General features: G+C 43.3%; 1 protein-coding gene across 2 annotated transcripts; it reads right to left on the bottom strand.

The window, feature by feature from the left end:
• Positions 1–64488: 64488 nt before the first annotated feature.
• Positions 64489–130546, bottom strand: SEMA7A (semaphorin 7A (JohnMiltonHagen blood group)). Of its 2 annotated transcripts, none has more exons than XM_073619062.1 (14): positions 130401–130546; positions 107478–107608; positions 104109–104141; positions 99746–99841; positions 98054–98144; positions 94553–94675; positions 92689–92825; positions 91508–91671; positions 89440–89548; positions 89045–89231; positions 85929–86050; positions 77277–77431; positions 71170–71213; positions 64489–69791 (listed from the first exon to the last, which is right to left on the bottom strand). In XM_073619062.1, the coding sequence occupies exons 1-14, from the start codon at positions 130498–130500 to the stop codon at positions 69418–69420; spliced, it is 1866 nt and encodes a 621-aa protein (XP_073475163.1). In that variant the 5' UTR covers positions 130501–130546; the 3' UTR covers positions 64489–69417. The 2 variants fall into 2 exon arrangements, with proteins under 2 accessions (XP_073475163.1, XP_073475164.1); XM_073619063.1 differs by having other exon boundaries at positions 77277–77428.
• Positions 130547–144179: the final 13633 nt, after the last annotated feature.

Below are 144179 nucleotides of genomic sequence, written 5' to 3'. Positions count from 1 at the left end.
AATTCATCCCGCCTTTCAAAAATTCCTCCGATTTGCCATCAACAAAAGCCACTTCCAATTTCAGTGCCTTCCTTTCGGCATCTCGTCGGCTCCCAGGACATTTACCAAGGTCCTTCTACCCTTGGTTGCATTCCTCAGGGAGAAGGGTCTGCGAGTCCACCATTATTTGGACGACATCCTGCTCTTGGCAGAGGATCAAGAAACCTTGCTATGCCATCAGAAGATCTTACTCACGACTCTCCAAGACTTCGGCTGGCTAGTCAACTGGAAAAAGAGCAGCTTACAACCCACTCAAAACATGGTATTCTTGGGGGCAGATCTGAACACCAAATTGAACATGGTACAACTTCCTCAGGAGAAGATTCAGCCTCTAGTACAGAAGATGTGGAGATTACTATCAGCGAGGCATCTTCCAGCCAGAATCTGCTTAAGTGTGCTAGGGTCTATGGCAGCAACCCTGCCCATGGTGCAATGGTCACAATGGCACATGAGAATCCTCCAAAACTCCTTTCTGAGGCAGTGGGATGGAGTATCGATGCGTCAGACCATTACCATCTCCAGACCAATGAAGCAATCAGTGTGGTGGTGGACACACTTGACCAACCTCAGGAAATACAAACTGATAGTTCCCCCAGATCCGATAATAGTCACCTCGGACGCCTGTCAGAGCGGCTGGGGAGCTCACTGTCAAGATCAAGCAGCGCAGGGCCGATGGCAGTTCCGGGGCCAGGATTTAGTATCGAATATACTGGAACTCAGAGCAGCCTTCCAGGCCCTCATGGCATTTGCACCAGTCCTCAGAGGGAAGAACGTGCTTATTCGGATGGACAACAAGGTGGCAGTGTCCTACATCCAGAGGCAAGGGGGTACCAAGAGTCTCACACTGATGGAGGAAGTCCGCCCTATCCTGGAATGGGCACAGGCACACCTAGCAGATCTAAAAGCAATATATGTTCCTGCGGCAGAAAACATGTTAGCCGATTACCTGAGTCGAGAAACTCTTTCCAACAACGAATGGTCCCTGAGTCTCCAGGCCTTTTCTCTTCTTACGGAGACATGGGGAGTACCAGAGATCGACTTAGCAGCTACTCCGGCGAATACGAAGTGTCGGAGGTTCCTGTCCAGAGCATCTTTCCCTTCAGCCGAGGGAATAGATTGTCTAATTCACTCCTGGAACTTCAAGTTGGGGTACATATTCCCGCCAACTCCGCTAATTGCAAGATTCCTGTCCAGGCTTCGGAGATCTTCAGCCACGGTAATCGCGATAATTCCTCTTTGGCCGAGAAGACCATGGTTCACGACACTATTGCAGCTCAGCCTTCAACCTCCAATCCTCCTTCCGGTAACTCCGGATCTGCTATTTCAAGGCCAATTCCTACATCCAGCTCCAGAGAAACTACATCTGACAGCATGGAAGTTGAAAGGGTTAGGTTAAGGGAACAAGGCTGCTCACAGGAAGTAATATCGACTTTGATGCAAGCCAGGAAGAGCACCACCAACACCACCTATACAAGAATTTGGAACCAATTCTTTAGAATGGCGCAGCAGAAGGGATGGGATCCTATTGCTCCAGAACCTTCTCAAATCCTAGAATTCCTCCAATCAGGAATCAAAAAGGTCTAAGTTCAAGTACCCTTAAGGTACAAGTATCTGCTTTGTCGGCCAAAACAGGCACCAGATGGGCATTACATCCGCTGGTTATCCAATTTCTGAAAGCCTGCCTGAAAATCAAACCTCCTAAGAAACCAGTTTTTCCATCATGGGATCTCTCAATAGTTCTTGAAGCCTTCACCAATCCTCCTTTTACTCCATCTGAATCAATATCTCTATGGGATCTGACTCTAAAACTATCCTTTCTCATTGCAATCACTTCAGCAAGGAGGGTGTCTGAGATCCAAGCACTGATGGCATCAGAACCTTACTTGGTATTCTTTCCTGATAAGGTAGTACTAAGACCTTCAGACCACTTCATCCCGAAGGTAGCAACTTCCTTCCATTACAACCAAGATATTGTCTTACCATCCTTCACTAATGATCAGGGTGAACCTCATCCCCTGGATGTTAAAACTACCATCATTAGTTACCTGACAGCTACGAATTCTTTTAGAAAAACGGATACCCTCATGGTCATCCCACATGGAAACAGACGAGGTCAAGCGGCTACCTCACGTACTATCGCCTCCTGGTTAGTCAAGTCCATCAAGAAGGCATACTCCATGCGGCATATGGCAATTCCTGAAGGCATCAGGGCTCACTCGACCAGGGCAGTGGCTACCTCCTGGGCAGCGTATTGCAGGGTTTCTCCGGAGACTATTTGCAAAGCAGCAACTTGGTCCTCCAGACATACGTTTATTTCTCACTATAGAGTAGATTCTGCTCATTTGGCTATGGCAGACTTCGGTAGATCCGTTGTTAGAGCCAATTCTTCCGCATTATAAGGAATAAATATTATTTTCTTGCACCCACCCGACTGGCGAGTTATTTCCCAGCGTGTGCTGCCATGGAGGCGTCAGGAAAACGGAAAATTGTATACTCACCTTTCCGTAATTTTCCTTTCCTGACGCCTTTCCATGGCAGCACACAGATTCCCACCCCGTTTTATGGTGATATATTTACAGAGAATGCAGCGGGGTGTCTCCCCTTCAAACTTATAGCTAACCAATCCTGTCAGGTTGTGGGGGCGGAGTCACAACCCAGCGTGTGCTGCCATGGAAAGGCGTCAGGAAAGGAAAATTACGGAAAGGTGAGTATACAATTTTCCGTTTTCCTGGTGACTATCGATGGCAGCATACGCACAATCCATGCATATGCTACCATGCAGGCAACAGGAAAGTAGCTTGTAATCACACTTTTTTTGTTTTGCCATGCCAATCAGCCTAGTTAAGCTGCAGCTGGGAAACCTGTTGCATGAAAAGTAACAAAACACTAAAACATAAAAAAAACACATGTATGTTAATTTGAGACACTTATGCCCTGTATACACGATCGCACATTCCGACAACAAAATCCATGATTTTTTTCCGACGAATGCTGGCTCAAACTTGTCTTGCATACGCGCGGTCACACAAATCTTGTCGGAAATTCCGAACATCAAGAACGCGGTGATGTACAACACGTATGACAAGCCGAGAAAAATGAAGTTCAATAGCCGGTGCGGCTCTTCTGCTTGATTCCGAGCATGCGCAGAATTTTGTGCGTCGGAATTGTGTACACACGATCGGAATTTCCGACGGATTTTGTTGTTGGAAAATTTGAGAACCAGCTCTCAAATTTTGTGCGACGGAAGTTATGATGGAAAATATCCGATGTAGCCTACACACTGTCGGAATTTCCGACAAAAAGCTCCCATCGAACATTTTCCGTCGGAAAATCCAACCGTGTGTACGCAGCATAACAGAATATGGTCTTTAAAGTCTGACCATTTTTCATTGGAAATTAACAGGAGTTAAAAGGACTGCGCCCACAAATGGATATCTATTAAGGATTTAAACATTAGTCACAACATCTTGAGAAAGCGTTTGCAAAATAATGCAGCACAGACAATTAAATCAAAGTGGACAACCTACAAATGACACATTGAAAACATCCAAAAAATTTCAAAAAATGTCCCCCACCCAAAAAAATACAATAAACCAAAGTAAAAAAAAACTTGCTCGAAAACACATCTGTTTTGCAAAGACATAACAAACAAAATATAAAGAGAAAATACATGTGTTACAAACTCGATAAGGACACCCAAATGTACTCTTTTTTTTTTTTTTTTTCAAAACTCATCAGATCAAGACAGCCTAAAATATAATTTAGCGTTTCTTCCACAAAACTTCAATATACATGGCCATCTCATCATCATATTAGTTCTGGAAAAAAGTCCTACCTAACACTTTAACTACCCTCACCTATGCTTGACCCTACAATCTCTCTCTTCCTAAGCAATACACTATCCCTACATACCGCTCTTCAGTATTCCTTCACCAAGCTATACCTAGCCCTGCCACTAGAAGGCTACAATAACCATCCACACCTTTGAACAGAAAGGTGTAAGGCATGGTTTGAATCCCGCCACCCAAAACTCAGCACTCGCCCACTCAGACTCACTCAAAACCTCCGTCCCCCTATCCTAATAAAACAAAAGGTCATCCACTCATCATCCAAACACACTTATACCCTACCTTACAATCTTACTCATACCCTATTACCTCCCTTCCTCCTATACTAATACCCTTAGCCACTGACAATACCGTATTTTTCTTCACATGTAGACATCTAACGTTCCACAACACCTCCATCATAACACTTGAAAACGTCCAGACTTTCTTCTGAAGCTCCTTTTCCCCACCCAGCAGACTAAACACCCATACTTCCATACATAAAGTTTGCACACCAATCGCCTCCTTTACAAACCAACCACCTACTTACTCTACAAGCAACCCAACAACCCCAAAAAACATGATACATGGATTCCAGAGATGCACACCCCTCCCTAGGGCATTGGTCCGACCTACTCAGGTCTCTCGAGTTTAAGAACAACTTCGTCATCAGACATTCATGGAATGTCATCCAGACAATTTCCCTCTGCCTATTGGAAGCCTGTTCCCTCCATTTCAACCTTGACCACAACTCCTCCGCCACTTTAGACTTAAGCTTGAACATACTACAAACTGGCCTCTTGTCAACTACAGCTTCAATTTCTTCTTAGCGGTACAAGCACCTCCCAACCCCTCCAAACCAAATCCTCATAGAACATCCTTAGTCTCAAATAAAATTATGGGGGTTATTAAGGACATAGGCTTTGATAGGTCCCTCTTACACCACCCCCATCTTGCAAACAACCTCCCTGCATGGTATTTCATAATACTGGCAGTCCTACAGTTACTCACCACTGATCTAAAGGTGGCAAGCCAATATTGCATGTCAACAAAATTCTCCACATTCAGAAACTCATACCCTCCTTTACTCACCCCTCTCTGCACCACTTTCCTCTGGAGCCTCTCTATCTTGGAGTCCCAGAAGAAGCGGTAGAAAGCAGCCTCCAGTTTCCTACAACAGATCTTATTAGGGGGAAATGCAAGGCAAAAAAACATAACCAATGGCAGAAAGACTGCCTTTGCAATCAATGTCTTACCAGTCAAAGTCAGCGATCTTGATTTCCAGAAATTTCCTTTGTTTTTGATCTTTATTACCGCCACCTCCGCGTTCACCTGACTATTGAGGTTCCTCCCAAAATAGATCCCCAACCTCTTCACAGTTTCCGTCTTTGGAATCTGACCTGATATCTGGGGTTGCATTCACATCACATCTCTGACACTTTCCCCAGTTAACTGATAGCCCCGACACATCGAAAAAAATGGGAGTGACAGGGTCATTCTATTAAACTCTGCCTGGGACCCACATAGGAACACCAAATTGTCCATATAAGCCAATGTTTTGACATACTGACCATCCCCCCTGGAAGAAAGACCCGCTTCATTATTTTATCTTTTTGTACATGTCTAAGCACAGGTTCCAATGCACAGATGAATAATATTGGGGACAGTGGACAACCCTGTCTAACACCCGATTTAATCTCAACTGTTACCCCTAAGTCCCCATTTACTACCACTCAACTAGTGATACCAGTATACAGGCTCTTTAAGATCTTAGTCATATGTTCTGGGATCCCCAACTGTTTTAGACATTGAAACAAGAAGACGTGAGACACCTTGTCATATGCTTTCTCTAAATCCACGCTAATTACTGCCAAAGGTCTGTTGTTAGCCTGCATATGAAATATTAGGTCCCTCGACAACACCAAATTATCGGACATTCTCCGTCCTGGTACCGCACAGGTCTGCCAATCTCCTACCAGCTTCCCCACCACTCCCCTCAATCGGTTTGCCATCAATTTGGCTAAGATTTTGTAGTCACAATTGAGGAGAGTGATAGGTCTCCAATTCCTAATGTCTTTCGGATTCCCTTTTTTAAAAATATAAGTGATGATTCTTTCTTTCATGGACTCTGAGATGCAGCATTTATCCATACAAAAACGCATAACCTCCAAAAAATAAACCTCCACCAATGACCAGAATTTAACATAAAACTCTACTGGTAAACCACCACTACCGGAGTCTTATTAGGTGACATTAATCGTTTTCCATAATTCTGGAGACATTACACCAATCTTCAACTCCTCTACCCCCTCCTCGTTCACCGATTTCTCCAAAACCTTATAATACTCCTCAATCTCTTCTTCCTGAGCCCCCCCTTGTCCACTATAGAGGTTCTCGTAAAACAACCTCATTTCTTCCTTCATCTCTTCACCTTTCACCTCCTTCCCTTGGGATTCAATAGCTGAGAAGAAACCCCTTGGGTTAAGGGCCTTTTAAAAAAAGTATCGTGTACATTTCTCTTCCTCCTCCATATCATGTAACATAGTTACATAGTTACATAGTTACACAGTTACATAGTAGGTGAGGTTGAAAAAAGACACAAGTCCATCAAGTCCAACCTATGTATGTGATTATGTGTCAGTATTACATTACATGTTGCGGTCATTCAGGTGCTTATAACTTTGCCCTAAAAATTATTTCTTTCCCTCTTTGTCTTAAATCTTTGTTTTTCTCCATCCTCACTTGCTGTATCTCCTCTTCCACATCCAGCCCAAGGGCTTTACATTTATAGAGAAAATGCAGTTGGGATACCAACCTTGCATTCTTCTGCCACCTCTCTTTAGCTTTTTTAATGCTCACCTTTTGGAACCACTCTGCCACCCTCTCTTTTACCCAATCCCACCAAAGCAGAATATCTTCAAACTTGCCCCTCTCAGAGGCCAATTCGGAAAGAAAGGACAAAAAGGCTTGACAAACCTCTTCATCTTCCAATAAGGAAGTGTTCATCTTCCATACTCCCTTCCCATAAGGAGGGTCATCCCCAAAAGAAAGCTTTTCTATTAGCGCCACATGACCTGTACTTGGAAGTTTTGCACAACCAAAATAAAATCTATGCGGGACTTACAAACCCCCCTATGCGAAAAGAATGTAAAATCCCTACCCACACCTCCCACCTCTTCCGCCATATCCTTCAAACTTAAATCCACAATAATCTCATTAAGGACTTTAGAGGAGGCATCCAGTTTGCTCTCCCCCACACCTACTCTGTCCTTCTCAAAACAGATACAATTTAAATCTCCTGTAATGATACAAGGCCCCCTCCCTGGCAGATACAGCTTTAGGTCTCGTAAGAGATCCCTCCTCTCTCCTTCATTGGCATGACCATAAACATTAAATAATTTAAACGAAAAAACACTAAACTGTAATATACACATAAGGATCCTGCCCGGTATATTAATCTCACTAGACACAATCTCAATTTCTCTATTCTTACATAGGATGCCTACATCCTCATTTTGAGAGGTGCACGTAGGTGCCCACACCGCATTCCCTAAATCCCACTCTTCTTTCCCTGGCAGGCCTTCAGAGCGACACTCTTGAAGACAAAATATGTCAGCATTCAATTTTTTAATCTCCTCCAATACCACAGCTCTCCTCCACTTCAATCCCACACAAGTAGTATTACTAGTTCATACCATAAGAGCCATGATTAATGGTACCGAAAAGGAGATTCCAGCCATAATTAAATCTACTGTTTAAAGATTCTGTCCTTCCCTTTCCACACCACCAACCTAACTGATCAGTTTTCTAATGGACACAGGCGAATCCACCACCCCCTGCCCACTAGGTCCCCTGGGTCCACCGACATCCCCCATTCAGGGTTAGCTTCAATCCTAGCTTTCTTTTTACTTCTCTTTGCCTCCTCTTCTCCCGAATGTTTAGTTGCTTTCTGTCCACAGGCCAGCTTATACTCACTCCACTTTTACCTCCTCCTCCTCCTCCTCATCTATCTCACTAGATGAAACACCACCTATTACCTCAGACAAGGACAGCAGGCTAGAGTCCACACCATCCTGCTGCTGCTCAAACACTTGATGAGCCGGTGCTCCAGTATCTATACACTCTATCTCAGTGGAGCCAGGCCCATTGCCCCTCCCCTCTTCTACCTGTCCGTCCAAAACCACAGGCCCTGAAGATGCCCCTGATGCTGAAGCATTGGCTGCACCAACCCCAGCCCCACTCTCAGTGGCCGCCGCAGCCAGGCCGCTCTCTCCTGGCTGCATAGAGGTTTCCCCCTCCATCACAATCACCCAGCCGGACACCTTCTTCCTCCATTTCTCCCGGCTCAATACTTCTGCAGAGGATGCCTCCTTAGCATTCTGATAATTGTCACGCTGACGGGCATGATGCCCTGCTTGCTTGCAGATATCACAAACCCTAATCTCCTTGCACTGTGTGGCCTGATGCTCTTTACTTCCTCAATGCCTGCACTTAAGCCCTTCTTCACATGCTGAACTAGTATGCCCATAGCTGAAACACCTACAGCAATACTTAGGCTGTCCAGGGTAGAAGAGAAAGCCTCTCTCCCCTCCAATAGAAAACACTGTCGGCGGTCTCCTCACCCCACCCAAACAATCGGTATCTCGTTTAATACTCCCCATAAAGAGATATTCCCCGGACAATATTTCAAAGCAGTTAAACACCTTCCCCCCCCCTTAGATCGTCACAGTACGTACTAAGAAATGCTCTCACCAGATCCACGTCCACAAAGGAGTTGTATAAATGGACGGTAATAATTTTCTCCTCCATGAAGAGTGGGATCACATCAAACTTCTGGAGGACTAGCAATTCATTTAACTCCCGAGCTCTTTCATATACGGTCCAGCAGGTCCCCAAGGTATTAAATGTTACATCGTAAATGCTCTATCCTGGGAAATCTTGCAGACAAATAATCTGTTTTACCTGAAATTTCAGGACATCCTTCAGCAAAACGACCACCACTGTCTCCAGATTGACGTCCTCCCCTGGCCTAACCAGAAACCGAATGGAGTCACGCAATCTGTAACGCACCATCTTCCTCCTATTAGTCTGCCACCAAACCTAGCTAAAGACCTGTTCCCTAACTCCTTAACCCCTGGCAAAGCCTTGCCCAAAAGGCGTGGGGAGTGCACCTGTAGGTAACCCCCCCCAGGCCGAACAAGGCTAGTGCCTTCAGAAACTCTCTAACTCAAACACCCGAAACACACTAATCAGGATTAGCCAGCCATACACAATCTTGCCTCCTTGCTGGACAAGGTAAAGAATGCTATCTGCAAGCTATATATCACATAAGTTTGTGTGCTAATGAGGCAATTGAAAACACATGTACAGTCTATGAAACACACAAAATGCAAGTTCACCCAATGTAGAGACAGAACTTCAAAGTGGGTACACCTGTTAAGGATGTCCTTAAATTACTAACCCCAAAAAACACACTCTCTGGGCATGCCCAGAAAAATCCAAGTGCTGTTCACACACAAAAAGCACAAAAAAAAGCAAAGTTCCTGAGCATGCCCAGACCAACCCAAAGAAAAGAGAGAAGAAAAAAGGAAGGTGCACCGACCTAGTGCATTACCACTGGTAAAGCTTTATTAAAGCATAAAACAGCAAAGTGTATACATACAAACGCAAACGAGCATAGGTAACAGAGTTGGACAATATAGCAGATTTGCAGTTCTGAACACCGACAAGCCAGGGCCTGGCGTCAAGTGGATCGAACGATGGCTGATGCGTTTCAGGGGAGAATCCCTTTCCTCAGAGCCTAAGCGGGCAATAGCTGCTCTCTCACACAGTCCCCTCTATATATGTGCCTGCCAACACCCACCCACATGAGTCACGCCCACCCACATAGTTTGGCCCACCCTAACTCCACCCAATCAATACATGTAACACCATAGGGGTTTCATAACAAACAGTGACCCCATAGATGCTTAGCCAGAGAATGGGATAAATGGTATACAGTATTCTAAACAATGGTGGAGGAGTGCATGGGGAGGTGATGCAGCCTCCCATTGGGAAGTGGTCAGGCATATGATCTACCTGTACCACCCCCATATTGGTCCCATGCTGTGGGGAATGAAAGAATGTTGGGGTAAAGCCCTACCAAACATGATAAGGCCCCCAGCTGCTGTCATTCCTGAGTGGAACGCACGCCGCTCAGATAACCAGGAAGTGCGGGTGTACCTGCGTTTCACCCGCAACTTCCGGCCAGCCTAGGTGTCACTTCTATTTCACATTGCCATAAACTGTTACTATACCATCTGTGATCGAGACTGTTCATTAACACAATCCACAGCAGTCTTTTTCATTGATAAACCTTTTTGATCACTTGATGTGCACATCCACAATTTATACAGATCTTATGAGCGATCAAGATCTTTCAGTGTGTGTGTATGTGAGATTGAGAGTTGCATGAGCTCTATTTAGAAAATGGTGGCCACCTATACCTCCTCTATAAGACATTAGGTCTTTTTAATGTAAATTGGGAACTAGGGTTGTTTAGTGATATCTATATATTTAAATGTAGCATTTTCAATTTTTTGGATAGTTGTTAATAAAAATTTATACCTTCATCACCGATTTGTCCTCATGGAAGAGTGTCTTTGTGGTTTCCACGAATTGTTTTATATGAAGATCCAGTAGGCCTCTCTTGTACACAGTAGCTGGTGCTTTTTTCCACTATCTAACCCATTAGGCATAGTTTTTATACCGAACACCCTGAGGCCATCTATATTACTATCATGGACTTCCAGGAAATGTTTCGGTACCGAGTATTTCTGCCTTTTTGATCAAAAATCGTTGTCCAAGGGCTATTAAGTCCTTTACTTTTGGTCTTCTTCACTCTACCTGTGGCAATGATGCTCCTCAGGTCCTTAGGTCTCCTGAAGACCAAATTCGGATGTGAAGAGAGGCTTGTCTTCAAGATTGGGTCTGATTCAAGGATCCTCCAATTCTTTTTAAAGATTTTTTGTATTATAGGGGCCTTGTTATTGAACCTGGTGCAGAACCGTACCTGTAATTTTTCATCTCTATGGAGTTCTGTCATTCTCTCTCCCTCAGCACCGGCATTGTCGTACAGCAATAGGTATTTCTGAAAGGCTTCCTCTATATGTTTATCTTTATACCCCTTCTCTTTGAATTTACTCTTTTGGACAAGACTTTGTTTCTCATAATCACATTTCAGGGTGTACGTCCATCTAAGTCTACAAAACTGACCGAAGGGAACATTTCGGATCCATCTAGGATGGTTGTGGCTACAGGCATGAAGGTACAAGTTGCCAGCACTTGGCTTAAAATGGGTTTTTGAATAGATACCTCCAACATTGTCAACCTGCAACTCCAGATCCAAAAAGATCAAGGATTTATCATCCACCACATGTGTGAATGAAATTCTGAACGGATTCCCTGCACAATGTGCAATAAATCTTTCTAACTCTTTGTCAGTGCAACTCCAGATAATGAGAACATCATCAATGTGCTGTGCATACATTACTAGGTTCCTTCCAAATGGGTTATTGGCCCAAATGTAATTAAGCTCCCAGTATCATATAAATAAATTTGCGTAACTAGGAGTGAACCTGGCACCCATGGCTGTGCCCTTTACCTGCCTGTAGAAGCCATCCATGAACATAAAATAATTATGGGTCAAGGTGAATTCAATGCACTCATATAAAAATTGAGCCTGCACAGAGTTAAACAGGTGTGCTTCTACCAAATAGTACTCGATGGCTCTCAGGCCGAATTCGTGCTGGACGGATGTGTACAAAGACGCTACGTCCAAAGATAGCCATCTGAGTATCTCCAGGGCATGGCCCGAATCCTTTATAAATGATGGCAGATTCGTTACCAACCCCTGGAGGAAATGATCAATATAGCTGCCAAGATTGCTAGTCAGACTATCCATTCCCACAATAATTGGTCTGCCTGGGGGCTTCTCCATATCCTTATATATTTTTGGGATATGGTAGAAGAAGGGGACCTCTGGATTCTTGGAATATAGAAATTGGTGATCACTCTTGGTTATGACCTAATTTACTAGTGCTCTATCTAAAAGCTCTTTAAGCTCAATGTTGTAGATAGCCGTAGGGTTCCAAGTGAGCCTCTCATAGGTGTTTATGTCACCAATCAATCTGAATGCTTCCTCTAAATATTGGTCCCTGTCTTGTATAACCAGACTTCCACCCTTATCTGCTTTTCTTATTACAATTTCCGAGTTTTTTCTCAGACTACTCAGAGGACCATACAGAGTTGCTTCATGGCCCTTATTGTATTTCCGAGTACTACTTCCGCAGATCCTTCTGAATTCTTCCATCACAACCTCATAGAAAGTAGGTATAAAATTACCCTTATTCCAGTGGGGGTAGAAGCTCGATCTTGGTTTAAAGCTAGAATTAATGATCCTGCCCTCAAAGGTCAGGGAGAGGATTTCATTGATGCGTTCTTGGCCTCCCTCTATATATAATTCCTCTAGGGTCTCCAATATTCCCTCATCTAGAGTCTCCATGAGGGAAAAGGGAGCAGTCGTCGCAGGATTCTCATTGACTACTCCATTGAGTTCCTTCAGCCTAAAATGGTGCTTCACTGTAAGATTACGTACAAACTTACTGAGGTCAATAAAGAATTTTAAAAGGTTAGGGGAGCTCTCTGGAGCATAGTTAAGCCCTCTTCTGAGCAACTTGAGTTCTGTCTCTGAGGGCTCGCATTTCGACAAATTGAATTGTGAAATGGCTCTCTAGTACTTTGGATCCCTTTTTAGTTTTCCGCCCTCCCCTGCACCCTCTCCTCATTGTTTTAATTCCCTCCTGGTTTTCGGGGGTGATGGTGGTCGAGATACACTGCTTTTCTTCGCTGCGGGTATCGTCCTTCCCTCAGCTCTTTCCACAAAAAAAGAAACCTCATCATTAGATTTTGGTGCTTCAGTGTTGGTGGTATTCCCTCCTTCACCCAATATGTCATTGGGTCTTGATCTTACGGGAGACTCCTGTTGTTTCTCTAGTGCATCTTCTATATTATACCTCTTGTGATATGGCTTCTTTTCATGGTAGTAGATTGACTTTACTCGCAGTGTCCTGTCCAATACAATCCCCAACTCTCCGATCTCCCCGGTTACTAATAACATTGTGACCAGAATCTACAGGTGCGGCTCTTGATGTTTGAAGGGGGGGAAATCATCATGCACACTACCACTATAGGGACCATTATCAAACCGATTATTATAGATCCTATTTCTGTTTATATTAGTTCTGCTATTATGTTGATTTTTATTTGTATTTTTGTTTTTAATTTATGTTTATTTTTATTCTTATTCCAATAGTGATTTTTCTTCTTGTTACTATTTCTGTTGTTCCTATTATTCCTATTCACATTCCCCCCATTGTCACTATTGGATGGAGCAATGGTCGCAGGGTGATCTCTTCGCTCCATATTCCCCTCCTGTTCATTTATGGGAAATGCAGACATCTTATCTTTCTTCCACTTAAACTCACGCCCTGCCATATAGTCCTGCCTATCCCTCTCAAACTTCCCTAATTTTCTAACTATCAAATCGGCCTTGAACTCTATTGTTTGTTCATTTATTTTCTTATCCCATACAGCAAAGGATTCTAGGTCTGTAAATGCCACTAGCTATTCCTGAATACTTATAACCTCTAGCTTAATGCATTCTAGATTTCTCTCCCTTTGTTTAATAATCATATTCAACCAAGATTTGTTAAATAGCCGCATTTCCCTAATCCATTCTTCTCTAATATCATCATAAAGAAAACTGCAAAGTTTAGTGAGTCTCAGTCCTCTGAGAATCCTATTAACTTCCAAATATTTTTGTAACAATATGATATCCCACTATTGGGTCATTTCATTCTCTAAAAGGTGCTCGAGTTTATAAAAAACTGATATGATCGCTTCCTCTCTATTCGGTACAACTTCAATAGTCTCAACATCGTCAGATCCTTCTGATTGCTGTTCATAGTTGTTGATACTGTTCAGAAATCCCTTTGCCCGGGACGCTCTCCTTAGCAGCCTCTCTTCTATGGATAATACCATACTTGCGGATTGGTACTTAGTACTTAGCACCACATTGTCTATTCACCTAGCTGCTGGAGTCCCCAAATAAAACAAGCAAAACCACAATAAAAATCTCTCCTGCGCTCAGGTGTCTAGATCCTCAGTACGTGGTGTGACCAACTTCATACAGTAGTGCCTGCCGTCTTGCAGCCCTCCTCAGAATAATGGGTAATCATAAGCTAAAGAAAAAAAAGAAGAAAAAGGGAAGGCGCACCGACCTAGTGCATTACCACTGGTAAAGCTTTATTAAAGCATAAAACAGCAAAGTGTATACTCACAAAAGAGCATAGGTAACAGGCATGGACAATATAGCAGATTTGCAGTTCTGAACACCGACAAGCCAGGGCCTGACGTCAAGTGGATCGAACGATGGCTGACGTGTTTCAGGGGAGAACCCCTTTCCTCAGAGCCTAAGCGGGCAATAGCTGCGTTCTCACACAGTTCCCTCTATATATGTGCCTGTGTACCTCAATTACTGCCAACTTCCACCCACATGAGTCACGCCCACCCACATAGTTTGGCCCTCCCTAACTCCACCCAATAAATACATGTAGCACCATAGGGGTTTCATAAACAGTGACCCCATAGATGCTTAGCCAGAGAATGGGATAAATGGTATACAGTATTGTCAAGTTTAGAGTTGCGCACGTTCAACCCACGCAATTGCATTTGCGTTGCTTGACATTTACTAAGATTTTGGCCGCGCAGTGAAAAAACGCATTTGAATGAGCGCAAAAGCCGATTGCGCATGCGCAGTGTTTAAATTGATCTCACGCAGTTCTAAACGTACTTGCAGGCACAGCAGGCTTGCTCAGAAAAAGTTACTTTCTCATTCTATTTTGGGCATATTTACTTGGGCAGTTGTTACTAAACTTCCTCACATCACCCCATAATATTGGCACCTCCATCTTCTGTTAATATTGAATTGGAGATGCCGTGCGTCATGTCCATAGTGGCGATCTGATTTCATTCTCCCATGCGCCAAGATCACTATAGTAAATGGTGGTTAGCGCTCTGTTACCAGCACAAACATTTCGTAAATATGAAAATGTGCATTGCGCCTCAACTCATGGCGCAAACGTTTCGTAAATCAGCCCAATTGTGTTACAAAAATATGTCTTTATGAGCCAATCTGTGTTTTTGAACACAGTGCATCTATTGTCCTCCATGTTTGCAATTCATGAATAAAAGAATTGACAACACTTCATGGTCTATTTCTGATCCTTCCTAATCCATGCTGCAGGTCATGTTTTTTAATCTCAGAACTGTTTATCTTGTGTTTAAATTTAAGAATGTTTAGTTAGTACATATACCTGTATTATAGTCCTATGTTGCTACGGCTACACATGGTATATAGCAATATGTTCAGCTGAGCCTCAATATATATTAATCACTCTAGGAGAGCATTTTTAATCAATTCTTGAAATGATATTATTTCTAAGGCTGGGTTCACACCTATGTGAATTGGGTGTGGGTTTCCTCGCATCCAATTAGCATAGAAGGAGAATGTGACCGGCTCTCTATGGAGCCGGTTCACATATCTACGGGGCGGCTGCGGATCGCACTGCACAGAAACACCGTGCGTCTTTGGCTCAGTTTCAGGGCCAAATTCAGGCAAAGATTGAGCCCTGATATGGAGAACAAGGGCGCAAAGTGTTCCTGTGCGATCTGCGACCGTTTTAGGTTTGAACCAAGCCTAAAAACACGTATGCCTATTGTGAAGAAATCCCTGATTCCCCAGCTGGCTATCTCAGCCTATAACAAAAGCTGAAGCAGGGGCGGATCCAGAGCCTAGTCTCGGGAGGGGCACTGCCAGAAAATACTGTTTTTGGGGTAAATTTAAATTTAACAGGGAAATGACTGGTGTTAGCGCTTCAATCATCACGGCACCGTGGTTGTTATGGTGTCAGGATGATTGAAGCGCATTATTACTATTATTACATTGTTATAAAAAAATGAAATGGTTCAACTCACCATAGAATCAGTGAATAGAAAAAGTTTTTCCTCTTAGTTGGGATTTTAAATGGGGGGAGGTCTCCAAAAAGTATGACAAAAGGTGTATAAAAAAATATCCAATTTTTATTATATCAAAAAATTAAAAAACATGGCACATACTAAAATAGGGATCACAAATACCGACAAATATTGTGGATGCCAGAATGTACAAATAACAATAGTACAACCAAAGATATACAGAACAAGTTGACGGAACTACACTTGACCCTTGGAAGCTGTTAGAGCAAGGAGCTATTGACAGTGCAGGCCCAACGCGTTTCGAGGTATTTAATAGTGATTGTAACCTCTTCTTCAGGGGCTGAGGGTGAGGTGTATATCCGTCTGAGGAACATTTTTTAAAAAGAGACAAAAAGAGACACACAACAAAACATGTTATATATCAAAAATAATTTGTATATACAACTATTTACGTAATAGGAATATTGTGAAATGATGACAAAAACGAATCCTAACCATAATATTATGGGGTCAACATCACATGACATCCGATTCAGGAGAGGGGGAAGGATAAAATGGTTAGCCACCGGGGTCCAGAACCGAGTATCGGCGCCACCACCACGAGACCGAGATCGTCAGCAAATCGAGACCGGACATAAAGGGCGTCACGTCCGTTAGCTAAATAGTAAATCATCTTATTAGCTAAGGGTTAAACAAAATGTGTATAAAGAAGGATTGTCCCAAGGGGGTATGTCCTCATAGTTTATTGGGCATCCCCTCTCATGGTAACATTAAGTATTAATTGAAAATTGATTATTAAAATTTAGAAAAAAACAAAACAAAAAAAACAAAAAAACAAACAGAGATAGCGATTATGCTCAAGATGTATGTACATCCTGCAGCTCCTAGTGGCATTCAAAATATATCTTAAGTGAATATGAAAGGGACTAAGTTTCTTTACCTTCCACGATCAGCAGCAACTGCACATTCAGTTCAGTGTCTCCCCAGCAAGTGAGCTGGCAGCTTTGTGTGCAGTTTAAATAGTGCTGTTAATGATTACTGCATTGGTGACAGCTGACTCCACAGGGAGCAGCGTCATCGCTGACAGGAGGGGCCGCCCTTCGAGTCCCCGGCGCACAGACCAGCCCCCCCGCCCCACACACGGGTCCGATCCAAGAGCGGAGTACATCGCATCCTGGAGGGGGAGGAGGACCCGTGCTGGGAGGGGACTGACGTCCACGTCAGGCACCCGCGGCGCGCTGATCGCCATGACAACAGGATAAACATATCCCTGTCACCATAGAATCAGTGGGAGCCCCGAGCGCGTCACTTGCCACTGTCACCTGCCACACGTTGCGGATTGTCACTTGCCACGTCACCTGTCACTATATGCAGATTGTCACTTGCCACGTCCCATGCCACACGTTGCAGATTGTCACTTGCCAAGTCCCATACCACACGTTGCGGATTGTCACTTGCCACGTCCCATGCCACAGGTTGCAGATTGTCACTTGCCACGTCCCATGCCACACGTTGCGGATTGTCACTTGTCTGCTATAATTGTCTCTTGCTGTGTCCCAGAGTCAGGCTTGTTCAACTGGTGACCCCCCTGTGTCCAAATCACGCTCTGATTGGCTGCCCGCTGCCCCCCTTGTGCCCAGATCGCGCTCTGATTGGCTCGCCGCTGCCCCCTGTGTCCTGTGACAGTGAATAAACGAATCTCCCAGGACAGCGCTGAACACAAGCCACGCTTCAACAAGCACCACTTACCCGAGCCGCCATGGGCTGAGTGCTAAGTGTCGGACCCGCCCCTCCCAGCCTGCGCTGGCATCAAGGCTGGGCATGGAGGAATGGGCTGGCTGCTGCCACTGGGAGAGCGGAGAGAGCAGAGCGCACAAAGGGCTCATCCTGAGCAGACGTGTCAGCGCTGCATCCCGCCCCAGGGGCAGCAGGGGGATGATGTCATCTCTCTGCTGCCGCGGCTGCCTGCACACTGCACAGTGAGGGCAGAACTGCAGGGATGCAGGGCGGGCGCTGGGCGGTGAGAGATGATGTTATCTCTCTGCTCCCCCGCCCGCCGGCTCCCTGATTGGCCAGCAGCCGCTCACACACTGTCACTGAGCCGCACAGCTGCTCACCAACGGAGCTGCCCATGCTCTCAGCTGCGGAGCCATCCGCCGGCTCTCTCACCCGCAGCGACGCCTGCCCGCCCACTCACCCACATTCTCGGAGGGGGCAATTGCCCCGTTGCCCCCCCCCCCTGGATCCGCCCCGGGCTGAAGGGGATTACATCCAGAATCCCCCAATTAACCAGGCAGAATCAGTAAGGTGAAAGCAATTTTTTTTTTTATCTTACAAACTAATTAAACACAGTAAAAAAAAAAACTTGAGTGTAAAATCACAAAGAATGTCTAACCCCACAAAGAAATTTTTAACCGCTTCAGCCCCGGAAGATTTTACCCCCTCCCTGACCAGAGCACTTTTTACAATTTGGCACTGTGTCGTTTTAACTGACAATTGTGCGGTCATGCAATGCTGTACCCAAACAACATTTTTGCATCCTTTTTTTCCCACAAATAGTGCTTTATTTTGGTGGTATTTGATCACCTCTGCAGTTTTTAAATTTTGTGTTATAAACAAAAAAAAAAAAGCGTCAATTTAAAATAAAAAAATATATATTTTTTACTTTTTTAATAAATATCCCCAAAATATTTTAAAAAAACAAATTTCTTCATCAGTTTAGGCCAATATTTATTCTTCTACATTTACTTATTTTTTTTAACAAAAATATTGCAATGAGCATATATTGATTCATTTGCGCAAAAGTTATAGCGTCTACAAACTATAAGAAAGATTTATGCCATTTTTTTTTTTTTTTTTTTTTTTTTACTTTTTACTAGTAATGGCGATGATCAGCGATTTTTAGCGGTGCTGTAACATTGCGGCCGGACAGATCGGACACTTTTGACACATTTTTGGGACCATTGACATTTATACAGCGATCAGTGCTATAAAAATGCACTGATTACTGTGTAAATGTCACTGACAGAGAAAGGGTTAACACTAGGGGGCGATCAAGGGGTTAAATGTGTTCCCTAGTTTGTGTTTCTAACAGTAGGGGGATGGGACTGACTGGGGGAGGAGACATATCGCTGTCATACTTACTAGGAACAAACAATGTCTCATTTTACCAAACAGAACAGGGATTTGTGTGTTTATACACACAAACCCCTGTGCTGACTGTCGTGCCCGTGATCCTGTGCTGGCCGTCGTGCAGCGGGTGCACGTACCCATACGTTGTTTTGCCCAGCCGTGCTATTCTGCCTACATATATCGGCTTAAGGCGATCGGCAACTGGTTAAGGTGCTGCAAATCCAGGACTCACGCTGCACCTACAAAAAATGAAAAACATAACTTTACAGTACAACATGTTAAAATGTCAGGCAATCAATATTTTATTTTATAATAAACATTTTCAGCACTGTGATACAATCTTTGCATAGTTTGAATATGAATACAATTTTGGCTAACACGTGTTCTATGCAGTTTGTGATATGACTGACCTTTGTACACCAGTAGGGTGCGTGCTATATGGAGTTGTGCTTCCATTGCGGCTTCTGCTGAGGTCTGGACAGTGCTGATTTGTCTTGTTTTTAGGAACTCCTTTGCAAACTGAAAAATAACATTTAACATTAGCATCAGCATTTTACATTAATTATTAAGGACTGAAACTATTTGAAAACGAATTTACCATTAAGATTAAAACTCCACAGCTACTGCAGTCCTGCTGGTTGCTGTGCTTTAATATTGTAGTTTTCCATTGGACTCCTTTATCTTTCCGACTGGTCATCCACAGGAACAAACTAGTTTAAAAAAAACAAATTCACAAAATGATTTAATTGCAACTTGTGTACATAGGTTTGTTAAGCTACAACTTTTCCAAGAAGCACACTTACCTCCAGTTTTTGTGCAATTTAGATTGGTAAATTAATTCCTTTCCCATCGGGTCCATGAGAAAAAGAACCTGCTCCACCATCATGATAATCTAAAATATAATTTTTGAATTAAAAACAAGTTTGTAAAAGTTTGTAATGACATTCATATTTTTTTATTGATCTATAGAGCAGATGCCCTCAGTAATGTCATAGGGTTAAAGCTAAATATCTATATACATATAGGGTTGACAACTGTCCAGGATTGACCTGGACAATTTAGGTTTATACATTTTTTGCTAAGTGTTCAGGTTTGCCTTTAATCACTTGCCGACCGCCCACTGTGGATATACGTCGGTACTTTGAGGTAGAATACCGGGGATATGGCAGCAGATAGCTGCCATAACCCCGGTATTTTTCTCCACAGCGGGCGGCTGGCTTTCAGATAAAAGTCGCCTCTGCAGTGGATTTGCTGCGAGATTTTGAAGAGCTTTCCATCTATAATGAAAGTGGACATTAAAAGCTGCATTCGTTAAGGAGCTATCTTACCAAACCAGCGCAACAGATTGCATTTCTGATACTCACCATTTAGTGTGAATTTGGAGGTGTACTTCTGAAGGTTCCCTTGTTCATTTTTAGAAAACCCTGATGGGTATGCTCCCACAGAGAGGAAATTAAAAACCTCTTCCCACTTCTTCTCCATACCTAAAAATGTAGCAGACCGATATCAGCTAACGTTGAGCATCAAAACCTATATGCACAGGTTGGTAAGATCTTACTAATAAACAAATGCACATATCTTGATAAAGTAAAAAAAAGAAAAATAGTATTATAGAGGTAAAGAAATTTACAGTCTTACTATGTTTTTCAGCTGTCTGTAACTGCCTACTTTGGTAATAGGGATGGGCGAACGGTTCGGCCCGAGCATAAGTTCGGGCCGAACTTTGGTTGTTCGGATGTTCTGCGAACACACGAACAATATGCGGTGTTCAGGGCAAATTTGAAAGCTGCCGAAACACCGTTAAAGTCTATGGGACACTAACATGAAAAATCAAAAGTGCTCACTTTAACCACTTGACCACTGGGCACTTAAACCCCCTTAATAACCAGACCAATTTTCAGCTTTTGGTGCTCTCAAATTTTGAATGACAATTACTCAGTCATGCAACACTGTATCTATATGAAATTTTTGTCCTTTTTTTCAAACAAATAGAGCTTTCTTTTGGTGGTATTTAATCACCGCTGGGTTCTTTATTTTTTCCGCTATAAAAGAAAAAAAAACCCGAAAAATCTGTAAAAAAAAATGCATTTTTCTTCGTTTTTGTTATAAAATTTAGCAAATTAGTAATTTTTCTTCATATATTCTGGCCAAAATTTATACCGCTACATATCTTTGGTAAAAATAACCCAAATCAGTGGATATTATTTGGTCTTTGTGAAATTTATAGAGTCCAAAAGCTATGGTACCAATATCTGAAAATTGGTCACACCTGAAGTACTGACAGCCTATCTAATTTCTTGAGACCCTAACATGCCAGAAAAGTACAAATACCCCCCAAGTGACCCCTTTTTGGAAAGAAGACATTCCAAGGTATTTAGAAAGATGCATGGTGAGTTTTTTGAAGTTGTCATTTTTTCCCACAATTCTTTGCAAAATCAAGTTTTTTTTTTTCCTTTTTTTTCACAAAATTGTCATATTAGCAGATTATTTCTCACACACAGCATATGCATACCACAAATTACACCCCAAAACACATTCTGCTATTACTCCTGAGTATGGCGATACCACATGTGTGAGACTTTTACACAGAGGCCCAACATGCACGGAGCACCTTTAGGTGTTCTGGAGCACCCAGGCCAATTCTGACATTTCTCTCTTACATGTAAAAATCATCATTTATTTGCTAGAAAATTACATAGAACCCCAAAACATTATATATTTTTTTTAGCAAAGACCCTAGAGAATACAATGGCGATCATTGCAACTTTTTATCTTGCACGGTATTTGCGCAGCAATTTTTTGAATGCATTTTTTTTGGAAAATAAACAGTTTTGTGCTTTAAAAAAAAGGAAACAGTCAAGTTAGCCCAATGTTTTTGCATAATGTGAAAGATGAAGTTACGCCGAGTAAATAGATACCCAACATGTCACCTTTCAAAATTGCACATGCTTGTGGAATGGCGCCAAACTTCGCTACTTAAAAATCCCCATAGGCGACGCTTTAAAATTTTTTACTGGTTACATATTTTGAGTTACAGAGGAGGTCTAGGGCCAAAATTATTGCTCTTGCTCTACCGATCGCAGCGATACCTCACATGTGTGGTTTGAACACCGTTTTCATATGTGGGCTGGACTTACGTATGCGTTCGCTTCTGCATGCGAGCACACGGGGACAGGGGCGCTTTAAATTTTTTTTTTTTTATTGTTCATTTTACTTTATTTATTTTAGTTTGATGCTTTTTTCCACAAAAAAAAATTTTTGATCACTTTTATTCCTATTACAAGGAATGTAAACATCCCTTGTAATAGGAATATGGCATGACATGTCCTCTTTACAGTGAGATATGGGGTCAATAAGACCCCACATCTCACCTTTAGGCTGGGAAGCCTGAAACAAAATAAAAAAAAAAAAACGATCCTGGCTTTGATCGTAGCGGTGAGTCGGTAGAAGCACCAGAGGACGGCGGGAGAGGGGAGAACAATCAAGCAGTGATCAAGCTATGATCATTCCTATGGTGTAGGGAATTGCTGGCTGAAAAAGCTGATATCTGAATGATGCCTGTAGCTGCACCCATCATTCAGATATCCCCGCACAAAGTCAAGGACGTCATATGACGGCCGGCGGGCTGGAAGTGGTTAAAACGCTTTTTTTTTTTAACACAAAGTTGTCCATTTATACAATATTTCTAACACATAGCATGTACATACCAAAAATGACACACCAAAATAGATTCTCCTACTCCTCCTGAGTACGGCGATACTACATGTGTGAGACTTCCACAGCCTGGCCACATACAGAGGCCGAGTACAGCCAAGTATGGCTGAGCATGGCGGTGTATGGCTGAGCATGGCTGGGTATGGCTGAGCATGGTCGGGTATGGCTGGGTATGGCAGGATATTGCAGGGTATCGCCGAGTATGACTGGGTATGGCAGAGTATGGCTGGGTATCACCGAGTATTGCAGAGTATGGCTGGGTATGGCAGGGTATGGCAGAGTATTGCGGGGTATTGCAGAGTATGGCGGGGTACTGCAGAGTATGGCAGGGTATCGCCGAGTATGGCTGAGCATGGTTGGGTATGGCTGAGTATGGCAGGGTATTGCAGGGTATCGCCGAGTATGACTGGGTATAGCTGGGTATGGCAGAGTATGGCTGGGTATCACTGAGTATGGCAGAGTATTGCGGGGTATTGCAGGGTATTGCAGATTATTGCGGGGTATTGCAGAGTATTGCGGGGTATTGCAGGGTATTGCAGAGTATTGCGGGGTATTGCAGGGTATTGCAGAGTATTGCAGGGTATTACAGAGTATTGTGGGGTATTGCAGAGTGTTGCACAGTATTGTGAGGTATTGCAGGGTACTGCAGAGTATTGCGGGGTATTGCAGAGTATTGCACAGTATTGTGGGGTATTGCAGAGTATTGCACAGTATTGCGGGGTATTGCAGAGTATTGCACAGTATTGTGGGGTATTGCAGAGTATTGCAGGGTATTGCAGAGTATTGCAGGGTATTGCAGAGTATTGCGGGGCATTGCAGAGTATGGCAGAGTATTGCGGGGTATTGCAGAGTATTTTGGGGTATTGCAGAGTATTGCAAAGTATTGTGGGGTATTGCAGAGTATTGTGGGGTATTGCAGAGTATTGCAGAGTATTACGGGGTATTGCAGAGTATTGCACAGTATTGTGGGGTATTGCAGAGTATTGTGGGGTATTGCAGGGCATTGCAGAGTAGTGCAGGGTATTGCAGAGCATTGAGGGATGGCTGAGCATGGATGGATGGATGGCAGTTGTCACAGAGCAGCGCTGTGGGCACTACAGATGCAGCCCACAGCGCTGCTGCCATCCGATCCCTCCCCCTCTCCGCTCACACTGTACCGATCGGTACACAGAGTGGAGAGAGGAACCGGCATCATGAGATGGCGCCGGTTTGTGTACATGTGATCGCTCCGTCATTTGACAGAGCGATCACATGGTAAACGGCTGCGATCAGCGGCCATTTACCAGGATCCATGATGCGCCGGGTCCAGGTCATGGATGTTCTCGGGTGCGCACCCCAGGGGGCGCGTGAGAACAGAATTCTGGGAGGACGTCACTGTACGCCCTCCCAGAGTTAAAAAAACGCCCTGTAGCCGTCATTTGGCTATGGGCCGGTTATTAAGTGGTTAAAGGCTTGTATGCAAGTTATTGTCATAAAAAGTGTTTGGGGACCTGGGTCCTGCCCCAGGGGACATGTATCAATGCAAAACATTTTTTTAAAAACTACCGTTTTTCGGGAGCAGTGATTTTTTTTAATGCTTAAAGTGAAACAATAAAAATTAAATATTCCTTTAAATATCATGCCTGGGGGGTGTCTATAGTATGGCTGTAAAGTGGCGCATTTTTCCCATGTTTAGAACAGTACCACAGCCAAATGACATTTCTAAAGGAAAAATTGTCATTTAAAACTGATCGCGACTGTAATGAATTGTCGGGTCTCGGCACTATAGATAAAACTCATTGAAAAAAAGAGCATGGGATCCCCCCTAGTCCATTACCAGGCCCTTTGAGTCTGGTATGAATATTAAGGGGAACCCTGAACCAAGATTTTTAAAAAAATTTACATGGGGGTCCCCCTAAAATTCATATTTCTGATATTGAAATTAAGGGGAACCCTGCACCAAATTTTTTTAAAATGAGGGTCGGGTATGGATTTTAAGGGGAACCCTGTGCCAAAATTTAAATAAAATGGCATAGGGGGCCCCCCTAAAATCCATACCAGACCCTTATCTAAACACGCAATCTGGCAGGCCGCAGGAAAAGAGGGGGGAGAGAGAGTGGCCCCCCATCCTGAACCGTACCAGGCCACATGCCCTCAACATGGGGAGGGCATGTAGCCCCCCAAAGCACCTTGTCCCCATGTTGATGGGGACAAGGGCCTCATCCCCACAACCCTTGCACGGTGGTTGTGGGGATCTGCGGGCGGAGGGCTTATCGGAATCAGGAACCCCCCTTTAACAAGGGGCCCCCCTGTGTGAAATGGTAACGGGGTACAAATGTACCCCTACCATTTTACAAAAAAAGTGTCAAAATTTTAAAAACGACAAGACACAGCTTGGGAACAAGTCCTTTATTAAAAAATAAAAAAATAAAGATGTCCATTCATCTTCTTATAGCGCACCGACGGACCGAAAAAGAAAAAAAAAATATTCATGTTTGTGTCCCATAGACTTTAACGGTGTTCGCGTGTTCTGCCAAATTTTTTGCCTGTTCGGTATGTTCTGGTGCGAACCAAACCGGGGGGGTGTTTGGCTCATCCCTATTTGGTAATATACTAAACATTCAAAACTAGCCTTATTACAATACATAAACATTAATAAAAAATGTTCTTTATCCATCTAAATTGATATATGCCCCAGCAATTAGGATTATTAAGATATTACTCACTGGTGGAGGAGCCTGAGAGATCCGGACTGCTATGCAACGGACCAAAACCAAATGCAAAGCCTGTGAAGGTAAAATGTAAGAGTATATATATATATAATAAAAGATATAAACTCTGGGACAATACCACTTCTTTGCATAATGACACAGGGTGGGGTAAACTATATTGAGCGACAAGACACACAGGTATACTCAACCTTTTTAACAAATAATTAAATCAGTAACTGGACACCCAGACAGCCTTTAGGAAGGGATGCTAATAGCTGACCGTGATTTCATTAACCCATAAGCCAAGTCACATAAACATATATATCACATAATAGGTTGCTCCCAAGGCAGACAGAAACGATTGAACAATGGGATACAGCCACTTAACAATAAACACATAACAAACCCCATCTCACACTATCTGCAACAGTCTATGAGACACTCCTACAATATTCCAGCAGCCTGATAGGTGGAATCTATTTATCTTCATATATTTCACCAGATATTGTTGATAACTATTACTGTCCCAAATGAAGGAGCCTCTCCAACTTTCAGCACAAACCACACATATAAGACCTGGGATAACAGGATTAAAAGGAAATGCTGAGTCCGATGTGGTTGTACTATGAGTCTGGTTAGTGCAGATCAGATTGGGGCTTTTGGTCGCCCTGCACCCCTAATAGACACAGATTGACTTACACATAGGAGGGGCCTAGGGAGCTGGAAAAGGGGTTTACCCAGTGCTGTATCCTGGTCTAGGCCAACAAGGCCCAGGCCTAGGGCAGGACTTTGTGTGGGGCAGGAAAGAAGCCACATCCACCCGCTAGGGTGACGGCAAAAAAGTCATCCCTGCTATGTTACACAATGAAACAGACACAGAGCAGTCCAAGAATGCAGGCAACAGGGGCAGACAGAGCCGCTGTAGCGCTGACTCCACCCCCACCTGAGACTGGTCACTAGTTGCTAGAGCCACTTGGCGTCTAGCAACCAGTGACGTCACAGCCGCGACTCCCTGGCCTTGCCCAGCATTCAAAGTAGAGGAGGATTCAACCTACTCCTCTGTGCCTGGTGTTCGTGGGGCCCAAAGCAGCTGCCAAGTTGAGCCCTTGTCATGGAGAGTTCCAGCGGTGGGGAGTAGGGCAGGGGAACTAAATCGGCAAATCAGCATGTTCACATAGCGAGCAGGCAGCCCTGGAGCCCTGGAGTCGGCGGGGAAGGCAGGGGGTTAAATGTGTACTTAGGGAGTGTTTACTAACTGTGGGGGAGGTGCTTTCACTGCATGAAGACATGGATCGGCAGCGGGTGGCGCACACCTAACACCCGGAAGTGCATAATCACGTATTCTGTGCACAGAGGCGTGGGGGTCCCCCTAAAATTCATATTTCTGATATTGAAATTAAGGGGAACCCTGCACCAAATTTTTTTTTAAAATGGCGTAGGGGTCCCCCCCTTGAAATCCATACCATGAGGGTCGGGTATGGATTTTAAGGGGAACCCTGTGCCAAAATTTTAAAAAAATGGCGTAGGGGGTCCCCCTAAAATCCATACCAGACCCTTATCCAAACACGCAACCTGGCAGGCCACAGGAAAAGAGGGGGGAGAGAGAGTGGCCCCTCATCCTGAACCGTACCAGGCCACATGCCCTCAACATGGGGAGGGTGGTCGTAAAGTGGTTAAAGGCGGTCGTAAAGTGGTTAAACAGGAAGGGGTGGGGCAAATTTACATGGGGGGGTGCCTAATTTTAGACTTCCCAGGGCAGCACAAAACCAGAATACACCAGTGGGGTTACCTCTCCAAGGTAAGTTGGGTTCCAAGACCCCCCCCGCCCAAAGTGACTCCTGTCACATAGGGCTCTATTTTATGGAGTGATTTTAAGAATGAATAATGATATGAAGCACAGCAGCCATTTGACAGTGAAGGGGGGCACAACCATTACTGGTGTAAGCTTGGAAATGAAAATGGGTACAATCAATGGCTTCTCACTTGCTGTCTCATGCCCATTGTACTGAGCCAGAGGGAGCAGCACTAAAACGGTTAAGGGGCACCCATTATACTAAGCCAGAGAGAGCATATATGTTTATACACAATGGTCTGTATGGGGGGTGCCGTGTGTGGGAGTTCCCTATAAAAATATAAATAAACAACAGAGCTATACACAGTCCTTTATACATACAACACATCCCCTATAGAATTGCACAGAGCTCTGTACTCCTATACTGAACTACATACAACTACCACACTGCTCCTTACAAAAGGTCCTCTATAGATGTCCACAGAGTCCGGCATATGTCCCATACATGCATACAGCCCAGTATATCGTCTTTATATGTGCACACTGAGCTCTGTCCCAAGACCCCCAAAACCCAGAATATAGGGATCACCTATAGCAGGGGTAATGAATAAAATTCAAGGAGGTCCGGCCACTAAAATATTCTTTGGGCTGAGGTACGAATCTCAAGTCGGTGCCATGACTCTGAAAGATTGTAGTCGTGCCCATCTGCGTGTTCCTTAACATAAAAAATGCCCATCACCGTGCCCCTTAAAGCGGGGTTCCACTCAAATTTTTAACTTAATCTTACCCTCTTCAGTTAATTGCATAGATGTTCAAATACCGCACAAAATTTTTTTTTATCGCTGTAATTACCTTTATATTGTACTTTATTGTGGCACTTCCTGTCTCTCCTCCCATGGGAGTAGACGTGTTTATTGCCTTTCCCCGGCGCCTCACTGTCTCCTGGGAGCTTAGTGTCAGGCTTCCCAAGATTCAGTGCGGAAACAATGATCATGCGTGTGAACAAGCTGTGAATGAACAGCATTCACCGCATCCAGGAAATCAATGCTTGTGGGCTTCACATGCCCACAAGGAAGATGGAAACAGCCAGCATCACATTTTTTAAGTTATTCTTCAGTACGAAAACAGACAGAGGCGGAAATATTACACCCAAACTGTGAGTATTATTTTGGGGTTAGCAAAGTGTCTCAATGACCTAAAAAAAAAAAAAAGATTGGTCACGGACTCCTGCTTTAACCTAAAATAAGGAGCATGCTGATGGGCATATTTTATGTTAAGAGGCTCTCTGATGGCCACATCAATATGTGCCCATCATAGTGCCACCTTACGTCAGGCGTTCCCAGCGTAGTCCTTCCATAAATCAGATGTCCCCCAGCAGAGCCCCTCCATAAATCAGATGTCCCCCCCAGCAGAGTCCCTCCATAAATCAGATGTCCCCCCCAGCAGAGCCCCTCCATAAATCAGATGTTCCCCCCAGCAGAGCCCCTCCATAAATCGGATGTCCCCCCCAGCAGAGCCCTTCCTTAAATCAGATGTCTCCCCAGCAGAGCCCCTCCATAAATCGGATGCCCACCCAGCAGAGCCCCTCCATAAATCAGATGTCTCCCCAGCAGAGCCGCTCCATAAATTGGATATCCCCCCCTAGCAGACCCCCTCCATAAATCGGATGTCCCCCCCAGCAGAGCCCCTCCATAAATTAGATGTTTCTCCAGCAGAGCCCCTCTATACATTGGATATCCCCCCCAGTACAGCCCCTCCATAGATCAGATGTCCCCCCCAGCAGAGCCCCTCCATAAATCAGATGTCCCCTCCCTGCAGATCCTCTCCATAAATCGGATGCCCCCCCAGCAGAGCCCCTCCATAAATCAGATGTCTCCCCAGCAGAGCCCCTCCATAAATTGGATGTCTCCCCAGTGGAGACCCTCCATAAATCAGATTTCCCCCCCAGCAGAGCCCCTCCATAAATCGGATGTCCCCCCCAGCAGAGCCCCTCCATAAATCAGATGTCCCCCCCAGCAAAGCCCCTCCATAGATCGGATGTCCCCCCCAACAGAGCCCCTCCATAAATCAGATGTCTCCCCAGCAGAGCCCCTCCATAAATTGGATATCCCCCCAAGCAGAACCCCTCCATAGATCAGATGTTCCCCCCAGCAGAGCCCCTCCATAAATCGGATGTCCCCCCCAGCAGAGCCTCTCCATAAATCAGATGTCCCCCCCAGCAGAGCCCCTCCATAAATCGGATGTCTCCCCAGTGGAGACCCTCCATAAATCAGGTGTCCCCCCCAGCAGAGCCCCTCCATAAATCGGATGTCCCCCCCAGCAGAGCCCCTCCATTAATTTAGATGTCTCCCCTCAGCAGAGCACCTGCATAAATCGGATGTCCCCCCCAGCAGAGCCCCTCCATAAATCAGTGTCCCCCCCCAGCAGAGCCCCTCCATAAATCGGATGCCCCCCCCCCAGCAGAGCCCCTCCATAAATTGGATGTCTCCCCAGTGAAGCCCCTCCATAAATCGGATGTCCCTCCCAGCAGAACCCCTCCATAGATCAGATGTCCCCCCCAGCAGAGCCCCTCCATAAATCGGATGTCCCCCCCAGCAGAGCCCCTCCATAAATCAGATGTCCCCCCCAGCAGAATCCCTCCATAAATCGGATGTCCCCCCCCCCCCAGCAGAGCCCCTCCATAAATCGGATGTCCCCCCCCCAGCAGAGCCCCTCCATAAATCAGATGTCTCCCCAGCAGAGCCCCTCCATAAATTGGATGTACCCCCAGCAGAGCCCCTCCATAAATCAGATGTCCCCCCAGCAGGGCCCCTCCATAAATCGGATGTCCCCCAGCAGAGCCCCTCCATAAATCGGATGTCCCAAAGCAGAGCACCTCCATAAATCGCACGTCCCCCCCAGCAGAGCCCCTCCATAAATCAGATGCCCCCCAGCAGAGCCCCTCCATAAATCAGATGTCCCCCCCAGCAGAGCCCTTCCATAAATCAGATGCCCCCCAGCAGAGCCCCTCCATAAATCAGATGCCCCCCAGCAGAGCCCCTCCATAAATCGGATGTCCCAAAGCAGAGCCCCTCCATAAATCGGACGTCCCCCCCAGCAGAGCCCCTCCATAAATCAGATCCCCCCAGCAGAGCCCCTCCATAAATCAGATGTCCCCCCCAGCAGAGCCCTTCCATAAATCAGATGCCCCCCAGCAGAGCCCCTCCATAAATCGGATTTCTCCCTAGCAGAGCGCCTCCATAAATCAGATGTCCCCCCCTAGCAGAGCCCCTTCATAAACCAAATATCAGATGTCCCCCCCCCCCCAGCAGAGTGCTCCTTTACAGTGTTGTATAAATGTACTGTACTCACGACAAAATGCAACTTCCACCGTCTAGCAAAAGACCAAATACAGCCAGAAACAACCACCGTCCACGTCCAGAACCAAGCTCTGTCCTCGTCCATAAATTCACAATACAAGATCACGCCACAATCCGCCCAATAGGAATCCAAAAATTTGCGCCACAAGATCACGCCACAATCTACCCAATAGGAATCCAAAAATTTGCGCCGCAAGATCGGCCACAATCCGCCCAATAGTAAGCATTTTCAGCCCCTATGACGCTGAGCGCATGTGCGGAGAGTGAGGCAGAATCTTACATTTAGATTCTCTCTCTCCGCGCGCTCTCCGTGGCTTGCCTCCCATCGGAAAATGCATCCGACGAACTTCGCATGCCCAGTCGATACGTCACGCCAGCTGAACGGGATATCAGCTGGAGTGACGTGCCGCGATGCGCATGCGCAGTGCGTAGGATGCATTTTTCGACGGGAGGCATTATTCGACAGGTCACTGACTCCCAGCAATATAGATGAAAAATCTAAGAAAAAATCAGCGTGGGGTCCCCCACAGTCCATACCACGCCAAAATAAAAAAATTTGGTGGGGGTCCCCTCCCCAAAATCCATACCAAAACCTTATCCGAGCATGCAGCCTGGAGGACAGAATGGGGGGGCGAGCGAGCGCCCCCCCTCTTGAAACATACCAGGCCACATGCCCTTAACATGGGGAAGGTGCTTTGTGGTCCCCCCCAAAGCACCTTGTCCCCATCCTGGGGACAAGGGCTTCTTCCCGACCATTGGTTGTTGGGGTCTGCGGGTGTGGGGCTTATCAGAATCTGGAAGCCTCCTTTAACAAGGGGGCCTCCAGATCCCGCCCCCCCCATGTGAATGGGTATCAGGTACATTGTATCCCTACCCATTCACCAAAAAAGTGTCAAAAAGTAAAAACCACAATAGACAATTTTTGACAATTCCTTTATTAAAAAAGAAAAAAAGGAGGGGGGGCACTCGCGAGCAGCGATACGAGATGGCGCTCCTCATCCTCAGCGGTGATCTCGCTCCTCATCCACCGGACATATCGTCTGTTTTTAGCAGCATTTTGTGGAGCCTTCTTTCTGCATCTTTCCCACACATTCCCTCCCTCCTCCCCCGCGCCAAATGGGAAGTTGCATCCTCCCCACCTATGGACTCTCCTGAAGCACTAGCCTTGAGTTTGGAGCTTCTGCCGCCCCTACTGACGGACCTGGATCTCGAGACTGATAGCATAGCAGAGGCTTCACTGCTACCACAGCCTTCCCTATTGATAGATGTAAAGCTCCTGGAGTGCTTTAAAACTATGCTGCAGACTGAGCTATCTGCAGCTACCACTAAATTAGCAACCCACCTCACCAAAGAGATCCATGAGCTGATTGATCTTAATAAAGAGCTGACATCAGCCTTGCTGCGGCTTGAGGACTACGGGAACCATTCTCGCCGCGAGAACTTATGCCTGCGTGGGATCCCAGAAATGGTCACTGACTTAACCTCCATCCCAACAGCTCTGTTCCAGGAGCTGGTCCCTGCCATACCCATTGACCGTCTCGAATTCAACCGTATCCACCATGCCTTGGGGCCGAAGAGACAAGATGGTCCACCTAGAGACATCATGACTAAACCCACCTGCTATCGCACGAAGGAAACTCTCCTAGTAGCGGACAGAAACAAACCGGATCTGTGCTTCCAGGATCACCGCTACCAGCTCTTCTCTGACCTCTCACGGATCACTCTACAGAAAAGACGCCAACTGAAGCCATTCACCACCGTCCTACTGAATCGCCACATCAAATATTCTTGGGGCTTCCCCTTTCGGCTAACCTTTGATTTCCAGGGCAGCACCCCTGAGGAGGCCCAAGTGACCCTTGAAGCCCTGTATCTCCTTCCTACCAGAAGCACTAGCTCGGGCCCAACCTGGTCCTCGAGCTCTCAGCAGGCCCCTGCTCAGCTCAGCCACCTTTGGGAGAAGTCCTCAGGCCACAAGAGATCCCATCGGCATTCACCCCCACGTTCAAACACTCTGCATCTACAGACTGAGTGTTCTTTTAATATGCTTCCTGGGCCTTTGTTTTGGAGTTTAACCTCCTGATCCTGGCAGCCATGTTCCTGTGTTTTAGGTGTGTGTACATTTGGTCAGTGACCTGTTACAATTTCCTCCTTTTTTTTCATTATATTGCCGTTCCAGTGCCTCTTCAATCACAGTGCAGAGCAGTGGGTTTTTGGGTGCCCCTACAGCCTTTCTCTCAGAGTGGCTACCCTCTCTGGTATGGTGATGCCTGGATTGTCACACCAGGACTGCTTGGGCGACCATGCCCAGCATCGGAGAAGTACATTGCACCATTGCGCTGTGGCCTTGGTTTGGCAGAGGCCTGTTCCCTTTCAAGGCTTTGGGCCCCCGCTGAACGCTCAAGGTACTTTGTAAATTGAACATTGAGGAATTTTCAATAACGTTCTTGCTTGGGCCTACCGTTTATTAAACCTCAATTGAAGGTCCTCCCCCTATGCCTAAACAGTAAGATATTTGCCCTACATTAGGCAAATGGCATAGATGGTGCTGTTTTTTTATGTTTGTTGCTTTCTGATTTGGATCTATTCTTTCCCAGAGACAGGCCGGCCCCCCCGCCTCCATCAAGGCCCTCCTCCCTCTCCACCCTTACCCATTCCTTTCCTTTAGACCTACCCTTCCTCCTTATACCGATGGTGGTGTGGCGGCCTCCTTCTCTCCACTGATAAGTGTTAATGATACTGTGCTGTTTGTATAGGTGTGCCTGGGTAGTCATTCGGGGGCCTCAGGGGTTCTGGTCTCGTATTTTGGAATGGTGCCGCCCTCCTGATTCCCTTATGGTTATCGGTTTTCTGTATATTTTCATTTGCATTGAATATGTCTTGTTCCCTTGCCCTTCCCTACGGTGTGAACCTTCCTTCCCCTTCCTTTCCTGGTCCTCCTGTATGTGTCTGTCACCCCCTCTACTCCTCCACTCCTCCTTTCCCTCATCATGGTATGTCGCCTTCTCTTATCCTCAGGTCTCGGCCTGCCCATCATTACTTTCCATTTGTACTTCCCTGGGGCCTGGGTACCGCCTGGCAGTGTTACCACCCAGCCCCTAGCCTCCGGGAAGCAATTTTCACTCCCCCTGTCTGTTTTCATGAATGCTTCATTGTTGATTATTTAGCAGCCATGTGTCCTGTGGCAGAGCTACCTCTCTAGGTATCCTGACTAGTTAGGATGCTATCCACCAATGCTGTGGTTTTTGTACAGTCTGTATTTTTTCTTTGTTCTTTCTCTTTCTTCCTTCTATCTTCTTTCCCCTCCCCTCCCTTCCTTTATGGAAAAAATGAAAGGCTGGATAGCCGCACTCCAAATATTCACCTTTATTGAAAAGTAAAATCAAGGCATCAAAGGTAAGTACAGACTAACTGCACTGCTGTTGACATGTTTCACACTAGGCATGGTGCTTAGTCATACCTCCCTTCCTTTATGGACTCGGGATCAGTTTGCAGTTTAATGGGTCTCTCCTCATACCTCTTGTCCTGACCTCTTCAGTTGTATCGGAATACCTCCCTCTGCCATGGCCACGGCCCCCTTAAGAGTATACTCTCAAAACATTCATGGCTTCAATTCGCCCATTAACTGGTTTAAGGTTTTTCATCATCTCAAATCCCAGAAGACAGACATTGTCTGTCTGCAGGAAACCAGATTTGCACAGTCCTCTGCTCCACGGTTTCTCTCTTCGCACTTTCCAACCTTTTACTCCGCCTCGGCCACTGGGAAAGATAGAGGGGTCTTGATAGCTTTTCGGCGTAACTTACCCTTTACATGCTCCTTGGAAATTGCCGACCCTACAGGTAGATACCTGCTCCTACAAGGTACCCTCTGGGATCATGTGGTTACTATTGTTTCATATTACGCTCCCAATAGATTCCAACACAGATTTTTCTCACACCTATGTAAGGTCGTCTCTCAACACCAAAAGGGAATTCTCCTTCTCATGCGTGACTCTAATATCACTCTGAACTCCACTTTGGATAGACAGTATGCCCAGGGAGCCTCCCCTACTCATGACCCAATGCAAGAGGCTCATATGAATTCTATCTTACAATCCTTCGGCTTAGTGGACGTGTGGAGAGAGCTCCACCCTACTGCCCACGACTACACCTTCTATTCCTATCTGCACGACAGCTTCTGTAGGAAAGACCACATATTCATGTTGTTACAACAACTTCCTCTTGCGTATAGGGTCTCTATTCCCTCCTCTCCCTGGTCAGATCACGATCCCCTGGTTCTGTTGATATCCCTCTCGGGCCTGACCAAGCCTTCCTTTCACTGGAGGATTAATGAATCCCTTCTGACTACTGAAGCCTCTTGTCAACAAATCCTTTCCCACATCAAGACCTACTTCTCTGACATTGTGGGCTCTGTCTCCTCAGCAGTGTCCTTGTGGGAAGCCCATAAGGTCACCATTCGAGGCCACATCATTCAGCTGGCTTCTTTGAAGAGACATGAGAGGGAGCGGTGTATCCTGGAACTGACCTCCCTTTTGGCAGAGGTGGATGCCCACTGGAAGGCACGCACCTCCACTGCACTTAAAACGACCTGCGACACCCTGGCCACAGAATTGGACCTCCTGTCTACCTCCCAGGCCGAGAGGGCCCTTCGGTGGGCCAGACATAAATTTTATACTTGTGCTAATAAGCCTGGACCCATGTTGGCCAGGAAACTTAATTCTGCTGGCAAACCGTATCGGCTTGTAGAGTTCTGGACATGTTCAGGTGGCCTTACTTCTAATCCAGCTCAGATTGTTTCCTATTTTGCGGAATTCCTCTCTTCTTTATATGCCAAACTGGGTCCATTCCCAGTAGACATAGCGGAATCTTTTTTTCGCGATCCTAACCTCCCAACTTTATCTGCTGCCGCTTGTGAGACCCTTAATGCCAGTATATGTGCATCGGAAGTGCTTCAGGTGATTAAGTCCTTGAAATCCTCAACTGCCCCGGGACCTGAAGGATTTTCTGGTCTGTACTACAAGAAATTTTCCCCCCTCCTGGTACCCTATTTGGCCAATTACTTTAATGCATTGAAACAGGGCTCCTTTCCCTCCGCAGATGCCCTCAGAGCACATATAACCATGCTCCCCAAATGGGCGGATGAAGCTTTTGAGCCAAAAGCATTTGGACCTATTTCTCTCCTCAATGAGAACTTAAAAATTTGGGGGAAAATCCTGGGAAATCGTATCAACCAATACCTGAGCCTCCTGATCCATAGGAACCAAGTGGGTTTCTTCCCAGGCAGGCAGCCGGGGCGACAACGTCCGGAAAGTGATCCATCTTATTCATCTTCTCAACCACCGTAAAATCCCTGGCTTTCTCCTCTCCCTAGACATTTACAAGGCGTTCAACTCCCTATCATGGGACTACTTGCGATTCATGTTGAGCCACTGGGGGTTTCGAGAAGCCTTTTTTGACATAGATACAAGGCCCTGTATTCGCCCCCGTCGGCCTCAGTCAAATATGCAGGGTTCTTTTCTGCCCTCTTCTCGATTCACAGGGGTACTAGACAGGACTGTGCTCTCTCCCCATTTTTTTTTTATCTTAGCCCTTGAGCCCCTCACACCCACACTTCGTCAGGACCGGAACATAACTTGAGTCCCCTGTGCGGGCCACGAATATAAGTTAAGCCTTTTTGCAGATGATGCACTTTTAACTCTGACCAATCCCATCACTACACTTCCTAACTTGCAGAAAGTTCTCTCTTGCTTTTCACTTATCTCTGGCTTGAGCATTAATTTAGACAAGATGTCTTAAAAGTCAGCAGCTACAGTACGTGTAGCAGCTGGCCTTTATTCTTTTTTTTTTGGGCGGACCTCTGCTTTAAAGACCAAAAAGAGAAAATAGGAATAATCGTTTAGATGCAGCTTTTCATAGATTGGTGAATCTCTGCCCATCTTTACTTCTGAGACACTCTGACTCTCTAAGATGCCCTTTTTATATTCAATCACGTTACTGACCTATTGCAAATTAACCAAATTAGTTGCAAAATGTTCTACCAGCGTGTTAGTACCACTTAATTTGCCAGCTTTTTGTTGCCCTGTCACAACATTTTTTGAGACTTGTTGCTGCCATCAAATTCAAAATGACCTTTTTTCTTTTTTCTTATACATTTTCCCAGTTTAAACATTTGATATGTTTTCTGTTTTCTATTGTGAATAAAATATGGGTTTATGAGATTTACAAATCATTGCAACTTTGTTTTTGAATTGGGGTTGTATTATAAATATGTGTGGTCTCAATATTTATATTAAATCCTACTTTACATAATTCTTACACGAATATAAAGTTATACTATGAATGGGTTGGCTCCATTTTTGTTGTTTATATTTCAGAGAACAAATATTATCAAAAACGTTGGGGGCTAATGAGGATCTCATCCAAAGCCCAAAACCATATAGATATTGGACATCAGTAGTCGCCACACTTATCTCAATATTTCAGTTAACATTGCACCTAAATCTCAGAGTTTGTATTGTGGCCATCCTGGAAGCTATGAATATAAATGAGGCTATCAAGGCAGCTGTGATGAATTTCTTATTTCAGACAAAGAAATTGATTCTGTGACATGGGAAATTTATAGATCCCCCTTCGGTCAAAGGAATGGGTACACATGATAAATTCGACCACAACAGTTAGAGTGATACACAGGGGATTATTTATGAAAAGGCAAATCCACTCTGCACTACAAGTGCACTGCAAGTGCAGTCGCTGTAGATCTGAGGGAAACATGCATGAAAAATAAAAAACAGCATTTTAGCTTGCACATGATTGGATGATACAATCAGCAGAGCTTCCCCTCATTTCAGATCTTCCCCCTCAGTCGCTGTAGATCTGAGGGGAACATGCAAGGAAAATAAAAAACAGCATTTTAGCTTGCACATGATTGGATGATAAAATCAGCAGAGCTTCCACTAATTTCAGATCTACCCCTTAGATTTAGAGTGACTGCACTTTCAAGTGCACTTGCAGTGCAAAGTGGATTTGCCTTTCGTAAATAACCCCCTTAATGTACTATGCAGCTGTTCTCTACTATAAATCTCATGACCTTGTATGGTGATGTGGTGGTTTGCCTTGTAAAGTGACTCTGTTGGATGGATCTTATTTTACCTAATAATGTCATCTTTGTTTAACCACTTCAGCCCCGAAAGAATTGGCCCCTCATGGGCCAGAGCACTTTTTACAATTTGGCACTGCGCTGCTTTAACTGGTAATTGCGCGGTCATGCAATGCTGTACCCAAACAAAATTTGCGTCCTTTTTTCCCCACAAATAGAGATTTCTTTTGATGGTATTTGATTGCCTCTGTAATTTTTATTTTTTGTGATATAAACGGAAAAAAACAGAAAATTTTGAAAAAAATATATATATTTTCCACTTTTTGTTACAAAAAAAAATCCAATAAACTCAATTTCAGTCATACATTTAGGCCAAAATGTATTCAGCCACATGTCTTTGGTAAAAAAAAAAAATGTCAATAAACATATATTTATTGGTTTGCGCAAAAGTTATAGTGTCTACAAACTAGGGTACATTTTCTGGAATTTACGCAGCTTTTAGTTTATGACTGCCTATCTCATCTCTTGAGGTGCTAAAATGGCAGGGCAGTACAAACCCCACCCCCTCAATGACCCCATTTTGGAAAGTAGACACCCCATGGAATTTGCTGAGATGCATGTTGAGCCCATTGAATATTTTATTTTTTTGTCACAAGTGATTGAAAAATGACAAAAAAAATAATTACAAAAAGTTGTCACTAAATGATATACCCCATTTTGGAAAGTAGATACCCCAAGCTATTTGCTGAGAGGCATGTTAAGCCCATGGAATATTTTATATTTTGCCACAAGTTGCGGGAAAATTACAAACTTTTTTTTTTTTTTTTTTGCACAAAGTTGTCACTAAATTATATATTTCTCAAACATGCCATGGGCATATGTGAAATTACACCCCAAAATACATTCTGCTGCTTCTCCTGAGTACGGGGATACCACATGTGTGGGACTTTTTGGGAGCCTAGCCGTTTACAGGACCCCGAAAACCAATCATCGCCTTCAGGCTTTCTAGGGCGTAAAATGGTGATTTCACTTCCTCACTACCTATCACAGTTTCGGAGGCCATGAAATGCCCAGATAGCACAAACCCCCCCCAAATGACCCTGTTTTGGAAAGAATACACTTCAAGATATTTGCTGAGAGGCATGTTGAGTCCATGGAATATTTTATATTTTGCCACAAGTTTCAGGAAAATTAATAAATTTTTTTTTTTTACACAAAGTTGTCACTAAATGATATATTGATCAAACATGGCATGGTTATATGTGGATTTACACCCCAAAATACATTCTGCTGCTTCTACTGAGTATGGGGATACCACATGTGTGGGACTGTTTGGCAGTCTAACCGTGTATAGGACCCCGAAAACCAATCACCGCCTTCAGGCTTTCTAAGGGCGTAAATGTTTTATTTCACTCCTCACTGCCTATCACAGTTTCAGAGGCTATGAAATGCCCAGATAGCACAACCCCCACCCAGATCACCCCATTTTGGAAAGTAGACACCCCAATATATTTACTGAGAGGCATGCTGAGTATTTTGCAGATCTCGCTTTTTGTCACAAAGTTTTAAAAATTGAAAAAAAGAAAAAAAAAAAACATTTTTCTTTTCTTTCTTCATTTTCAAAAACAAACAAGAGCTGCAAAATACTCACCATGCCTCTTAGAAAATACCTTGGGGTGTTTACTTTCCAAAATGGGGTCATTTTGGGGGGGGGGGTTGTGCTATCTGGACACTTCAGGGCCTCCATAACTGTGATAGGTAGTGAGGAGTAAAATCACAATTTTACACCTTTAGAAAGCCTGAAGGTGGTGCTTGGTTTTTGGGGTCCTGTACGCGGCTAGACTCCCAAAAGGTCTCACACGTGGTATCCCCGTACTCAGGAGAAGCAGCAGAATGTATTTTGGGGTGTAATTCCACATATAACCATGCCATGTTTGAACAATATATCATTTAGTGACAACTTTGTGTAAAAAAAAAAATTGTAATTTTCCCAAAACTTGTGGCAAAATATAAAATATTCCACAGGCACAAGATGCCTCTCAGTAAAAGTGTCTACTTTCCAAAATGGGGTCATTAGTGGAGGCTTTTTGCTATCTTGACATTTCATGGCCTCTGAAACTGTGATAGGTAGTGAGGAAGTGAAATCACCATTTTACGCCCTTAGAAAGCCTGAAGGCGGTGATTGGTTTTCGGGGTCCTGCACACAGCTAGGCTCCCAAAAAGTCTCACACATGTGGTATCCCCTTACTCAGGAGAAGCAGTATGTATTTTGGGGTGAAATTTAGTGACATTTAGTGACGACTTTGTGCAAAAAAAATTGTCATCTTCCCAAAACATGTGGCAAAATATAAAATATTCCATGGACTCAGCATGCCTATCAGCAAATAGCTTGGGGTGTCTACTTTCCAAAAAGGGGTCATTTAGGAGGGGGTTGAACTGTCCTGGCATTTTATGCACAACATTAGAAGCTTATGTCACACATCACACACTCTTCTAACCACTTGAAGACAAAGCCCTTACTGACACTTTTTGTTTACATGAAAAAATATTTTTTTTTGCTAGAAATTTTCTTTGAACCCCCAAACATTATATATATTTTTTTAAAGCAAGGGCCCTACAGGTTAAAATGGTGGGTGTTGCAATTTTTTTTTCACACAGTAATTGCGTAGAGATTTTTCAAACATATTTTTTTGGGAAAAAAAAAACACTTTTTAATTTTAATGCACTAGAACACACTATATTGCCCAAATGTTTGATGAAATAAAAAAGATGATGTTATGCCGAGTACATGGATACCAAACACGACATGCTTTAAAATTGCGCACAAACGTGCAGCCGCAGCGGCGACAAACTACATACATTTTTAAAAGCCTTTAAAATCCTTTACAGTTTACCACTTTAGATTTAGAGGGAAGGTCTACTGCTAAAATTACTGCCCTCAATCTGACCTTCAAGGTGATACCTCACATGCATGGTGCAATTGCTGTTTACATATGACACTAGAAGGACGCTTGTGTTCACCTTTACGCGTGGGCATGGGGGGACAGAGGTGTTTTTTTTATTATTATTATTTATTTTGCTTTTTTTTTTTCAACTGTTCCATTAATTTTTTTAATTGTTTTTAAATCATTTTTATTGTTATCTCAGGGAATGTAAATATCCCCTATGATAGCAATAGGTAGTGACGGTTACTCTTTTTTGAAAAAATTGGGGTCTATTAGATCCGATTAGATTAGACACCAAGATCAGTGTGATAAAATGCTTTCCCAACTTCCCAATGGCGCTGTTTATATCCAGCGAAAACAAAGTCATGAAATGCTCGTAGCTTCCGGTTTCTTAGGCCAGAGAGATGACTGGAGTCATTCTGGTCTCCGATTAGCTCTATGGTCAGCTGGCAGAACCCCCGGCTGCATTCTCGGGTTCCCTGTTGGGACAGGGGAGCCCGAGAAAATGATGGCAGATGTCTACTACATCTTTTACTGCTTGTAAAAGCCATCTAGAGGCTAATTAGCCGCTAGGATTGCTTTTAGATGAAAGCTAAGCGCTGGCTAAAAAGAATGATACCAAGATGATACCTAAACCTGCAGGCATCATTCTGGTATAACCACTCCAAGTCCAACAACATGCCAGTACGTTGCTGGTCTTTGTTGGGCATATATTGCAATGTTCTTTTTTTCATGCAGCCTGTGGGCTGAACAAAAAAAGAGATTGATCGGTGGGTATGCCCACCATTAGAATACTGCCCTTCATCCACCCACTTCTAATGATGCACCATTTTTTTTAACTGTGGTGGTGAAATCACCTTCTACAGCGCTGGAGTGGCTGATTTATGTATCTTGAGAGCAAACGCTGTTGCTGTCAAGACAAATAAATCAGTGCTGCAGCTGAATGGCGTGCCTGAAAAGCAAACAATGGTAACGATAAAACATTAACTTAATAAAACAACTGGATTTTTTTAGCGCAATCTGTGCTTAAAAAATATGCCGAAGCATGGGGGCAATCCACCCCTAATGTTAGGAGCAAATTGCTCCTCCACCCCTGCCCCCATGCTTCGGCATATATGCTCTTTTTTTTAAACTGTGGTGGTGAAATCACCTCCTACAGCGCTGGAGTCACGGCTTTACGTATCGTGGGAGCAAACGCTGTTGCTGTCAGAATAAACAATCCCGTGCTGCAGCTGAATGGCGTATCTGCTAAGCAAATGATGGTTAACAATGAAACAAAGTAACATTACAGTATAACAGTAAGACATACCATACCTGCAAAGCAAATACAATAAAACATAGTAAAAATAAAACATTACAGTTCTAAAATACAGGAACAATAGAGAGAGAACAATGGATATAGAACAATAGAGAGCGAACAATAGAGTGGACAATAGAGAGCGAACATAAGAGAGAAAAATAGAGAGGGAAGAAAAATAAAACCACAACTTTTTTTGGCTTTTTTAAAATTTTTTTGTGTTTTTGTGTGTTTTTGTTTTGTTTTTTTGTACTTTTATATAAGCTGTAAACTGTAAACTTTCAAGATTAGGGTCTCTCAAAATGTGATGGCCATCTCATCTTTCGAGACCCTGTGTAAGTGGGCCCTAGGACTGTGCAATGCTGTACCCTATGCTAATACTCCACTAGTGTGTGGACCGTTTGCAACAGTCACCGATGCAGAGACCAGGTTGGTCAGGACAGGAGGGACAATAAAAGCCGGTGTCACGCCTAAATCCGTGTTTTCTGCAGACATGATATCCTCTTTAGGGATTTCCTTGGGTAGGGGTACCAGGGAAGATATACGGAAAATGCCTCTCATGCAACTGGCTCAATGCATTTGCATTGGGAAGGTGGGCCACAGCACCGTCTGGAAACAGAAGGGCTGTGATGATATCTTCCTGGAATTTAAGGAAGGATCCAGTTCATCCTGAAGCTTTGTATAGCACATAAGCATTCAGCAGAGCCAATTGGAATAAATATACAGACACTTTTTTGTACCAGCGTCTGTACCAGTCACTGTAGGAATTTGGACAGTCGTATCTGCGTGAAGGGGGGACAGAACGAAAACATTCAGTGTATCCCTCTACTTCACTGCTAACAAATTATTACATTTCAGCAGGCTCTCTCCCCCCATCTAAGTCGGGACTCTACAAGCCGTTGGGGTAGCACCAGCGATTAGATCGCACATTGCCACATGCGGCAATTCCACAATCAAAAAGGTCAATAAAAAGTGTCATGCTTGTGTAATAACTGTCCACGTAAACAAGTGGTACCCCTTTCAGAATAAGGGTGACACCAAGTCCCACACACTGTTACCAGTGCTCCCTATGTAGTCTGGGCAGTTCTCGGGCTCCACGTGACTATCTCTTCCCTCGTAAACCATAAAACTATATGTATAGCCTGTTGCCCTGTCACAGAGCTTATACAGCTTGACCCCATATCTGGCACGCTTGCTGGGAAGATACTGTTTGAAAGACAAGCGCCCAGAAAACTTAATCAGGGACTCATCAACGCAGACAACTTGATTGCGAGTAAACAAGGCTGAAAACTGTTGGTTGAAGTGGTTTACGAGGGGCCGAATTTCGTGGAGCCGATCATATCCAGGGTCACCCGAGGACGACAGAGTTCATTGTCATTGAAATGCATGAACCGCAAGATCTGCTCGTATGGTGTCCTGGTCACAGAGGCAGAGAACACAGGCATTTGGTGAATTGGGTTAGTGGACCAATGTGACCGCAACTCACTTTTTTAAACTATGCCCATGAGGAGGGATAGGTCCAGAAAGGTTTTAAATTCAGAGACCGTGATAGGTCCCCAATCTCTGGCAAGGGTCAACTGGGGATTAGCGGTGATGAATTGACCTGCATACAAATTGCTTTGGTCCACAACAGATCTATAGAGATCTTCCGTGAAAAACAGTGAATAAAAATCAAGTGACGTAAAATCAACTATTTCCACCTGAATTCCGGGTTGTCCAGTGAATGGGGGAAGTGCGGGTGCTGCAGAAGTGGTGGGCTCCCAATTCGGATTGGCAAATGCAGCAGGAAGGGCACTATAGGCTCAACGGCCTGTGTTTGTCTTCTTGGTGGCTGCGGGACTCTACTTGTGCTAGCCATGTCACTAGGGGTGCAACGGATCGTCATTGATCCGTTATCCGTACGGATCAACCTCCGCGGATCAGGACACCCGTGATCCGCGGAGCGCTCTGTGGCCTCGGCCATAGGAAAGGCCGCGGCTTCGGCCTAGCTCCGGAGCGGTGGCCATCTTGGTACACCCGGCGGCCGTTTACCACGTGATAGCTCTATCAAATGACGGAGCGATCACTTGTAACAAACCGGCGTCATGTCATGACGCCGGTTCCTCTCTCCCCTCTGTGTACTGATCTGTACAGTGGAGGGGAGAGTTCGGATGTACTCTGCAATGCCCTGCCAATACTCTGCAATGCCCTGCCAATACTCTGCAATACCCTGACAATACACTGCAATGCCCTGCCAATACTCTGCAATGCCCTGCAATACTCTGCCATACCCTGCCACTACTCTGCAATGCCCTGCCAATACTCTGCAATGCCCTGACAATACTCTGCAATACCCTGACAATACTCTGCAATGCCCTGACAATACTCTGCAATGCCCTGACAATACTCTGACATACCCTGCCACTACTCTGCAATGCCCTGCCAATACTCTGCAATGCCCTGACAATACTCTGCAATGCCCTGCCAATACTCTGCAATGCCCTGACAATACTCTGCAATGCCCTGACAATACTCTGCAATACCCTGCCAATACTCTGCAATGCCCTGCCAATACTCTGCAATGCCCTGACAATACTCTGACATACCCTGCCACTACTCTGCAATGCCCTGCCAATACTCTGCAATGCCCTGAAAATACTCTTCCATACCCTACCAATACTCTGCAATGCCCTGACAATACTCTTCCATACCCTGCCAATACTCTGCAATGCCCTGACAATACTCTTCCATACCCTGCCAATACTCTGCAATGCCCTGACAATACTCTTCCATACCCTGCCAATACTCTGCAATGCCCTGACAATACTCTGCAATGCCCTGCCAATACTCTGCAATGCCCTGCCAATACTCTGCAATGCCCTGACAATACTCTTCCATACCCTGACAGTACTCTGCAATGCCCTGACAATACTCTTCCATACCCTGCCAATACTCTGCAATACTCCGCCAATACTCTGCCATACCCTGCCAATACTCTTCCATACCCTGCCATACCCTGCCATACCCTGCCAATACTCTGCCATACCCTGCCAATACTCTGCCATACCCTGCCAATACTCTTCCATACCCTACCAATACTCTGCCATACCCTGCCAATACTCTGCCATACCCTGCCAATACTCTGCCAATACCCTGCCAATACTCTGCCAATATAACCGCCAATACCCTGCAATACTCTGCCATACCCTGCTAATATATTATTACAGTGGGGGAGATTGTGGATATTACAGTGGGGGAGATTGTGGATATTACAGTGGGGGAGATTTTTTTTATTGATCCGAAAATTATCCGAACCGTGACTCCTGATCCGAGGAACGATCCAAACCATGAGTTTTTTGATCCGTTGCACCCCTACATGTCACCAAGTGTTACTGTAGTGCTGGGTGTAGGACCAGTATGTACTAGGCCGCTGGTGCTTGCCAGTTCACCATAAGGATGAACGGGACTAGTACTGGCTCTCTGCTCCATGCAAGAGCCCAGTGGTTCTTGAACCTCAACAACAGCAGAAGAACGGCCTGACCTTGCCAGGGACCACTGGTCGTCAGAGCTATCTCTCAGGGTGCCGCTGCTGTCTACCGGTCCGTATTCTGAGCCTGAATCTGACAGATGGGTGACTTCCTCTTCACTCTCATCTGTCAGGATTAGAAACATGTAGGCCTCTTCACTAGTGTACCTTCGATTGGACATTTTGGCCTCTAAATTTACTGGTACACTAGTGTGACTCACAGTAAAAAAAAGAGCAGCGACTGCTTCAGTTGCTACCAAAAAAACTGTAATGCCCTGTACACACAATCGGACATTGATTGGACATTCCAACAACAAAATCCATGGATTTTTTCCGACGGATGTTGGCTCAAACTTGTCTTGCATACACACGGTCGCACAAAGTTGGCGGAAAATCCGCTCGTTCTGAACGCGGTGATGTAAAACACGTACGTCGGGACTATAAATGGGGCAGTAGCCAATAGCTTAATTTATTCTGAGCATGCGTGGCACTTTGTGCGTCGGATTTGTGTACACACGATCGGAATTTAACCCATCAGATTTTGTTGTTGGAAAATTTTATATCCTGCTCTCAAACTTTGTGTGTCGGAAATTCCGACGGAAAAAGTCTGATGGAGCCCATACACGATCGAATTTCTGACAACACAATCTGATGCCACTTTTTCCGTCGGAAAATCCGACCATGTGTACAGGGCATTGGTGTTCACAGGGATCAGGCCTGATTCTGCTAACGCTGCAGTTATGTGTGTTGTGTATTGTAAGTGACAGTGATTGATCGATACTGCACTTGGGTGGGCTGGGCGGAGGGGCTAAACACAGGTGCTAGCAGGTATCTGGGCTGATCCCGCTAACGCTGCGTTTTTGGGAACCCTAAACTATTGGAGACGCTAATATAGTTCTGATCAGATCAAAGATATTATTATTATTATTATTTAAGGTATTTATATAGCGCCGTCAATTTACGCAGCGCTTTACATATATATTGTACATTCACATCAGTCCCTACCCTCAAGGAGCTTATAATCTAAGGTCCCTAACTCACATTCATACATACTAGGGCCAATTTAGACAGAAGCCAATTAACCTACCAGCATGTCTTTGAAGTTTGGGAGGAACTTGGAGTACCCGGAGGAAACCCACGTAGGGACAGGCAGAACATGCAAACTACAGGCAGGTAGTGTTGTGGTTGGCATTCGAACCAGGGACCCTTTTTACTGCTAGGTGAGAGTGCTACCCACTACACCACTGTGCCACCCATATATCGATCCGTTCAGACACTATGCTACTAAGGGAGGTGTATGGTGCTTGCGTGAGTGTTAGTGCTACTCGCACTAATCTGACGCTGCCTGGGGCGACGCAGACCCCAATTGACGCTAAAACCTAACTGATATCACCTGCCGGGTGATCAGGGGTTAAACCTTTTATTAGGTAATGTACGGTGGGTGCCCTGACGCTATAAAAAAATAACTAACTAACCAGCGTCACCCGTGACACTAATATGGTGATCACTGGTGATATGGGGTGATCAAAGGGTTAAACTTTTATTAGGGGTGTTTAGGGTAGGTCTCTAGACCTATCTAGGCCTACTACTAAGTACCCCAACACTGATTATTGTCACAAATGACACCAGTACAGTGATCAAAGAAAAATATGAACACTGCACTGGGTGACACTATGACAGGGAGTGAAGGGGATAACTGGGGGGGGCAATCGGGGGTGACAAGTGTACCTACGTGTACTGGTGTTAGTGCAGTGTTGGTGCAACTTACTGTGAGATGTCTTCTCTCCTCTCCCTGGAATAAAAAGAGTTCCACGAGGGGAGATGACATCACTTACCCTGCCTTTGTTTACAGTACAACTGTGGCGGCTGGTTCAGAACTGGTTATAAAAAAAAAATATATTGAGTATTTTGAGCCTTATTCTGAGTCCGAATATTCTGACTCTGATTCAGAATAGAGAGGGAAATGGTTAAAAGCCATCAGTTTCTCTTCACTTCCTGTACTGCAGACACAATAAGAAGTGAAAGCAAATCAAAGTGAGGGTAATACTTCTCTTAGACAATTGTCACCAGAACAGGTGTCTTCATTTCATACCCTGTTTCCCCGAAAATAAGACCTAGCGTGATTGTCGGTGATGGCTGCAATATAAGCCCAACCCCCCCAAATAAGCCCTAGTTAAAGTCCTTGTAGGTCTTATTTTCAGGGTAGGGCTTATTTCCGGGGAAACAGGGTAGGGCTTATTTGGGGGGTAGGGCTTATATTGCACCCATCAATCACACTAGGTCTTATTTTCGGGGAAACAGGGTATATAGGGGTGCATTTACTAAAGGCAAATAGACTTTGCACTTTGCAAGTGCAGTTGTAACTCCGCAAGTGCAGTTCATCCAGTAAGTGCTTAGTAAATGAGGTAAAGCCTCACGTTGCAAAGTATATCTAATCACATTCAAAGAAAATTTAAAAAACAGCATTTTTGTTTGCACATGATGATGGATGATGGAAATTGGCAGAGCTTTCCCTCATTTACTAAGCTCAGGAGCAACTGCACTTGCAGAGGTGCAACTACATTTGCAACGTGCACAGTCTGTTTGCCTTTTGTAAATCAACCCCTATAGTGGATACACAAAGACACATGGGGGTTATTTACGAAAGGCAAATCCACTTTGCACTGCAAGTGCACTTGGAAGTGCAGTCACTCTAAATCTAAGGGGTAGATCTGAAATGAGTAGAAGCTCTGCTGATTTTATCATCCAATCATGTGCAAGCTAAAATGCTGTTTTTTTACTTTCCTTGCATGTCCCCCTCGGATCTACAGCAACTTTACTTCCAAGTGCACTTGCAGTGCAAAGTGGATTTTTTTTTAGTAAATAACCCCCATAAGGAAGTAAATGTGACGGTGGGCCCCATAAAAATATCTATATTTACACATAAGCAGTGGCGACTCTAGGAACAATATATAGGGGGAGCACATAAGATACCACAGTCAAAACTGGGGGGCACTAATAATTTTCACCACTAAATCATACCACTGAAAAAAACGAAATAAGTATGTATAAAAAAGATTACAAAATATAAGAGTAATGTATGAAATGATACCTTTTTATTGTACTAACCTAACACTTAAAAGACAAGCTTCTAAGAGTTTTCCTTTCTTCCTCAGGTATTGCGTCAGACCTGAGAAAGAGAGGACATCTTTCAAAAGCTTTTCTTTATAGTTTAAAGCAATTTTAGCAAATACCAGGGCTGTGTTCATAATCCACTATGTTAAATATGCCACCAAGGAAGACCAATGAACAGACCCTGGGTGTTTGTGCGTGTGTAACTATCTAATACTAAGTACCATCATGTACCAATTTTACACAGCCAGCCACATTACACAGCTTCTGGAGCTCTGGCCCCCTTTACATTACACAGCATCTCCACCTCTGGCCCTCTTTACATTACACAGCCCCTTCTATATTACACAGCCCCCTGCACATTACATAGCCCCCTGTACATTACACAACCCCTTGCTCATTACACAGCCCCCTGCACTTTACCATACCTGCCAACTTTTGAACTTGAGAATGAGGGACAGTTTATGGAGAAAGTAACAGCAGCAAAAAGTGGGTGTGGAGAAACATGATAGTGGTTAAACAAAACCTGGGCTTCCTTGTACCTATAAAATATGATTTGATTGCTGGGCCACAAGCTGGAGTCTCAAAGATACATATAAACCTCAATCATTTAGAAAATACTTACAGTGTGAACCAACCCTTAGGAAGAGAGAGATTTGAAAGAGGGAACAATCACTGTTATATGGGAGGAAAGATCACTATGGCACATGGAAGGCAGGAAGGATCACTGACACATGGAATTAAGGAAGGAAGGATCACTATGGCACATGGGAGGCAGGAAGGAGGGATCACTGTGGCACATGAAAGGCAGGAGGGATCACTGTGGCACATGGAAGGCAGGAAAGAACACTATGGCACATGGAAGGCAGGTAAGATAACTATGGCACATGGAATGCAGGAAGGATCAATATGGCACTTGGAAAGCAGAAAGGATCACTATGACACATGAAGGCAGGAAGGAAGGATCATTATAGCACATGGAAGGCATAGGGGATCACTATGGCATATGGAAGGAAGGAATACTATGACACATGGAAGGCAGGCAGGAAGGATCACTATGGCACATGGAAGGCAGGAAAGATCACTATGGCAGGGGAGAGATTCATCACCCAAGGCCGGCTGGTCTCCAGAGGCTCAGGCAGTGACATCATGTGCACTTAAAACTCCTGCCCACACAACCCCTTCACAGGCACAGCATTGGCTGCAAGGGGTTGTGGGCGGACACATGGGGAGGAGGTGGAGAAGACCTAGCCTCCCTCCTCTTACATTCATATGGGATGTAGTGAGACTGGGGAGGGGGAGCACAACGGGAAAACACACCCACACCATGCCTCCTGCAGTAACGCTGCCCAATAGGGAGGAAAAACGCTGCGGGCAGCAATGAGCTTGTCAGGTGTGAGCGGACACACCTTTATTTGGGCAAACCCCACCCATGCAGGTCCAAGCTTCATGGCGGGAGTGCGCATTCGCCTAGTTAATACAGAAGAGTTATGTGAAATAGGGGGTGTGAGCCAGTGGTCGCGGGAGGGCAAGGAATAACCTAGGGGGGCAAATGCCCCACCCTTGCCCCCCTGTAGCAACGCCACTGCACATAAGATAAGGAAAGGTAATGTGCAAAATACTTTTGCTCCAAATATTTGTAGCACTCAGCATCAATGTGTACTTCCTGGTTTAATAATCCAAACCATTTGATGGGTGGAAGTTCAAATGATTAGGGTGTTTGGGGGAGGCATTAAGAGTAGAAAGTTGAGTCGTGGTTCTACCAGCAGCCAGATGGGGATGTACAAACACCACATTTGTGATGCTTTGCTTCATGGCTACGGCACAAATGATACCCTCTGTTGTGTTCAGCAGGCAGTAATGTCACCAGACGCAACTCATTCAAATGAATGGGGCCATGTCGCAACCACATGCAATGGTGCAGTGGTGTGGGCTTTACAGGTAAAACAGGTGGTGAGGAGATGACATAATGCGTCCGCAAACACCTGTCAAATGCCCTCTGAAAAGCCATCTGCTCGGACGCAAATGTGAATGAGCCCTAACAGTCTACATACTTGTTTTTCCTTTCTATATGAGATCCAAGTACTTTATAAAAGCTTGTCAGCACCATGCAGCAGGGTCTGGAAGGATAGTTTAAGGTTATTAATAAAAATGTGTCCCCTCCTGTGCAGACCACAGACATATACAGTTCTTAATAAGCTGCTTTACTACAGGATTTCCTCTATAAGGACTCAGAGGACACGTACGCTGCACTGGCGGTACATGTCCTCCTTATAGAGGAGACCCTGTGGCATAGAATACCCTTGATCCCTGTAGCATGGTTAAGCTGCTGCTGCTCATATCTTTGTAGGATTTTTTTACATATCAATAACAGATTATCCCTCCTTGATATATAAAAATGCTGCAATTGAAGTAGTAGAAAGAGACCTTATATGGAGTGAAATACATTTATTTAAAACAAATGAAGCTGCATCAGTGGAGCGGTAGGGTGGTCTTCACAGAGGAAGCCTTACGTTTCTGTTCTTACTCATCTTTTATGGTATTTATTTTCACATTTCCTCAGAGGAAGTGGTTTTTTGGTCAGCTACTCTTAGGTTTTTTTTTTTTTTTTTTTTGTATTTACACATCTTTCACAAGTGGTAATGAATATATCATGGATTGTAGGCTGGAAATAGAATACATGTAAGCTGCATTTTTTTAGCATGTGTCTCCTAGTATGTATCACATCCTCTCACCAAATATCCTTATCTTGAGCTATCGTAGCTTCTGATACACACACCTACTTATCTATCTATGTTTCTATCTGCACGTACATGTTGGTGAAGGTTTCCATTTATCCAGGTCATGCTGTAACTATAGCAGAAAGAGGAGTCAGCAATGGCAGCTTCCACATTTCTCTCAGATAAGCTTACCTTTAAAACCAATTCCAGCTCTGTGTTCAATAATACATACATCATTAAAGAAATGTACGTTCCTGAAATAAATTGGAATTAGCCTTTTCCAACTCATGTACAACAGAGCTCAGACTGGGAAAGGGAGAAGCAGCACAAAGAGACAACCAGTCATACTACAGTGCTCATGTGCTAACAAGGGACATGTTGATAGGATGAGGTAGCAGAAGGATAGAGATGAGCTCGCATGTCTGCTACTTAAAGAATAAGTAAAGAATTCATACATACCGGTACATATACTTGAGTACAGCATGTTATTTAATTTACGCATCTTTTATTCTTGGAATTTTATGAAAGTTATTGCCGTCTCTATTCACATTTTCCATGTTAGAATTCATGATATGTCAATGCCCTTTTCTTTGTACGCAATATTTCCAATAAAATCAAGTTTGAAAAAATAAGTATAACTAAAGGAAAAAAGGTGTTTTTTGGATAGAGTGGAGATGGATTAGAACACCTGTCAGGTTTTTATTGCTGTCTGTGCCCCCAATTAGGGAGATTCACCCTCTCTATTTGTCCTGTTTACCATTATCATTGAACGTGAAAGTAAAAGAAAATCCCAAATTTTGGGTTGTCCCCAGAAAAGTAATAGAGGGGAAATCCTCCAATGGAGGCACTAGTTCTGGTGACCTGGGGAGTACAGGACACAGATGGCAAACAAACGTTACGGGAGTTATAACCTTCCCCTACTCTATCCCCACACCTGTTAAAAAAAAACACTGCATTACAGAAAGAAAAAAATAATAAAGGATAATACATGAAAAATACTTGCCTTACTCCTGGGTTCTGGACTGCTTTCTGTCGCTGTCATCACTTGGACTCACAGAGGGATAACCTCAGGATCCGAACTCTAGTGAAAGGACTGTAAAAGAGTGTTTTCTTGCTGGATATGGAATCTTCATTTCTCCCAGGATCACAAAAGAAAATCCACTGACGTCACCTTGCCTAGGTGACCCCAACAAAAGTAAATTAAGTACAGGAGTAAGGTATTTTTACCGCTTTCTCCCAAGGGTTTTTTTTTTATTTTTACAATGCAGCATTTTGAAAGCAGAGGGTGGAGGACATTCACATAGGTGGAACTTTCACTGCAGTACAAGATCTGCTGCAACTCCTGCTCTGCCAGTCCCTGTTTTTGTGCATCTGTCTATTTGTCCGGAATTTGGCTTTATAAACAAATATGTATTTTTTCAGTTTTAGCAATTAGACAAAAACAATACAGAAATAGGCTCAAGAACACACAAACATAGATAAAGACATAGAGACACAATAGTGGGCAAAATCCCACGCAGCAGGCCACTAAAATCGGAGAGTACAAAATCCCACGCAGCAGTGCACGGCAGCTAATCAGCCTCTAACTTTAGCTTGTTCAATTAAGCCTTGACAAAAAAAAAATGGAATGTGATTGGCCTCCATGCAGAGCCACTCTAATCCCCGCACTCCCCAGCTCCAGCAAGTCAACCCCTTAGTGTCTTGGTTTAAAGAATTGTATTGAATTGAAGAAGGGAGAGATGACCCAAGAAAGGGACTGCAGGAAGACTGGATATGTGAGAAGGGATGGAGAAATCAAGACTTTCCGCTAATGGGAAAAATGTGGTAGCTAGGCAAATAGGCTCGGTGGGCAACAAAAACAAATAACACAAAAAGGAGAGATAAAAAGAGGAGAATAAGAGACAAAGAGGTAGGAGTAGAGAGAGCAGGTGAGAGTAGAGAAACTCAGATTGGTGGGGTATCTAACCTTGGGAAGAAAAGTCACAGGAGAACCCTAGGAGTTAATAAGCAGGGTCAAAAGGGCAGTCGAACCGCTTCATGTGTACTACTAAACTAGGCCAGTGGGGCAACGGTCAGCGAGGGTTAAACACAAAGGCATGGAACCACTGAGAGTCCTTAAAAAACATCCAGGCCAGCCAACCTGACTGATTTGTCATTATGCATAGCCACCAAATCCTCCATGCGCGTAATATCATTGAGAATCTCAAGCCATTCAGGTAACGTGGGTGCCACAGCAGCTTTCCAGTGTTTAGGTATCAATTGCCTAAGCAGAAAAATTAAAAAACGAAGAAGAGAAGTTTTGGCATTAGACAACGATGGGGGGTAAAAGTGTAAGGAGGGCTAATTTGGGGGAATTGAACACAGACGACTAAGCATAAAGGTTATACAGGCAAAGGAGCCGGTCCCATAGCATTGAATTGGCAGATAAGCCCACCATATATGAAGAAGAGTACCCGGGGAGGAACTGCAGCATCAGCAAGAATCCAAGTGAGATGGAAAAATACGACGCAGTTTGGAGGGAGTGAGATACAACCTTGAGAGTAACCTGAAATTACGTTCTTGGGTTGTATGGGTCATAGATAGATTATGAATAATGATATAAATTTGCCTCCAGTCATCTTCTGTTAGAGTCCAACCAAGTTTCAGAGCCCATTTGAACGTAAAAGGGAGAAGATTGGAAGACAAACGAGTTAATAGAGAATATAACCCAGAGATGGTATGAGTCAGAGGCCAGGAAGAAACGCATAATTGCTCAATCAATGTTAGCGGGCGAAGAATTGTCACTTTTGGTAGAAAAGAATGGTAATAACTTTGGAACTGAAGATAGGTAAACCAAAGACTTCTGGTTTAGCCATGCATGGAAAGGAAACTCGCAAGGGGGAGCAAAGCACCTGCCTCTGAGACATGACAGAGTTAAGGCCTAGAGGGGAAGAAGGTTTGTCCATCACTGATATAAATGGGCCGGACAAGGACAAAAGGGAATAAGTGCAAAGATATTTATGCCAGTAGTCCAACACCATGCTGGCAAAGCAGGACCAGTGAAAGTGCAGTTTGAACTCCACTTTCGGATGTAACAGGAGAAGATGCTATTTCCAGCTGGACCCATTGTTTGTTGGAGGAATGGTGGAAACAGTCTACAACCCCTGGCAAAAATTATGGAATCACCAGTCCCTGAGGATGTTCCTTCAGTTGTTTATTGTTGTAGAAAAAAAGCAGATCGCAGACATGGCCAAAAACTAAAGGCATTTCAAATGGCAACTTTCTGGCTTTAAGAAACACTAAAAGAAATCAAGAAAAATAATTGTGGTGGCCAGTAACAGTTAGATTTATAGAACAAGCGCAGGGAATAAATTATGGAATCACTCAATTCTGAGGAAAAAATTATGGAATCATGAAAAACAAACAAACAAAATAACACTCCAACACATCACTAGTACTTTGTTGCACCACCTCTGGCTTTTATAACTGTTTGCAGTCTCTGAGGCATTGACATAATGAGTGATAAACAGTACTCTTCATCAATCTGGCTCCAGCCTTCTCTGATTGCTGTTGCCAAATCATCTTTGCAGGTTGGAGCCTTGTCATGGACCATTTTCTTTAACTTCCACCACAGATTTTCAATTGGATTGAGATCCGGACTGTTTGCAGGCCATGACGTTGACCTTATGTGTCTTTCTTCAAGGAATTTTTTCACAGTTTTTGCTCTATGGGAAGATGCATTATCATCTTGATAAATGATTTCATCATCCCCAAACATCCTTTCAATAGATGGGATAAGAAAAGTGTCCAAAATTTCAATGTAAACCTGTGCATTTATTGAAGATTTAATGACAGCCATCTCCCCAGTGCCTTTACCTGACATGCAGCCCCATATCATAATTGACTGTGGAAATTTGCATGTTTTCTTCAGACAGTCGTCTGCATACATTTCATTGGAACAGCACCAAACAAAAGTTCCAGCATCATCACCTTGCCTAATGCAGATTCGAGATTCATCACTGAATATGACTTTCATTCAATCATCCACAGTCCACGATTGCCTTTCCTTAGCCCATTGTAACCTTGTTTTTTGTGTTTAGGTGTTAGAGATGGCTTTCTTTTAGCTTTTCTGTATGTAAATCCCATTTCCTTTAGGTGGTTTCTTACAGTTTGGTCACAGATGTTGACTCCAGTTTCCTCCCATTTGTTCCTCATTTGTTTTGTTGTACATTTTCTGTTTTCAAGGCATATTGCTTTAAGTTTTCTGTCTTGACGCTTTGATGTCTTCCTTGGTCTACCAGTATGCTTGCCTTTAACCACCTTCCCATGTTGTTTGTATTTGGTCCATGTTTTAGACACAGCCGACTGTGAACAACCAACATCTTGTGCAACACTGCATGATGATTTACCCTCTTTACCTACATACTAACAAGCAGATTTAATCTGATGCGGGTGTTAGTGTTTGTAATGAAAATTTACAGTGTGATTCCATAATTTTTTCCTCAGAATTGAGTGATTCCATAATTTATTCCCTGTGCTTGTTCTATAAATCTAACTGTTTCTGGCCACCACAATTATTTTTCTTGATTTCTTTTAGTGTTTCTTAAAGCCACAAAGTTGCCATTTGAAATGCCTTTAGTTTTTGGCCATGTTTGTGATCTGCTTTTTTTCTACAACAATAAACAACTGAAGGAACATCCTCAGGGACTGGTGATTCCATAATTTTTGCCAGGGGTTGTACAATATGTGAGAATACTGCAGCCTGATGATATAACTGGAAGTCATGTAAGCCCGTACCCCCATGGGCCTTTGGGCTTCAAACAATCTTGGAGCTGAGCTGTGGAGAGGATGTCCCCCAGATGTCCTCAAGATAAATTTCAAATTTCAATTTGAAAAAGGTAAAGAGATTTTGGAAGCACATCCATTTTATTGCTATTGATATGGCTAAACCAGGATAGCGGCATAGAAGCTCAGGAAGAAAGATCTGCTTTAGTGCGCAGCAGAAAAGGAGCATAATTCAATTCATACAATGAAGAAAGGTCTCTGGGGATCTTAACTTCTAGATACTTCACAGCCGCTGGTTGCCATTAAAACGGGAAAGGAGCCTTGAGGGCTTCAACTTCAAAAGGGGGCAAAGAAATATTTAGTATTTTGGATTTTGTCAGGTTCACCTTAAAGCAGCGGTCATCAACCCTGTCCTCAGGGCCCACTAACAGGTCAGGTTTTATGTATTACCTTGGGGATATGCAGACTAGAATACTGCAATCACTGAGCAGCAAATGATATCACCTGTGATGTATTTCAGTTCTCTTGCAAACCTGGCCTGTTAGTGGGCCCTGAGGACAGGGTTGATGACCACTGCCTAAAGCCGCGTACACACGAGTGGAATGTCCAACAGAAAAAGTCAGACGGAAGCTTTTCATCATCTATTCCGATCGTGTGTAGGCCTCATCGGACTTTTTTTTTTCGAAAATTCTTACGGACCTAGAAAATGAACATGTTCTAAATATTTCCGACGGAACCAATTCCTATCGGGAAAACCAATCGTCTGTATGCTGTTCTGACGGACCAAAAACTATGCATGCTCTGAAGCAAGTACGAGACGGAAGCTATTGGCTACTGGCTATTGAACTTCCTTTTTCTAGTCCCGTCCTAAGTGTTGTACGTCACCGCGTTCTTGACGGTCGGACTTTGGTCAGACTTTGGTTTGACCATGTGTAGGCAAGACCGCTGGAATGGAGAAACCTTCGGAGTTTATTCCTACGGCAAAACCGGTCGTGTGTACGCGGCATTAAAGTTACTATGATGGCCAAACATCTCAAATTCTTTGGAGAAGTAATATAAAGAAAAACATCATCAGCGTGTACTGTTTTGTATTCCACTCCATGGAAAGAAATACCGCAAATAGAGGAGTTGGTATGGGGGGCTTGTGCCAGGTGTTCCATGGTGATCACATACAAGAGTGTGGACAGCCTTGATGTGTCCCATCATAAATCCTGAAAGGAGCCGAAAGAAAACCATTAGTGCAGACTTGCACAGAGGGCACAGTGTACAAGGCCATGATTTTGTGTCACCAAAATTAGGCTGACGGAAAGTGTGATATAAGAATCGCCAGCTAAGGCAATCAAATGTCTCTTCGGCATCAACCGATAGCAAGCAAGAGGGAATGTGCAGTTTCCTGAGTGGAATTTGACTTCAAAGCTTAATTACACATATGGATTTTATTGCACAGCGTTGCATTGGTCTAATTTGGATCAATGTAAGTATGCATATGCCATACCTGTGGGACCATTGTGGAAGCAGAGAATTACTGTAGTAGACATCACTACTACAGTGAACGTCGCTATCTTCCGTTTCCTGTGTCAAGTGACTGCACTGCTACATAGTAACCACAGGGAGTGCGTTCACTGATCGGATGAGGTGGGGATCGTGACACCACTGCCCCACCTCTCCACCTCATCCAATCAGAGAACACCTTGCATGCATTGAGAAAAATGCAAGACGTTCTATGAATGGTGCTTATGCTCCCCCCACTCCCGTGGTTACTATGCAGCAGGGTACTATGTAGTGACCATCCCCCTGTGGTTACTATGCAGCAGGGCCTGTGATTCGGCACGAAACCCAGAAGATAGCAGTGATCTCTGGTAGTAGCAGCGACTATTACAGCGATCCTTAGCTTTCACAGCGTGCACCAATATGACTATGCAGAAAAGGCCAAACGTGGAGTTCAGCTTTAAAATCATTGTATTGTTAAAAGCATATTGTAAAAAAATTACATGCAAATATGACAATAATTATTAAAACTATCCAAATACAGATGTCTTTATTTTAGGGATAGTTTTGCTTTAAGAAAAATTACTACAACAATGAAAAAGGCATACATAGAAAAAAGAGATCTTTGTATAGATTAGCCTGGAGAGGGTGGTTACTAGGGGTGCGCATCTTCACTGGTCTCACAATTCGATTCGATTATCTGGTCAACGATTCGATTCCGCGATGCATCACGATGCATCACGATTACTGATGAGCTTCCACTTCCGCTTCCACCCTGCAATGTTCTGGGAGACATCACAGTTCCCAAAAGATTGCCCGGCTATGCAGGAAAGCGCAGTTAGACATGCGCACCCGGCTGTGAAGCTGCAAGCTGTCACAGCTGGATGCCCACAGTAGTATTGCCAGCGCTGTGGACAGGCAGGGGAGAGAAGGGAGGGTTTGGGTGGCCACGTCGCTGGATTGTGGGACACGTGAGTGTCTATTTATTGAAAGTCAGAAGATACACTTTTTTTGTAGCTGCTGACTTCTAATAAACAAAAAATTGACTGGAACTCCGCTTTGAATTAAAAATAACCTCACTCCCTTAAAAAGTGCACTAATCCGGTGCACTACAGGGTACAGAGATTCACACACACTGCTGCTGGGAGGTCAGAAGGGATAGAATCCACAGATGACAAACATCCCTGTGAAATTCCCTGTACTGTCTCTGTGCCGACCAGTGGCAGCTGGTGCTCCAAATTTTTTGGGGGGCGCAAACAAATTGAAAAATACTGAACCTCCCCCATCAAATGCAGCCTCACTGTGCCCATCAAACGCAGCCACTGTGCCCAAACGCAGCCCCTTGTGCCCGTCAAACTCAGCCACTTGTGCCCGTCAAACGCAGCCACTTGTGCCCATCAAACGCAGCCACTTGTGCCCGTCAAACACAGCCACTTGTGCCCGTCAAACACAGCCACTTGTGCCCGTCAATCGCAGCCACCTGTGCCCGTCAATCGCAGCCACCTGTGCCCGTCAAATGCAGCCACCTGTGCCCATCAAACACAGCCACCTGTGCCCGTCAAACGCTGCCACTGTGCCCATCAAACACAGCCACTTGTGCCCGTCAAGCACAGCCACCGGTGCCCATTAAATGCAGCCATCACTACCCCCCCCCCCACGATGCACGGGCCAGCATTGGTGCTGACAGTTCCTTGGCATTCCTGTTTGCACCTTCCAGCACACTAGGAGTTAACAGTGGAATGTGCACAGGATTGCCAGGGAACTGTCAGCGGAGCGTGAGGTGTAAGGTTATTGTTTTTCAAGTTACTTTCTTTTAATATATGTTGTGTTACTATGGATGCTGTGCCCCTGCTGTATGTGCTTTTTAAAAAACGATGTCACTTCATACCGAATTTTGCCGTTGTACAATACGATCCCGCTCATGTGACTCCCGGCCCGTCCCGCCCCTCTCCGCTCTCCTCTCACGTGTCTCCTGAGTCCTGACGTCAGCGGGGAATTCTCAGTCCCGCCCGCTGACTATAGTTATCGTATCAGAAGAGAGGCGGGCGGGACTGAGAATTCCCCGCTGACGTCAGGACTCAGGAGAGTGGAGAGGAGAGCGGAGAGGGGCGGGATGGGCCGGGAGTCACATGAGCGGAATCGGATCCTACTACGGCGAAATTCGGTATGAAGTGACATTGTTTTTTTAAAAAGCACATACAGCGGGGGCACAGCATCCATAGTAACACAACATCTATTAAAATAAAGTCATTTTAAAAATACGCTCGGAGCGCTTTCCTGGGAGGGGCGGGGCTAGTAGTCATGACGTCACCCGACATCGATTTTCCGGTCCTTATGCATCGATGCCACATCGGTGCAACGAGTAATTTCAGCACCCCTAGTGGTTACCAAAATCACAAGGCTAGTAATCACATCCTTTTTGTACTTCACTATTTCTTTATCTGTAACAGGATATGAAGTTTATAATATTTACATTGTAAAAAACAGCTGCAGAGACAGATAAAACTCATAACAAATGCTAAAAACATAAGCAAAGGTACCCCTGCAAAGTTTTATACAGATTTATATGCAGATTGTTGGTTTATGTAGAAGACCTCGGCCACCCAGAAAATATGCAGTAAATAATATGCAAGAAATGGTAAATATGTATCTGCAAAGAAGAATATTGACACTACAGCCTCAAGAGCCCCCCCCTGCAAACCATCACTTCCACTATGACTATTCCAACCAGAAAGTAGCAGTCAGCTTCCACCTTTCACTCAGCTATACATACAGGGTAGAAAATGATTAAAACTCCTGTTCGGTTTATTTTTTGTTCAAAGAGCACTAAGAGAATAAACAATCGCACATCCAAAATCATTTTGGGACATAGGCAGGTTTAAAACAACACAGCCACACAGAGAAATATATATACAAGCAGGTAGCAATGCAAGCATAGACTCTCCAATGCTGATGGGGACTGGCAGTAACCAATTATCAGTTGGTTCTATCAGTAACAGTAAATAACTTTTTTCTGGTGGTAGAGTAAGTAGAGCTGAAAGAATAGGGGCACAGGGGATACAAGGACAGGGTAAAAGAAAAGGGGGAGAGGGTTGGTGTTGATGGAATAATTAAGGAACAGGGCAAAGAGAAACCCACGGCAGACCTAGAGGAGACCACTGATCAGAACATGCTCAGTTAAAGCACAACTCAACTGAGAACTATCCATTCGGTGAGGTTGAGGGTTTTCAGATCAGTAAAGAATCTATGTGGAAGGCATGTAGGCATTGTTCCACGGGAACATTTTGAAGCATTGACAGTTTCTCATAACTCATAAACTAGGACTTTAACTTCTGCAAAAGGGATTTACGGGATTTCCACGCCTGGGCCAAAACCTGCCTAGCAGCCAAGATGATGTGTGCCCTGTTGTTTTTGTTTGTCATCAATGTCCCATTGGGGAAATTTCACAAATTCTGTCCCACAGACAATAGAGGAAATATCTTGAATGTAAGGGAAAACCCTGCTTAGCTCTCACTGCAAATGTGTCCTATCCAGAACACCAAGACAAATAGAGAGGGTGAATCAACTAAGCAGGGACATAGACAGTATTAACTCTTGAAACTTTATAAGAATGGTAACCACACACCAAGTGCTCCAGCATCTCCAATAAACTTTTATTGATCCAGGTGGACCATATGAACATCCTCTCAGATCCTCACTCCTGATGTGTTTCACCAAACAAATTGTCTTAGATCAACTGGCTAGAAAAAAGCCCATTGGTTGGGCAAAACTTGTCAGAGAGTGAATATCCAGGTAGCGTTCCCATGGTCTGTCTGAATCAATCATGTATACTGAAAATGCTGAGGCATTTGTGTGCAGCCTCTTATAAAGTTATGGTCTAAGTGGAGAGTGGGAGGGAAGACCTGTTTAGCAACAGAACCCGAGGGTCTGAGACAGGTTTGCTGCCTGTAGATTAGGAACACATTTAATTTTCAGTTGAACTCTTATTGCATTTAAAGATTCTGTGCTATTGATGGTTTTTTTTTTAAATCAATATAAATAGACCACTTAATATTTTAAAAATAGCATCTGCCTTTATTTGAAATAAATATATATATTTTTATATTATAACAGACATCTAATGAACAAAAAAAAATGTATTTCTGAGAGGCAAGCACAGATGTATAATTTTATTAGAAGGCTCAACACCTAAGGCTACGACCATTATTATGTGACATAATGACCAATATTTTCCACATGAAAGCAAATAATTGCTACAAAAACAGTCACATGGCTGAAAATAAATTTAATTATAACAAATAACAGCTGTTCCCTGCAAGTAAACAGGATGCCCCAATGCTCTCTGTATAGGCAATTTTAAACATTGGCATTAAAGTCCATCATTGGAGATGCAGCTGTACTTCCTGAACATCTGCAAAGACTGTCAGGATATAAAGAGAGGCCCCCATTCACCTCCAAATATACAGAGGATTGACCTGTACATACACTGCAATACACAAGATCATATTCAATGCAGTTTAGGTTTTTCACAGTGTATGGTGCACTAACCCCTAGGTTCTTGAGAAGGGCCATTCATCATAGAAGTGAATGAGGGCTGGCTGCTCTGCATTGGGCAACACACTTCAAAATATAAAGTGTGAAGTTTTCTTGCTCTGGAAAAGAAATGTATTCCTTATCTATGATATATTACTACAGTGCTACCACTTTAACATGAAAATTGTCCTGTCCTTGTCATTATGTACTAATAGGAATAGAATGGGGAAAAGAAGATTGAATAGAGTTTTACTGACAGCGTCCATCACAGTTTTCTCAAAATGCTACATGGTTCATTGGTGCAGGTTATGATATTTAATCAAATCTACTATTATATGTTATATCTTGATGGCGTATTTTGCTACCACATACAGCTTACAGCGCCCATAACATTTGGAGGTCTGAGAAATGACCACAGTCTATATCTCTGGTATAACAATTGGGATAGTTTCACAAAAAAGTTGGGCTCCTGCATATATAAGTTAATGTTACTTTTTCTTGCTTTTACTTCAAACATCATTTGATGGGTGTGAAATGCGTACTTCATATTTTTAACAGAACAAAATAACTATATAAAAAGTCAAGATAATATGTACACAGTGCAATCAATACAATTATATAACAAATCAATGCAAAATTACTAAAAACAGGCGATTATTTTACAAGATTTGGGTCTATACTGTTAGAAACAGGAAAAAAATCTAACATTTTGTGAGATGTGGGTATTATCGTAAATTAGACCGAGCATAGTTTGTGCTACATCTATTCTTCACCAAACTGTTTTTATACGCTAAGGTTCTGCCTAATGGTTGGCAGCAGAAAGTGTCCAATATTACCTTTATTAGCCAATACATGTTCTTCTCTTCTTAGTCCCACCCTTCTGCCTGCATACCCCCTGTCCAATATGAATACCCTTAATGGCAAATGAAGAGTCCTAATTGAAAAGATGGGTGCTAGTTTATCAGGGCTTAGTATAGGATATAGGAGCTGGTAACAAAGCAAAATGAAATCAGTGCACAGAGGAGGGATTCATTTTTTTGGGGGGGTGGGGTTCTAGTGAACATAGGCAACAGGCGGCTCTAGGTGTGACATGCTTTCAGGCAGAACCCCTGCTGTTTTTTTAAAGAAAAATGTTAAAAAATTATGATGCTGTAAACAGGGGTTTACTCCCCCCATCATACATCTAAATGCCCACCTTTCCACCTAACAAGTAAAAAAACACCTCTGTACAACACCTTAATTACCATGTTAGGGTTACAACAGAAGATGCAGCAGTGAAATTGGGTTAATGGGTCAGTGTGGAATATAAAACATACAGAACTGCATACAGAAAGGGTCAGTGTGGACTACACTATGGTTAGCACTGCGTACAGAATAATGCATTGTTAAAAATAAAATGTTAAAATAAACCTGTTCAGAATAGGGAATATACAGCACATCATATGGAATGAGGTAGGGCAGAATAGAAAAAATACAGCAAGGCATACACAATAAGGGGATGTGGAGTAAGTAAAATACAGCATGGCATACAGAATAAGGAGGCGTGCAACAGAGAATGAATAACATGGCATATTGATGGTGATGTGAACTGAAGAATGTACAGAATGGTATATGTATAATAGGTTGATTTACTAAAAGTAGAGAGTGCAAAATCTGGTAGAGCTGTGCATGGTAACCAATCAGCTTCTAACTTTGGCTTGTTCCTCTCAGGGAAGACCTGTACAGATAATCAGGGCACTGATTATCAGTGCAGCCCCAACAGTGCCCAGCAGTGACCCCAGTTAGTGCCCATCAGTCATCAGTGATGCCAGTCAGTGCCAAGCAGTGCCACCTATCCGTGCCGCCTATCAGTGTCCATAAGTGCTGCCTATCAGTGTCCATCAGTGCCACCAATCAGTGCTGCATAGCAGTGCCTCCTCATCAGTGCCCCTCAATGCCATCTCATCAGTGCCACCTCATCAGTGCTGCCTATCAGTGGCCATCAGTGCAGCCTCATCAGCACATATCAGTGAAGCTGAAAAAAATACTTATTTACAAAATTTTCTAAAAGAACTAAGAAAAAACGTTTTTTTTTCCAAAATGTGCCAGCTCATCAGTGCCGCCTATAAGTGCCCATCAGTGCAGCCTCATCAGCACATATCAGTGAAGGAGGAAAAACTTATTTACAAAATGTTCTAAAAGAACTAAGAAAAACTTTTTTTTCCCAAAATGTTTTCTTTTTATTTAGCAAAAAATAAAAAACCCAGTGGTGATTAAATACCACCAAAAGAAGGCTCTGTCTCAGAAAAATGATAAAAATGTGTGGAATAGAGACTGTAGAGCATTGCATATAAGGTGTGCAGAAAAAGGAATATACAATTAATATTGTTATTACTACAATACAGGATTTATATAGTGACAACAGTTTTCACAGCATGTTTAATAAAAAAATAAATTTAGATGATACAGTTACAATACAATTCAATACAAGGGGGATTGAAGAGCCATAGCTCATGAAAGCTTACAATCTAAAAGGGAGGGTCAAGTGATACAAAAAAGTAACTACTGTGTGGGATGAGCTGATGGAGAAAATAAAAGTACAGTTTTTTAGGTGGTGTTGGGATAGGATTTTCTTTAGAAATGTTTCTGGGATTGCATGGCATGTGAAATGATTGGTGTGCAGTAAGGAATGTACAGCAAAGTGACGCAGTGCACAGTGATTACAGAATACCTCAGAAATGGCTTACTAATGCTGGTGCTTAGGCTAAACTCATCCAAACCTTCATCAGTGCGGGACCTGTTGTGACTGATCACCTGATTGTCACTGTTACTTGTAAATAAAGAAGCTAGAAGGAAGTTTTTTACTAGTCACATCCTCTGTTCCACTCTACATCAGTCAGAGCCACAGAGGAAGTGAGTAACTGACAACCTCCTCTGTTGGCTTCTATGTTTACAACTGACAGTATTGATAGGGTGAGCTGTCACCCAGGTTGTATTGGGCCAGGCGGCCTAATTTACCTGCTTATAGGCAGGCTGGGCAGGAAAGGATAGAAGGTCTTCCTTGAACTCACTGCCTCTCATCCCTGGAGCCCTGACTGGGCCAACCCCAGTTTGAACCCAGTAGCAACCACAGGGGCTGCTATGGCAGTAATTGGACCGGTCGTTGTAAAGTAGGTACCATAAGATGCAATAGCCTACAGTACCTGCAGCATTACTGCAAACTTTCTAAATTCACCACTAAAGCTCTCTGAATATGCAGATATTGACTGTGAAAGTTAATATTTGTATGGTATAAAGTGGAGTTCCACTCGTTTTGCAGTTTATCAAAAGTCAGCAGCTACAAAAAGTGCTGCTGACTTTTAATAAACACACATTCACCTTTCCCACGATCCAGCGATGCGGCCGCCCGAAGCCTTGGTTCTCTCCTCCGTGCCGGCATCACTAGTGTGGGCACCCGGCTGTGACAGCCTGCGGCTTCACAGCCGGGTGCGCACTGTGCATGCGTGAGTCCCGCTGCGCTGTCCGGAATGGTTGAGCAATCTTTTGGGACCTGTAACGTGTTCCAGAAAATTGCAGGGAGGGAGGGAGAGAGGGAAAGAGGAGGAGTCATCTAGGCGGCGCAAGCGGAAGTGGGAGCTGGGTACCTGTCAAAACTAGGTACCCCCACCCAAAAAAAAAATTACATGCCAAATGTAGCATGTCAGGGGGTTAGGACTCTTTAAAGCAGAAGTTCCACTTTTGGGTAGAACTCCGCTTTAAGGCACGCTCCCTCGCCCCACAAAAGCCCTTGGACCTGTCATGCAAACCCTGAGCACTGCATTGTAGGCAAGGGACATATCTGCTCTCTCCATGTCCTGGAATTTGGTGTGTTTTGGTGGCTACAGTAGCATTTTGAAGAGTTTACCTTCAAGCATTTTCCTCAAAGATGGGGTTGCCTTAACTTCAATAACAATAAATAGTACATACAAATTGTGCAAAAGCAAGTGCTGAAATGTTAATGTAAGTCACTGGGAGAATCACATTTTCAACACATAGCATGAGAAATACTGCCCAGAACTTTTTTTTTTGTTCTAAAAATGTTGTAAACATGTTCTTCTCATGGTATGTAATGCACCACATGAACGTTACTATATAAGGCACTAAATATTTTGGTCAAGTAGTGCCTCAAAAGGCTAGAAATGACGCGCTATATAGCTATGTGCCTTTAATGTGGTTTTTGCTATCCAGCAGCAGTTAAATACTCACCATGAAGTAAGCATAGGAATACAATACAGGCAATGTAAAAAAAAAAACCTCATAAATTATTTAAATAAATAAGAGTCAATATAAAAGTTACATTCAGTTAAATATATCAGTAATAGAATTGGTTTACAAAGGGAAGTTCAGTTATGGTGTTTCCACCCTCAGCAAGAAAAAGGGGACACAGCTTTATGTTGGGACTTACTGTATGCCAACAGATGTGGTGGTTCCCACCAAATCACCTATTTTATCTGGCAACTCTGAGGCAGCTCATATTTGTCTGGATTTTCTTGTTTCCTACTGCCTTCAGTGCCAACTTAATCAAATTAATGGTTACAAAAAACATGACATTTGCACAGGTTCTCCCCAATTTATTACTGTGAAAGTGGAAATGGATTTAAAAAGTTCTTAAGGAAGAAAAAAAAGTGCAACATTGAGATAATTTTGCTCTTTTGGTATTGGTGATTTTCTGTGATTCAATTGAATTTAAGTAAACTACAGATGGTCATAGACAGGCCAACAATTACCAATGCACCTTATTACAAGCTTGACTTGTGATTACTGGGTCCTGTCTGATTTCTTATGAGACAATAAAGGGGAGGTGTAGGTGCACTGCTCAATATTGCTCAGTGATATTTTTGTAACTTTCTGGAAAGTTCCCTGTGAGGGGGCCTGATTCTTCCCCCCACTCATACTTGTCCATGCATTGTTTGTCAGCAGCAACAATGAGACAAAGCTCTGGGTATGCTGCTCATACTTGAAAATTTTGATGGTACATCTTTGCAAGCTCTGTTCTCTGATCAGCACAGTAAATAGCCTGCTTTTTTTTTCTAATATTCTATTTTTCAATAATATTAACAAACTTGAATTGTGGTCATAAAATAGGCTTAAAGTTATGGTCATTGCTGTTCAGTACAGTCTTATGTATATACATTACTCGGCCCCACTTTAAGGTAATGGAATGCATGGTAGCAATCTACATTGCCATTGGGTCACCATCACATCCCAGAATACCCATACAGGGAAACATCAGTACGAACTAAGATACTGAGGACCAGAGCTGGGAAATATGGCTTAAAGTGATTGTAACCCCTTACATATACCCAGTGAAGTGATTGGCCCCAGACGATACACAAAGCTGAAATAAATCCTCCTACACAACTTGTACATGCTTATCTGCAGTCTTCTCTCCTCTACAGCCATTCAAAGTCCAGAATTTATACAGCTTGTCTGAGCTTCCAGAAAGCAGTGTGTGTGTGTGTGGGGGGGGGGGGGGGGGGCTGAAGTTAAACTCTGCAAAGCTCAGTGAGAAGAGCTCTAAAAGCTGATTGGAGGGGAGATATATACCTCCTTTCACACAGCTCACAGGAAAAGAGCTGATGATGTCAGCTTGAGCGCCCTCCCCTGTCACCTTCTAACCTCTTGGTGTCAGGAAAACTTATCAGAAGTGAATTGTGCAGATAGCAGAGGAACAAGGCAGCAGACAAAAATCACCCCTAGTGCTCTGGATTGAGACAGGTACATACTATAGAGGGATGTGCTTTGATCATATTTCATGTCTGGGGTTTACAACCACTTTAACTGGTTCCCGACCGGCCACCGCAGTTATACTGCAGCAGAATAGCTCCCCTGGGCGAGTCGCCGTAGCTGTACGTCGGCCCTTTAAGACGATGTAGGAGGCGCGCGTGCCCGCAGCGTGTGCCTGCAGCGTGTGCCCGGAGCCGATGCGAGTGCCCGGCAGGTGCGATGACCGCCGAGCACCCGGGATCGCTCGTGACAGAGCGAGAACCGGGATCTGTGTGTGTAAACACACAAATCCCGGTTTTCTCAGGGGAGAGAAGACAGATCGTGTGTTCATACTAAATATGTACTAAGTAGAAACACTGATCTCTCTACTCCCCTACTCAGTCCCATCCCCCCTACAGTTAGAACACACCTAGGGAACACAGTTAACCCCTTGATGGCATTCTAGTGTTAACCTCTTCCCTGCCAGTGACATTTATACAGTAATCAGTGCATTTTCATACCACTGATCGCTGTATAATTGTCAATGGTCCCAAAATTGTGTCAAAAGTGTCCAATTTGTCCGCCGCAATATCGCAGTCCTGATAAAGATCACAGATCACCACCATTGCTAGCAAAAAAAAAAAAAAAAATGCCATAAATCTATCCCCTATTTTGTAGACGCTATAACTTTTGCGCAAACCAATCAATATACGCTTATTGCGTTTTTTTTTTTTAATTAAAAATATGTAGAAGAATACACATCAGCCTAAACTGAGGGAAAAAATATATATATATATATATATATATATATATATATATATATATATATATATATTTTTTTTTTTTTACATTTGGGATATTTATTATAGCAAAAAGGAAAAGATATGATGTTTTTTCAAAATTGTCGCTCTTCTTTTGTTTTTCCGACGGACTCAGATATAGAACATGTTCTAAATCTTTCCATCGGAAATGCCGATAGAGTTTAGCCCGTTGGCAAGTCCGCTCGTGTGTATGCGGCATTACACATCCCTCTTTTTCAACTGTGCTGGAAATGTGAAAATTCTATTCAAAAAGCAGTTGTTAATCTGTCCACACAAATGACATATTTGTGAATGCTGACATCATGTTACAGATGACAGCTGCAAAAAGCCCTTACAGCTGTTCAGTTTCCAGTGGAATTAAACTATTCCTAAATACTACTATTAGACACTTAACGTTATCACTCATATTTGTTAGCTTGTTTTGTATTTTAGCTGTTTCTGTTTCTCAGTGACAAATGTTTACTGAATACGCTTAAATTATGAATTTAAATTTGCAGTCTTCATTCACATTAAATGGATACATTTTCTGTGGGTGTATTTTAGACCAAAGTAGACCTAAACCCTGCCCTTCGGCCACAAGATCCTACATGAAAAGTCTGTTCATCTGGTTAGATCTTTGAGATATGAGTAGACCCGAGGTAACATGTAGTCAGATATCATTCATATGTCGGATTCCCATCATGTTTAGACCTTTCCCTGTGTATTTTATCTCACAGTTCATTCCATCATTGTATTTTAACCCTTGAAGTTCAATATCATATATCAGTGGTGGCCTGGGCTGGGAAATCTCAGCTTCTTGCAGGGGGTGTCATATGACTATACAATGTGATACACACTGGAATTACCAGTGCCACTAGCCAGCTATTTCTCATCCTCCAGGAGCTGTTTTCCACAGTAAATTTATACTCTGTTACCATACGTTGTTTTGCGCCTTCTTCTTCCATACATCTGTATTCTCCAGGGGCTTTGATATTGTCAAAGAGCAAGTCGCATTTGCCATTTTGTGGGGTGCAACTTTCCTTGAGGTTATCACCGTATGTCCACCAGTAAGTGGCCTGCTTTGACTCTGCTGGGCATGTTACATAATAGACAGATCGAGGTAGTACTTTATTTTCATTTGGGCGTGGGGACAGACTTCCTTTTTGAGGCAAAGTTTCGGACTCTAGTTAAAAAAAGATACATTGTGGTTAAATTTAAAGAGACTCTACAATGACATAACTAAAACAAAGCATTAGTCACTGCTAGAGGGAGATGTGAATACTATGCCCCCTTCTTGCCTGTGCCCACGGCATTTAAAATCCCTGAACGTATTGAATCAAGATTGTCCAAGATTGACAGAACTCCTAACTCTGGCGAAGAGCTGGTAAAATTGAAGAGCCAATAAGTGCTAAACCTTAAAAAAGAGCTGTATTAAAAAATATGCATCTTAGATTTAGTTACAAGTGGTAATGTCAGCTACAGTGCTTCCATCCAACAAAACTGAGTGGTGAAAAAGTAAAACATAGGTGTTCATGTCAAGATAGCTTTTCACCAAGTATAATCTGGTGAAAAGTTAGCATTCATGAAGCTTGGCATTGTGCCTGTCCTGTTACAAATGTGACAATGTTTTTTTTTTTTTCAATAAATTGCCTGACGGCCTATTTTGATATATAGCTGTCTATCGTAAGAGGGCTGTAATGCCCATAGCAGAAGGGCTGCAAGTACTTGTGCTAGGTTAATACCAGGTCACTGGACCAAAGTCGTGTGATTTTGAGTGCAACTTAGAGGCAACTTTGATGTGACTTTCATGCAACTTTACACTCTGACATTCAACATGCAAGAAAGTTGCATGAAAGCCGCGCAGGAACATTTTCAAAGTTGCCGCGACTTTAATTTGCATAGATTTGAACGGATGCCATTGAAATCAATGGGATGCGACTTTATGTGTCCAAAGTCACTTGAAAAGTCGTCTTGTGTGAATATAAAACATGTTTTTTATCACATGTACAGCATTGACAAATTACACAAGGAAAATTTAACATACTGTATGCCTGCTTTCATTGTCCTCTTGGATTTGCTCCAAAGTGTCAGATAAACTTTAAAGGTACAAGTTGTTTGAAATGCACAGCATACCTATTATTTTACAAAACTAGCAAATACCCTCTAAGGTGACCTCTGCCCTGGGCCCATGAATCTCTTAAGCTCGGTCCACACTGAGGCGGCCTGTCAGAAAATGTAGCCACTTGACAAGTCGCGCTCCATGCAGTGCAATGAAACTGCTCTAATCGGAGCGACTCAAGTCGCTCTGACTTAGAAAAAGGTTCCTGCCCCTTTTGGGGACGACTTCAGAGAGATTTACATTCACTTCTATTACAGAAGTCGTTTGCAAGCCGCGCTGAAGTCGCGCTGTACGGAGTGGCTTCGGAGTCAGGCCACTTTGAAGCCACCCCAGTGTGAACTGGCACTTAAAGTGGTGCTGACCCTGGTTCACATGTTCCATTGGGTCCTCAAACATTTAGATATACTTTTTATTATTACTCTGTACATAAAAAGGTACTCACTTAGCTCACAGTCATCCAGGGTCAAATTAGGAAATGAATTAGTCCTTCAAAAAAGGAAACAGTAACCATAAGTTCCTCCAGTTTAATAAACAATAAAAGAGTAAAAACAATTCTTGAAACAATAAAATAAAACACAAAACCCATAAAACTGATTTAACCACCTCCCATTCTTAGGATGTACCCCGTGGTTATTAAAGGCAGCAATGATCCTGGTATCATTTTTTAGATCCAGCGATCCTCTTTCCTGTAAAAGTGATCAAGCTGCTCCATACCTCCCAACATTTTGAGATGGGAATGAGGGACACCTACTAACAAATGTATGTAAGCATAGGGCACGCCCCCTGCCACACCCCTTAAAGGAGAATTAACCAAAAAAAAAAGGTTAATTAAATCCACAAGGACTTTTTTTTACCACTACTATTCCTTTATATTGGCTTTTAAAATGTACAAATGCAGCAATTTAGAACATGGATGAAAGGTTTAGCACTGGGAAACACTTTTTGAAAGAAAAAAAGTGCATTTTATATACAACTATATAGATCAGACCAAAATGATGGACATATGAGGTGGAATGAGGGACATTGCTCCAAATCAGGGACAGTCCCTCCAAATCAGGGACAGTTGGGAGCTATGCTGCTCTACAGCCACCCGATCACTTTTACAAGGCTCAAAAGGACCCTCCATTTCCACCGTTCATGGGCCCTCTCATGCTATTCAGGAGCCTGGGATCACTACATTCATTCGGGCCGGCTGAAGACAGTGGGGAAAAAGGAACATTTGTTCCTTGCCCTCCTCAATGATGCATGAAGCTGGAAGTGACGTGCGTAATAGCACTTTCAGTTTTGGTTGTTTACCTACTAGGCGCTACCAGCTACAAGCATCTGATCAAACCAATCTCAGTTTGATCAGAAGTTTCTGAGGGCAGAGGAGAGATCAAGGGGGTAATAGACCCATAATCTCTCAGTAAAGAGTACCTGTCACTGCCTATGCTATCACACGAGATGTTGTTGATCCCTTCTGATGGTAAGAAAGTTGATCCAAAACATTTTTAAAGAAACAGCGTAAAAAAATGAAATTAAATAATAACATTTAAAAAATGTTAAGTGCCCTTGCCCCCTGTGCTCACACGCAAATGCGAACGCACATAAGTCCCACATGTATATGTAAACAATGATTGCACAACGCATGTGAGGTATCACTGTGCACATCAAAGTGAGAGCAATACTTCGAGCACCAGATCTTTAACTCTAAACTGGTAACCTGTAAAGGCTTTTAAACCGTTGCCTGTGGAGATTTTTTAGGTACTGTAATTTTTCGCCATTTCAATAGCGTGCAAAATTTTAAATCCTGACATGTTTGGGATCTATTTACTTGGCGCAACATCATCTTTTTTATTCTACCAAAAAATTGGGTATTATATTGTGTTTGTGTGCTCTAAAATGCATTTTATTGTATTTTTTTTCAGAAAATTTGCGTTTGATAAGTGGCTGCACAAATCAGTGCTGTATTTAGGCCTAGGCCGACAAGGCCCAGGCCTAGGGCGGCACTTTGCGGGGGGCGGCGAAAAAGCCACCCCCCCACCCACCTTCCCGAGTCCCACGGCCTTTTCCCGCACAGATGCAGGCTCCGGCGGTCTGTGGTGTGATGGCGTGCTTGGCGGGGGGGGGGACGACTCGCGCCCCCATGAGTGGCCGCGGTGACTTGCTGCATGTAATTTGGACGGGCGGAGGCGGAGCCTAAAGCTCCGCCCTCTACCCTCCTCCGTTCAGCTTTCCTGCATCGCTCGTCTCGGGCAGGGTCTGATGACAGGAGGAGAGAGAGAGAGAGAAGCACGAGGGGAATCCCCTACCCCATAGCCAGGACAGGAGGTAAAATACTGTAGATTCAATTACTATTACTCTTGTACAGTAATGGGATCACTTTATTGCAATATCATGAGCACAGATTGGCTGCTTGGGTGCATGTGCCAAGCAGCCAATCTGTGCTCAATATGGAAATGAATATACAGATCATGATATTGCAATAAAGTGATCCATGCTACAAACTGATTGCACAGTCCACCTTCAGTGAAAGTTCATGTACTGCAAACTTTGCAGTACATGAACTTTCACTAAGAGCTCTTTCACACTGTGCATCGGGGCTGTTGGCGGTAAAGCGCCGCTATTTTTTACCGACGCTTTACCGTCGTTTTTGCAGGGGTTTTCTGCCGCTAGCGGGGCAGTTTTAACCCTTGCTAGCGGTCGAAAAAGGGTTAAAACAACCTGCAAAGCAGCGCTGCAGCAGTGTTTTGCAGGCAGATTTAACCCTTTTAAAACTGCTCCACTATCGGCCGAATAGCGCTGCTAAAACGACGGTAAAGCGGTGCTAAAGATAGCACCGCTTTACCGCCGGGGCGCTTTCAGTGTGAAAAGGCTCTAAAGATGTTAAAGCACTGATTGCCACTGATTAGGCGGCACTCTACAGCTGAACTTAGCTGTAGGTAGCACTGATTTGCTACAGTGATGGGCATTGATGAGGCCGCACTGATGGCCCCTGATAACCTGCACTGATGAGGCTGCATTGATGGGCATTGATGAGGCTGCATTGATGAGGCTGCATTGATGGGCACTGATGAGGAGGCATTGATGGGCACTGATGAGGCTGCATTGATGGGCATTGATGAGGCTGCATTGATGGGCACTGATGAGGAGGCATTGATGGGCACTGATGAGGCTGCATTGACGGGCACTGATGAGGCTGCATTGACGGGCACTGGTGAGGCTGCATTGATGGGCACTGGTGAGGCTGTGCTGATGGGCACTGGTGAAGCTGCGATGATGGGCACTGGTGAGGCTGCATTGATGGGCACTGGTGAGGCTGTGCTGATGGGTACTGGTGAGGCTGCATTGATGGGCACTGATGAGGAGGCATTGACGGGCACTGATGAGGCTGCATTGACGGGCACTGGTGAAGCTGCGATGATGGCCACTGGTGAGGCTGTGCTGATGGGTAATGGCGAGACTGCCCTGATGGGCACTGGTGAGGCTGTGCTGATGGGTAATGGCGAGACTGCCCTGATGGGCACTGGTGAGGCTGCACTGATGGGCACCGGTGAGGCTGCATCGATGGGCACCGGTGAGGCTAAATCGATGGGCACCGGTGAGGCTGCATTGATGGGCACCCATGAGGCTGCATTGATGGGTACTGATGAGGCTGCATTGAAGGGCAGTAAAGAGGCTACACTTGGTACCCACTTTTAATGTAGAGAGAGGAAGAGGTGGAGCTCTAAGATGAAAAGGTGGAGCTTAAAAGGGAAGGGGTGTGGTTTACAGATTACAGGACAGGACTTAAACTCAAAGGGGTGTGGCCTTGACAAGAAGGGGTGGGTCATATTTAAATTAGGGGTGCATGGGTTTAGTCAGGCCTATGGCAGCACAAAACCTAAATACACCACTGGCACAAATATCATGCAACATAAAAACTGCAACAAGCACCATTTTATTGTCCGGGCCCTCTGCTTTCAGAAAACACAGAATGTTTGGGGGTTCCAAGTAATTTTCTAACAAAAAAATGCTGATTTTTAACACATATGAGAGAAATATCAGAATTGGCCAGGACTGGAAGTGGTTAATGATACAATAAAAAGAACAGCAATTCATGGTAGTAAAATCCACCTCTGCTCCCCTAAATGGGAAACTGGACTGCAGGAACATTTTACTGTGCCTTTGCTATCACCAAGTGGCAAGGACACACACCTTATCACATTTTGCCGGCCTTTTGCCGGAGTGAACAGACTGCTACAACAACAGCTAGTAAATCCTGCAGCAGTGACCTCACCCATAGGATTTAAAGCGGAACTAGAGTCTCCATATTTACCCGTCCAACAATCCTGTGCCGCCATCTACTAGTAAGTGCCGGTCTTTGGGCCTCTTCACAGACTGGCGGGGTATGACATCACAGGAGGCCTTCATCCGGGTACTCAGAGACTAGCCTGGCACTGTAAGCTGAACTGTGCATATGAAGCTCAGTTTAAAGTGCTGGAGGAGATGGCGAGCAGGTGGGTAAGGGCATTTTAGTGTAGAAAGGACAGTGCATGCCTCTTCTGCAATAAAAGCCTGTCTGCTCCCAGTTTTTTACAGCGGGACATTAGCTCCGCTTTAAGGGACCATCTGTTGTCAGCCTCTTAGCTGAAGCTGCCATGGATGACACTGGAGAGCTGAATCACATGACCAAACAGAAGTGACCTTAAAAAAGGTAAGTATATACATATTTCTTACACGGATTAGTTAGCATAGGTGTTGGGAGGGGACAGTTCTAGGGCTAGTTAGGGTGAAGCTGGAATTCACACTAGGAACTGCATGTCTGATTTAAGCCCTATTCATTTTGAATTGGCTAAAATTGTACCACACCACACCAATAGTAGTACATGCACTACTTTTTGAAATGCCCGTCAACAGCATTACAGGGTACAGGAGCCCCAGGACGATGTCATCTTATGACGAAACCCGTAGGAAGGAGCGGCGTACTGACGTCACTGCGTTTGTGCAGGTCCTGGAAGGACAGGCTGCTACATATGAGCCAGCCGGCTTATCAATCCATGTTTTTAACTATCTTTGTAAGTGCAATTGTTTTTTACATTAAACCTTCATTGAAGATTTTACACTATGAAAGCCTTCTGTTTTTTGGGAACCTCTTCTGATTGGATCCTCTACTGAGTGGCGGGTGCTCTTCAACCTGGTTCCACTGGAAGACAAAAGGCCTTGGCTGGGTATAAGAGCCACAAGCGGGATAGACCTTCTGTAATAGGTCACTTTGAGCTGGTAAGCGGTCAAGAGGTGGAGGTGGAGGTTTTTCTTTGGAATTTATACACTATTCAGGCGATTAGTGGTGCACCGTGGGACTGTCATTTTCATCGCTGTGTGGGCTGTCTTCTTACAGCATTGCTGTTTTTTGTTTACATTTCCTCACTATTTAGCACAACTTTATTTTTGGAATATTGACTCTAATGCCCTGTACACACGGTCGGACTTTGTTCAGACATTCCGACAACAAAATCCTAGGATTTTTTCCGACGTATGTTGGCTCAAACTTGTCTTGCATACACACGGTCACACAAAGTTGTCGGAAAATCCGATCATTCTGAACGCGGTGACGTAAAACACGTACGTCGGGACTATAAACGGGGCAGTGGCCAATAGCTTTCATCTCTTTATTTATTCTGAGCATGCGTGGCACTTTGTCCGTCGGATTTGTGTACACACGATTGGAATTTCCGACAACGGATTTTGTTGTCGGAAAATGTTATATCCTGCTCTCAAACTTTGTGTGTCGGAAAATCCGATGGAAAATGTGTGATGGAGCCTACACACGGTCGGAATTTCCAACAACAAGGTCCTATCACACATTTTCTGTCGGAAAATCCGACCGTGTGTACGGGGCATGCCTGTGTGTGTGTGTCTCACAGAATAAGTTGCTGCTGCAAGGTCACTGTATATATGTTGATTTTTGGATAGCGCAGTATACACTATTTATACACTATTCATATTTATACAGGGTACTTTTGCACCATGTGATTCGGTGCGGGCCGGTGCGGGTAATAACACTGCGTTTGGGGTGTCTCTAACTTTGCACTGACCCCCCGCAGCAAATCGCAAGGGCAGAGAAATTGGAATGCGGTACAGGAAGCCGCATGGGAGCGTGGCTTTACCGCACTGCATTCTAGTGTGTATGGGTCCTTAATCTAATCTTTGGCACAGCTGCTAGCATTTATATTGCATTAGGATACACCAGAAAAGGTTAAACAAATCCATAACCTTTATTAACACTACAACTCAGAAGCAGAAACAAGAACAGCTGCTTCTTACAGACGTGACAAAAATAGCTAATTGTTAGTTCCTCTTATTTAGAAGTATGGCAGCAATGTAGCTTCCAACAGTTATCAGACTAAGACCATAGCAACTAAAAGGGTATTGCTCTAGAAAGAGGTTTTATATAACTGTGCTGTTGTAATATGTCTAGGAAGACTAAATCACTCAAGAAAAATGCAGATCAGACTATACTAAATCGATGAAAGAAAAAACAAACAAAGTTATATGAGCAGGCGACAATATACAGGATATGACACATACCTATTATTCAGAATAGACTGACATTCGCCCCCATACCAACCACAATATGGGTCTTTTGATAAGACACAATCTGTACAGCTTTTGTTATAAGCTCGGCAGTCATCGAGGCGGATTTTGGAAAATTCGTGAGCACTTCCCACATACAAAACACGCTGCTGAAAAAAAAAATGAAATGAGCAAATGAAACCAATGATATTTACTGTGCACTGAGCTAAGCAACTTTATCCGTCACATCCCGCAAGTTTCCTCTATTACTGATTGTATTGTATATACGTAATACAATATGAACAATAGTAATCAAGAAATGGGAGACTTGTGAGGTTACTGGCTTTCATGATGTGATGTGTAAAACTTCCAGAAAGAAAGAAGAATGATTCAGATGGTTTAGAAAGAGAATAACCGAGATGCATTTAAAGACAGATTAAAATAACACAAAACTCTGTCATTTTGTGCAGTGGTCAGAATAAATAAATGAATGGTAACAAAGAAGTATTAAAGCCCAAATCCAGCTTGGGCCAACCACAATGAAAAGGATCAATCAGCAGCTCTGTAAAATAAAAAAGAAGCTCCAGCTGCTCCTGTCATCGGATTTCGGGTGTCCTCCAATCCAGAGATGCACTGCTCCACTTCTGGGATGATGTCCAGCATCATTCAGCATCAGGCTCTGGACTCAAGCCCAGAGTTGGGCTTAATCAAACATGGTTTACATGTAAAATGTATTCTACAGGTACATTTGATGTCTACACTATATTATCAAAAGTATTGGGACACCTGCCTTTACACGTACATGAACTTAAATGGCATCCCAGTCTTAGTCCATAGTGTTCAATATTGAGTTGGCCCACCCTTTGCAGCTGTAACATGTTCAACTCTTCTGGGAAGGTTGTCCACAAGGTTTAGAAGTGTGTCTATGGGAATGTTTGACCATTATTCCAGAAGCACATTTGTGAGGTCAGGCACTGGTGTGGACGAGAAGGCCTGGCTCGCAGTCTCTGCTCTAATTCATCCCAAAGGTGTTTTATTGGTTTGAGGTCAGCAGGCCAGCCAAGTTCCTCTACCTCAAACTCGCTCATCCATGTCTTTGTGGACCTTGCTTTGTGCACTGGTCCAAATCATTTGGTGGAAGGGGTATAATGCTGTGGGGTTGTTTTTCAGGGGTTGGGCTTGGCCCCTTAGTTCCAGTGAAGGGAACTCTAAAAGGTGTCAGCATACCAAGGCATTTTGGACAATTTCATGCTCCCAACTTTGTGGGAACAGTTTGAGGATGGCCCCTTCTGGTTCCAACATGACTGCGCACCAGTGCAAAAACAAGGTCCAACTTGACTATCCTGCACAGAGTCCTGACCTCAACCCGATAGAACACATTTGGGATGAATTCTAACACAGACTGCGAGCCAGGCCTTCTCATCCAACATCAGTGCCTTTCCTCACAAATACGCTTCTGGAAGAATGGTCAAACATTCCCATAGACGCACTCCTAAAGATGATGGACAGCCTTCCCAGAAGAGTTGAAGCTGTTATAGCTGCAAAGGGTGGGCCAACTCAATATTGAACCCTATGGACTAAGACTGGGATGCCATTAAAGTGGGGTTCCACCCAAATTTTGAACAATATCTGTATGTATTCTCTTCCTTGCCTAGATGCTGACATGCTGTTTAAAAAAATTTAAATCGCCGTAATTACCTTTTATTTTTCTATTCTTCTTTGCACTTCCTGGTTCTCCTCCCGTGGGAGTAGGCGTGTTTCTAGCCTCTCCCAGACTCCTGGAAGCTAGTCTCAGGCTTCCCAGGATGCCACTGAGCATGTGCAGGAACGAGCGGTGAATGCTGGGAGCACAGCATTCACCACATCCAGGAAATAAATGCTTGTGGGCTTCAAATGCCCACAATGAAGATGGAAACCGCCTGCAGTGAATAATATAAGTTATTCTTTCCGACGAAATCTGACACAGGCGGACATATTACACACAATATGTGAGTATGTAATGCTGAGAAGAAAAGTTTGTGAATGAACTCAAAAAAAAAAAAAAACGATAGATAGGTGGACCCCCGCTTTAAAGTTCATGTGTGTGTAAAGGCAAGAATCCCAATAGTTTTGGTAATACACTGTATATATCTTATGTACAGATAACCTCCTTCCTCCGTAGAATAAGAGCCCATTCACACAGGGGCAACTTTGGATCCTCAAGTCGCCCCAAGTCGCCCCTAGTCGCCTCAAGTCGCGCTACATGAAAAAATCAATGTAAATGAATGGATCTGTCTTAATGCACACTACTGCAGTCGCTCCGACTTCAGAAAAGGTTCCTGTACTACTTCAATCCGACTTGAAGGCAACTTGTACCCATTGATTTCAATGGAAGTTGCCTCCAAGTCTGATCACTGTTCATACTGAGGCAACTTTACAGGAAGCAGAAAGGAAACAGAAAGTAATTTCCTCTACTAAACAGCCAGCCCCCTCCTTCACACACACAGCTGATAAGCTCTGATTGGCCACTTGTAAAGTTCCCTGTCCTGGAGGCGACTTCAAGTTGTGTTGTAAGTTGCTCCAAGTCGTGCTGTGATTCATACTCAAGTCGTGTCCAAGTTGCCTCCGAAAGTCGCGCTGGAAGTCGTGTTGCCCCTGTGTGAATGGGCTCTAAAGGAATTGTGTACCAGCAATGAAAATATCTAATAAGCAAATAAAACAAATGTGACCCTACACATTTAAATTCCTTTGTCAGCCTGCGAGCTGAATGAAAGAAATCTAACAGATTCCTTCATCTATTGTAACAATCCACCCCTGCTAGGCTATTGCATCTGATTGGATGTAGGCACTGCAATTTTATAACAGGCTCTTTCAACCAAAGTTAACTGCATACAGGCATACCCCACTTTTAAGTACGCAATGGGGTTTATTTACTAAAGTTGGAAAGTGAAAAATCAGGCTCACTTCTGCATAGAAACCAATGAGCTTCCAAGTTTTATTACCAAAGCTTAATTGAACAAGCTGGAGTTAGAAGCTCTTTGGTTTCTATGCAGAAGTGAGCCTGATTTTGCACTTTTCAGCTTTAGTAAATAAACCCCATTGTGTACTTAAAAGTGGGGTATGCCTGTAAACTATTTCTGTCAAATGGAGCCGAAGAGCCATGCACTCCTTGAGTCAGTTTTGGCAGACTTTCCATTTTTCGGAGATTCAGATGCATTTGAATCTCTGAATCACAATACTAATGAATTTCAACGAATGCAAAAAAAAATTATAATAAAACAACAAATTAATTTGTATTCATTTGTTTCATTCAGACCTTTTGTTAATGTTTGAAGCATCAAAAATAACGTAACGACATAAACATGAAGAATTGATTCGGATCCATTTGGTTTTTATGTTGTATTAACATTTTTAATTATTATAAAAAATGCACTACATATGAAATGGAAACATAAAAGGTATAAAAGTGAAATAAGATGATGATACCTACTTATTGTGTTTGGGTTGCATGGAGGTGGATCCATCAGAATCTCTAAATTATAACATAACAAATGAATCAAATATTAATTTCATTCCATTTATGTTTTGATTTGGAGATTCTGATGGATCCACCTCCAACCCATACACAGTGTGCAAATAATCTCACAATATAAGCCAATCTTCTGAAAGAACTTCCTAAATACGAATCGATTCGAAACAACAAATATAGGAAACAAATCCGATCATACAAAAAAAATTCTGAAAACAAATCATTCTAACATAATGAATATGGCAAAACTAAATAATTAACTTAACAAATTAGTGTGGAACGAAACAAAAAGTAATAGGTGTGTTTCACTGCATTGGTGGTGAGTAAATGAGTGCACATCAGAGCAGTGGTGGGGAGTGAATAATTGTGCATTTGTGTAGTGGCAACAGAGAGGGTGGTCCACCAGTGTGGTGGAGAGAACAGTGAGGTGAGACGATGAAGGTGCAATGGTGGGACGTTTAGATGAAGTGGTGAGAATAGAAGTGAAGGTGTGTATGGCATGGGGGCATGATGCAGGTGTGGTGATGAAATCGTCGGAGAAAGCAGGCACCATGAGCAGGGAAGGCTTGCAGGTTTGGTGAAGAAAGCGGCGGAGAAAGGTCTGCAGGCATGATGGTGAGGAGAAAACATGCAGGCACAGTTGGAAGAGCTGAAGGGAAGTACGGGGTCAGGTGCAGTCAGAAGAGCAGGGGGTGAGGATGGGGGTCATAGTAGAAAGGAGGGGCAGGATGTTATTATTGACAACTACTACATCTGTATTCTGAAAAGTCTACGTTAAATTGCATGTAAGTGTGTCATGCATGTAAGGGAGGGCACGGGAGGGTACACAGGCAGCAAATAACACACTTGGATCAAACTACCTATAATAAATGTCATCCATGCATTGCTATAAGGCCTGGTTCACATCTATGCATTTTTTAGTGCGTTTTCAGTTTTGCAGAAACACACTACATGGTTTCCTATGGATGTAGTTCACATCTATGCATTTTATGGAAAGGGCCAGGGATTTTCTTTTCTGGTTTTTGGTTCCATAGACTTCAATGGATCAAAAATGTGTATTGAATAACGCAAAAAGCACCCAGAATATGCAAACTGCAACATGCATAGGTGTGAATCATGGCCTAAGTAGCATCAGAGAAGGGACACTCAGGCAAGTCAATTGTATATCTTTGCACCCTGTATATACATACCTGTGGAGTTTACAGTTGGCAGCACCATCACAGCATGTCTGTTTACCAAAAAAAGGCACTACTACTAGTCTGTCCTCACAGAGACAAACACAATGGGGTTGATTTACTAAAAGTTAAATAACTGTGCACTTTGCAAAGTGTTTAGTAAATCAGCAGAAGCTCTGCTGGCTTTCATCCAATCATATGCAAGCAAAAATTTTTTTTTTTAATTTTCTTTGCACGTGATTGGGTACTCTTTGCAAAGTGAAGCCTTACCTCATTTACAAAGCTCTGGAACAACTGCAATTGCAGAGCGCAGCTGCATTTTGCAAAGTGCACAGTCTATTTTCCTTTAGAGCCCTTTTACACCGGGCCGTCCATAGCGTCGGCGGTAAAACACCGCTATTTTTAGCGGCGTTTTACCGTCGGATTAGCGGTGCATTTCGCCCGCTAGCGGGGCGCTTTTACCCCCCGCTAGGGGCCGAGAAAGGGTTAAAACCACCCGCAATGAGCCGCAATAGCGGCGTTTTGCCGGCAGTATCCCAGCGCTGCCCCATTGATTTCAATGGGGAGCAGCGGTGGAGGAGCGGTAAACACACCGCTCCTTCACCGCTCCAAAGAAGCTGCTGGTAGGACTTTTTTTCCCGTCCTGCCAGCGCAGCGCTCCGGTGTGAAAGCCCTCGGGCTTTCACACTAGAGACAATGCTGCAGCTGTTTGAGGGCGGATTGCAGGCGCTATTTTTAACGCTATAGCGCCTGCAAAATGCCCTCGGTGTAAAAGGGGTCTTAGTGGAGAGACTGGGACTGTGAGGGGGGAGGTGAACTGTGCAGAGGGGGGAGAGGGTGAGCTGTGTGGGGGGAGGTGAACTGTGGAGAGGGGGGAGAGGGTGAGCTTTGGGGGGGGGAGGTGAACTGTGGAGAGGGTGAGATGTGGGGGGGAGGGAGGTGAACTGTGGAGAGGGTGAACTGTGGAGAGGGTGAGATGTGGGGGGGGGGGTGAACTGTGGAGAGGGTGAGATGTGGGGGGGGAGGTGAACTGTGGAGAGGGTTAACTGTGGAGAGGGTGAGCTGTGGAGAGGGTGAGCTGTGGGGGAGGTGAACTGTGGAGAGGGTGAGCTGTGGAGAGGGTGAGCTGTGGAGAGGGTGAGCTGTGGAGAGGGTGAGCTGTGGGGGAGGTGAACTGTGGAGAGGGTGATATGTGGGGGGGGAGGTGAACTGTGGAGAGGGTGAACTGTGGAGAGGGTGAGCTGTGGGGGAGGTGAACTGTGGAGAGGGTGAACTGTGGAGAGGGTGAGCTGTGGGGGAGGTGAACTGTGGAGAGGGTGAGCTGTGGAGAGGGTGAGCTGTGGGGGAGGTGAACTGTGGAGAGGGTGAGCTGTGGAGAGGGTGAGCTGTGGGGGAGGTGAACTGTGGAGAGGGTGAGCTGTGGAGAGGGTGAGCTGTGGGGGAGGTGAACTGTGGAGAGGGTGAGCTGTGGAGAGGGTGAGCTGTGGGGGAGGTGAACTGTGGAGAGGGTGATATGTGGGGGGGGAGGTGAACTGTGGAGAGGGTGAGCTGTGGGGGAGGTGAACTGTGGAGAGGGTGAGCTGTGGGGGAGGTGAACTGTGGAGAGGGTGAGCTGTGGAGAGGGTGAGCTGTGGGGGAGGTGAACTGTGGAGAGGGTGAACTGTGGAGAGGGTGAGCTGTGGGGGAGGTGAACTGTGGAGAGGGTGAGCTGTGGGGGAGGTGAACTGTGGAGAGGGTGAGCTGTGGAGAGGGTGAGCTGTGGGGGAGGTGAACTGTGGAGAGGGTGAGCGGTGGAGAGGGTGAGCTGTGGGGGAGGTGAACTATGGAGAGGGTGAGCTGCGGGGGAGGTGAGCTGTGGAGAGGGTGAGCTGTGGGGGAGGTGAACTGTGGAGAGGGTGATATGTGGGGGGGGAGGTGAACTGTGGAGAGGGTGATATGTGGGGGGGGAGGTGAACTGTGGAGAGGGTGAGCTGTGGGGGAGGTGAACTGTGGAGAGGGTGAGCTGTGGGGGGGGAGGTGAACTGTGGAGAGGGTGAGCTGTGGGGGAGGTGAACTGTGGAGAGGGTGAGCTGTGGGGGAGGTGAGCTGTGGAGAGGGTGAGCTGTGGGGGAGGTGAACTGTGGAGAGGGTGAGCTGTGGAGAGGGTGAGCTGTGGGGGAGGTGAACTGTGGAGAGGGTGAGCGGTGGAGAGGGTGAGCTGTGGGGGAGGTGAACTATGGAGAGGGTGAGCTGCGGGGGAGGTGAACTGTGGAGAGGGTGAGCTGTGGAGAGGGTGAGCTGTGGGGGAGGTGAACTGTGGAGAGGGTGAGCTGTGGGGGGGAGGGAGGTGAACTGTGGAGAGGGTGAGCTGTGGAGAGGGTGAGCTGTGGAGAGGGTGAGCTGTGGGGGAGGTGAACTGTGGAGAGGGTGATATGTGGGGGGGAGGTGAACTGTGGAGAGGGTGAACTGTGGAGAGGGTGAGCTGTGGGGGAGGTGAACTGTGGAGAGGGTGAACTGTGGAGAGGGTGAGCTGTGGGGGAGGTGAACTGTGGAGAGGGTGAGCTGTGGAGAGGGTGAGCTGTGGGGGAGGTGAACTGTGGAGAGGGTGAGCTGTGGAGAGGGTGAGCTGTGGGGGAGGTGAACTGTGGAGAGGGTGAGCTGTGGAGAGGGTGAGCTGTGGGGGAGGTGAACTGTGGAGAGGGTGAGCTGTGGAGAGGGTGAGCTGTGGGGGAGGTGAACTGTGGAGAGGGTGATATGTGGGGGGGGAGGTGAACTGTGGAGAGGGTGAGCTGTGGGGGAGGTGAACTGTGGAGAGGGTGAACTGTGGAGAGGGTGAGCTGTGGGGGAGGTGAACTGTGGAGAGGGTGAGCTGTGGGGGAGGTGAACTGTGGAGAGGGTGAGCTGTGGGGGAGGTGAACTGTGGAGAGGGTGAGCTGTGGGGGAGGTGAACTGTGGAGAGGGTGAGCTGTGGAGAGGGTGAGCTGTGGGGGAGGTGAACTGTGGAGAGGGTGAGCTGTGGGGGAGGTGAACTGTGGAGAGGGTGAGCTGTGGGGGAGGTGAACTGTGGAGAGGGTGAGCTGTGGAGAGGGTGAGCTGTGGGGGAGGTGAACTGTGGAGAGGGTGAGCTGTGGAGAGGGTGAGCTGTGGGGGAGGTGAACTGTGGAGAGGGTGAGCGGTGGAGAGGGTGAGCTGCGGGGGAGGTGAACTGTGGAGAGGGTGAGCTGTGGAGAGGGTGAGCTGTGGGGGAGGTGAACTGTGGAGAGGGTGAGCTGTGGAGAGGGTGAGCTGTGGGGGAGGTTAACTATGGAGAGGGTGAGCTGTGGGGGAGGTGAACTATGGAGAGGGTGAGCTGTGGGGGAGGTGAGCTGTGGAGAGGGTGAGCTGTGGGGGAGGTGAACTGTGGAGAGGGTGAGCTGTGGGGGAGGTGAACTGTGGAGAGGGTGAGCTGTGGGGGGGAGGGAGGTGAACTGTGGACGAGAGAAGAGAAGGTAACCTGTGGGTGGAGGGAGGAGGGGGGTGAGCTGTGGAGAGCGGGGGAGGGTGAGCTGTCGGGGGAGGGGGTGAACTGAGAAGAGAAGGTAACCTGTGCATGGAGGGAAAGGTAACCTGTGTGTGTGGGGGGAGGGGGGAAATGGGGAGGTGAGCTGTGGACAGGGAGGGAGAAGGTAAAGAACACTTTACTTCTCTTTCCCAAGGAATGGCGGTATTGGGGCGGGAATAGGGGTGGGGTTGGGGGTGGGGGGGCGGGGAGTTGACTGGGGAGGGTGGGTTCCTGCACCTATTCTCTGAGAAAAAAATCCCTGATGTAACCAATATTTCATTGAGAATTTCTAAACATTCTGAGAACGCAAACAAATATTTGACTGCTCACTATGGTGCTATAGGCAATGAGAACATTACAGGCATATATACTTCTCCAATGTCCCTAGGAGTAGGAAGCAGGTTGTCACCCAAGATAAAATTCCTTGTCTCATAATAGGACTGGTTTATGTTTAGAGTACTCACCTCTCTATTACTTAGATCCAGGTCCAAGTACAAGATCTTACTCGTTTTATTGAAGGGCTCTATTTCCAACACATTCATAGGACCATCAACTTGCTCCACAATCTTGTGCAAAGTTCCATTATCTAGTGAAAAAAAATAGAAAGTGTTTACATGTGCGGCAGCCCTTGACACCTCTCTGAAAGACGATCTGTGGTGGATCGCTTTTTAGAGGCATTTGAGAGGAGGTTGTGAAGCGATATGTCATCTCCTCACCTACTGATTTAACCCTGTAATTGCAGCACCACTGCGGTATAATTGCACGCATTGCATAGGTTTGGGGGGGCAGTTTGTTACAGGGCCCTATAGACTTGCATGGGGCGTGTTCGGTGGCAGCAACACCTGCCAATTGCAACATTGTTTCATTTTCTGCAGTGAAGCACATCACAGTCCTGACTGTCTGTATGTCTGTGTACGGGAGAGCGGTCGGGGGGAGGTAGACGTGTCTCAGCTACCTGGTTTTGCTACCCTTTGGCCGCCTGTGAACTCTAAAGTCCTTATGTGTCAGGGACACCCAGGCTGTACAGGTTTTTCTTGCACTTTTATTCAACAAGACAGCAAACAAACACAATATCAATGCAGAAAGGGCTCTGTACAGAAAGCCTATAGCTTAAAACACATCAAACAAACAGACAGGCAACTTTTTGCACATACTGTGGAGCTGTAAAAACGTACAGAGCTTCTGGAAATCAGTAGCAACATTCATAGCAGATCTTATGGAAATCTAACCAAGCTTACTCCTGCTACAGCCTTATTAGGTCTTAAATTGAATATATACCCAATAACATATAGAAAAATTGTGAGCCATACATTAATAGCAGCAAGACTCACAATAACTAGCCTATGGAAATCCATGGACACACCCAATTTATCGACTGTAAAGCACAGTACGAACTGATGCTAGCTTATAAAAACTACTCCACTATTACATTTAAAAAAAAACAAAAAAACTGGAATACCTGGTTAAACCACCCTAGAGCATCCAGTTACTTAACCAGTTCAGCCCCAGAAGATTTTACCCCCTTCCTGACCAGAGCACTTTTTGCGATTTCTTTTACATTTTAACTGACAATTTCGTGGTCATGCGTTGTACCCAAACAAAATTGACGTTCTTTTTTTCCCACAAATAGAGCTTTCTTTTGGCGGTATTTGATCGCCTCTGCAGTTTTTATCTTTTGCGCTATAAACAAAAGAATAGCGACAATTTTGAAAAAAACGCATTATTTTTTACTTTTTGCTTTAATAAATACCCCCCCAAAATATATAAAAAAACAATTTTTTTCCTCAGTTTAGGCCGATATGTATTCTTCTACATATTTTTGGTAAAAAAAAAAAATTGCAATAAGCGTATATTGATTGGTTTGCGCAAAATTTATAGCATCTACAAAATAGGGGATAGTTTTATGGCATTTTTATTTTTATTTTTTTTTATTAGTAATGGTGGCGATCTGCGATTTTTATCGGGACTGCAACATTATGGTGCACATATCAGACATTTTTTACACTATTTTGGGACCATTGTCATTTATACAGCGATCGATGCTACAAAAATGCATTGGTTACTGTGTAAATGGCTTTGGCAGTGAAGGGGTTAACCACTAGGGGGCAGTGAAGGGGTTAAGTGCGTCCTGGGGAGTGACTCTAACTGTTAGGGGGCTGGACTTCAACACACAGGACAGTGATCGCTGCTCTCCATATGAGAGAGCTGTGATCACTGTCCTGTCACTAGGCAGAACGGGGAAATGCTTTGTTTACAAAAGCATCTTCCCGTTCTTCCTCTCCGTGACACGATCGCGGACACCTGGCGGACATCGAGCCAGCGGGACCCGCGGTCTCCGCGACACCGCTTCTTAAAGCGGACGTACCTGCACGGCCTTTTGCCTACCAGCGCCATTCTGCCGACGTACTTCAGCGTGCGCTGGTCGGCAAGTGGTTAAAGGAGTGTAATTTGTAACTCTATCCCTAAGTTTGAAATAACCTCAATTCCCATACAAGTATATTTTTGATGTAGAGAATTATTCTAGACCTACTTACTTTCTTCTACTTCTTACCTTCTCATTTCAAGCTTTAAGTTTATATTGACGCAACTATCTAGTTAACTTGGTGTCCAGTCCATGGCTACAGTTTGAACCCATTAGGGGTAGGCTGGTCCAGGATATCAAGTGTTTTATAAGTACAGTACAGCATTCCTGAATTACAGAAACTATTCTTGTCAGTAATGTCTACAAGAAATGACAATTTGTATTGTAACCTGATAAATTTAAATAAAAATTATTGTTAAAAAAAAAAACACATCAAACAATGCATCTGCTTGTCCGAGCTAGTACCCAAAGTTATGTCAGTTTCTGACTAATAGGGTATCACCTAATGGGTTCCCCAACAAATAGACAGTGCATGGTACCTTTTGTCAGCAATATATAAGCAATCAGCCTTTGCCACCAGCAGCAACAAGCGGTAAGCTGAGCTTCTGTATCACTGCCCCTGGCTAGTCACCCAAATTTCCAGATGACATATTTATTTTAAATGGTACTGTTAAACTTGCCTGTTGTGTTAATTGGGCCTCACCACAACCTCATGCAATGCACACGATTATGGTACAGTAGTTTTTGGAATGTGGAGGGCAACTCAGGCCACCACATATGTGAAAAAGCCCTAACAGGTAAGCTGTGGACCTAAAGGTGGAGGCTTTATCTGTCCCAAAGCTCTACAAAGTCCCTAGGCTTCAGAACCCAGACCAGAACTTATTAAGATCTAATCCATTAAAAACATTGTTTTCTCCATAATAGACACAATTTCTGGAGCCCCTTAACATGAGTAGGTGACACATATAAACATAAGTGACACATATAAACTGTCCACAACCGTGCCAGCCAATGCCATACAAGCTTTATACCATGACCACACCATCCAGCACCAATCTCATAAGGACCAATGCATCATTTTTACCTCATATACAAAATGATTGTCACAGAACTTTTTGATATTATTTGCTCATTTTACTCCAGATTAAGAGGCTTTATTAGATGGCAAGCACTCAAACCAAAGCAATGTTACTGGATCAAATTTTTTTTTTAGATTACCTGTTGCTACTATAATGACCCTGTGGATTTCTTTATTAACTGCTGTTATCTCATCAACCACAAGTTTTCTGTAGTAAGCTAAAGTCTGGAAAACAGTTCGATTTCTTGAAGGCCAAATCCAGTCAACGAGTTCAGGATGGTTCTTTGCTTCTTCTGCTGTTTCCTGCGGAGTAAGTTCTGAGCGGCACTGAAACAAAAAAGTAGAATAAGATATTATTATGAACAGTCACACGTGTATGGAATGATAATAACACTGGATTTATTAAAGATATAGAATTAGCTATGGAGTTAGTAGTCAAAGTGTTAGGAAATGCTACAATAATGTTTCAAGCAAATACAATATATTACATTTCTATGGTGAAGAAATAAGCTAGGGATTATGGGTAAGACATTACCTGCCCTGGACGAATCTTTAGATCTTTTTTTGTAGACTCAAACAAGTCTGAAGTGTTGAAAACCAACTCAATGTCCTCAGTCTTATAGGAGCAGACAGCACTGTGATTCCTAAGTAGAAGTAATTAATATTAACAGAGATAATAACATTGAAAAGGGGAAAACGGAAACATTCCAGCAACCCAAGTTATTTCCTGAGATAATCAAATCTTGCTTCCACACCGACTGTACTCAGACGTCAATGACCGGCTTTAGTGTTCTAGTGTACATTTCTAGCTCTGCAAGTGCTTCTCCTTTCTGTATATTCCTTAAAAGAAGTAGCATGGCCAAAATTTAGGCTAGGTTCACACTAGAATGCAGTGCGGGAAACCCGCGATCCGTTTCCTGCACATTAACAACACCCAAAATAAAGGTCGCAAATGCATTGCATTTGTCTACACCGGATCACATGGTATAAGTGTGCCATGTGATCCATTTCCAGTACGCCTCCAAAAGTAGTGCATGGGCTGAAATTAGACCACGCTGAATCTCATGTAAATTGAACAGAAGAACGATGCGTGTTCCTGTGAACCGAGCCTTAACATTGACACCCACTGCAGATCGTAACTGCAGCGCGTTGTGAATGCAAAGTCTAACCTAAAAAGCTCTGTCTATCCTGGCTGCCATTCTCCCTTCCTCTGCACTAGTTACCTCTTCACACATTAGCCTTCAGGAGTTCTTACGTGCCTCTCCCCTTCACAGAAATTTCCTTTTTCATATTGTTTGCCTCTCTCCAATCCAACACTTTCATCCTCTAAGAACCCACTTTTTCTGACAACTGTAACTGTTTAAAGCCCAACTCTGGGAAACTTTAAAATGATCCCTTCAATGGGACAGCACCTACACTGCAAAGTTTACCTGCTCATTTTGTTCTGGCACGGCAAAGCACTTTTACTTACTCGATCCTCTGCTCCCACAGCAGGCAGCAGGGCGCCCCCATGCTCTGGTGGTGGAGTGTCCCTCAGTGCCATCATCTCCAATGGCAGGTCTATGTGCATTGGTTTTGATTACATCAGGACCTCAGACCACTGGAGCATGGGGGAGAAGACACTGAGGGGACTGGTTTAGCAGTGTAGAGGAACATAGTATCAGGTAAGTAAATCTTCTTTTTATTGTCCTCTAGACCTAAATGAACACATAACCCTAGCAGTGCTGACACGTGCAGCCTCACTGCGAGGGATCATTTTAAAGTTTCCTAGAGTTGGACTTTAAGCATTGATTGTTTAGGCATTGACATCTTCTCTCCTATCTGGCAAGTTAGGTACTATTACCCTAAATATACCCCCTTTGCTCTCTACTCCTTATTCCATATGATTACAAGTGCATAAGCTAGCGGTCATCAAAAAACTTGATAAAAGGAATTCCTCTTATTACCCAACACTCCCCAGGAAATTACATAACCAGATGCTGTGGTGTAAGATTATACTGTACTGTGTTAATAAACTGTACAATGCTGTTGAGTTGTACCTGTAAGGTTTTACTGTATTTTGCATTTAATGTAAATGCATCTTTAAAAATAATTAAAATTACAAGTGCAGAACAGTGGCTAAGTGGTTAGCACCTCTGTCTAGCAGCACTAGAGTTGTTGGTTTCAATCGCAACCATGGCGCAGAGTTTGCATGCTCTCCCTGTGCCTGTGTGGGTTTTCTCCTGCACTCACAAAATATGCTGGTAGGCAATTGGCTCCTGTCTAAATTGGTCCTAGTATGTGTATGTATATATGTGAAAAAGGGACCTTAGATTGTAAGCTCCATGAGGGCAGGGACTCATGTGAATGTACAATGTATATGTAAAGTGCTGTGTTAATTGATTCCTCTATATAATTATCTGTAATAAATAATTAAAAGTGCATGAGGATAGGCCTTTGTCTTCTACATCTCTTATTAATTTACAGTATACATTTTGCTACCAGTAAACATTTTTATATACTCATCACTTTTTACACTTTATCTGTCTGATGTTTAAAATAGGCTCTCTAAAAGAATCTGTGATATTCATATGACAATGACAATTTTTGATTTTGGATCTCACCATGGATTAGTGAAGAGTCCATAAACCAGATCCTGCGATTGTAAAAAGTAGATATCCTGCAAGAAGTTATAATACTGCCCCTCTGGATTTCCACATAATAAACGTGATTTTAGAGCAGTGCTAAACATATTACGGTCATCTGGTTTCTCGGATCCCTTCTCCTCCTGGGAAACAATAAAAAAAGCCAATAACTGTAATTAGTGTACGTGAATAAGGGGACAAAGAGGTCACATGTATGTATGTAATATGGATATGGAATAAAATGTAAATCTCAGCTAAATAAAGCAGAAATACAATATGCGTGACGTCTAAAAACCAAAGGAAAAAAGCGGAAGTGTGTCCGTCATATGTTTCTGGTTATATGGGATCCCATTGTACTATTGTTGATGAGTTAAAATGGAAAATAGTTTTAGCCGATTACCTTTATTTTCTGTTCTGTAGCAGAAAGCAGGGTCATCAGTTTACACAAAAGGTCAGAATAAAGCAATGTGGTCAGATACGGAGCTCAGTCTTTTATGAGCTACAATAATAGCTTGTCGATTTGTGCAAATGTACATAGTCATCCTTTCTATTCAGGGAAACAGAAAGATGTTTGAAGCCATGTAAGACATCAAAAAAGAGAATTGATTTAGGAATTGTTAAAATAAGATTGGATGAAGTAGCTTGAAAATAAAGGAACTACTGATGCCAAGTCCAATTTAATAAATGTCTTGGGAATGCTTACCTAGTTTGAAATGTTCTCATCTTTTCAAAGATACTGTACAAGGGCAAAGTGACTCTAGCGATTGTTACTAATATCGATTGCATATGATGTAGGTAAATACTATAAGTATGAAGTGATGTTTCGATAATGGCCCTAGTATTTCCTCGCCCTGTGCTGTATTACAGTAGATATTAGTGCTCTACAGCAGGGGTCTCCAAATTTTTTGATCAAAGGGCCAGCTAACTGTCCTTCAGGCTTTAGGGGGGCCGGTCTTTGGCCAATGGGAGCAGAAAATATACTTTGGCATCAGTGGAAGAAAACAATGCCCCGTCATTGGTGTCAGTCGAAGGGGTAGTTCACCAAGGGCCGGATAAAGGCAAGCAAAGGGCCTCTTCTATACAGAATTATAACACTTAGTACCCCCCCATCCCCCATAGTGTCACTCCCCAACCATCAGTCTTGTAAGAGATCTGCTCACCTTACACATCCGAGCAATCATAGGCACTCTCTTGTCAGTGGTTCTACGTTCACTGTTATCATCCATGAAGAAGAGAAAAATTCTATTTTCCATTTCCTGTTCTCCCTCCACTACTAGTGATTTCACAAATAGAGGATCTAATACAGAGGGAATATGGCATTATATTATCAAACTAGATATACAGAGTTCATAATAAATCACTATTGGCCTTGCTATTCTTCTGTTCTTACTGCATAGTTGTTGGATTTGTCTCATCTGCCTCATTCAGGGTTATTATCTGTACTCAGATGGATGACCATCAAAAATGTTTTCCCTTCTTAAAGCAGTATTAAACCCAAAAACAAACATTTATTATACCAAGCTTACCAATTTTTGGATGTGACGGCTGCATTAGTTTCCCTTTTTAGGCTTTCTTCTATTTTCATCTGGTAATCCAGCCAGCAAGTCTGTTGTGTTTCAAAGCACAAGCTCTCCAGCAAAATGTATCAGTTTACATGGATGATAAAAAAACACCTTACAGTGGCAGGGGTGAATACAATGACCAGCTTTTATTTATTCATGCAAAATCTTTATCCCAAAAGGAAAAAAACAGTTTGCTGTAACTGTATATAATGTGTTAGCTGGAGTTTGGGTTAAATTTGTTAGTGTAGCTAAACCTGCTAATACATTTAACACTACGTTTCCCTCCCAGACTGAAAAAGCTGCTTTGCCTCTTATGCTTATTTCTCCAGAGTTGTGTCTCACTAATACGGGAGGAGGTGTGTTACTGGCCAGATCCCCAGTGAAAACAGAAGAAAAAGACAAAGAAAAGAAAACTAATGCAGCCAGCACATCTAATGATTGGTAAGCTGCAATATAGTACATTTTTAATTTTGGGTTAACACCGCTTTATTTACAGTACCTTTTTTTAAAAAAAAAATATTGTCATTATCATTAAATGTATTCATGCTGCTAATTGTTTCTTTATATAAGCGTTAGCCTGGCAAAAATATTAATAGGATCACATATACAGCTGAATTTTAGGAATTTGGTACAGGGCCAACAACACTGTATTCTGTGTTGTAAGCCGACAAGATAACAGTTTTTGTGGAGCTGGCTTTAAGAAGCAAAATATATATTTTTGTCTCTTTTCAAAATATTGAACCCCATCTATTAAAATCTGTAATCGTGTGTTATATACTTGTAGGCTCTCATTAACGATGTGCTGTGCAAGTTGCCTAAGTTTGAATGCTGATCTAGTGGCTTCAATCTTCTTTAAAGTGGTTGTAAACTTTCACATATACCCAGTGAAGTGACTGGCCTCAAGTGATACACAGAGATTAAACAAATCCTCCTACATAAGATGTACCTGTTTATCTACAGCTACATCCATTCAAAGTAAAGGATTTACATGGGATCTCTAAGGTCTAAAAAGTAGGGGGCGGAGAGCTGAAGTTACATCAGTGAGGAGAGCTCTGAGAGCTGATTGGAGGGAAGGGACACACCCTTCTCCAACACAGCACATAGGGACAGAGGTGAGGCTGTCAATCAGCTGGAGCTCCCTCCTCTGTCACCATTTAGGTACATTACCATGCATTATAAGTGTTTGTATATTTCTGTCCATTTAATGAATAATGGTTAATAATAATTAGTGTTGTGATTAAGCGCTGTTATCTGCGTGAAAGGCGTTTACATTTTTATCTCCAGGTACTCGCTGTGCTGTATATGCTTTTATTTGTTGATCACTACAATAAAGATTTTGGCATCCCTCGGAGTGTGCAGTCATTCATCCATTTTTCCCTTAATGAATAACATGTATTTCTCACTAGAAAACTTAGTTGCTCAGTCATTCCCTCTTCAACGTGGTATCCTAATGCACACTTACTCTTTAAGAGATTCCCGCCTGTGAAGCGAAAAGGTTCTTTCCCATAAAGCCTACGGAATGTGGCTTTCATTGTGCTTGCCGGATTGTTGGATTGTTTGGGAATTGTAGAGTATATTTCACTTCCTATGGGAGATAACGATACAGTAAAATGGGAAACAAGAGCGAGATAAAGGCACAGACGGGGCACAGTAAAGCACAGCAGGGGGAAAAGACAGAACTCTGAAGCAGAAGGGCTATAATACATACAATGACAACTGAATCAAAAGTTAAAGTAAAACTTTGGCCTGGACATTAAAAAAAAATATGTGCTGCATCAGCTTATAGTGCATCTTCACTTACAGTTTTCTCTTAGTTCCCCTGAAAAATTCCACATTACCAGTTGAGCCTGCCAGGGAAGTCCACCTAATGCAATTTCCTGTGATGGTATAGCAACTATGCTGCACTGCTCCTGAGTTTGGAGCACCTTTGGCATTCTCATGTAGGCTGTGCCTGTGTGCACTACAGTGGGATGAAAGAATGCTGCAGGAGTGTGCCTATCGGCATTGTCACTTCTCATTCATAAGCCTGTAGCTTGTAAACAGCACCTGACCATACCTTGTCCTGCCCACTGCTTTCTGGTGACAGCACTGCCTCTGTTGCTGAAATCTTCTCAGCGTGAGCTGCAGTGCCTGGGAGGGGGAGCATGTGAGATACAAGTGAATGAGGATTTGGGTAGCCAAGGAACATATAACGTTTTTTGTATACTTTATGATACTTGTGCATCACATAGTAACTGGATTTGGTGGAAAAGGGAAGTAGAATGTACACCGCTCCAAGGCTGTCTGCAAATTAAAGATCTTTTGATACTGCTGTCGCAACAAGACTGGGTGCCTGCCAAGGTCCGCAACCTGGAAAATCCATGCAACAAAGAGAAAAAGCAGCACATCCAGAGATGAAGAAAAATTTGTTGGTTTATTTTAGAATCAAAGGTTAAAAAACATAACACACGAGGGATCCATACTGTTCAGCAGACGCGTTTTACACAAAGTGCTTAATCATTGGCGATGATTAAGCACTTTGTGTGAAACACGTCTGCTGAACACTATGGATCCCTCATGTGTCATGTTTTTTAACCTTTGATTCTACAATAAACCAACAAATTTTTCTACATCTCTGGATGTGCTGCTTTTTCTCTTTGTTAACTGGATTTGGTACTTGTTTAGAATATCATATTGGAGACTATAGTTGCACCTAAACATTTCGAGACCTTACTAATTCAGCAGAAATACCTTAAGAAGAGATTTGCAAAGCACTATGTACATTCACATGGAAAAGTAAATACAACCCTATATATTTATCACCACTTAAAATCCATGGATTTAGAACCAGGTGCTTCATATTAAAGGTGAAGTACAGCCAAAGCTTGCTTTTATCTGGCCATTGGGGTGCTATTTTATTCACTGATACTAATGAAGGGCACAATTCCTCCCAATGACAACAACAATAGGGCCCAATGACACCAATGATGGCGCACAATTCTTCCCAATGACACTAACAATGGGACCCAGTGTCACCAATAATGGGGCACAATTCCTCCCAGTGATACCAACAGTGGAGCACAATTCCTCTCCATTGACACCAATGATAGGGCACATTTCCTCCCACTGACACCAATGATGGGGACAGTTTCTATCGGAATTTCCGACACACAAAGTTTGAGAGCAGGCTATAAAATTTTCCGACAACAAAATCCAATCGCGTAAATTCTGATCGCGTGTAGACAATTCCGACACACAAAGTGCCACACATGCTCGGAATCAAGCAGAAGAGCAGCACTGGCTATTGAGATTCATTTTTTCTTGGCTCGTCGTATGTGTTGTACGTCACCACGTTCTTGACGTTCGGAATTTCTGACCAACTTTGTGCGACCGTGTGTATGCAAGTTTGAGCCAACATCCATCGGAAAAAATCAGATGGATTTTGTTGTCGGAATGTCCGATCGTGTGTACAGGGCATAAGAAACATCCTTGCTTAGACTGAAGTTCTTCTTTAAACCTTTAGTGAATGGATATTGATTTTGTACAGCACGGGAATGCAATTAGTAAAAGAAATAGGAAATGAACCAAGAGTAGGTTGCTGAATCTAATAAATTCCTAATTTACTCACACAAAATGTGCCAATTCTGCAAAAGCAATTCTGTAGCACTGCTGTTTTTGCACTAATGTATTGTACTAACATGGCAAACTTACACAAAGTACGTGGTAGAGGTTAAAAAAGGCTACTTATAGCAATTTTGCTGTAAACTATACAATTGGCTGCATCTAGACAACTTAAAGACCACCAATATTGTATCCTGATAACCATATTCAGTAACACATGCAATATACCATATTAACAATTATATATAAATATATACTGTATATACAGTATATATCTTCTTTTTTTATTAATATTATTATTATTTCACATGCTTTTAGTTTTATTTTTCTCCACATTTACCTCCAAACCAAGCTGTCCACTAAGTGACAGTGACAGAGGTTGATACGAACAATAATACTGTCAGAATGTTGACAATTGTCATGTTTTATTCAAATGGTTTTAGGCTCCCTTTAAAAAAATCTGCCACTGTGATTGCACCCCAGGCTGCAAAGTTACCAGAATACAATACAACAGATATCTTGTGTTGTATGTTCTAGGTAGGTAGGGCTAAAGGAACAAATGGGAAATTGCAAGATTTAGCAAGACAAGTTAATTATAACAATGCTAGAGCTTTAATTATAGGCAAAAATAAAGTATACAAGTTGCTAAAAAGGAAAAGCATAGGAAGGAAACTATAGCTTTGTTGCAGTTTTATATATATATATATATATATATATATATATATATATATATATATATATGTATGTGAGTGTATGTGAGTGTGTGTCTGTATGTATCCCCAATTCATATAAATCTGATCGATGAGTATTAATCTTTAAAAAAGTCATATTTTTTTTATATAGTTTGTTCTTATATATGTATGTACATATAGATACATACTAGGTATTACATACACAGGCTGTGTTTCCTGCTTATTAGCAATGAACACTGTCCCTGCTCTCCTCCTCACTCTCAGTGCAGATCTACTGCTGTTAAGCAGAGATGTAAATTACACACTCCTAATATACAGAGGTGACCATTTAAAAATCCATCTATGAAATAAAAAAATGAAAATATAAAACGGCACTAAGTAAAAATACGAGATCCATGTAAAAAATCCAAGTATATTTTCTTATATTAATCCCTTGTGGCTTGTAAGCTCTAACTAGCAGGGCCCTCTGATCCCTCCTGTATTGATTTGTATTGTGTGTACTGTCTGCCCTCATGTTGTAAAGCGCTACGTAAACTGTTGGCGCTATATGAATCCTGTATAATAATAATAGTAATAATAATATTAACTCCAAATGTATGCCCCCCGTAATACTATAGTTTCCTTTTATCAAAGCAAAACTCAAGATAGAACAATGAACACTATTTATTCACCTGTTTTTAAAATATTATAATTGAACCCTGGGTAGCGAGGGGATAATTGTTCAGCCCAACTTGCACTAATTTTTTCAAAACTTTCACCAACCTGAAACAAAGATCAGTGTATAAATGTCTACAGAGAAAAGACTAGTTAGAAATATTTTTTTTTTATAAACAGTGGTGTGATCCAGGTAAAGTCAGACCGCTGCTTTATACATGGAGTCATATGTATAACTGCAGATGAGGGTAAAGATGAGTTATAAAATATTTAGATTCTTTCATAAACCCATTTTTGACTGGATTCCTTCAAAATAGCCAAGTAACCCATTTAGTCACAGATCATCACTAAATCAAAAAGATTTCAGACACATTTTGAACATTAAGGAAACGCTGTAAGTTATTGCAATTACTCCCTGCTATCAGTAAACCAGGAATTAACAATTTTTTTTTAAACTTACATTGGGCCAGCATGGTTATTATTATTATTCAGGATTTATATAGCGCCAACAGTTTGCACAGCGCTTTACAATATAAAGGGAGACAATACAGCAACAGTACAATTCAATACAAGAGGGTTAGGAGGGCCCTACTCCTGCGAGCTTACAATCTAATAGGGAGGGGCTGGTGGAACAAAAATTAGTAACTGTGAGGGATGAACCGAAGAGGGAAGTAGAAGATTTGGTTATTAGCTGAAGGCAGGATAGGCTTCCCTGAAGAGATGAGTTTTCAGTGATCGCCTAAAAGTGGATAGAGTAGGAGATAACCGGACAGATTGGAGTAGTAAGTTCGAGAGGATGGGAGAGACTCTGGAGAAGTCATGGAGACAAGCATGGGAAGAGGAGATAAGGGAGCTAGAGAGCAGGAGGTCATGGGAGGAGTGGAGAGGACGATTTGGGTGATATTTGGAGAACAGATTGGTGATGTAGCTCGGGGCAGCGTTGTAAATGGCTTTGTATGTTATTGTTAGTGTTTTGAATTTTATTTGTTGGACAATGGGAAGCCAGTGGAGGAATTGGCAGAAAGGGGTGGTGGACACTGAGCGGTTGGTAAGGTGGATGAGTCTTGCAGCAGCATTCATGATAGACTGAAGAGGGGAAAGCTTGCGGAGAGGTAGGCCAATGAGGAGGAAGTTACAATAGTCAAGGCGAGTGATAAACAGGGAGTGAATAAGTTGCTTGGTGGTTTCAGTGGTTAGAAACGGGCATATTTTGGAGATGTTACGGAGGTGGAGCCTGCAAGATTTGGACAGCGATTGGATTTGGGGCTGAAAGGACAGGTCAGAGTCCAGGATTATACCTAGAACCCTGGCATGAGGGGAGGGAATGATGGTTTTATTATTGATTTTGATGGAAACGTCAGGGGGAGGGGGCATGGGCCGGAGGAAAAATTATGAGCTCGGTTTTAGAGAGATTGAGCTTGAATAAGTGGTTACAGGTAATTATCCATGTGTCACATCCAGGGGCCACTGGGTGTGCTGAACTTCACTGTAGTGTGTCTGTGCTATATACAGTCAGCGCTGTTTCTTTCCTGCTGCTGCTGGAGCAATTAGCCATCTGTGCACCGAACACAGGGAGTCACCGATATCTAAAATATAATTTGGAGTGGACTAACCCTTCAACAACTACAAGGATAGTTATATACTCTAATTGCATTTCTTCAAGTATCATGCCCAGAAGAAGAGGACAAAAATAGTTTTCTTAGACCTACCAATCTCCAGCAGGCAGGGCTATAGGCGTTAGTACCACAGGCCATAAGATATCCATTATATCGTGTCACATATGTCACAAAATTCTTACAGAAAGCCTGCAAAAAAAGAAAGCAGAATAATGTAAGCCATTAGAAGTAGAGGTAAAAAAATCCAGGATATTGGAACATGTAACTTTGTAACACATACCCATATCTAAAAAACACAACAATTGTGAGCAATTTTAGCAATACCCATGGGATTGTTATATATGAGAGTCATACTGGCTCCATACTGAAATAAAAGTGTTTTAAATAATAATGAGTAAAACTGGCAACAACTGGAGATCTACTGTGGATGGATGCCTTGCTGTCTGGATTTGGCTATAGCGGGAAGCCAACAAGTACCAAGGCCTGGTACATTTTTAGTATAGGACACTTGTCTTTTAAAACTTAGAGAAAGGGGAAGTTGTCACCATTATCAGGAAATCAGCTTAGAGGCCTTGTCACCAAAAATGCAGGTAAAATGACACAAAACATAAGCATTTAAAAGGCGTACTTGCAAAATTTTCCTTTACAGAAGTTATTTATTCCCTTGCAATGTACTTTTGCTAAAAAATGTAACTACTCCAGGAGAGTCAATTCCCTAGCACAGACCCCTCCCTCGGCATAGCATTCTCCTCTTCTAGAAGTGTCTAATTACTGGCCGTCAAAAATAAAGAAAGCCCCTGGGGGTGGGATTTTAAAGTCACTACCAAAGACAATGAAAGTAAAACAATATGATTTTAATGCATTATAGAAAAATACATGAAATATTGAACATGGTCATGCATACTGAGGAATCAAGATATGCAAAATGAAGATACAGATACCCAACACGTTTCAGAGATGAGTGTTGTCTTCTTCATCAGGGGTTAACAGGAAATAAATCATCTATAAAATTCAAATACAAAAAATCAACAATAAGTTAGTACATCCAACCAATAATGAATAGCCATGAAGAGGCCGTAAGTACTGGTAACTTACATCTTGTTCAATTGCATATACATGAGAACATCCACATTCATTTTAAAAGAAGGACACTATCACATGGAGTCTTCCGATCATCCTGCCCACATTATAGCTGCTTGCAGTAAACCTCTATAATAAAGGGATCTCCAGCGGCTGGAGTCCAGCCCAAAGCATATAATGATCATAAAGAGATATATGAACTATGCCCCAAATCGATAGAAAATGTTTTTTTGTCCCCAATTGTAGTGAAGCCACATGTACTGGGGCCTACAAGACGGGAATCCTGGGAAAAAGCACATAATGTAATAAAAAAGATGTATGAATAAAAATAAAAAAATTAAGTAAAAAATAATGAACATGCATCCATGATCACCAAAACGCTATACTCTGGTCAGACATACCTAGAATGTGAGGTCACATCAAAAACCGGAAGCCAGGCTCAGGAGGACAAAAAAAATCAGGAGATGCTGTAGAGTGAACCAATGAGAAAAATCACTGTTGTAATTTGGACTATATAAAGCCCCAAGTTTGAAAAAAGAGAATACTGAATGTCACTAGCTGCCCCTAAGAGTGGGGTATTTGAACTGCAATGACACTAGAACGGAGATCAGCAAGATCCCCATGTTACTCACTGTAAATGAGTCAGTATTCTCTTTTTTCTCTTTTTTCGAATTTGGGACTTTATATAGTCCAAATTACAACAGTGATTTTTCTCATTGGATCACTCTACAGCATCTCCTGATTTTTCTGTCCTCCTGAGCCTGGCTGCCAGTTTTTGATGTGACCTCACATTCTAGGTACGTCTGACCAGATTAAAGCCTTTTGGTGATCATGGATGCATGTTTATACTTTTTTACTTAATTTTTTTATCTTTAATCATATATCTTTTTATTACATTATGTGCTTTTTCCCAGGATTCTCGTCTTGTAGGCCCCAGTACATGTGGCTTCGCTACAATTAGGGAATAAGGGACAAAAAACCCTTTTCTATCGATCTGGGGCATAGTCCGTATATCTCTTTATGATCATTATATGCTTTGGGCTGTAGATACCTCTATTATAGAGGTTTACTGCAAGCAGCTATAATGTGGGCAGGACGATCGGAAGACTCCATGTGACAGTGTCCTTCTTTTAAAATGAATGTGGATGTTCTCATGTATATGCAATTGAACAAGATGTAAGTTACCAGTACTTATGGCCTCTTCATGGCTATTCATTATTGGTTGGATGTACTAACTTAATGTTGATTATTTGTATTTGAATTCTATAGATTATATATTTCCTGTTAACCCCTGATGAAGGAGACAACACTCGTCTCCGAAACGCATTGGGTATAGGAGTCTGTATCTTCATTTTGTATATCTTGATTACTCAGTATTCATGACCATGTTCAATATTTCATGTATTTTTCTATAATTAATTAAAATCATATTTTTTAACTTTTATTGTCTTTGGTAGTGCCTTTAAAATCCCACGCCAAGGGCTTTCTTTCTTTTTTTTCTTCATGGGATGTGGCACACTTTTGAAATCTTATACATCAGAATTCTTTTCTCAGTTACTGGCTGTCCAGCATCTCTGACCTACCTCCCTACATAACCTTTTTTGAAGCTGCCGGGGTGGGGGGAAATGAAAAACTACACAGCTTTGAGTATGCTGGGGCTGCTGACACCACATCCAAGATGGCAAGGGAGTGTTAGGGTTACAGTTGAGGTTGCAGGAAGGGGTACTGTGAGAGTTAGGTTTACAAGATAGCATTAGTGTTAGGGATGTGGTAACCAATGCGATTTCTGTGAGGGTTGGAGTTACAGGAAGGGCTGCTGTGAGGTTTAGGTTTTCAAGATAGGATTAATGTTAGGGATGAGGTAAAAGGGATGGTTTTTGTGAAGGTTGGGGTTACAAGGAGGGTTGGTTTGAGAATTGGAGCTACAGGAGGGTATAGGGCTAGAGTTGAGGTTGCAGGAAGGTTTGCTGTGAGAATTAGGTTTACAAGATAAGATTAGTGTTAGGGATGGAGTAGCAGGGATGGTTTTTGTGAGGGCTGGGGTTACAGGGAAAGTTAGGGTTAGAGTTGAGGTAGCAGGAAGGGTTACTGTGAGAATTAGGTTTACAAAATAGGAAAAATATAAGGGACGGTTTCAGTAAAGTTTGGGGTTACAGGGAGGGTTGGTGTGAGAATTAGGGTTACAAGAAGGGTCAGAGCTGAGGTTTCAGTAAGAGTTGCTAGGAGAGTTGGGCTTAGAAGTTAGGATTAATGTTAGGGATGTGGTAACCGAGGTGGTTTCTGTGAGGGTTGAAGTTACAGGAAGGGTTGCTGTGAGAGTTGGATTTACAAGATAGGATTAGTGTAAGGGGTGAGGTACCAGGGATGGTTTCTGTAACGGTTGAGTTTACAGGGAGGTTTGGTGTGAAAGTTGGAGTTATAGGAAGGGATAATGTTAGAGTTGAGGTTGCAGGAAGATAAGTTTAGTTTTAGAGATGTGGGTAACAGGGATGGTTTTTGTGAGGTCTGGGGTTACAGGGAGGGTTAGGGTTAGAGTTGAAGTAGCAGGAAGAACTGCTGTGACGGTTGGGTTTACAAGATAGGATTGTTGTTAGGGATGGTTTCTGTGAGGGTTGGGGTTACAGTTATGTGTTAGGGTTACAAATAAGGTTAGGGTTACAAATAAGGTTAGGGTTGGAACTGTAATTGCAGGCTAGGTTACTGTGAGGACTGAGGCAGCAGGGTTAGTGTAAGAGGTTTGGGTTACAAGAAAAATAGTGCTAGCCATTCCCTAGTGGTAACAAGAAGGTTAGGAAACCCAATTGCTTATATGCGAATTCCTCTTCCGGCCTACTTTAAAAGCTTGTTTTTCAGAAAGAGCGAGAGCATAGTATCCTGTGACAATAAGTGTGTTGCCCTCCAGCAGACCATATGACAATCTGAATTATTCAGACCTTCTGACTAGCACAGTTGACAAGTTCTGTGGACATTGTTACCACATCACTCACTTGATGATTAGAGTTCTTTAATAATGCATTAGTGTAATAAAGCATTATAAGTAAAGGCATGGGGCTGCTATACCACAGTGGTTGGGACCACACCTTGTGAATACAGGATTTATTTTTACTTATACATGCCTAAAATCCATAGAAAAAAATAAGCAAAAAATTGAGTTAGCTCATATAATTATTAGAAGCAGGCATTTTTTTTTAGCTGGGGTAAGCAATGTAATTGTGTTTTTACCCCTTCCATGTCAACAGAAGTTTCAATTATAACAAAGAAGGGTACAACTTCCTCACAAGCACATAGCAAATACTATTTTGCTATTTGTTTGAAGCACAACTGTTTCTAAAAAGAACACATTACTCAGATATCACCTGGCTACATCATTCCTTACCTTCTCATAACACCTGTCCTTTTTTGCATTCATCTGCGGAAAGACAAATCATTAATGTAGACATTGATATTATTTGTATGCTGTCTTTCCAAAGTGCCAATATTGCATGGTTTGCTTATTTTAGCTGTATTATTGAAATTGTAATATCACAGTTGAGTACCATCAGTGATAGTTTATTTGCACTACATTTTCACTATTGTACTACATTTTCAGTACAAGCTTGCGGGCCTTACCCCCTTCTTCTAAGGTCTAAGCAGTACTGATATGCAAAGATTTTAGCATTTTTTAAAACTGTTTATTGAACAATAGATACAATGACAGAATTACAAGATAATTTAGAAACTAATGAATGCAAATGAGGTATACGTTTTTTTTTTACTTTTATATTTTACGGGGTCAAAATATTAGCATATTTCGTACAAAAAAGACAAACAAAAATAAAACAATTTTCTGTATTTTTTTTTTTATCATGAACAGCACTCAGCTATGTTACTTAAAGTAGATCTAAACCCAATTACTAAGTTATTACAATCTTTAGACTCGTATTCAATTTCTTTTTTTTTAAATCTGCAGCTTTCATTAATGCCATGAATGTCTGTGTTCAGACACTTTCACCTATGCAATGACAACAATCTGTCCCTGTATCCTAAATTCTTTCTTGCATTGTCAACCTGAAATAGTGCTTCGGTTGTGTGGTTAGAGAAATCTGTTTGTTTTTTTCGTTCTGCCAACAAACATGTTTGTTGGCAGACACATCTATGGCCAGCTTTAGTCCTCTCTTACTGTTGTCACCATCAGAGAACCTAGCTTGGGCAAAAGAGAGGATGTGGCTGCAAAGGGACGGGAAACAATCAGAATTGCTGAGATGCAAAAGAATCAAGTATCTTCTAAAGGAAAACAACATGGTAATTGTTTTTAATATACTGTGGGTTGATTTACTAAAACTGCAGAGTGCAAAATCTGGTGCAGCTCTGCATAGAAACCAATCAGCTTCCAGGTTTATTTATTTTTCTGTCAAAGATTAATTGAACAAGCTTAAGTTAGAACCTGCTTGGCTACCATGCGCAGCTGCAACAGATTTTGCACTCTCCAGTTTTAATAATTCAGCCCCAGTGTTTTTTACCAACAAACATCATCCTCCTAGGGTTTAGATCTACTTTAAAGCGGTTATAAAGCTTTGTTTGTTTTTGTTTTTTTTAATAAAAAAAAACAAACATGCCTATACTTACCTGCTCTGTGCAATGGTTTTGCACAGAGCAGCCATGATCCTCTTCTCCTTGCCGACCCTCCAGGCCCCTCCTCTTTATTGGGCCCCCACCCCCGCTCACGTGTCACCGGATTTGATTGACAGTAGCAGGAGCCAATTGCTCCTGCTGCTATTAATCTGTCCAATAAGAGAGACAGCAGCAGGAGCCACTGCGCACATCGCTGGATCAGATGGGCTCAGGTAAGGAAAAGGGGGGATCTAGGGGGCAGCTGCAGTACAGAATGCATTTAGGTGAAAAACCTTAAGGCTTTAGAATCACTTTAACAATCTGGAAAACTGACAAAATATTTAAGCAGGAATACCATAACAATTGCATGCAAACAAAAGCACTGTATTAAAGTGGAGTTCCAGCCGCAACATTTAAAAAAAAAAAAGTCAGCAGCTACAAGTACTGTAGCTGCTGACTTTTAATAAGGACACTTACCTGTCCAGGGAGCCAACGATGTCAGCCCCCCGAGGCCAATTCGTCCACCGGCTCAGATGCAGGCGCCGCCATTCCAACTAAGGGAAACCGACAATGGAGCCTTCAGGCTTCACAGCCGGTTTCCTAATGCGCATGTGCAAATCGTGCGGCGCTTTGTGAATGGCCAGCTCTTTTTCTGGGAAACACACAGGTCCCAGAAGACAGTGGGGGTGAAGAAGGAGGGCTCGCTGCAGAAGAGGACATGACGTCCTGTGCCGCGGCCGTGATAGAACAGAAGTACACTTAGTACTTCAAAAAAGGTAGGAAAAGGAAAAAAAATAGATCTCGAGGGGTGGAGGGGTAGTCTTTCGTTTAAGACCACCTTGTAAAAGTGGAGGGAACTCCACTTTAAGCTGGATATACAGTATATTACACAATTTTATTTTTCAATTTCCTTTAGATTTACCTTGAACTGTGTAGTGGAAGGGCCTGTCTGATTGGATACAAATTGAAAGTGTTTAGGTCTGACCTCATATTAAATAGCTTTGTTAAATCTAAAATTGTACAGCAGTACCTTGGATTACGAGCATAATTTGTTCCAGAAGCATGCTTGTAATTCAAAGCACTCGTATATCAAAGGGAGTTTCCCCATAAGAATCAATGGAAACTCAGTCGTTCCAGTGTCACTGCTAGTGTATGCAGTACCACATGTAGCCAGAGGTGGGGGGTGCCGGAGACCACTTGGAGGTGGAACTGAGTGTCTCCGAGCATCTCCGAGTGGTCTCCGAGCATCTCCAGCACCCCCCCACCTCTGGCCACATGCAGTACTGCACACCCAAGAGGCTTGAATCCTGCTCGTCTTGCGAGACAACGTTTGCAAATCGAGTCAGGATTTAAAAAAGTAAGCTCGTATTGCGAAACGCTCGTAAACCGCGCTACTCGCAATCCAAGGTTTTACTGTACAAGAAAATTGTATATAATGTATGGCCAGCCATAGTGTGCCCATAAACTGTATTAATTTAGTAATATTTCTGTAAACCTAATCACTGATGAACAATAGCTTTGGTCTGTCTAGATCAGTCTTTCTCAACCTTTTTAACATGGAGGAACCCTCACTATACATTAGTGTGATGGTCAGTGGGAAAAATGCTCCTTACTTTGCAGTCAGTGGGAAGAATCCCCCTCTTACTTATAGCTAATTGGCATCAGTGGTTACATATCTGAGAGGCAAATGTATTTCTTGTTTAAACTGGAACTAAAGGCAACATTTTATTTTTCATTTCAGATAAAGTAAGCGAGGGTTCTAACCCCTGTAAGTCATCTGGGTCCCACTAGAGAGATTTCCTTTCACTTACTGTCCCATAGCCACAACAGAAAGTGACAGGAAAACCCTCCAAAGTTAGAGAATCAATTAGTGTTCCCATTGGGAGATATTCTCCTTATTCCTATGCTAGGGATAATACTAAATCCATTTTCAAAATTTGTGATTTCACTTTAGGTGAGAGCGTTAAACAGGACAAATAGGACAAATAGAGAAGGTAAACCTCCCTAACTGACACAGACAGCAATAAAAACTGAGGGGTGTTCTAATCCATCTCCACTAGCAGCCTTTGGAGGAACCCTAGGGTCCCACAGAACCCTGGTTGAGAAAAACTTGATCTAGCTGGATGGAATATAGCATAGCATACATAATACTTACTGAGTATTCCTTCCATGTGCTAAAATTATAGTGGTACAAAACTTCGTCTCCTCCGATGTACAGAGAATCTGGTGTGTCCAGGTAGAACATAGCATTTGGTTGCTCTTTGGGTAATGCAAACGTACCGTGACCTGTTTACAGAAAAGTTGGGTTTAATGTTACTTAACAACCAATACATTTTAATGAAGATACAGGGAAGCACACAGTGAAACAAAGCTAGAGTTGTTTTCAATTGAGAAATAAGTTATAGACATAATGTGGCCCTCTTGAAAATGTAATCTTTTCAATTCGGCCCACTGTTTGAGTTGAGTTTGGATTAGAGCCTCTGCTGTCGGTGTCCCCACTGAGATTTCCCACACTACCTGTTCTGCATGACATCCATCATTTGGAAGTGGGATAAAATGTACACAGTGGGTATGAAAACAGCAATAAAAATTGAGACCAGAGTTTTATTATTAAGGTTGCCTTAAGTCCTGCCTAAAAATCTGTTGCGGCCATATGCAGCTGAAGGGCTCATTCTAGCTTCTACGTTTCTGTGCATTGCCTAGGCGTTACCTAACTGTTTTCTATTTACTTATTTTTTCTATTAGTTGAGCTAGATGGACTTGTGCCTTTTGTAAACCTGACTAAAGTAAATGTCATAACCTAAAGTGCATTGCATTAAGGCTGCCCATTTATTTTCATTTTGCCTGCTAATGCAAAGGAACAATGCAAAATGGTCATGCAGCATTTTTTTAGATGTAGCACATCACCAGAAGTGTGTCATCATGAGTTGTGGTGAACGGCAACTTGCGTGCATCGGAGCTGTGCTGCCCTAGTGCATTGTGGTGCCATTCAAAATCAATGCCACAGCAACACACTAACACATGTAATGTTGAGATGTGCATTACTGCATTACTGATCGCAAAAGTGTGTTTCAGCTCCTATACTGCTATGCAGTGGTGACACTAGGGGGTGGCTTTTGGGGCTATAGCCCTGAATTTGGGGCCCATAGCCCCGAGTCTCTGCAGGGGTCCCCAAGGGGAGGGGAGGCTCTCTGGGCACCCTGATTTTAAGGGGGAGGCTCTCTGGGGACCCTGATTTAAGGGGAGGCTCTCTGGGGACCCTAATGTAAGGGGGGCTCTCTGGGAACCCTGATGTAAGTGGGCGGCTCTCTGGGGACCCTGATGCAAGGGGGAGGCTCTCTGATGTAAGGAAGAGGCTCTCTGGGGACCCTGATGTAAGGGGGGCTCTCTGGGGACCCTGATGCAAGGGGGGCTCTCTGGGGACCCTGATGTAAGGGGGGCTCTCTGGGGACCCTGATGCAAGGGAGGGCTCTCTTGGGACCCTGATGTAAGTGGGGGGCTCTCTGGGGATATACACACACACACGTATATTACTGTATATGCATGTATATGCCCGCCCAAGCGTATGACTTTCTTTACTACGCTGCTATGAGCTCTAGCCCGAGATCTTTTGTTGACCTAGCAACGTCCCTGCTGCTATGGCATGCAGTAAGTGGGTGTCCTGAGATGCACAACATTTTCAGGAAAATCTGCCAGACATGTACGCAGGTAGGAGCTCTGTGTAGAGACAAATTAGAATCTCCCACAAAGTACAGAACATTACAAAAATAGCAAATACCATTTCTAAAGACAAGATAAATATACTCAAAAATCAAGGCCGTTGGCTCTTTTTCTTATCTAGAATTTTCCAAAAATGACAGCAGCTTTCACTAATACCCACAACAGATATCACAAATGTATATAGGATGCCTGCCTTTACACCCACATGAACTTTAATGGCATTCCAGTCTTAGTCTGTAGGGTTCAATATTGAGTTGGCCCACCCTTTGCAGCTATAACAGCTTCAACTCTTCTGGGAAGACTGTCCACAAGGTTCTCAATTAAGATAACAATAATCACAAGTTTTATACCCAAAACATTAAAACATAAAACAAAGCAATTTCAAAGTGAGTCCATCAAAATGATACATAGAATCCAAAAAGTAACAGTCCGTTTAGATGATAGGTCTCCCAGTGATTGAATGGGCAAAAAATGACAAAACAAAAAGTGGCAGGGTGCTCCACTTGTAGTGCCCCATTGATTAATTTCAGTGGGCAGGGGCGGAGGAGGAGCAGTGTATTCACTGCTCCCGCACCACCTCAAAGATGCTGCTTGCAGGACTTTTTTCCCCGTCCTGCAAGCGCACCGCCCCAGTCTGAAAGCACTCGGGCTTTCACACTGGGGTGGCTTGAGAGGCGCTTTTCAGGTGCTATTTTTAGCGCTAAAACGCCTGAAAAGCGCCTCAGTGTGAAAGGGGTCTGACTGGCAGAAATCCGCCCACACCATGTTGCTAAAAAAATAAAAAATAAAGATTTCATTTCAAATATATATTTGTATTACAGTTTAAAACAGTTTATTGATATTAATTATTTATTTTTACTCTGCATTCCAAAGGCTGTTTTTTTATTTATTTCTTGAACATGTGACCAGCAGTAGAGGACTAGAAGCTCCTCCTGCTTATGTTTCCCTGCAGACAGACTGGGAAAGAGCTGGGTCATAGGACAGCTGTGTATCGATTAGGAAAAGGGTACTTAGATGTTTGTTTGTTTTTTAAATAAAATAATTACAGTGTCATCATCCACATACAAAAATAGAAGGGCCAATGTAATTTTAACAGTGTGTTTAGAATCACTTTAACCACTTGACGACCGCCTCACGCCGATTTACGTCGGCAAGGTGGCACGGACAGGCAAAATCACGTATATATACGTGATTTGCCTTCCGCGGGTGGGGGGTCCGATCGGACCCCCCCCCCGGTGCCCGAGGCGGTCGTCTTTGGTCCCACGGCGATCGGAGATGAGGGGGAGGCCATCCGTTCGTGGCCCCCCCTCGCGATCGCCGCCGGCCAATCAGATAACTTCCTTTGCTGCTGTATGCTAAACAGCAGCAAAGGAAATGATGTCATCTCTCCTCGGCTCGGTATTCCGTTGCAGCGCCGAGGAGAGAAGACATCACTGTGAGTGCACTAACACTACACACACAGTAGAACATGCCAGGCACACAAAACACCCCGATCCCCCCCCCCCCGATCGCCCCCCCCGATCACCCCCCCCCCTCCCTGTCACAAACTGACACCAGCAGTTTTTTGTTGTTTTTTTTTTTTTCTGATTACTGCATTGGTGTCAGTTTGTGACAGTTACAGTGTTGGGACAGTGAATATTACCCCCCTTTAGGTCTAGGATACCCCCCTAACCCCCCCTAATAAAGTTTTAACCCCTTGATCACCCCCTGTCACCAGTGTCGCTAAGCGATCATTTTTCTGATCGCTGTATTAGTGTCGCTGGTGACGCTAGTTAGGGACGTAAATATTTAGGTTCGCCGTCAGCGTTTTATAGCGACAGGGACCCCCATATACTATCTAATAAATGTTTTAACCCCTTGATGGCCCCCTAGTTAACCCTTTCACCACTGATCACCGTATAAGTGTTACGGGTGATGCTGGTTAGTTTGTTTGTTTTTTTAGTGTGAGGGCACCCGCCGTTTATTACCGAATAAAGGTTTAGCCCCCTGATCGCCCGGCGGTGATATGCGTCGCCCCAGGCAGCGTCAGATTAGCGCCAGTACCGCTAACACCCACGCACGCAGCATACGCCTCCCTTAGTGGTATAGTATCTGATCGGATCAATATCTGATCCGATCAGATCTATACTAGCGTCCCCAGCAGTTTAGGGTTCCCAAAAACACAGTGTTAGCGGGATCAGCCCAGATACCTGCTAGCACCTGCGTTTTGCCCCTCCGCCCGGCCCAGCTCAGCCCACCCAAGTGCAGTATCGATCGATCACTGTCACTTACAAAACACTAAACGCATAACTGCAGCGTTCGCAGAGTCAGGCCTGATCCCTGCGATCGCTAACAGTTTTTTTGGTAGTATTTTGGTGAACTGGCAAGCACCAGCCCCAAGCAGCGTCAGATTAGCGCCAGTACCGCTAACACCCACGCATGCAGCATACGCCTCCCTTAGTGGTATAGTATCTGAACGGATCAATATCTGATCCGATCAGATCTATACTAGCGTCCCCAGCAGTTTAGGGTTCCCAAAAACGCAGTGTTAGCGGGATCAGCCCAGATACCTGCTAGCACCTGCGTTTTGCCCCTCCGCCCGGCCCAGCCCAGCCCACCCAAGTGCAGTATTGATCGATCACTGACACTTACAAAACACTAAATGCATAACTGCAGCGTTCGCAGAGTCAGGCCTGATCCCTGCGATCGCTAACAGTTTTTTTGGTAGTATTTTGGTGAACTGGCAAGCACCAGCCCCAAGCAGCGTCAGATTAGCGCCAGTACCGCTAACACCCACGCATGCAGCATACGCCTCCCTTAGTGGTATAGTATCTGAACGGATCAATATCTGATCCGATCAGATCTATACTAGCGTCCCCAGCAGTTTAGGGTTCCCAAAAACGCAGTGTTAGCGGGATCAGCCCAGATACCTGCTAGCACCTGCATTTTGCCCCTCCGCCCGGCCCAGCCCACCCAAGTGCAGTATCGATCGATCACTGTCACTTACAAAACACTAAACTAAACTGCAGCGTTCGCAGAGTCAGGCCTGATCCCTGCGATCGCTAACAGTTTTTTTGGTAGCTTTTTATTGAACTGGCAAGCGCCAGCGGCCTAGTACACCCCGGTCGTAGTCAAACCAGCACTGCAGTAACACTTGGTGACGTGGCGAGTCCCATAAGTGCAGTTCAAGCTGGTGAGCTGGCAAGCACAAGTAGTGTCCCGCTGCCACCAAAAAGACAAACACAGGCCTGTCGTGCCCATAGTGCCCTTCCTGCTGCATTCGCCAATCCTAATTGGGAACCCACCACTTCTGCAGCACCCATACTTCCCCCATTCACATCCCCAACCAAATGCAGTCGGCTGCATGAGAGGCATTTTCTTTATGTCCTCCCGAGTACCCCTACCCAACGCCCCCCAAAAAAGATGTTGTGTCTGCAGCAAGCGCGGATATAGGCGTGACACCCACTATTATTGTCCCTCCTGTCCTGACAATCCTGGTCTTTGCATTGGTGAATGTTTTGAACGCTACCATTCACTAGTTGAGTATTAGTGTAGGGTACAGCATTGCACAGACTAGGCACACTTTCACAGGGTCTCCCAAGATGCCATCGCATTTTGAGAGACCCGAACCTGGAACCGGTTACCGTTATAAAAGTTAGTTACAAAAAAAGTGTAAAAAAAAAAAAAAAATATATAAAATAAAAAAAAATGGTTGTCGTTTTATTGTTCTCTCTCTCTCTATTCTCTCTCTCTTGTTCTGCTCTTTTTTACTGTATTCTATTCTGCAATGTTTTATTGTTATTATGTTTTATCATGTTTGTTTTTCAGGTATGTAATTATTTATACTTTACCGTTTACTGTGCTTTATTGTTAACCATTTTTTTGTCTTCAGGTACGCCATTCACGACTTTGAATGGTTATACCAGAATGATGCCTGCAGGTTTAGGTATCATCTTGGTATCATTCTTTTCAGCCAGCGGTCGGCTTTCATGTAAAAGCAATCCTAGCGGCTAATTAGCCTCTAGACTGCTTTTACAAGCCGTGGGAGGGAATGCCCCCCCCCCCACCGTCTTCCGTGTTTTTCTCTGGCTCTCCTGTCTCAACAGGGAACCCGAGAATGCAGCCGGTGATTCAGCCAGCTGACCATAGAGCTGATCAGAGACCAGAGTGGCTCCAAACATCTCTATGGCCTAAGAAACCGGAAGCTACGAGCATTTTATGACTTAGATTTCGCCAGATGTAAATAGCGCCATTGGGAAATTGGGGAAGCATTTTATCACACCGATCTTGGTGTCATCAGATGCTTTGAGGGCAGAGGAGAGATCTAGGGTCTAATAGACCCCAATTTTTTCAAAAAAGAGTACCTGTCACTACCTATTGCTATCATAGGGGATATTTACATTCCCCGAGATAACAATAAAAATGATTTAAAAAAAAAAAAATGAAAGGAACAGTTTAAAAATAAGATAAAAAAGCAAAAAAATAATAAAGAAAAAAAAAAAAAAAAGCACCCCTGTCGCCCCCTGCTCTCACGCTAAGGCGAACGCAAGCGGCGGTCTGTCGTCAAACGTAAACAGCAATTGCACCATGCATGTGAGGTATCGCCGCGAAGGTCAGATCGAGGGCAGTAATTTTTGCAGTAGACCTCCTCTGTAAATCTAAAGTGGTAACCTGTAAAGGCTTTTAAAGGCTTTTAAAAATGTATTAATTTTGTTGCCACTGCACGTTTGTGCGCAATTGTAAAGCATGTCATGTTTGGTATCCATGTACTCGGCCTAAGATCATCTTTTTTATTTCATCAAACATTTGGGCAATATAGTGTGTTTTAGTGCATTAAAATTTAAAAAAGTGTGTTTTTTCCCCAAAAAATGCGTTTGAAAAATCACTGCGCAAATACTGTGTGAAAAAAAAAAATGAAACACCCACCATTTAAATCTGTAGGGCATTTGCTTTAAAAAAATATATAATATTTGGGGGTTCAAAGTAATTTTTTTGGAAAAAAAAATATCTTTTTCATGTAAACAAAAAGTGTCAGAAAGGGCTTTGTCTTCAAGTGGTTAGAAGAGTGAGTGATGTGTGACATAAGCTTCTAAATGTTGTGCATAAAATGCCAGGACAGTTCAAAACCCCCCCAAATGACCCCATTTTGGAAAGTAGACACCCCAAGCTATTTGCTGAGAGGCATGTCGAGTCCATGGAATATTTTATATTGCGACACAAGTTGCGGGAAAGAGACAAATTTTTTTTTTTGCACAAAGTTGTCACTAAATGATATATTGCTCAAACATGCCATGGGAATATGTGAAATTACACCCCAAAATACATTCTGCTGCTTCTCCTGAGTACGGGGATACCACATGTGTGAGACTTTTTGGGAGCCTAGCCGCGTACGGGACCCTGAAAACCAAGCACCGCCTTCAGGCTTTCTAAGGGCGTGAATTTTTGATTTCACTCTTCACTGCCTATCACAGTTTCGGAGGCCATGGAAAGCCCAGGTGGCACAAAACCCCCCCAAATGACCCCATTTTGGAAAGTAGACACCCCAAGCTATTTGCTGAGAGGTATAGTGAGTATTTTGCAGACCTCACTTTTTGTCACAAAGTTTTGAAAATTGAAAAAAGAAAAAAAAAAAAGTTTTTTCTTGTCTTTCTTCATTTTCAAAAACAAATGAGAGCTGCAAAATACTCACCATGCCTCTCAGCAAATAGCTTGGGGTGTCTACTTTCCAAAATGGGGTCATTTGGGGGGGTTTTGTGCCACCTGGGCATTCCATGGCCTCCGAAACTGTGATAGGCAGTGAAGAGTGAAATCAAAAATTTTCACCCTTAGAAATCCTGAAGGCGGTGCTTGGTTTTCGGGGCCCCGTACGCGGCTAGGCTCCCAAAAAGTCCCACACATGTGGTATCCCCATACTCAGGAGAAGCAGCTAAATGTATTTTGGGGTGCAATTCCACATATGCCCATGGCCTGTGTGAGCAATATATCATTTAGTGACAACTTTGTGCAAAAAAAAAAAAAAAAAAAGTGTCACTTTCCCGCAACTTGTGTCAAAATATAAAATATTCCATGGACTCAATATGCCTCTCAGCAAATAGCTTGGGGTGTCTACTTTCCAAAATGGGGTCATTTGGGGGGGTTTTGTGCCACCTGGGCATTCCATGGCCTCCGAAACTGTGATAGGCAGTGAAGAGTGAAATCAAAAATTTTCACCCTTAGAAATCCTGAAGGCGGTGCTTGGTTTTCGGGGCCCCGTACGCGGCTAAGCTCCCAAAAAGTCCCACACATGTGGTATCCCCATACTCAGGAGAAGCAGCTAAATGTATTTTGGGGTGCAATTCCACATAGGCCCATGGCCTGTGTGAGCAATATATCATTTAGTGACAACTTTTTGTAAATATTTTTTTTTTTTTTTTTGTCATTATTCAATCACTTGGGACAAAAAAAATAAATATTCAATGGGTTCAACATGCCTCTCAGCAATTTCCTTGGGGTGTCTACTTTCCAAAATGGGGTCATTTGGGGGGGTTTTGTACTGCCCTGCCATTTTAGCACCTCAAGAAATGACATAGGCAGTCATAAACTAAAAGCTGTGTAAATTACAGAAAATGTACCCTAGTTTGTAGACGCTATAACTTTTGCGTAAACCAATAAATATATGCTTATTGACATTTTTTTTACCAAAGACATGTGGCCGAATACATTTTGGCCTAAATGTATGACTAAAATTTAGTTTATTGGATTTTTTTTATAACAAAAAGTAGAAAATATCATTTTTTTTCAAAATTTTCGGTCTTTTTCCGTTTATAGCGCAAAAAATAAAAACTGCAGAGGTGATCAAATACCATCAAAAGAAAGCTCTATTTGTGGGAAGAAAAGGACGCAAATTTCGTTTGGGTACAGCATTGCATGACCGCGCAATTAGCAGTTAAAGCGACGCAGTGCCAAATTGGAAAAAGACCTCTGGTCCTTAGGCAGCATAATGGTCCGGGGCTCAAGTGGTTAAAAGTCCAGTAATGTGACACTGTTAAATTTTTGTTGGCTGCATGTGTTTTCGTGTAAGTGTAAACACATTTTTACAAAGAAATTACCCCCAAAATCAACATTTATAAGTAAGTTTACGATTCTGTGTGGGCTGCATTAATAGACTTATTGGGCCTCAGGTTGGACACCCCTGCCTTAATGCATTAATTTCATCCATGATATTTAACCACTTCCGGACTGCCGCACGCCGATATACGTCCTAATTTTGAAGAGGAATATCGTTGTTATGGCAGCAGGTAGCTGCCATAACCTCGGTATCCTCTTCTTTGGCCGGCGGTCTGCTTTCTGATAATAGTGGTCTCTGCGGCAGATTCGCTGCAAGATCACTTTTATCCCTCCCGCCACACTCCGGTGCCCTCCGCCGCTTACCAGACCCGTCGGCAGCGGCGGAGGCGAAGGGATCTTCTCCCTTGCTGGGTATGGAGATGAGTGAGGGGAAGATGGCCCCCACCCATCTCCATATCACAGCAGGGCAGAAGTGACGTCAAAACGTCACTTAAAGAGCCTTTTTTTTTTTTTTTTTTTTTAAATGACAATTTTTTTTTTTAATTGCATTTTTGTGTAAATATGAGATCTGAGGTCTTTTTGACCCCAGATCTCATATTTAAGAGGTCCTGTCATGCTTTTTTCTATTACAAGGGATGTTTACATTCTTTGTAATAGGAATAAAAGTGACACTTTTTTTTTCAAAAGAACAGTGTAAAAATAAAAAATATAAGGTAAATTAAATAAGAAAAAAAAATGTTTTTTTAAACGCACCCCATCCTGCAGAGCTCACGTGTATATGAAAACGGTGGACAAACCACACGAGAGGTATTGCCACGATTGGTAGAGTGAGAGCAATAATTCTAGCCCTAGACCTCCTCTGTAACTCAAAACATGCAACCTGTAGAATTTTTAAAATGTCGCCTATGGAGATTTTTAAGGGTAAAAGTTTGTCGCCATTCCACGAGCGGGCGCAATTTTGAAGCGTGACATGTTCGGTATCAATTTACTCAGCGTAACATTATCTTTCACAATATAAAAAAATTGGGCTAACTTTACTGTCATTTTATTTTTTAATTCAAAAAAGTGTATTTTTTCCAAAAAAAAGTGCGCTTGTAAGACCGCTGCAGAAATATGATGTGACAGAAAGTATTGCAACGACCGCCATTTTATTCTCTAAGGTGTTAGAAAAAAAATGTATAATGTTTGGGGGTTCTAAGTAATTTCCTAGCAACAAAAAACTGTTTTTAGTTTGTAAACAACAATAACTCAAAAAGAGGTTGGGTCCTTAAGTGGTTAATTATTAGATTCAGGAGCTTGAAAGGGTCAGTGCTAAACAGAACTGTGTGGGAGGAAGACTTATTCAGCTAGTTACCAAGAAATTGTGTATACAGTTATTGCAAAAGCTGATTCCTACACAGCATGTGCAACCCCTGAAACTGCAAGCTCAACCACTCAATTGAGAAAATCCATAGATCTGCAATAGATTTAGCAACCCAGTTGACACATCTTTTCACTCAAAACACACAAACATGAAGAGGTCAGGATCAGGTTTTATATTCTCATGGGTTACTTATGAGCAGCAGACCAATCTGCCATTTTTAGTAACTTTGCCTTGTATCGATCTGCTCCTGTTTTGCAGTGCCTTGCTGTATAAAGCTGGATTCACACCTATGCATTTTTAGTGCTTTTTGCATTTTGCAGATTTGCACTGCAGTCCATTTAACATGGATTCCTATGGAACACGTTCTGTAGAGCAAATCTGCAAAATGCAAAAAGCACTAAAAACGCATAGGTGTGAATCCAGCCTAATAGCATTGCAGACATCACAACCTGCAAAAGCTCATTTCAGGGAGGTGGCAAACTCATTTCAGGGAGGTGACGTTTTGGGCCGGCGCCGACCCCACCCCAATGATATACACCCTGATCAGTGCCAATTAAATGCAGCTATACCAGTGCCAATTAAATACAGCCTTACCAGTGCCCATGGAATCATCGGATCATTGTGAGTGACACATAAATCAGTGATGAGTGAGCTGAGAGATGTGGTTAGAGAGTCATACACAGTGATGCTCAGCCTCACTGTTTCATTTCAATATGTTTATTGAGTTTTTTTGAGTAAAGGAGAGAAATATAAAAAGCTCGTTGTTCGCCTACGCAGGGGCTAGAGACATGTAAAAAATAGCCTCAATGTTTCACTCTAGCCACACTCTGCAGAACTCACACACTCTGGAGGACCAGCCTGTGCGTAGCAGAGTCAGTGTGACCCACACTGACTCTGCAAATGCGCTGCTTTTTTAGATGTGTGGGGGTGCCATTAAGAATGAATGGCAGCCAATAGTTTGCACAGTGCTTTACAACACATCACATTGGGGTGCCATGCAGAATGAAAGAAGAAGTGCATCAAACCAGCACATCTAACATGCGTTACCGCAAATACATGGTGTGAATGGGACCAAAGTGTTCTTAGTGACACCACACATAATGAGATCTTTTATTAGCACACAGAAAAAAATGAGACTGCTACAGACATAATATGTTTAACCACTTCAGCCCCGGAAGGTTTTACCCCCTTCCTGACCAGAGCACTTTTTACAATTCGGCACTGCGTCGCTTTAACTGCTAATTGCGCGGTCATGCAATGCTGTACCCAAATGAAATTTGCGTCCTTTTCTTCCCACAAATAGAGCTTTCTTTTGATGGTATTTGATCACCTCTGCCGTTTTTATTTTTTGCGCTATACACAGGAAAAGACCGAAAATTTTGAAAAAAAATGATATTTTCTACTTTTTGTTCTAAAAAAAATCCAATAAACTCAATTTTAGTCATACATTTAGGCCAAAATGTATTCGGCCACATGTCTTTGGTAGAAAAAATGTCAATAAGTGTATATTTATTGGTTTGCGCAAAAGTTATAGCGCCTACAAACTAGGGTACATTTTCTGGAATTTACACAGCCTTTAATTTATGACTGCCTATGTCGTTTCTTGAGGTGCTAAAATGGCAGGGCAGTACAAAACCCCCCCAAATGACCCCATTTTGGAAAGTAGACACCCCAAGGAATTTGCTGAGAGGCATGTTGAGCCCATTGAATATTCATTTTTTTTGTCCCAAGTGATTGAATAATGACAAAAAAAAAAAAAAAAAATTACAAAAAGTTGTCACTAAATGATATATTGCTCACACAGGCCATGGGCATATGTGGAATTGCACCCCAAAATACATTTAGCTGCTTCTCCTGAGAATGGGGATACCACATGTGTGGGACTTTTTGGGAGCCTAGCCGCGTACGGGGGCCCGAAAACCAATCACTGCCTTCAGGATTTCTAAGGGCGTACATTTTTGATTTTACTCCTCACTACCTATCACAGTTTTGAAGGCCATAAAATGCCCAGATGGCATAAAACCCCCCCAAATGACCCCATTTTGGAAAGTAGACACCCCAAGCTATTTGCTTTGAGGCATGTTGAGTCCATGGAATGTTTTATATTTTGACACAAGTTGTGGGAAAGTGACAATTTTTTTTTTTTTTGCACAAAGTTGTCACTAAATGATATATTGCTCACACAGGCCATGGGCATATGTGGAATTGCACCCCAAAATACATTTAGCTTCTTCTCCTGAGTATGGGGATACCACATGTGTGGGACTTTTTGAGAGCCTAGCCGCGTACGGGGCCCTGAAAACCAATCACTGCCTTCAGGATTTCTAAGGGGGTACATTTTTGATTTTACTCCTCACTACCTATCACAGTTTCGGAGGCCATGGAATGCCCAGGTGGCACAAACCCCCCCCAAATGACCCCATTTTGGAAAGTAGACACCCCAAGCTATTTGCTGAGAGGCATGGTGAGTATTTTGCAGCTCTCATTTGTTTTTGAAAATAAAGAAAGACGAGAAAAAACATTTTTTTTTTCTTTTTTCAATTTTCAAAACTTTGTGACAAAAAGTGAGGTCTGCAAAATACTCACTATACCTCTCATCAAGTAGCTTGGGGTGTCTACTTTCCAAAATGGGGTCATTTGGGGGGGTTTTTTGCCACCTGGGCATTCCATGGCCTCCGAAACTGTGATAGGCAGTGAAGAGTGAAATCGAAAATTTACGGCCTTAGAAAGCCTGAAGGCGGTGCTGGGTTTTCGGGGTCCCGTACGCGGCTAGGCTCCCAAAAAGTCTCACACATGTGGTATCCCCGTACTCAGGAGAAGCAACAGAATGTATTTTGGGGTGTAATTTCACATATTCCCATGGCATGTTTGAGCAATATATCATTTAGTGACAACTTTGCGCAAAAAAAAATAAAAAATTGTCTCTTTCCCGCAACTTGTGTCACAATATAAAATATTCCATGGACTCGACATGCCTCTCAGCAAATAGCTTGGGGTGTCTACTTTCCAAAATGGGGTCATTTGGGGGGGTTTTAAACTGTCCTGGCATTTTATGCACAACATCTAGAAGCTTATGTCACACATCACCCACTCTTCTAACCACTTGAAGACAAAGCCCTTTCTGACACTTTTTGATTACATAAAAAAATAATTTTTTTTTGCAAGAAAATTACTTTGAACCCCCAAACATTATATATTTTTTTAAAGCAAATGCCCTACAGATTAAAATGGTGGGTGTTTCATTTTTTTTTTTCACACAGTATTTGCGCAGCGATTTTTCAAACGCATTTTTTGGGGAAAAAACACACTTTTTTAAATTTTAATGCACTAAAACACACTATATTGCCCAAATGTTTGATGAAATAAAAAAGATGATCTTAGGCCGAGTACATGGATACCAAACATGACATGCTTTAAAATTGCGCACAAACGTGCAGTGGCGACAAACTAAATACATTTTTAAAAGCCTTTAAAAGCCTTTACAGGTTACCACTTTAGATTTACAGAGGAGGTCTACTGCTAAAATTACTGCCCTCGATCTGACGTTCGCGGTGATACCTCACATGCATGGTGCAATTGCTGTTTACATTTGACGCCAGACCGACGCTTGCGTTCGCCTTAGCGCGAGAGCAGGGGGGACAGGGGTGCTTTTTTTTTTTTTTTTTCTTTATTATTATTATTTTTTTTATCTTATTTTTAAACTGTTCCTTTCATTTTTTTTTTTTAAATCATTTTTATTGTTATCTCAGGGAATGTAAATATCCCCTATCATAGCAATAGGTAGTGACAGGTACTCTTTTTTGCAAAAATTGGGGTCTATTAGACCCTAGATTTCTCCTCTGCCCTCAAAGCATCTGACCACACCAAGATCGGTGTGATAAAATGCTTTCCCAATTTCCCAATGGAGCTGTTTACATCCGGCGAAATCTAAGTCATAAAATGCTCGTAGCTTCCGGTTTCTTAGGCCATAGAGATGTTTGGAGCCACTCTGGTCTCTGATCAGCTCTATGGTCAGCTGGCTGAATCACCGGCTGCATTCTCAGGTTCCCTGTTGAGACAGGAGAGCCAGAGAAAAACACGGAAGACGTTGGGGGGGCATTCCCTCCCACTGCTTGTAAAAGCAGTCTAGAGGCTAATTAGCTGCTAGGATTGCTTTTACATGAAAGCCGATCGCTGGCTGAAAAGAATGATACCAAGATGATACCTAAACCTGCAGGCATCATTCTGGTATAACCACTCAAAGTCGTGAATGGCGTATCTGAAGACAAAAAAATGGTTAACAATAAAGCACAGTAAACGGTAAGGTATAAAAAATCGCATACCTGAAAAACAAACATGATAAAACATAATAACAATAAAACATTGCAGAATAGAATACAGTAAAAAAGAGCAGAACAAGAGAGAGAGAATAGAGAGAGAGAGAACAATAAAACGACAACTATTTTTTTTTTATTTTATATTTTTGTGTTTTTTTTTTTTTTTTACACTTTTTTTTGTAACTAACTTTTATAACTGTAACCGGTTCCAGGTTCGGGTCTCTCAAAATGCGATGGCATCTTGGGAGACCCTGTGAAAGTGTGTCCTAGTCTGTGCAATGCTGTACCCTACGCTAATACTCAACTAGTGCATGGTAGCGTTCAAAACATTCACCAATGCAAAGACTAGGATTGTCAGGACAGGAGGGACAATAATAGCGGGTGTCACGCCTATATCCGCGCTTGCTGCAGACACGACATCTTTTTTGGGGGGGTTCGCTGGGTAGGGGTACTCGGGAGGACATAAAGAAAATGCCTCTCATGCAGCCGACTGCATTTGGTTGGGGATGTGAATGGGGGAAGTACGGGCGCTGCAGAAGCGGTGGGTTCCCAATTAGGATTGGCGAATGCAGCAGGAAGGGCACTATGGGCACGACGGGCCTGTGTTTGTCTTTTTGGTGGCAGCGGGACACTACTTGTGCTTGCCACCTCACCAGCTTGAACTGCACTTATGGGACTCGCCACGTCACCAAGTGTTACTGCAGTGCTGGTTTGACTACGACCGGGGTGTACTAGGCCGCTGGTGCTTGCCAGTTCACCAAAACGCTACAAAAAAAACTGTTAGCGATCGCAGGGATCAGGCCTGACTCTGCGAACGCTGCAGTTATGCGTTTAGTGTTTTGTAAGTGTCAGTGATCGATCGATACTGCACTTGGGTGGGCTGGGCTGGGCCGGGCGGAGGGGCAAAACGCAGGTGCTAGCAGGTATCTGGGCTGATCCCGCTAACACTGCGTTTGTGGGAACCCTAAACTGCTGGGGACGCTAGTATAGATCTGATCAGATCAGATATTGATCCGTTCAGATACTATACCACTAAGGGAGGTGTACGGTGCGTGCGTGGGTGTTAGCGGTACTGGTGCTAACCTGACGCTGCCTGGGGCTGGTGCTTGCCAGTTCACCAAAACGCTACCAAAAAAACTGTTAGCGATCGCAGGGATCAGGCCTGACTCTGCGAACGCTGCAGTTATGCGTTTAGTGTTTTGTAAGTGACAGTGATCGATCGATACTGCACTTGGGTGGGCTGGGCCGGGCGGAGGGGCAAAACGCAGGTGCTAGCAGGTATCTGGGCTGATCCCGCTAACACTGCGTGTTTGGGAACCCTAAACTGCTGGGGACGCTAGTATAGATCTGATCGGATCAGATATTGATCCGTTCAGATACTATACCACTAAGGGAGGCGTATGCTGCGTGCGTGGGTGTTAGCGGTACTGGCGCTAATCTGACGCTGCCTGGGGCGACGCATATCACCGCCGGGCGATCAGGGGGCTAAACCTTTATTTGGTAATAAACGGCGGGTGCCCTGACACTATAAAAAATAAACGAACTAACCAGTGTCACCCGTAACGGTTATACGGTGATCAGTGGTGAAAGGGTTAACTAGGGGGCAATCAAGGGGTTAAAACATTTATTAGATAGTATATGGGGGTCCCTGTCGCTATAAAACGCTGATGGCGAACCTAAATATTTACCTCCCTAACTAGCGTCACCAGCGACACTAATACAGCGATCAGAAAAATGATCGCTTAGTGACACTGGTGACAGGGGGTGATCAAGGGGTTAAAACTTTATTAGGGGGGGTTAGGGGGGTACCCTAGACCTAAAGGGGGCCTAACACTCACTGCCCTAACACTGTAACTGTCACAAACTGACACCATGCAGTAATCAGAAAAAAAAAAAAAAAAAAAATACTGCTTGCTGTCAGTTTGTGACGGGGGGGGGGGGGGGGGGTGATTGGGGGGGGATCGGGGGGCGATCGGGGGGGGATCGGGGGTGTAAAGTATGCCTGGCATGTTCTACTGTGTGTGTGTGTTGTGCACTTACATGTCTTCTCTCCTCGGCGCTGGAACGGAAACTGCCGAGCCGAGGAGAGATGACATCACATCCTCTGCCTGTGTGAAACTACACACAGGCAGGGGAGGATTCCGATTGGCTGGGAGCGATCGCGAGGGGGGGGCCAAGATCGGATGGTCTCCCCCTCGCCTCCCGACGCTCCCAGTCAAATGCCGACCGCCGCTGGCACCGGGGGGGGTCCGATCGGACCCCCCGCCCGCGGGAGGCAGATCACGTACAGGTACGTGATTCTGCCTGCCCGTGCCATTCTGCCGCCGTATATGTGCGTTAGGCGGTCCGCAAGTGGTTAATATCATCCTCCAATGACAAAGGGAGATCTGAGAAGAAGAATGGCTCCTCAAACATGTACAAAGTCTGATAATATGGGAGCCAACAATGCTGCAATAGAAGTCTCCGGAAGTCTAATGGTCAGAAGTGTATTTCCACATGCCCTGCAGCCATGGGTGTGCGCAGCCTATTGCATTAGGGTGTGCAACCCTTAGCTCCAACACATATGCGTTTGACATATTTACCGGCCTTTTCCCCGCTCTCCATCCTGAAAGAATGGGAGGAAGGGGGAGCAAGGGAGCACATGGGAGACCCGGGCAACAGAAGGAAGAGGAACAGGGAAATGAGGGGTGGCGAAGGTGGCATATATTAGTACCGATCCCCTATATTTTCCCCCTGTGGCAGCTGAATGTTGACAAAAGGGAGAGGAGAAGCCTACTTTCAGCTGCTGCAGGAGGAAAATACAGATCGGTTGCACTAAATTCCACCCACGTCCAGGTTCTGAGGGTCGGCAAGGAAGGGTTGTGGTTTACCTGTCACCTGCCCACCATTGACAGGTTGCCAACCCCAGGATTAGGGTGTGCCCAGGCACACCTGGCACACCCCTTGCGCACGCCTATGCCTGCAGCACATAAGGTGTCACACACCCTCCGGTCACTGTACAACAGGCTCTGAACTATCTCCACAATACACTAATGCAGCTCCCTATTATTGTACAGCACACAGGTGTCGGCTCCGGAAGCTCCCAGCCCCCCCACACACACACAGCTCCATGACGCCTCCAATGCTCCCTCAACCTTCCGTAACACCTTCCTTCAGCTGCCAACTCACTGAGTAACCCAGCCGCTTCCACACATGTTTGGGAAACGCCCGCTTCCGAAGGACCAGCCTGTGCATAGCAGAGTCAGTGTGACTCCTCCCTCCTCACACAGGTCTCTTATGACAGAGATCCGATCATCCACCGTCCGTGAATGGTACAGCCGCAGCGGCCACTTGGGCAGTGGGCGACAGTGCAGGCAGACAGGCTCAGCCGGGAGATTGTGCCGCACTCGTGGGAGTCCGTGAGCCCGCCATCAAAAACGGATTTTTCTATTTTCTTTTATTGAAGACTGCACAGCGCTTGTTTACGTGCCTGTGTGAATAGGCACATTACAATTAATGGGCTATATTTTAGCTCAGTAAAAAAAAAAAAAAGCTGTACTGAGCTTTTTCAAGCTGCAGTGTGCAAGAGGCCTTAATGCAAGCTAAAGCATCGTGCAGCTTATGTGCAGTCGCAGTACATTGGCAATAATGTTCAGAATCCCACTGAGCATAAATTTACCAAACATGAGGACCTGACCCTCACTGCATGGTAACACATGTAATAAAGAATACATATGTTGTCATTTGGTCAGGGCTGTGTCTGGGGCAGCCACTTTTGCTGCTGCAGCCCCCCCCCCCTCCTCCTTTGTTGCTAGGATGCTGGCTGGCCACACAGCATCACTGTTTGCTAGGACACTGGCCATCAGGCCTCACACTGTCATTGGTTGCTAGGTTTGTTATGGTACAGGTGCCCACCAATAACAACTAATGATGCTGTGAACAAGGCTGAACATGCACTGATGATGCAGTGTCCAGTATGAATGCCATGGCCTCATTGCCGCCCCCCTCCCCCCTTTCCATCATGTGGTAGCTGCCTCAATTGGCTTTCTGAGCCTTGCATGTGGTGAACTGAAAAAATTAGTTTGGTATATTTTTTGGCCTGTGAACATTCATTGAGGGTAAATAAGTTGTAAATAAATTGGCACGAGTGGACACGGACACAGCCCGCTCTCCTCTATGGACAGTCAGATGTACACAGGCCGGCTGTCCGATTACACCTGATTGCCATCCGTCTTCCATTTGTTTTTGCCGGATCGGAAAGGAGGTAGCCAGGTGTAAGCGAACACAAGTCTGTTTACATCCAGCTACCCATAGAGGAGAATGGAGAGTCCAGTTGGTCCATCTGAAAAACTGACAGGAAGACCCAATTGGACTGCCTGTAGTGAATTGACTATTTCTGAGACTTCTTTTTGCTTGAAGTGTCATTTTACAGAGCAAATGTTATGCTGCCAAAATGTAATGAGGGTGAATGTATTAGGGCAGTGCAATTACATCCTCCAGCAGCATTAGTTGGGCAGGACAGAGTACTCAAGAGGAAGATAATATTTGGAGACTCAGGCTGTCAGGCTGGCTTATAGCAAATAATTGGCAGCTGACACAGAACTATTCCCCTCTTAAATATGCTATCCACTCTTACTGATAATGCAACCATTGCCACAGGGTGTAAACACTGTGCAAACCTTACACAGACAAAAGAGTTAAAAGCACAAATTCTTTACAGCTTTGTAATATATTTGCTAATATACATTTATCCTTTAACGTTTCAGTAACTACCGGCTATTACATTGCACAATGTTAAAAGCAATGAAATCTCTGATATGGAAAGATGGCCAAAGGAGGAAAAAGTGGTTTATATATGCAAGGAAATGCAGATCAGGCATCCTGCTCAGGGCCAGGTAGTAACTATCATTATTGCAAACTCTGTTTGGAAATGCAAGCATAAGGCGTGCGCACAGGGTGTGCTGGGTGTGCCTGGGCACACCCTAATCACCCTATGTGGTGCCAATTTCCCCTGCTTCCTGGCATCCCACACTCCCCTCCCTGAAGTGCTGCCAGCTTCCCTCCACTCCTCTCCCACTGACTGCTGTGGGGTATGTTTCAGGATGGATTAATGAATATATACAGTGAGAGATCTGTACCAATCGCTCCTGTGTTCATTCTTAACTGAAGCATAGTAAACTATGTTTGCAGCTGAGGCTGCAGAGAAAGTGAATGGGGAGGCTCTGTTGTCAGTCCTTTTCTCTCTGTTTAGACCCTTGATATTTCACCAAAGCCCCCATACAAGAAAAGAAATTGTAAAAAAAAAAAAATAATAATATTCTAAAAAATAATTAAAAAAATTAAATTGTAAAAAAATAATTAAAAAACAAACAAAAAAAACTACTGACACCATCCACTGCCTTACTGACACCAATCTCTGCTCTGCTGACACCATCCACTGCTCTGCTGATATACACGCATGTGTGTTTGTGCTCTGGGGTGCACACCTTAATACAATAGGCTGCGCACACCAATGAGAAATGGTAATACAAAAATGTTTTTTATTGACATTTTGTATAAACAAATGTTCACAAAAAATATATATATACAGTATATACAAGGATATACAAGGATAGTACAGCACACACGTGTCCAGGTTATTAGGTCTTGTGCACAACTGATATAAGTAGACTTAACTGACATACAAGGCAGTTCCAGGAAGCATTGATCTTACTTGGGATTTAAAAAAATCTTCCAGGCCATCTGCCAGTCTTGGCTGTTATCTTTCTATAGCACACACCAATCTCATGTATAGCACATATTGTGATGCCACATTTATAAAATTTCTTGGAAATGTATTATGTTTTTTCATGTTATTGTTTTTCTTGGTATTTATAATGATTTAGGAGTAAACATTTTTAAATGTTTACTTGTAAAATAAAGATACAAATAATTAAAAGAATGATCTAAAATATGTAAAAAGTATAAACTTTTGAAAAACAAAATAACCAAAAACTATATTGTTTTGACTACAGCAACCGGTAAATTTACAAGGAACTATTATCTATGTACTGAACATAACATTTTACTGTAATTTTGTAATATTGCCAAAGTAAAGGTTCCTCATACGCAGAATTTCCCTTTAGTTTCAGTATCTAGAATAATAGTATAGTAAGGTTTCCGAGCTGTCTACTGAAAGTACTGTATGTAAATGTTTGGTAACAATGGTAAAACCAGAAACGTAAAGGCATGCAAACAACTTTCTATAATATATAATATTATTGATACTTTTGATTTATACCAAGCGCAGCAATCATAATATGGCATATTTAAAAAAATGTTCACTGGACATAACGCTCACATGCTCACGTCCTTCCTCAGATCAGAACACATCTGAGGATGTGTTCTGATCCGAGGAAGGGCGTGAGCATGTGAGCCAGAAACGGAAAAATATTTTGAAGAGATGTAACTATACAAATTTTTGAACGAATAAACAAAGTTTTTAAGTGCAGCAATCCTTTGGACTTTTTTGCTTATATATATATATATATATATATATATATATATATATATATACAGGGGCCGTTCTCCACAGTTCGAAGCGTTTGTAGATTGCTTCACTCCTCCAAAGGAGAAGTGATCTACAAGGCTTCATAAACTGGCATCCAGAGGAGAACGAACTCCCCTGTGAATGCCGGAGAATGGAGCAGTGAAAAATTTTCACTGCTTCATAAACGGACACCTATGAGTTTTGTTCCCTTCAACCCACTGGGTTGAACAAAAAAAAAACTGACAGCTCTGGTTAGAGCTGCTGTGCTAACGATCTGACGTTAGTACATCGATCTCCCCCACTGAGCCATTGGCTGAGACTGCTGATCGGGAGCTGGTCAGCTGCTGGTTTTTCAGCATGCTCGTCCGATAGAAGTCGGCTGTGTCGGACCAGCTGGCATACACACGAGCCGAATGTTGGCCGGTTTTTATTGAACTGGCCAATGTTGAACTGGCCATAGATGATGCTATTCTCTTTCCTGCAACCGCAGAACGCAGGAAAGAAGATCGCTCGATTCCCCCCATTAACACAGTCAGTGGGGGAATCCCTCCCACAGAGCTTTTGTGTTCCCGCCAGGAGAACACAGTGATTATTGCTAGGGGCTATAGCCACTGGCAATAATCACATGTAAAAATCCAACATGCTGTTTGTACCCAAGTTGGTCGATAGATCAACTTGCCTACAATCAGCCTGCCCTTAAATGGTTTAAATCTCTTTAAATTTGAACCTTCTATGGCTGGCTTTAAAAAAAAAAAAAAAAAAAGAAGTTCCTCTTTAATGCTGCAGTGTTTAATAAGGCACAGATGCTATGTACCTCCAGAGGTTTTTTTCTCAGAGAATAGGTTCAGGAACTCCCCTTTTCAAGTCACCCCTTGTCTTCCCCCCCTATCCACCTCTGAGCACTGCCCCTTGGTTACATCCTCTACCCACCTTCCAGTACGGACCTTTTTAGAGAATACAGAACCAAGTATCATTTTGTAGGGCTAAGTAATTTGTATAGATTTTATTAATAAGCATTAAGATATACACCCTTCTTTCAACAATAGACCCCCCGCAACAAAATGACCCTCCAGTAACAACAGATCCACCCCAGCAACAATAGACCCCTGTCAGCAACAACATGTCTCCCAGAAGCCAGCATCAATAGACCCTCAAGCAGCCAGCAACAATAAACCCCTCTCTCATCAGTAGATCCCTCCCAGCAACAATTGGCCCCCAGCAACGATAGATCCCCCATCAGCCAGCATCAATGGACCCTCCAGTAGTCAACAACAATAGACCCTTCCCATCAACAATAGATCTCCCAGCCTCCAGCACACCCCAGCACCCTTTGCCATTACATACATTCAGTGCAGGAGGTGCCGGAACTGCGTTCCCCCACGTTCCTGCTGAAAAAAAGCACTGTCTCCCTCTACTGTTTTTGGTATTATGCGTTATCATATAAACATATAGTCATGAATAGTGTATATAGATCCTCATACAATGCACATGGTAGCCTTGATATAAGAAGAAGTTATCAAGATTATGTATATGTATGGTTAGAGCAGTGTTTCTCAACTCCAGTCCTCAAGGCGCCCCAACAGGTCATGTTTTCAGGATTTCCCTCAGATGAAATGGACGTGGTAATTACTAAGGCAGTGAAACTGATCAAATCACCTGTGCAAAATAATGGAAAGCCTTAAAACATGACCTGTTGGCGCGCCTTGAGGACTGGAGTTGAGAAACACTGGGTTAGAGCCATATGTTTCTGTGACATTTGCATACATCTAACATGAACAGTTAATAGAAATGTAAGTAAAATCCCCTCTTTAAAGAATCCTTTATCTCTGTAGTATAAGATCTCATTCACATGGCTGATCGAGGCTCACTCACACTGCTATACACTGTCAATAGAAGTGTATATTTCTGCGACTGAAAAAAGAGGTGTTTGCATACAGTCAAGAACAGCAACCTATACAAATCAATGGCAGGCTTCAGCTGTACACTGGCAACCGCACAGCCTATCCTTTACATGCATACAGGGACAGATGAACAGTCCTTGATGCAAACTGCTTTGCGTCTGTATGCAAAGACACCAGACGCTAGATAGTAGTAAGTGTCAATGTCATGCTCTGTGAAAGTGATAAATGGTAAAACATCTCTTACCTGGATTAAGCTGTGTCAATCGGGGGGTCATCCTGACATTTTCATAAGTATAGGAGAGGGAAACGCACAACCCCAGGAATAGAGCGAGACACACGTTCATCGTGAGATGTCAAAAAGCTGAATGAAGAGGCTACTAGCTGTGTGCACTAATTAAACAGATACGTCCCCCCCTAGTGGCAAAAGGACAGTGGTATGCAAAGGTTTAGGAACAGAAAGAAAGGGGGAAAGAAACTGCGCTTAAGTGAAGTGTACAAAAAACAAATTGATAAGCTGCAATTCCTCTATGCAACATAAACACAGTGAAAATAGAATTAGAAAAAAATTGGAATTGCACTAAAAAGGACTCGTGACCATGCATATGATCAGCAATCCACAATATTCCTAAATATCTGAATAAGCAAATTAGGCAGAAAAAATGAAAGTGATGACAAAGTGACAGTCCATCAAATGTACATTGCTTGATATGAAATAATAACAGTAATAAACAAAAGTCCATGTCCATAAAAATGAATATAAATCACCAGTGTGATAAATAAAAGTCCATATAAACTGTGATTCCTGCTGTATGTAGACAAGAGTGCTTGATCCACCACCATAGGTAAACAATGGCCGCTTACCAGAAACTCATGATCCCCCACTACAGAGGATCAGAGAAAGCTGTTTCATTTTTTCTGCCTAATTTGCTTATTCACATATTTAGTAATATTGTGGATTGCTGATCATATGCATGGTCACGAGTCCTTTTTAGCGCGATTCCAATTTTTTTCTAAAAGTTTAGGAACCCCTGACAATTTCCATGATTGTCATTTATAAATATTTGGGTGTTTGGATCAGCAATTTCATTTTGATCTATCAAATAACTGAAGGACACAGTAATATTTCAGTAGTGAAATGAGGTTTATTGGATTAACAGAAAATGCGCAATATGCATCAAAACAAAATTAGACAGGTGCATAAATTTGGGCACCCTTGTCACTTTGTTGATTTGAATACCTATAACTACTTAGCACTGATTAATTGGAACACACAATTGGTTTGGTGAGCTCATTAAGCCTTGAACTTCATAGACAAGTGCATCAATCATGAGAAAAGATATTTAAGGTGGCCAATTGCAAGTTGTTGTTCTCTTTGACTCTGCTCTGAAGAGTGGCAAAATGGGGGCCTCAAAACAATTCTCAAATGATCTGAAAACAAAGATTATTCTACATTATGGTTTAGGGGAAGGCTACAAAAAGTTATCGCAGAGATATAAGCTGTCAGTGTCCACTGTGAGGAACATAGTGAGGAAATGGAAGACCCCAGGCACAGTTCTTGTTAAGGCCAGAAGTGGTAGGCCACATAAAATATTGCAGAGGCAAAGGCGAAGGATGGTGAGAACAATCAAAAACAGCCCACGGACCACCTCCAAAGACCTACAACATCAACTTGCTGCAGATGGTGTCACTGTGCATCCTTCAACACTTCAGTGCACTTTGCACAGGGAGAAGCTGTATGGGAGAGTGATGCGAAAGAAGCTTTTTCCGCACACACGCCACAAATGGAGTCGCTTGAGGTATGCAAACGCACATTTGGACAAGCCAGCTTCATTTTGGAATAAGGTGCTGTGGACTGATGAAACAAAGATTGAGTTATTTGGTCATAACAAGGGGCGTTATGCATGGCGGCAAAAGAACACAGCATTCCAAGAAAAACACTTGCTACCCACAGTAAAATTTGGTGGAGGTTCTATCATGCTGTGGGGCTGTGTGGCCAGTGCCAGTACTAGGAATCTGGTTAAAGTTGAGGGTCGCATGGATTCCACTCAATATCAGCAGATTCTTGAGAATAATTTTGAGGAATCAGTCACAAAGTTGAAGTTAGGCCGGGGCTGGATATTTCAACAAGACAACGACCCAAAACACTGCTCAAAATCTACTCGGGCATTTATGCTGTTATTTCTGCTAAAGGAGGCTCTACTAAATATTGATGTGATTTTTCTGTTGGGGTGCCCAAATTTATGCACCTGTCTAATTTCGTTTTGATGCATATTGCGCATTTTCTGTTAATCCAATAAACCTCATTTCACTACTGAAATATTACTGTGTCCTTCAGTTATTTGATAGATAAAAATTAAATTGCTGATCCAAACACCCAAATATTTATAAATGACAATCATGGAAATTGTCAGGGGTTCCTAAACTTTTGTATATGACTGTATGAAACCAGCATATATTATTCAGTACACATCATGGTGATTAGTGCCATATACATCAATGTGTTTGTGCCATACAAAATCAAAATGCAACAAAATTATATATATTATAATATTCACAAATCTATAAAGTGCTTAGTGCTTATATGGAAAAAAGTGCAATGGTGCTCCAAACTTGCAGTGTGAGGTGACTCCCCTTTCGGTGACCCCACTCACCAGAAACAATGGACCCTCAGCTTCGCAGTCTGGGGTCAAAAAAGCAGTGATCTATTGATCTGGGGATGTGTAGGATGGTTCTTCAAAAACTCTTCCAAGAGAGTACTTTATAACAGAAAGGGTACACCACACTCCATAGATGGGGAAATAAAGAAAAAGCTCAAAGTGAAATACCGCTAAATTAAGTTATCAAGCGCATTAAAGGCGCCACTTACAGGATATCTGGCAAAAACAGGCATCAGTGAAAACATCTGAGTTTGCCGCTGTATGGCGTGCGTTCCACGGAGGCGGAAATTGCGTCAATGGTTAACGTGAACCGGAAGTGCGTCCAGTACATACTGGCTTCTTCCACCTAATATAAAACGTGTGTATCACCAAAACAGTTTAGCTTCAAAAGGAATCACGTGCTGTCAATTATAGCTGAGCCTGAATCCATTTGACACTTTCCTGTTGCAGTAATGCACAGTTGAATAGGCATCTTAAATGCATTTCTACTACGTGTAATGATGCGTTACACACAGTGGATTAAGGTTCATTTTGAATGCCACCCAACGCACGCAAAGCAGCACAAGCACAGTCCTGAAAATTGCAACTGTAGTTAAAACATATTTAAAAAATGTTAAAGGGGGGCACAAATTATTTGGGCACTCCTTCATGAGGTTGCCTCCACCTTTCCCCCTGGTGTTTAAACCTAATTATTATGTTTTTTAGGAATATAGCAATTTCAGGGTCGCTGCCCCTTTTTTTTTTCGTTGAACAAAGGTTTTTATTTGAATACAGGCATTGTACATGTAATTGAGAGAACATTTGTAATTTAAGCTCTATAAGGGGAATAATGCATTTGGTACAGGTATACCTAGTGGCATGTAGTAGTATGAACAGAGTTACAGTGCTATACAAGTTTTGCTAGGTATAACAGTAAGGAGAGCAAGCAAGCATACAGGTGAGTATTCATAGTGTTGACTAGAGTCATATTAATTGCACGTTTCCGATTCTTGTAGCCAACGGTCCCAAATTTTGTTGTATTTGGCTGCACATCCTCTATTAAAGTATATGTATTTTTTATATGGTAAATTGGCATTGACTTCTATCTTCCACTCTGCAAAACTGGGAGGAGCGGGCCTCATCCATTTTCTTGCAATTATTTTCCTAACCGAGAACAAAACTTCATGTAAAAATACTTTAGTAAATTTATCTACTGTATCCGGGAGTATCCCTAGAAGACATTGTTTCGGCTCTAGTGCTATGGGAGAACCCATGGTGTTGTGTAGAAAAGTTACAACTTGCTGAATTTTAATACATGTCCATATTAAATGATAGAACGTACCCGTTTCTTGTCCACAAAGTGAGCATAGAGTGGGCTGGTTACATTTGTATCTAGCTACCCGGATAGGGGTGAGATACGACCTATGTGTTATATAGATCTGTGATAGTCTATCTGATAGTCTTGGTGACACCATTTTGCATGTCTCCAGGGCCTCCTCCCACTCTTCATTCTCCATGGGGCCCACCTCTCTCTCCCAGCGGGGTTTCAAATCAAACACTATCTTAGAGGAGGTAGGAGCCAAGAGCATGTTATAAAATGCAGATATCAGTCCACGAGAATCAGTGCTCTTGACTATGGCCATAATAGGATGAAGGGCGGGCAGGGGGGAACGCGGTGGAACTGCATTTGGGCTGCGTGTCTTATTTGTAAAAACCTGAAAAACATACAATTTTGAAGTGAAAATTCCTCTTTGAGTGTGTTATAGGTTTTGAGAGTTCCATTTGAGAACAAATGGTGTAGATAATATACACCCTTTGTTATCCACACCTCGGGTTCAGGAATATGTAAAAACTCCATCATGTCTCTGTTATGTCACATTGGTGTGTAGTCATTATATTGAGGTATCCCCAATTTGGTGGAGGCGAGGTCCCAGATACGTCTGTAATGATAAACCAGGGACTTTGTGCCTCCTCTTGGTTCAGTTCCTTTGTGGCCCGCCGAGATTGCATATAACGAATCCCCAGTGAGCTGTGCTCCTCTCGTGCAGAGTAGGACCCGGAAACGTGTATTGTCCGTCTTGTCTATGTGAAATAGTTGGGACAGTTGGGATGCGATATAATAAAGGTTGAAATCTGGCAGGGCCATGCTCCCCATGTCTGTTGGGTTTTTGAGCGCTTGCCATGCAAGTTTACGTCTATTGGTTCCCCAGACGAAGGGTTTAAGGAAGGCTTCAAGTGATTTAAAGTATTTTAACGGGAGGTAGATTGGGGTATGCCATAGTACATATAGTATTTTAGGAAGAAGGACCATTTTAATCAAGTTTATGCGGCCCCATATCCCTAAAGGCAGACGGGCCCATATACATATTTTAGCTCTAACTAGTGAAAAGAGGGGTTCAATATTAAGGGAGATGTAATCGGCTGGGTTCCTAGATATATAAATTCCTAGATATTTAATAGTGTTTACTTGGAGTGGGATTTTTACCCGGGACTCTGGTGGTGGAAAACTGTCTATAGGGAGGATTTGGGACTTATCCCAATTGATTTTCAAACCGGAAATTGTTCCGAATCGTTCAATAAGCTGGAGTGCAGCTTGGAAGGAAGGGCCTGAGTCAGCAAGATATAGTAATGTGTCATCAGCATATGAACTGATTTTTTCTGTTAGGGAGCCCATCTGCAGGCCCACTATCTCAGGGCTTGCTCGGATAGACACGGCTACAGTTTCTGCGGCTAGGGCATAAAGTAGTGGGGAGAGAGGACAGCCCTGCCTCGTGCCTCGGCTGAGTTCAAACACCTGAGAAGGCCATCCATTCGCTACCACCTTAGCTGTAGGAGCCTGGTAAAGTAACTGAACCCACCTAAGAAATTTGGGACCAAAACCATAGCTTTCCAGGCATCCCCACAGGTACCGCCATTCAACTGATTCAAATGCCTTTGCCATGTCTAGCGTCACTATCACCTGGGAACCTACATTTTCATGTGTGGCCTGTAAGTTAATAAATAATTTCCGTAAATTGAAAGAGATATTGCGGCCTGGCATGAACCCTGCCTGGTCTGTGTGGATCAATGAGAGTATTACTTGATTGAGTCAGAGAGAAAGGACTTTGGCTAATATTTTAACATCCACCTGCAGTAAGGAGATGGGGCGGTAAGATTCAGGGTATCCAGGATCTTTCCCTGGTTTGGGTATAAGGACTATAGTCGCCTCCCTCATAGAGGTGGGGAGTGTGAATGTCTCAAATAGATGGTTATATAAGGCTAACAACTTGGGAGTTAAAGTTTCGCTATATTGGGAGTAGAATTCTATAGGTAGGCCGTCCGAGCCTGGGGACTTGGACCTGGCAAAGCCGGCAATGGCCTCTGCTATTTCTTCCTCGGTAAGAGGCGCCTCGAGAGGGTCGACCTGGTCCTCAGTTAATTGAGGAAGCACTATTTCCTCAAGGAAGGAATTCATTGGACCCATATCCATCGGACTTTTAGATGTATAGAGGTCAGTGAAAAAATCTCTAAACATGGATGTCACTATGCGAGGTTCAGCAACATATTGTCCGTCTGGACCACGTAGCGAGATTAGGGTCGCTGCCCCTTTAAATATTTTTGCTCACCTTGGGCAGGCAGGAATTGGGCCAATAGGATTGTGTGGAATTTTCTGGAAGCGGTGGGGCTCATTATATAAAGGGCCCACCGCCGCAGGTATCTTGCTGCTGGTCCAAGGATCAAGTGAAGGAATAGCTACCCAACCTCCCTCCCGTCGGTTGCACTTTATGTGGTGTGTCACCTTTGCATCAAAAGGGGGACTTTGGTTAAAAAGTTGATGGAAGTTACTTTGTTTGATTCATCAAAGCTAAGCAATTTTGTGAATGTTAAATTGTTTGGTGATTTTTTTAATATGTTATGAAATCTATATGTTATGTGAAACCAATAAAAGTGCCACGGCCAATTTATGTCAACAGTAGAGTGTGGTGTTTTTTATTTAATTGATAAGATTGTATTTGGAGATGAGGGGAGATAGTGCGGAGTGCAATCCCATGTAAACATTGGATTGATGGATGGGCATTTTAGTACCACATATCATTAATTCAATTACCAAAATCAGAAACAATTATTTTGAAAAGGGATTTTTAAGGTGCTCAAAATTATGCAAGCTTTTTAAGATACCAAATATAAATAAGGATACTTTTTTTATAATATTAAGTAAAGTTAAAAGATGTAGAGATTAAAACATTGTTGAGTACATAGAGACCATTTGATAGCAACCCTTCTCTCTCAACAGTGAGGCCAGGATCACCCCAGCACTTCAAATTCAAGAGAGGAGACACCAAGGATACAGCAAAAGAGCCTGCAATTACTAAGCATGTGTCATTAAACCCAATAATACTATATTGTGTTGGTATCAAAGTCAGACAAGTTTCTTCCTCTCAATATTGCCCAAAATACATGGAAGATTTTGCCCCCCCCGTCAGTAGAGCCTGGTGATCAGGCAAATTGATACTTGAGCAGGACAGGATTTAACTATGTGGCTAGTTTTGAATTCTGCCTGGGTAGTTCGTAAGGAGGCAAGTTATCATTGTCAGATCTAAGCCCCCCCTATCGCTCTCCCTTACCTCTCTATCAATCCCCCCCTCTCTCTCTCACCCCCCTTCTTTCTCTCTCACCCCCCTTCTTTCTCTCGCACCCCCCCTCTCTCTCTCACCCCTCTCTCACCCCCCCTCTCTCTCACCCTTTTCTTCTCTCAACCCCCCCCCTCTCTCACCCACTCCCTCTCTCTCACCCCTCTCTCATTCACCCCCTCTCTCTCTCTCACCCTCCCTCTCTCTCACCCGTTCCTTCTCTCACCCCTTCCTTCTCTCAACCCTCCCTCTCTCTCACCCCCTCCCTCTCTCGCACTTCCTCTCTTTCTTACCCTCCCTCTATCACCCCTTTCTCACTCACCCTCCCTCTCTCTCAACCCCCTTCTCTCTCACCCTCCGTCTTACTCATACCTTTCTCTCTCACTCTCCTTCTTTCTCACCCACCCTCCCTCTTACCCCCTCTCTCTCTCCCTCCTATTCCTGTTCCCCCCCCCCACCCCTCTCCCCCCTTTCTGTCTCTATCCCTCCACCCCTTCTTCCCCTAAGTTTCTAATTGGAAGTTTCTGTCAAATTGTAGGTTCTCGGTAAAAAAAAGTGTTCTTTTCTGTAGATTTTTCATGTTTTCTCAGTGTAAAAAAGTTGTGGGGGGTTGGCAACCCTGTCAGGAAGGAGCTGGGTGGGAGCCGAACAGCTGCACATGACAATTAACCCCTCAATATTTGGACATTTATACTGTACTATGTAACCAGCAGGTGCTACCCGATGCCCCCGAAAACCACACTCAATGTTACCCATGGCGCTCCATGTGCCGAACTTCCTTCTCATCCATTAGGGCCCAAACTATGATCTTGCACACAGGCCCATTGCTTTCATAAAATTCCACTGGTTGCATCCTAAAGATGGCTGTTGCACAGCAGCTATCTTTAAACCGGAAAGTGCCCAGCAACCTCTACAAAAAGAGCCTGGGAACTTCTTGTCAAAAGAAGTTTATTGAGTATACAATGTTATAAAGATACATAAAGTAAGTTTACAAGGATCTATAAAGTAAGCTCATTGTTTTACAGTAGGGTTTATATAGGTAAATATCATAAAATTTCAAATATTAAACATTGGGTTCACGTAAACCTAAATTAAAGATATATATTATTTCCTTAGTTACTTTTGTAGGTATTTAAATGATTTATACCTACTATACATATTGTTTACAAGTAGAGTGTATATAGGTCAAATAAATTCTGATAATGAGCTTTAATCGTAAGGTGGAGAAAAGGAAAGAGAAAGAAGAAAAAAGGGTTGAAAGGTAGAGGTATGGTCCACAAGGTTGTCCCGCTCGTCATTTTATTATTCTTTTTAGTTCTCTTTGAAGCCTTAGAATGGGTGTCTCTGTAAGTCATTTAATCTGTTACCATGGCAATAGGACAGAGTCATTGAAGTTTGACAGGAACTGTTGTTTTATCCAAGGATGCCAAAGTTTTTCAAATTTTGGAATTTGATTTTGATCGATGGCTACCATCTTAGCATGGGACATTGTATTATTCATTCTGTGAATTGTTTCTGCTAGTACCAATGTAGGAGATTTCCATGCCTTGGCCACTGTTTGTTTTGCAGCCGTTATTAGTTGGATCATAAGTTTGAATTGAGAGAGTGTTAACCATTCCGGTTTTAGATTAAGTAAAGTTATATATGGATCTGGTTGTATTATTTTTTTTAATATTTTAGATGCAATCGCGAAGACTTCCTTCCAGAAGGTTTGGATTACTGGGCACGTCCACCATATGTGTAAATATGTGCCTATTTCTGGGCATCCTCGAAAACAAAGAGCTGAGGTATTAGGTGAATATTTTGCCACTCTAGCGGGTACAAGGTACCAGCGAGTTAGGACTTTATAATTTGTCTCCAATGCTAAGATGTTGGGTGAAGATGACTTAGATGTGAGCCATATGTTAGACCAGTCCGTGTCTTCTAAAGTTCATCCCAGGTCCTCCTCCCACCTCTGAACGTAAGAGGGTCTATTAAGATTTGCTACTCCATATAATTGATTATAAAGTGATGAAATTGTACCTTTAGCAAATGGATCTTTTGTACAGATTGATTAAAAAATGGATAATTGGGATAATGGTGTATCCCCCTTTAGGAATGGTGTATAGAAACTTTGATTTGGAGATATCTAAATATCTCAGAGTTTGGTAGATCATATTTTTCTCTAAGCGATGGGAACGAAAGGAATGATTTAGATGCTATGAAGTCATTTAGTGTCTGAATGCCTGATGTTGTCCAAGCTTTAAAAGAATTTGGGTAGATCCATGCCGGATAAAAGGCCGGATTTCTGATAAAAGAAAGGAGAGGATTGTGTGGAGATTGTAACTGATATTTGGTTTTTAGTTTATCCCAGAGAGATAAGAAGTGTTTAGTTATGGGATTATGAATTTGAAAGCGGTCTTTAGGATCAAGCCATAATAAATTTGATATTAACCACTTGAGCCCCGGACCATTATGCTGCCTAAGGACCAGAGGTCTTTTTCCAATTTGGCACTGTGTCGCTTTAACTGCTAATTGCTCGGTCATGCAATGCTGTACCCAAACGAAATTTGCGTCCTTTTCTTCCCACAAATAGAGCTTTCTTTTGATGGTAATTGATCACCTCTGCAGTTTTTATTTTTTGCGCTATAAACGGAAAAAGACCGAAAATTTTGAAAAAAAATGATATTTTCTACTTTTTGTTATAAAAAAAATCCAATAAACTAAATTTTAGTCATACATTTAGGCCAAAATGTATTCGGCCACATGTCTTTGGTAAAAAAAATGTCAATAAGCGTATATTTATTGGTTTGCGCAAAAGTTATAGCGTCTACAAACTAGGGTACATTTTCTGTAATTTACACAGCTTTTAGTTTATGACTGCCTATGTCATTTCTTGAGGTGCTAAAATGGCAGGGCAGTACAAACCCCCCCCAAATGACCCCATTTTGGAAAGTAGACACCCCAAGGAAATTGCTGAGAGGCATGTTGAACCCATTGAATATTTATTTGTCCCAAGTGATTGAATAATGACAAAAAAAAAAAAAAATATTTACAAAAAGTTGTCACTAAATGATATATTGCTCACACAGGCCATGGGCCTATGTGGAATTGCACCCCAAAATACATTCAGCTGCTTCTCCTGAGTATGGGGATACCACATGTGTGGGACTTTTTGGGAGCCTAGCCGCGTACGGGGACGAAGTAGAGAGTTGAAGGTGGAGAAGAGTTTATGGGGACTGGATGAGAAGGTGTTATTAAGAGTTGTAAAATAGGTTTACTTGGCAGTGTGGAGGAAAGAATAGTATTTTTGGAGGGCAGATCTGTATTGGTTGAAGTCTTTGAGAGACTTAGTCTTGTGCCACAGACGCTCAAGAGCGCGACTACATTTTTTGAGAATTTTAGTGTCATCTGTTTGCCAGGGTTGTAGGGGTCGGGGTCTGATTCTGTGTGTAGTGAGGGGAGAGAGCTTGTCCAGGGTGGAGGACAGGGATTTATTGTAGAGGGACGTGGCTTGGTTGGGGCAGGACAGGGGAGAGATTTTGTCATAGAGGTGGTCAGTAACAGAATAGAGGAGAGAGGAGTTGAAGTTGCGAAATTTTCTACGGGTGATGGTTAGGCGATTGGAGGGAAAAGTGGTGGAAGACAGGGGGAGAGAGAAACTAATAAGGTGGTGGTCGGAGAGAGGAAAAGGATTGTTTGAGAAGTTGCATGGTGTGCATAGGTAGGAGAATACAAGGTCAAGGATGTTGCCATCAGAGTGAGTAGAAGCCTGTACCCATTGCTTCAGGTCAAATGAAGAGGTTAGACTAAGAAGTTTAGAAGTAGCAGGAGTGTTTGTATTAGCAGGGATGTTGAAATCACCGAGAAGGATAGTGGGAATTTCCGAAGAGAGAAAGTAGGGTAGCCAGGCAGAGAACTCATCAAGGAAAGTCGACAGTGGTCCAGGGGGCCGGTAGATCACAGCAATTCTTAGGGAAGTAGGAGAGAATAGACGTATACAGTGGGCTTCAAATGATAAGATGGAAAGAGAGGGAGAGGAGTGAATAACCTGGAAGGTGCATTGGGGGGATAGGAGGAATCCCACTCCACCACCCTTGCGTCCATTAGGTCTAGGGGAGTGAGTCCAGTGAAGGCCACCCTGGGAGAGGGAAGCAGGAGAAGGGGTGTCAGATTCGTGGAGCCAGGTTTCGGTGAGAGCAAGTAGATTAAAGGAATTAGTGACAAAGAGGTCATGAACAGCGGTGAGTTTGTTACTTTGTACAAACTTTCCTGTGGATTTTTGTACAAAGGGCGTTGTCCACGAACTTGTATTGCATACACATGATCGGACTTTTAGGCAACAAACAGGAACGCAGTGACATTACAACATACTGACGACACTTCAGAAGAGGACGTTCATTTCTCCGGCGTCACCCTTTGGGCTCCTTCTGCTAATTTCGAATTAGTAGACGTTTGGTCAGTGCAGATTCCCGGTTTTCAGTTCCGTGCGTTTCTTAGGGTTCCCGACCATTCGTACCAGCCATGTTGCGCAATCCAAGGAGAGAGCGTGCTGTTTATGAGCTTGGAGTTCTTGCTGTGACTCTAGCCCGGTCCAGGAATAGTTGGAGTAGCAGGATGAGGAGTAATTGGGCCAAAACTTGGCTACTTAATCGTGACCAATTTAGCCATATGCCCATGCTGCGTGAGCTGCAGGAGAATAATCCAAATGATTATCGGAATTATCTCCGGATGACGGACTCCTGCTTTCAGCAACTATTGTCCTTGCTGTCCCCCTATATCATGAAGCAGAACACCTGCATGAGGGCTGCTATTCCAGCAGAGCAAAGGCTCATAGCCACCTTGCGTTATTTGGCGAAAGGGAGGAGTCTCCAGGATATAAAGTTTACCACTGGTATCTCTCCCCAGGCTCTGGGAGTCATTATTCCTGAGACATGTAGTGCTATTATCCAAGTCCTGCAGAAGGACTATATTCGTGTAAGTTTTTTGCTTTAATATCACCTTCATGTTTTCTAATGTATTTTATAAACTTTGTATTCCATCCTTCCCATTTTTGTAATATGCTGTGAATGAATGTCCTCTTTGTCCTCATGCATGCTGTAACCTTTTTGGTGGCCTACATGCATAATTTCCTTCACTAAGCTCCCCAGCATGCTACCCTGGGCCCATACACACCTAGCCTAGTAACTTAACACTGTATTTATTGTGCTTCATTTTTATGTTTACCCTAAACACCCCCTAAAATGTGTCCCAATATTATTCCTGTCCTTAAATTCATGCAGAGTGCAAGAGTCCCTTTTTGGTGGTGCAAACACTTATTTTTTATCCCCCCTCCCCCCCAAAAAATTAAAAAAAGCAGAGTCAACCGATAGAACTACTCTATCTGCTGATTTTGATAAACACATACACAGTATACCTAAATTTTTTGAGTTAAGATTGCTGCATAAATTCTCAAAAGCATGTAGTGCAAGGGCCTACCTGATTACCTTCAAAAGGTACAAATTATATGTTCGTTATGATGAATTTAGCATTATGAGGGGCTCCCACCATCCCTGTGCTGTGTTCATTATGAGGGGCTCCCACCATCCCTGTGCTGTGCTTATTATGAGGGGCTCCCACCATCCCTGTGCTGTGTTCATTATGAGGGGCTCCCACCATCCCTGTGCTGTGCTGACTTCCTGGGTTTTTAACTTCATCATCAACTTCAACGAATAATCATAATTAACGAACATTGTTATTATTTTGTCCGATGTATGTCAAAATGTGTATAGATTTGGACAATATGCATTCTTATTTGTGGATTATGCCACTTCTTACCTGTCCACTGGCCTGCCAATCTTGTAAAGATGGATGGTCAGGCAAAATTAAACTTAATTTTTAATGCATTTAGCTCTCATGGAAGTGTAGAGGTTTACTTGTCAAAAACATCTACCCATTCAACTCCCCCCCTAACATTTTTAGAATGTGCCGCCAGAGGGGGTGAGGGAGCAAATAATTATAACACATCCTTTTTTTTGTAAATACACATTTGAATGTTATAATATTATGTTGCCTCACAATGTTTGTGTCAAATATGGTTGCAATTTTATGTGCTCAAGTCTTAATTTTTTTTTAATTTGTTTGACTCCACAGTTTCCTTCAAACACCCAGCAATGGCAGGATGTGGCGGCCCAGTTTGACAATTTATGGAATTTCCCCAACTGTGGAGGTGCCGTTGATGGCAAACATGTGAGGATAGCCCCACCACCAAACTCGGGATCATATTATTTTAATTATAAAGGGTTTTGCAGCATAGTTCTGCTTGCTGTGGTGTCAGCCAACTATGAGTTTATGTATGTTGATGTTGGGATGAATGGACGCCACTCTGATGGAGGTGTGATGATGAGTACAGAATTTTATGATCGTCTACAAAAAGGGACCTTACATTTGCCAAATGCTCAGGACAATATTGAGGGACTAAATTTTGTCTTTGTGGCAGATGAGGCCTTTTCTTTGGGGGAACATATTCTAAACCCTTTCCAATGAGGAACCTCACCCCAGAACAAAGAATTTGCCTCTCTCGTGCCCAAAGGGTAGTGGAAAATGCATTTGGCACCCTTTCCAGTAGATTTAGGCTCTTTTTAACTGCCAAAAACTTGGCAAAATATAGAATTAATCATGTAGTTTTATGCTGCTGCATCCTCCATAATTTAAGGAGGAATGTTTCCAGCTACATTGCCTCAGGGCAAAGTGATGAGCCTTTTTCCCGACCAGCTGAAGAGGCTGTGATGCCAGCTCTGGAAAGTGTGCGTGCTGGTT

The sequence above is a fragment of the Aquarana catesbeiana genome, linkage group LG03 (genome assembly GCF_042186555.1).
Source record: "Aquarana catesbeiana isolate 2022-GZ linkage group LG03, ASM4218655v1, whole genome shotgun sequence".
NCBI classification, from domain to species: domain Eukaryota; kingdom Metazoa; phylum Chordata; class Amphibia; order Anura; family Ranidae; genus Aquarana; species Aquarana catesbeiana.
The sequence above is the reverse complement of the archived record's forward strand: the minus strand, read 5'-3'. Positions and strand labels throughout refer to the sequence as shown.

What these genes read in the sequence shown, in the direction of transcription:
- SEMA7A (XM_073619062.1), bottom strand. Translation starts at nt 130,500, where the DNA reads ATGAACGTGTGTCTCGCTCTATTCCTGGGGTTGTGCGTTTCCCTCTCC. An exon ending in AGGCGGGAATCTCTTAAAGA is followed by an intron (nt 92,826 to 94,552) that starts GTAAGTGTGCAT and finishes CCTCTGTATTAG; the next exon opens with ATCCTCTATTTGTGAAATCA. An exon ending in TAAAGATTCGTCCAGGGCAG is followed by an intron (nt 89,232 to 89,439) that starts GTAATGTCTTAC and finishes TTTTTGTTTCAG; the next exon opens with TGCCGCTCAGAACTTACTCC.